Source organism: Microcebus murinus, chromosome 24 (assembly GCF_040939455.1).
Source record: "Microcebus murinus isolate Inina chromosome 24, M.murinus_Inina_mat1.0, whole genome shotgun sequence".
In the NCBI taxonomy this organism is placed as follows: Eukaryota; Metazoa; Chordata; class Mammalia; order Primates; family Cheirogaleidae; genus Microcebus; species Microcebus murinus.
Window position 1 is genome coordinate 26,441,532 of NC_134127.1, and position 121,896 is coordinate 26,563,427.

The window sequence follows — 121,896 nt, forward strand, 5'->3', positions numbered from 1 at the left end:
ACTCATTGGGTTTATAGACATAACTACTAATTTTTTTTTTTTTAGACAGAGTCTCACTCTGTTGCCCGGGCTAGAGAGAGTGCCATGGTGTCAGCCTAGCTCACAGCAACCTCAGACTCCTGGTTTCAAGCAATCCTCCTTCCTCAAGCTCCCGAGTAGCTGGGACTACAGGCATGCGCCACCATGCCCAGCTAATTTTTTCCATATATTTTTAGTTGGCCAATTAATTTCTTTCTATTTTTTTAGTAGAGAGGGAGTCTCGCTCTTGCTCTGGCTGGTTTTAACTCCTTACCTTGAGAGATCCTCCTGCCTTGGCCTCCCAGAGTGCTGGGAATGAGCCACCACGCCGCCGGGCCCATAACTACTAATTTAGAGAAAAAACAAGGGTCAGAGGAACAAAGGAAACAACAGCATGAGGAAGCAATCGGTCAAAGCCAGGCGTAAAAACATCCCACAAGAAAAATGACCTAGTTTCTCTAAGAAACCACTGGCATGAGGAAAAAGGAGTACTGTCACAGAAAAAGGAAGAAGAGAGACCTTGTTTGGATCCTGTGTGAAACAGTCTCCCTGCATCAATCGACCCTGATGACATTTTTGTTAATGACTCAGAGGGGATTAGACCTGAGCCGCCCCAGTGGTCACCCCACGGCGTTGAGCAGTGACCGCAATGGTTTGGCAGCACACGGGCCAGCAGACATCCTCTCCAAGGGATCAGATAACAAATGCCATCAATTTCGCAGGTCACGTAGCATCCGCCACAACCACTCAACGTCGCCACTGTGGAGTGAAAGCGTAGACACATCAGAAGTGAGTGGGAACGGCTGTGTTTCAATAAAACCGTATTCACAAGATCAGGCGGTGAGACAGATTTGACCAAGCGTCATAGTTTTCCAACTTTCGGTTTACAGAAGAGAGCTGATTCTGTCCAAAGTTGAAATTAAGAACTTGCGTGGAAATTAACGTTTCAAGTCAACTCCCAATTTACATACATTTTTTCATGCCTACTTTCCTACTTTCTTTTGAAAATACATGACATATACAAAAATATTGACAGACAGTGGTAACTTCTTAAATCATAATAGTATGAAGGCTTGGGAGAGAAACCTATATCTCCCCCTGCATGTATTTCCTCTGTTAGATCACAGACTGATCATAGTTTATGAACAAAAGCCACCCAGGGCTTCATTATTAGAAATCGAAAACCTTAGAAGACAACAGGTTTTTAAAGAAATGTAGTGAGCTTTTAGTTGAGTGCACCTGTGTTCTGCTCTAGACAAAACCAAGAGCTGAATTACTAGGTTCTTGTCCCATGGACATTTTGATCAAGAATCTTTTACCACCACCACTCCAAAGCCTGAGAATCCACAAACATGAGTAGAAAAAAATATTCTCTTGTCACAATCATCCAAAGTACAAAACAGTAATGAAACAAAAATTGCTCAAAATTCTACCCTTCCAATCAAGGCTAGGTTGGCCTGATTTTCCCAACACCTCCAATCCTGGCTGCACGTACACACCTTTCCTTCAGAACTGCACCCACCGGGTACATACTATTTTGATTCCAGCTACTGCCTCTCTTCCCTGGGTGGCTCCTTCTCCCCCACCATGACCCTCCTCCGTGACTGCACAGAGCTATGCCCAAACACCATGGGGCAGCCTGAAGTCCCCTCCTCCACTCAGTTGAATCCACCTGGCTTTAGGTAGGAGGTGGGCCACAGAAATCCCCCTTTCCTAAGGGAGAAACGGTAGTCCTTGACATTCCACGGTTTCCTGGAACAGCCTTGGGAGATGCTGTGCACAGACGCGGCCGATCTAAGGAAAGGCCACTGAGTCCCTGAGATCCCTGGGAAAGGTCAAGGGAAGAGTTTTCAGTTAGAGCAGCCCATCCCCAAAATGTATGGAATCTGAGCATAGGAATCAACTCAACTGCTTCCAACCACGCGAAACCGAACAACGACCGAGAGCTCAGAGTGGCCCCATAGACAGCAACTTGCCCACCTGAATGAAGACTCCTTGGTGATGGATGAACAGTATGGAATGCTTTACCCAATCACATGCAGACCCATGGCCCCAAGCCCCTGCACACAGAGTGGACCTCACCCGTCTGTTAGTGCAGTCCCTGTGAGTGCACGCTGGTCTTCCCTGACACGTCCAGCCTGACCTTCCCCTCAGGGGCCCACCCAGGGCTCGACTTGCTGGTGCGCATTGCCTTAGTGAGCTCACCTGGGGGCCACTCTAGTGGTCACTGCCTACAGGAAGCTGAAGAGAACGAGGACACTCCTATGACAGGATGGGAGACAGGCGCTGCCGCAAGCTCCCCCAGGTGCAGGCGGAAGCAGGGACCCACAGCAAGGCTGGGAACAGACTCTCCTCCGCCCAGTCTCCCCCTTCCCTGGGTCTCCCGCGCTCCCCTGCTGTCTGAGCCGGGCCCAGTCCTGAGCACGCCCCACAGCCAGGGGGCCTCAGCACAGCCCCCAGGAACAGCACTTGCTCCTACCACCGCCCCCAGGAAGACAAGCCCACACAGGCCTCTCTCCAGCTCACCGGGTCCCTCCAACCAGGCAGGCAGGGTGGTGTCAGCAGCACCCCAACCCGCTCCCAGGGACTCACTCTCCCCCTGGAGACTAGATGCCCACCGGAGGCAAATAAAGGGTTTTACTTCGATGGTTTCTGCTTCTGTTTGTTGTGGTTTAGTTTTGTGTTGCTGTTTCCTAAAAGCCATGTAAACACATGGGGACACTTGCTGGAATCATTTCTTCCCTGGGTAAGTCAGGGCTGACCTGACTGATACTTTTTCCACAAATAACAACCACAACTCATCCAACAGGGACTGCAAAGACACCTGGGTGGAGCCACTTGCCCTCAGTGTCCACGGCAGCCCTGCCCTTCCCAGCCCCACACCTGGCAGGGCCGTCTCTCTACCTTACTGGGCATGACAGACTTGGTTTGGAAACATGCGGCAACTGTGAAGACGCTGGCCTCCTACCTGGCTTTGACATGCCGGCTAATACCCCTGCCTGAATGTGCCGATCTCCTCCCCTTAACTCAGTCTCCCCACCATGTGTTCTGGGCAGCGGCCACAGGGATGGAGGGATGATCACTGTGACGCCCTGTGCACCCAGCCTGGGCAAAGCTCCACTTTCTCCTGATGTTTTAAATTCAGTAAACCTCACATCCCTTCCGCCTGCTTCCCTCCTGGGTAACTCTGCGGTAAGAGCCCCTCCCACTCGGGCTTTCCCCAGCGGCGATCCAGCTCTCACTCTCCTCCCGCGCAGGGCACGGCTGCCTGTCCCTCACCTGCGTCCCTGAAACTCTTCTGGGCATTATTCCTCCCTGAGTTTTACAGAGTCCTCTAAAATGTATGTGCCAGGCATTGCTGGACATTTCCTAGCCCAGAGAGTCAAATATCTGTTTGCATTTGTGAAAACAAACAAAATTTGAAAGTTTTTGGAATCCCAAAACACTTTAAGCCCTGAGAGAGAATGTGACAGATCTGAGTCACAGAACACGCAGTTGTAACTTCTGCTTCTTAGATTATGGCTTCACTCTCTTCGTCTTTGTTCTCGTTCTGTGAAGACTAACAGAGGCCAGAGACCAGACCTCCCCCTCCCAATCATGGCTCTTTGTTACAGATTAACTCCCTCCATCACTGTCCTGTACCCAACTCAGAACAGAGGGTGCCCTGACCAGGGACCCAAGACAGTCACATCTGCAGCGTGGCGTGTGAGACACACCGATCCCAAAAGAAAAGAACCGCCTACACTAATCAGATCTTTGTGACTACTCATTGAACATTACATAGAAAGATGCTGGAATTCTGTTAAAGTTTCCTGCACTTTGCTTATATAAGCAATGCCCAACATCTGCACTTCGCAACTGACTTTCATTCTTTAGAATGGATGCTTCCCAGAAAGGCCCATCCTCCACTTTTGTGCCTGAATGGCTCTCTTTACACTAGATTTTTACCCTTTTATTTTAGGTTCACAATTCTCCCCTTGAGCCACCAAAACCACCTGAGCATTCTCTATTTGCACATGCACCTGCACCTCCCACTGCCTCTCACAGCAGGCCCCATCCCATCTCTGGTGAGCAGCCTAGCAGCGTCTCAGAGCTCTCTGTGCCCTGAGGTCTGGTAGAGCCCTACTCGCAGCAGACTTTGCATGCATGCTGACAGTGATCCAAATGGAGTGAATTTAGCAAATCTACCTCCTAGGTGTAAATTATAGGCTGATATCTAGAAGAGTTTTTCCTACATTTTCCACTAGAATTTTTATGCTTTCATGACTTAGGTTTAAGTTTTTTATCCATCTTGAAATAACTTTTGTGAGTGGTAAGAGGTAGGAGTCCTGTTTCATTCTTCTACATGTGGCTATCCAGTTTTCCCAGCAACATTTATTGAATAGGACTTCTTTTCCCCATCATATGTTGTTCTCTGCTTTGTCAAAAATCAGTTGGTTTAAGTAGATGGTTTCATGTGTGGGTTCTGTGTTCTGTTCCATTGATCTATGTTTCTTTTTCTGTACCAATACCATGCTGTTTTGGTATAGACTGCAGCCAGGTACTGTGAATACCTCCCATTTTGTTCTTTTTGCTTAAGATTGCTCTGGCTATTCAGGCTCTTTTCTGGTTCCAAACAAAGCACAGGATTATTTTTTCTAGATCTGTGAAGCATGAGTTTGGTAACTTGATGGGGATTGCATTCAATTTATAAATCACTTTGGGCAGTATGGACATTTTAACAATGTTGATTTTACCTATCTACGACCATGATATGTTTTTTTCCATGTTTGTCTCCTGCATGATTTATTTCCTCAGAGTTTCATAGTTCTTCTTCTACAGATCATTCACCTCCTTGACTAAGTATATTCCTAGGTACTTTATGTACTTTGCAGCTACTGTGAATAGCATTAAGTCTTTGATTTGACTCTTGACTTGACTCTGATTATTATATAGAAATGCTACTGATTTATATACATTGACTTTGTATTCTGAGACTTTGTTGGATTTATTTATCAATTCCAGGAGACTACTGGTGGAATCTTTTGGGTTTGCTAGATACAAGATCATATTGTCAGTGAAAAACGATAGTTTGACTTCCTCTTTCCCAATTTGGATACCTTAATGTTCTTCTCTTGCCTGACTGCTCTTGCTAGGACTTCCAGCACTATGTTGAATAGGAGTGGTGACAGTGGGCATCCTTGTCTTGTTCCAGTTCTTCAGGAGAATGCTTTCAACTTTTCCCCGTTCAGTATGATGTTGGCTGTGGGTTTCCTAAAGATATGGTTTTTATAATTCTGAGATATGTGCCTTCTATGCCTCATTTGTTGAGAGTTTTTATCACAAAGATATTTTGTCAAATGCCTTTTCAGCATCTATTGAGATGATCATATGGACTTTGTTTTTGCTTTTGTTTATGTAGTGAATCCCATTTATTGATTTATGTATGCTGAACCATCCCTGGGATGAAGCCTACTTAGGCTAATGACCAGAATTTACAAAGAACTCAACCAAATCAGCAAGAAAAGCAACAAACAACCCTAATAAAAAGTGGGAAAAAGACATGAACAGAAGCTTCTCATAAAAAGAATGACAAATGGCCAATATATATAGGAAAAAATGCTCAACATCACTAATCATCAGGAAAATGCAAGTTAAAACCATGATGAGATATCATCTTACCCCAGATAGAATGGCATTTATTAAAAAGTCTAAAAACAGTAGATACTAGCATGGATGCATAAAGAAAGGAAAGCTTATACATTGTTGGTGGGACTGCAAATTAGCAAAACCTCTATGGAAAACAGTTTGGGGATTCCTTAAAGAACTAAAAGTAGATCTACCATTTAATCCAGCAATGCCACTACTGGGTATTTACCCAAAGGAAAACAATCACTTTATCAAAGACACATGAACTCAAATGTTTACTGCAGCACAATTCCCAATTGCAAAGATGTGGGATCAACCCAAATGTCCATCAATTCATGAGTGAATTAAGAAAATATGGTATATGTGTACCATGGAGTCCTACTCAACCATTAAGAAAAGATGAATTAATACATTTTGCAACAATCTCAATGGAACTGGAGACCATTCTCCTAAGGGAAGTATCTCAAGAATTGAAAAGCAAATACCACATGTACTCGCTATTAAATCAGAACTAACTGTTGAGCACTCATGTGCACAGAGGGAAGCAAAACTCAGTGTAAAGCAACTGGGGGGGGTAGGGGAGAGGAGGAGAATAAACCAACCTAATGGGTACTATGAACACTATTTGGGTGATGGGCACACCTGTAGCCAGGACTCCAGCATTACAACAATCCATGTAATCTAAAACAGTTGTACCCCCTTAAAATTTTGAAATTAAAAAAAAATCTGCAAAAACAGATTCACTTTATGCTAAAAGAAGAAATTGCTGCTGTCGGTGGAGAAACAGGCAGGGCAGGCCCATGCTAATGTAAGGGGGAAACTCAGGGCGCAGCCGGGCTCCCTCCAGCCTCACATCGTTTCTGAGGTGCCCTGTGGGCACAGCAAGGCTGCCCAGGGCAGGCCGACAGCAGAAAGCAGGCACTGAGGAGGAGGTTGGGGCTGAGAGACAATAGTGTAATAACCCGCCCGGCGACTCTGCTCTGTAGAAACCAGGGTAGAGGGTGCTTAGATACGTCCCGTCCCAGGGACAGCAGTCATGCGGGTGGCCGCCACGGCACCACATTCTCACCCCAGAGGGTTCCTGCCTCCGGCTTCGCAGAAGTGCCAGGTCCATCATGTCCTCAGTCCACATCAGCTGCTTTCCTCATCTCCTTACACCGCGTGAGTCCACCTCCCCTTAGACTTCCTCCCACCTGCTATTGCAGAATCTCTCGTCTCTGTGTCTACGACATAGCACCAATGTAGGTCACCTCAAAATCTGGGTGGCGTAGGGGACCACAGGCTGATTTTATTTTTTTTAAGACAGAGTCTCACTCTGTTGCCAGGGCTAGAGTGCCGTGGCATCAGCCTAGCTCATAGTAACCTCAAACTCCTGGTTTCAAGCAATCCTCCTGCCTCAGCCTCCCGAGTAGCTGGGACTACAGGCATGCACCACCATGCCCGGCTAATTTTTTCCATATATTTTTAGTTGGCCAATTAATTTCTTTCTATTTTTTAAGTAAAGACGGGGTCTTGCTCTTGCTCAGGCTGGTTTCAAACTCCTGACGTTGAGCAATCCACCTGCCTCGGCCTCCCAGAGTGCTAGGATTACAGTGCAGGCTGATTTTTAAGTCAGACAGCCCTGGCCCTTTGGACAAGCTGCTTGACTTCTCTGACCCTTGGCATTCACAATTACATAGAAGTGAGTAGAATAAATTCACCCCCAGGCTCGTGTGAGGTTTGAATGAGATAATTCGTGGGTCACTATCACCCAGCCCCATTCCTGAAGCGAGTGGCAGCTGCCTCCCCATGCTAAGTAGGAGCAGCTGTTCTTGGAGGTGCAGCTGTTGGAAGCCTCACCTAAGTCATCCCGTCCAGACAGTCGATGGTAAAGAGCCTGACCGGCCTGTCCACACACCATCTCCTCCACTGCCTCCATCTGGTCTTGTCACTCACAAGCTGGTTTTTATGCTTCTGTGGACTGAAGAGCCTCCGACGGTGGCACAGCCTGACTCAGGGGTGAATCAGAGCACATGCGCACAAAGACAGAAGTCAGGTGCTGCTAGAAACCCAGGAGACTGAGAGCAGAAAGGACCATCACGGTTGAAGCTGGAATCGCCAAGAAATCGACCAGAGTGGCCAGAGCAAGGGACATCTGGGTGCATGTCCCTGTTCCATCACTCACCAGTGTGGCTTCTGGGACAAGGGCTTAAAACTCTCATGCCATTATTTTCCTCCCTTTACATCATGGCAAACATGGTAATTAAGCCATATAATGTTTATGAGACCACACTCAGCTACAACTGATACAACTCAGCAGGTCACAGACCTGACACGGTTTCTTCTTCCAAAAACTGCTAATGGTAGGTTCTTGGTCCAAGCCCATAACTCTTTACCAACTGTCCGTTGTTAGAGAATCTTCCTCTGGTTCCTTAGGGGTAGGGTTGTCTATTTTTAACTTCAAGCTCATGTCCTAGTCACAGCTCTCCTAGACCTGAGCTGTGGGACACCAGGAATGATTACTCACTTCTCTGTCTGCCTCAGACTTAGTCCTCCTTGGCATGGGGGTGCAGAACAGTTGCTCCCCCAGGTGGGCCACCCCTCTCAGGCTGGCAAGGTTGCTGCTCCACCAGGTTGCTTTTCAATGCTTCTCGGAAGTCTGCCCCGCACAGCCTGCAGGTGCTGCTTCTCCAAAGGGCCAGGCAGAGCTTCCTCGCGCCACCGTCACTGCTTGGGGCATTGGTTCAGCCCCAGCCTGTCCCACATCACCCCCACCAGAGGCAATGCCCCTCAACTTACATATCTTCTCATCATCTCACCCAAGAGGTGGCCTTGTAACGAGAGGCAGGGTGACATGCCAACTACTGTGTTTCCCCGAAAATAAGACCTACCCATAAAATAAGCCCTAGCAGGATTTCTAAGCATTTGCCCAATAGAAGCCCCACCCCAAAATTAAGCCCTAGTGCTGGGCGTGGCTACGCAGCGCATCTGCACAACCCATGCGTTTCGTTGCAGGGCGGTAAAGAAGACGAGCAGCCCTTCTCATCTGCCCCGTGAGAGCTCTAGTGCTCCACAGGAGAGATTGGGGCCGATGGTTCTAAAGGAAATAGAGTCGCAAGAAATTCAGGATGGAATTCGGGGTTTGGAGAGTGATGATGATGTTCCAGAAGAAGACGACTTAACTATATGTGAACAAATGTAGATTGTTGTACTGTGCTTAAAAAAAATAACACATCCCCTGAAAATAAGCCCTAGGGTGTCTTCTTGAGGAAAAAAAATATATAAGACCCTGTCTTATTTTTGGGGAAACACAGTAGAAAAACAGTAGATGGTCTAAGTCCAGCCACTCTCACCGTGACCATCACAGAAACTTACAGATTTTCGAATGCAGGCAGTGGGTGTTTAGACCCCCACACCTCCACGGCACCCTGCCCTCAGCCCCTCCTTCCCTGCTCCTCCCTCTGCCCCAGCAAAACCCACGCTCCACACAGCAACTCTCAGGCCACACCTGAGCCTGATTTAGAGAGGTCTGGGAATGGCGTGTCCAGTCTTACAGAGAGAGGGGGAAAGGACACCTTGAGTGTTTGCACCCCCCACAGGGAGAGAAGAGGAGGGGGATGGGTGACAAAAACAGCAAGTGCCAAACTCGCTAAAAAACATGACAGTTGGTGGTAATGCATTCAAAGGGGAACCTGAGAGAAAAGGCTAAATGAAGTAGTTTGGAGTAACATGACATTGAAAATTAGATGTTGTTAATTAAAGTGTTACAACATGTAACAAGAAGACACTCAAACCATTTCACAGGGGAAAAAAGAGAGAGAGAAAAGCAAAGAGAATAAAGAAGGAAAGAAAAGAAAGAGAGAAACAAAGAGAAGGGGGGAGAAAGAGGGAGGAAGAAAGGAAGAAAAGAGAGAAGGAAGGAAGGAAGGAAGGAAGGAAGGAAGGAAGGAAGGAAGGAAGGAAGGAAGGAAGGAAGGAAGGAAGGAAGGAAGGAAGGAAGGAAGGAAGGAAGGAAGGAAGGAAAGAAAAGAAAGGTAAGAATGTTAGACTTTGGTCTTTTCAGCACTGATTATTCTTTCCATGTTTATAGGCAACACCATGATTGGGCATTTGTCACAACAGAGAAAACAATTGTAGAGGATCCTAATAAAAGTCCTATAACCCACAGGGTCATAAATCCTTAGTAATGAATTTTCCCTGAGCAAACAAGCACCGGGACCATTGGCATTCTCAGCCCCGGGAGAGCTGACATTTCGGATTAGCAGAAATGCACATATACACGGTGCCTCCTTAAGCTTTCCTGCTTCTGTCCTGAAAGACAACTTTGAAAGTTAACCTCTTAGAATATTTGAATTCTAAACCTATTCAACAAAACTCAATCATTCCTGTGTTTTTCTGTGAAGCTCTAAAAAACCATTCTTTTTCTCTATATTTGCCAATGAACGGCTCTGTTCCCAGTTGGCCGAGAAAAGCCACACAAGCTGGACACTACACAGGAGGGCGTGCTGAGGCCCCTTGTGCCACCCTTGGGCCACTGTCCCTCTGAGGCTACAGGGGCTCAGAGAAGCTTCACAAGTGACTGTTGCAGGTAAACCTCCTCTTTCACCACCTTTGTGGACACCACCTTTTTCAATGAGGGAGTCCTAGGTCAGATTCCACCCATTAACTCGCGCTGCAGTTTCTGCTAAGCACCTGCATTTCACTTTTTAACTCAAAACCCTTGGGGTTCAGGCAGCAGCGCTTCGCAGGTTTAGTGGAGAGCCACCTACAGTGTCTTCCGGTTCTGATGTTTACCTTCTTGGGGCGCCATCTAGTGGCCATAAGGATAACCTGGTGCTCCCATGCCCCAGAGCCCCTTTCTGGCCCTGCGTCTTTTCTCCACAGCTCCTAACCAAATCTCTGAATGGCCAGTTCTCCATTACCGAATTTTCCAAAAACCGACTCACTGAATACATTTTTCCCAACGACCAATCGTCCCACCACTTTCAATTGCGCCTGATAAAAATCGCTGGATCCTTTGGACCTGCAAAGGGGCACGAGGAAGACATGGTGCAGGGGAGCGGGGGTGCGGAAGGGTAGGGAGAAGGACCAGCAGGGAAGGACCAGGCCTGGGAATGCAGAGGGCAAAGCCTAACTCTGGGGCTGGGGTGGGGCGGGGAGGCAGGTTCAGGCGCTACAGCAAGATCAGGGGACCACTGGGCTCAGTGGCTCACGCCTGTAATCCTAGCACTCTGGGAGGCCAAGGTGGGCGGATTGCTCGAGGTCAGGAGTTCGAAACCAGCCTGAGCAAGAGCAAGACCCCGTCTCTACTATAAATAGAAAGAAATTAATTGACCAACGAATATATATAGAAAAATTAGTGGGGCATGGTGGTGCATGCCTGTAGTCCCAGCTACTCGGGAGGCTGAGGCAGGAGGCTTGCTTGAGCCCAGGAGATTGAGGTTGCTGTGAGCTAGGCTGACGCCAGGGCACTCACTCTAGCCTGGGCAACAAAGCGAGACTCTGTCTCAAAAAACAAAAAGATCAGGGGATACAGTAGCGGCCCCGGCAGGCATCAACCTGCACAAATACAGGTGACAAACTTCACGTAAGAGCAACCTCATACTCACCAGAACACTGGGCGCTGGGGATATGCCTGGATTGGAACTATGTACCAGGTGTTTGTGACAAAACACAGCAGCAAAAATAACATGGTGATGACACAGGGCACTAAAAGTGCTGAAAACTCCTTTATTCACCAGTCTGGACATTTGATGAGTCCATTTTCAGCAAATTCATCATTTGGCACGAGATCTGCCAAATGTAGAGCTTCAGTGGCTGGGCCACTCTCTGCATTTAGGCATAAGGGCTAACAGCAGCAATTACATAAACCAGCTCCTTAACCACTTCGGGACCAGCGTCGACTGTAGTGGACAGCCACAGATGGACGCGCACAGTGACTCTAGCCGACAGCCGTGACATGACTTTTCTAATTTTTCATTTATCAAAATAACATTGTGAACATTTAAAAATAACGTAATGAAAACATATATGTATATGTTACTTATTCTGACATTTACATGACAAGCAAAGCTGCCTGTAAAGTAAAACAAGCTTTCCGGGCTTTCAAGCTTTCCTCATCACACAAGAGCAGAACAGACTCGTTGTCAATGCACAGCACAGACCACCGGGCGGACTGTGAGTGCCGCTGTGGGCGAGGCTTCCCGCTGTGGGCGAGGCTTCCCGGCTGGTGAGCCTCGCACTGAAGTGGTTAAACCAGAACTCCCCACAGGGTGTCACCCTGAGTATCTGAAAAAATTCCTCACCCACCACCCTGGGGTGATGTTTGATCACCTTGGCCAGGTGAGACAGAATTCCTCTCCTGTCATGTCTCCCCCTAGAAATTTGCTATCCTCAGTTACCCCACCCCACGCCTGGGCTGTAACCCTGTTCTTTCCTTGTTGTATTGGGAGTTGAGCCCAATCTACACACACACACACACACACACACACACACACAGCAAAACCCCACTAGCAGTGGTCCCTGCAGCTGCGGCCATGGTCCTGCAAGAAGTCTTCGTGACCGTTTTAACAAATATCAGAATAATTTTCCATACATTTCATACATTATTTCATACATTATTATATGCATTTCATGCATATATAAATATGCATCTCCCAAGAGAAGGTTTTTTTCTGGCCACGTAACGGCAAAATTTCAAAAACACCCAATTAAAGCTTCTAATCCAACTGCACACAGATAGATGCACACTCTGACTAGCGGTTGACCAGGCCTGTTTTCCGCCGCCCCAGAGGCGGGAACAGTTCCTGCCCATATTAGGGGCCCGACCTGAGCGGGACTCCCTCCCCCACACCACACCCCCTACCGCCCCAGGAGCCAGAGACACTGACCCTTTGGAAAGCTCCAGTTACGTCTCTTTTGCCAGCGATCTTCAGGCTCCATTCCCTGCGAGCAACTTGGATAAACCAGAACCGGACACGCGCGGCCGGCTCAGCCGCAATGCCCCCCGCCGTCGGGTCTCCGGCCGGAAGCCTCCCCGACGCGGGGCGCCTGCAGGGGAAGGGGCGGGCGCAGGCGGCGGCCGGCGCGGAGGATGCACGCGGGGCTTCTGGGGCTCTCGGCCCCGCTGCAGGCGGCCGAGCAGAGCGCGCGTGAGTGCGGCGCCGCCAGAGGCTGGACGCGGGCCGTCCACCCCCAACCCTCCCACCCCGCGCGCCCACCCAGTGTCCGGCGGATGCCCACGGATGCATGACCCTCGCGGATGCGTGACTTCCCCCCATCCCTGCACGATCCCTCGTGGATGCATGGCTCCCCCCAACGGGTGCACGATGCCACCGCGGATGCCCCACCCCTGCATGGTTCCCCAGCTGGTATGTGGCTTCCTCCACCCCTGCACGATCCCAGGAGGTGCATGGCTCCCCACTGCGAATGCACTACAACACCCGCCCCTCCCCCCCCGCGGAGCCAGGGTCGAGTACCCCGCCCCTCCCTCCAGGGAGTTCCTCCCTCCAGCGGGAGTGTTGCAAAGTGTCGTGGCTGCGGGATGCGCTGAATGCGGTTCTGGCTGCGCCCCTAGTCTCCCCCCCGCCCCTGGACGCCCAAGGGACTCCGCGGCTGGCAGGAGGGGTGGCGTGGCGGGAGCAGGGGCCAGGGATCCGCGCACACGCGGCCTCGGGGTTTAGGACGCGGCCGGCCCAGACGCAGCAAGATGGCCCCGCTGTTCGCGCCGTTGTCGTTTGAACCTGTAACTCTTTAGGTGCCGGAGCGGTGTCTCCGCCCACTTCCGCCGGGCTCCCTGGGGAGGGGCGTGTCTTCCTGGGCGGGGTCCCTGGGGAAGGAGAGAGGACCTTAATGAGGCTCCAATATCTAGATCCTCGAAATGCCCCGCGCGCTCCTCCGCACGCCCTCGGAGACCGGCGGGCGCCGGCCCGACCTTCACTCGTCGCTTGCACCCGCTGTGCCCAAGGCGCGCCGGCGAGCCGCGCACGGGGAGGAGCCGGCGTGACGTCGGTCCCAAAGCGTGGCCGGCTCCGGCGCTCCAGCCGGGAGGGGCTGAGTCTAGACAGGACCCCCGGGTGTCGAGGCACCCACCCCGGATGGTCGCGCAGATGCGTCCTCCCCTTCTCTCCCTGCCCAGGACGGCCCGGGCCCCAGCATCTCCTGCCCGGCAGGGCGGTGACTTCTCCGAAAGCTTTTTCCTCCCCGGAGACCCTGGTGGGTCAGGTGTGTCGCAGGACGCTCAGGGACGCTAGAGCGCTGGACAGAGCCTAGGGACCAAGAATGGGCTGCCTGAGCCCTGACCCCCTTTCCCCAGAGCTGCAGGGTTCGCAGGTGCTCCTCAGGGCGGCACAGCCTGTGCACATGAGTCCACTGACATCTCTGCTGGAAAACCCACCTAAGAGTCTTGGGACAGAGTGCCTATACCGCGTCTGCCAGCGCACCCGCCTGCGTTGTCACCGCATACAGTCCTCAGGAGTGGGTGGCACCACCACGGAATTGTTGGGGGCGGGGGGGGGGACTAAGTGAGTTTCCTCATGTGAAAGGCAGCCAAGGGGTGTCTGGTCTGAGCACTCTGGCAAGCCTGGGCGCTGTTTCAACTCGCACCTGTCTCCATTGCCTGCTGCTCTTCGGGCCCTGGGCTGGATAGAGCCCAGAGTCTTGCTGGCAGCGGGGACTTGGTTGGTGACTATTGTTTCGTTTTCATTTTAATGCTTTGGTCAGTCAGATGTGGTCACAAAAGGAGACTCAGGAGAGGCTCAGGAAAGCAGAGCCTGTCAGCCCCACAGGTCTCAGGACAGGAGGCAGGGCGCCACGCAGGGCCACACAGGAAAGACACTAGGGAGGTCAGGAGGCAGAAGGCAGGAAGGTAAGGCACGAGCCATTGCTGGGGTTTCCTCAGAAAGAGGCAGCACAGGGTGAATAGTTGAGAACTGGCCAGTTTTAATACCGTGTTTCTCCTAAAATAAGACCTATCCATAAAATAAGCCCTAGCAGGATTTCTAAGCATTTGCGCAATAGAAGCCCCACCCCGAAAATAAGCCCTAGTGCTGGGCGTGGCTACGCAGCCCATCTGCACAACCCATGCGTGTCGCTGCGGAGCGGGAAAGAAGACGAGCAGCCCTTCTCATCTGCCCCGTGAGAGCTCTACTGCTTCACACGAGAGATTGGAGCTAATGGTTCTAAAGGAAATAGAGTCACAAGAAATTCAGGATGGAATTCAGGATTTGTAGAGTGATGATGATGTTCCAGAAGAAGATGACTTAACTATATTTAAATAAATGTATATTGTTGTACCGTACTTAAAAAAGATAACACATCCCCTAAAAATAAACCCTAGGATGTCTTCTTGAGGAAAAATAAATATAAGACCCTGTCTTATTTGGGGGGAAACACGGTAATTCCAGCGGACTTTGGGCCGTAAGGGTGGTCCCCAGCTGCCCGACACCTGGTGGTGGGACGTGCAAGGCAGAGCCTCCTGGGGATGCCGGCCAGGGGCAGGAGGTGTGGCTGGGGTGGATTAGTTTGCACACTAAAGGTGTGCTCCTGCTGGGCCCTTTGCTACCTTAAAGAATTAGCTAGCCCTGGGAGGTGCAGCGTCTCCCCAGCCAGGAAGGTTTTTAAGATGTCAAAAACATCGGACATACAGAAAATTTAAAAACGTTTACAGAGCAGTTACCCAGTCTCACACCATCCTTCCAATAACCAGCTCGCCACTCTCTCCCTAGGCGTCTACGCAGTGGTTTACTGCTTCACCACAGGACGGCTGCTGTGGGGGTGGCTGGCACTTTCTCTCTTCCTGCCCGGCTTCCTGGTGCAGGGCCTGAGCTACCTGTGGTTCCGGGCAGATGGGCGTCCAGGGCGCTGCTCGCTGCTGCTGCTGCACCTCCTGCAGCTTGGCGTCTGGAGGCGGTAAGGACAGCGGCCTCCTTTCACCTCAGGAGCATGAGAGCGTGTGTGGGCTGGGAGGGTCTTCTGCCCCTGGGAGGTCCATCCTCAAGGTCCTGAAAGTTCGGGACTGGAAGAAGGTTCTCAGACCCCCTCTCTGATATTGGCATCCCTTTATCCAGCCTGCGCTTCCTTGAGAATCTCTTAACCAGGGGGCTTTTTCTGGATGCAGCTGTGACCTTACAAAACCTTTTTCTTCAGTCCAATTCTGATTTACTATTTCCATTCATTGGTCCAGCCTTTAGTGCCACTTGCTTAAGGCAGTTCCAGTTACACACCTGCTCGCTGCTGCACCTCCTGCTACAGACTGGACACTGAAGCCAGCCAGGTGACATTTGTGTCAGGCTTTTGTTGCAAGAAGGAATCATTTGGAAGCCAGGGCACAGTTCTTTTCCATAAAGAAGCATTCAGGGATGGGTCTGGGGCCTGGCAGGCTGACCTATGGTCCCCAGGCCACCTCTGCAGGTGAGGGCTCATTTTCACTTGGAGTATCTGGACACAGGAAGCTGTCAGAAGAGACGTGGCAGTGAGTTGACACCAACGGCACATTTCAGCTCTGAGCAACATCATGACCCCTTAGGGTTGATAGGAATTTTTTAAAGGGAGAAAAATTTGGGGATCAGATCAATGAAGCCCTGCAGCTCCAGTGGTTATTAAATCGTAGACCCCCGCGGTTTGGAAGACTGTTAGAGGAGTCGTTGCCAGACGCTGCTCTGTGTTCTGGGGTTTATGCCTTCATGATACTTGCAAGGCTTTCTCTGGAGGTGCTGAAATGAGCCTGAGGTCTGAGCCCCATGAGGAGAATCTCAGAATCTCAGAGTAGCATCTCTTCTGAAAAAAGACCAAGCAATCACTTCCAGGCTCCCTGGGCCCCCAGAGTTGGAGCCTGAATCTCCAACGGCAGCAAAGTCACATGCAGCTGCAGCCATTTTGCCGAAACTGGGACTCTGTGTGCAAGCAGTGCCCTTCCTCTGAAAAGACAGGACCCCGGCTACCGGGGAGACAGCAGAGAAGGGTCTTGTCGTCGGACTTGTAGGATTAGAGGCCCCCCTGCGTGCGAGCTGCCATTTCCGTTCCCTGCCCTGGTCACCCAGTCCTGTTGTAAGTCTGTAAAAGCTGTGGCTTTGACTACAGCAGTCAGAAAGTAGGAGACCTGGAGGACAGACAGCCCATTGAAAAAGTGAGTCGGCTACCGCAAGCAAACGTTCGGGAGCTCAAAAAGAGAGGTGAGCCAGTAACTTGGAGGAGCTTCCTGAGGAACCGTCAGATAAATCTGCCTTCTGAGACTCTGTAGGGACGTCCCCGCCCCATGTAATCCCTCCTTGCCTTCCCCAGGTGTTCACAGTGGAAGTACAGGTTTGTCTTCCCCATGAGCTCGAGAAACTTCTTCGGTGATGCCGTGATTCCTATATTCCGTGATTCGTATATTTAAAAACTAATTGGAATAATCTGATATATATTAAAGAACTAATAGGGATAAGTGGAGAGAGACATGGAAATTAGAAATTGGTAAAAACTAGTCATGTATCTGTTCTTATTTTCAGTAAAAAGTTAAGGTGACTAAAAAAATACACATAATTTTAAAAGACAGAAAAAAAGAGAAGTGAGAAGAGCCAGGGAAAGGGACAAAATGTCAGAAAACAGGATAAAGCCAGAATGTACAATTATTAGGGATGGGCCACAAATTTGGCTTTAAGCTTTATTACAGCTTTATGCAAGCATAAGAAGCCACATGGTTTGCAATGTTGTTGAGATTAAAAATAACCCAAAAAGCCAGAAATCTACTTACTTAGAGGAAAGCTTTGAAATTTAAAATAGAAAGCAATGGATCTATTCTTCATTCTGAAACCAGCACATTTGGTTCTCAAACACACACACACACACACACACACACACACACACACAAACCCCCGCTGTGTAGGGTCATGTTTTTGAGCAAATCCAGTTTTGCAAATTGCAGTTTGGCAGTATCGCCTCTAGGGGGAGCCAAAACAACTGCGTTTTGCACAATCCTGACTTTCCATCGAATGGATCCCACAGAGTGATTTCTCAGCCACATGCAACAGCCTAACTGGGGACTCTGGGTGACTCTAGTGAAGACATGGGGTCTTTAGAGTGCTGCATGTCTCTAACAGAAAGGGTGCCGTAGTCTGGCTCCATGTCACGGTGCCCTTTGCTCTTTAGCCACTGGGAGGCTGCTCGGACCGCACTGTGGAAGGACCGGGAGGCTCCACATCTGGACCAGCTGTGGCTGCAGGAGGCCGACCTGTCGGCCCTCCGCCTCCTGGAGGCCCTGCTGCAGACCGGGCCCCACCTGCTGCTGCAGACATACATCTTCCTAGCCTCAGACTTCACAGACATCGTGCCTGGTGAGTCGCCGCAGAGCACAGACTGTCTGAGGTTCTGAAGTCAAGCCATAAGACAGAAATTGTCCATGATCAAAATTACTCTGAAAACCCCTTGGGAAGACGGCATCTCAGTAAAATCAGTGCATCTGTTCCTCCTGTATCTTCAGTCCCTAGGACGGCTCTTCGTTCTACCCCGAGAGCCGCATGGAAACAGAGCAACTCAGGCCCCAGCAAATGTGTGTTTCCTGCTCCCACTCTCCCGGGTGGGCGTCCACATTCTTATTCTCTCTCTTTCTCTCCGTTGCTTCTTGCTCCCCTCCCGTCCCTCCCGCTCCCTCCCTTCCTTTCTCGCCTCTGCCCTCTTTGCTGGCTGTCCACAGTTGTATATGCTGCAGTTAAATGCCTAAAATACGGGACTGGACAATCCTCCCACCTACCTTTATCAAAGGGCCTGGCTCCCTCTGCTGTTCTGTTTTTAGTTCTGTTATTAAACCTTCTTCATAAGGATCAAACAGCGAAGTATTTAACACATTTCGGATGGGACACCGTTCAGAGTCCTGTAGGGTGTGCTTGGTTATAAACAGAGCTTGGAGCAGAGGGCTTAGAGGACCAGGGGCTGGGACACTTTTCTTAAAGGGCACAGAAAGGAAGAGCCCAGGCCATTTGCTGGGCAAGAGCGTGGTCCGGGTGCATCCTGCAGTGAAATTCCCGGCGTATCTTCCTCCTTCCTGCACACAACAGACGTGCATTCATACCCAGAGCCCTGATGTCGCCACCAGTCAGGATGCTTGGTTAGTGAGAGGTGGAGCAGGTTTTAATAGGAGGTTACATGACCCACTACAGTGCCACGAATGACTCTTCATGTGGTGCCATTGCTTTGCAACCTTCAGCACATACCGTGTCTTTCCGCTTCCCTTACAGGGGTGAGTGCCCTGCTCTCCTGGTCCTCTCTGTCCTGGGCCCTGGTGTTCTATGCTCGTGTCACGGACTTCATGAAGCCGGGCCCCCTGGCCACGCCATGGGCTGCGCTCTTGTGCCAGCAGCTCTGGAGGATGGGCATGCTGGGGTCCCGCGTGCTGAGCTTGGTGCTGTTCTGCAAGGCTCACCACGTGTGGGTTCTGGTTGTTGGAGGTAAGCTGAGTGAGCTGATGATGTGGGCATTTATTACTGCAAAACAAACCACCCCAGAGCCGAATGCCTTAAACATAATCATGTGTGATCATCTACCCAATTCAGGGGGCCCACTGGGCTCTGCTGGGTGGTTCTTGCTCAGGGTCTCCAAGGTTGCACTCAGGTAGCAGGTGTCCAGATTCACGAGGAGGCTTGACGGGGCTGGATGTACAGATGGTGCCTTCTCTCTCATGAGGGGCGCCTCGTGGTCCTCCCATGGCAGCGTAGCCTGGGCTCGTACTTAGAAGCTGATAATTCCACAAGAGAAGAAGTAGAATCTGCCAGTCTTAAAAAATAGGCCCAGAACTGCTTCTGTGTATTCTGCTGGCCAAAACAGTCTCGGCCAGCCCAGATTCAAGAGCATGGTGGAGCAGACTCCGTCCGGCTCCCAAGTAGTAAGTGTCCAGGGCGAGAAGGCTTACGTGCTGCTCTCTTGGAAATACGCTGCCGTACACGTCCCAGCCCTCAAAGTCCCAGCTAACCCTGGAGCATGGGATTGCCCCGAAGACCGTTCTGTGCCATAGGCTGAAATCTTTTCTGTAGCAAAGCTGTCACTCAAATGGGAGGGAGGTACAGGGTCCCACCTGCCCTTACGCAATATATAATATACAGTATATAGTGATCCTGCTCATAGCCTCCAAAAGTGCACCATTTCCTGTGAATGCTGAATCGTGGACGTCTTCTCTGTTCCAAATAGGACAGCTCCCCTGGACCCCAGCCCTCCCCCTCCCCCAGTCTAGCTGCACACAGATACTTGCGGTGATGACAGGAAGTCTGTCTGGCCATTCATGCTCCCTGAATAGGGCCTGTGTGTTCCTGCCAAGGAAAACTATCTTCTCTGTCACCAGTGAACATACTTTGCAAGAAGAAACAGTGTACTCTTGTTTTAAGAGAACTGGAGACACTGGGAAATATTTGGCCCGTGGGCCTAAGAGCAGACATTAAATCTAGTTATTGGCAGAAAAGAGAATTTTTTTAAAAATTATACTCCTAAAGAGAGATTAGCTATTTTTTTCTCCTTTTTTCTAAAATTCAGCTTGAATTCCAGAATATTATTTATTTTAAAAAACAGTGGACAGTTTTATAACTGCCTCCTTAAACACTTTCTGAAACCAAAAGGGCGTAAGTCTGTAATATGAGTATTTGCTCAGCGTTGCTGAATCTGGTCTTTGTTCTCTCCCATCTTCACATGAGGCCAAATGCCCTTTATAAGGATCAGATGGGATAATTCGTGCAAACATAAACTAGGTGGCCTTTCTGTGCCACCCGAATCTCTTCGGGGTTTTGACGGCTCTCCTTGGATGCTGAGCAGGATGTGGCTGGAGCAGAGAACAGAGCATCTGGCCCTGGTCTCTGTGTCCTTGCCTCGCCCCACGAGTGTCTCCACGGGGACCCTGACCTCTGCCTCTCTTCAGGTGCCCACTGGCTGGGGATGACCTTCTGGCTCGTGGCCCAGCAGAGTGACATCGTCGATGGCACCTGCCACTGGAGGCTGTTCAACCTGCTCGTGGGGGCTGTGTACATCCTCTGCTACCTGAACCTCTGGGACAGCCCTTCCAGAAACAGGATGGTCACCTTCTACCTGGCAAGTGGCATTGGCCGTTCTCTTTAATCCTGACTTTTACGGCATACATAGCATGTAGTGTATGTGCATGTGAGTGCGTGTGCACACGTGCATGTGCATGTGTGTATGCATGTTTGTGTGCAATCGTCCATGTGCGTGCGTGCATTGTGTGTGCGTGCGTGCATTGTATGTACGTGTGCATGTATGTGCGTGTGCATGTGCATGCATACCTAGAAAAGAAGGAATAGCCTAGTTTTAGAAAAAAAATTCTAAAAGGAATTACAAGCCCTGAGCAGAGATGACGGGCTTTGAGAACAGGAACCTGACATCAGCTGTCGCCACACCGTGGCTGGCAGCGTGTGGTGTGTTTGGTGCCGTCATCTCTGCGTCAGCTCATCACAGCTCCCCTGAGTCATGTCACACACCAGTGTCCTCGCTGGTCACCTCAGTTCTCGTTCGGTGTATTCCCGAGGCCCAGGCGTGGTCCTGGATGGTGTGAGAAGCGTGAAAGGCGGCCTAGGGCCTGTCTTCAGGTCCAGGCCTGTCTTCTAGTCCAGCAGAGGAGATTTCTATGCATTTAAAAAAAATTTTTTAGTATTTGGTAAGTATAAGTACCCAAATAACTAAAAAATAAGGCAGAACGTGGGTTGATGCCAGGAGAGAGAGACGTCTGGGGCTCAGGAGCACCTGCCACGCCACTGCCCGGCAAGGTGGCCCGAGACGTGTCCAGTCGGAGAGTATGAGTTGAGCCAACTGTGACGAGCAAATGGGAGAAAACACAGCCGGGTGGGGCAGGGGCCGGGTTTTGGAGTCAGTCGACCTCACCCCAGACCCTAGCTGTGCCGACTGCTGCTACTGACTGACTCTGGCCCAGGATTTAAACTCTCTAAACCTATTTACTCATCGGCACATTAAGAATATGCTGTCTACGTCTCGGTGTTCCTGCAAAAATTAAACAAGATCCACCTGCTCTTCAGGGAGATCTAGTGGAGACCAGATAAAGTAATACACGCAGGTGGCCGGCACAGAATAGCCCCACACGGTGGCCACGATTGAGGTGACAGATGAGGAGACTTTCCAGGGCAGGAGGCTCCCGGGGTGGAGACAGGCAGGGACGCAGCTCTGGGACAGGGACAGGGACAGTGGAGAGTCCTGGCCACCTGCCGCTTTCAGGACCCATGCAGCTAGCTGACCCATGGGCTGCGGAGCCAGGCAGGCCTCACAGGACACATGAAAACCGAGAATAACAACACACCTGTCACTGTGGGGGGGAGAGGTTCGCGCATGACAGGTCCCAGCCACGTGACCACCCGTAAACAAAATGGAGCATGGATTTTCTCGTCCATTTGCAGAGGCAGTTTATTCCTGTGTGGGCCCCACCTGCCCACGCCCATGTGAGCAGGAGCTCAGGAGGAGGTTGATGACCCCACTGCCTCGCGTTGGTCACATTGTGGGGGACACGCGAGGACACCACCCCCCACTCGGGACCCGCCAGATGCCTGAGTCCCCTGAGCCGTGCCTGTGGTGCGTCCGAAAGCACTGCCTTCCGCTGCGGGACCCCGGGGCAGGCCCCGCCACAGCCCTTGGGACAGCAGCATGCACGGGAAGAGGCTGAAGGGTCCCAGGCCCCATGGGGGTCCCAGAAAAAGCAGCCCCAGGTGCACGTCTGGAAGCCCCAGCCCCAGGCCAGCCAAGCCTCACCCACCTGCCCTGGACCCACGGCCGCAAGTGGGAGCACCCCACCCCACACACCTGCGAGTGAGAATGTGAGGTTGGGACTGGCCTCCCAGAAGCATGTGGAAACCCCTATTCTCTACAAACAGTTGCGCCCAGATTTGCAGCGAACGGTAATGAGTGAGGGGAAGGCCGGCCGCCCGGGCCGCCCCTTGCCTGGGCACTGTCATTGCTGCGCCCCACTTGGGAGGCAGGCCCTGCTTGTGTCTCCTCCCCACGCACGTGGGAGCCATGGCTAGAAAGTCACAGAGCACAGGCTTCACATGAAATCCTGACAGCGTCACCAGGTAGCTGGGGGTCCCTCAGGGGCCTTTGTTTGCATGTTTGTGAGGGGATGACCCTGATATCCAGCTCTCGGTGGCAGTGTGAGGATCACTTGTCTGTTTGTTCACTCATTCCCTTCGTGGTTTCAGGGAGGTTTGACACAACTTAAAGCAGGTGTCTTCAAACTTTTTAAACAGGGTCCAGTTCACTGTCCCTCAGACCGTTGGAGAGCGCGCACTGTGGGCCCGGGACGGGTCAGCTGCTAAGCAGGACAGGCAGTGGCGGCAAAAACACTGGGAGGGCCGGATAAATGACCTTGGCGGCCCGTATGTGGCCCGTGGGCCGTAGTTTGAGGACGCCTGATCTAAAGGAAAGCAAAGATGAAAACAGCAGTGAGAGCTGCGCAGGGCCGGAAAGGGAGACGAGAAAAGTGTAGGAGAGAGACCCCAACCCCGGCCTCCCGGGGGGCCACGGATCTGGCCTCAGACTTGCTGGCAGTGTCCAAAGGACTCTGGTGGCCCCGGAGGACCCAGCGCTCAGGTGCGTGGGACCTTGGCAGACGGAGCCCCACCCCTCTGCCCTCTGCACCTGCCCATTTAGCGATTACTCAGTGTCCCCAAGCCGCTCCCGCCGGGAGAAGGTGTGAGGCCGGGCGAGGGGACATCTCTGTTGCGTCTTCAGTGTGACAGACTCTCGTGAACACAGGGCTGGGGGGACCCCCGTTAGAGGGGAGGTGGCACGGCCAGGTGGCACGGCTGACGGTGACGTTGCCAAGGCCAGCCCCAGGCCTTCCATCTTCCAGTCCAGGCCTCTCCCCAAGGCACCTCAACAAGGGCCCGGAGTTGGGGTGGGGGGCTGCCCGCCTTGTCCCCTCATCAGACTCTCCACCCACTGACGGGCGTTTGTGTCCCTGGTGAGCTGTGCCCCAACAGGAAGTGACTTCTTTTGGGTGCAGTATATTCTGTTGGCAGAGAAAGAGTTAATGCCACTCTAGTCTTTTCTGTTTCATTTTGTTTTTTAGCTCCAGGAGGGAATCCCCCTTCTGAGGTGTGTTGGCTAGTGTCCTAGAATAGGTCTGAGTTTTAAGAGTTCAATGGCTTTGCTCAAGGAATGAAAATATTAATTTGTCCGCAGGCCAGAGCAGTGACCTCTGGTGTCATTCTTTGATTCACTCAACAAACACAAGAAGCTTTTTTTCCCCCCTGTGGTTCTGTGCAGGGACTTGTCTCTCTCTTCCTCTGGCTTCCCTATTGGCATCTTCGCATCTTGGGGACAATAATAAAATTGTAAGGAACAGCTGACACTTTGGCAGGATAGATAGGCAAAAGGTGCTGGGGTCAGGACAGACGTAAGAATTTGAACCCACAGACCCAGACAGCCGGCAGGATGTAGTTGGCTGTGGAGTAGAGATTCCAGGGTCTCTGTGTGGAGCTCCCAGGCGATGCCACTTGGTACAGAAATGCGCAGAAAGGCAGAGGGATGTGGGGAGTTCTTAGGACTACCAGGCAGCTTCTCGTAAGTTTATACTTCGCTCCTTATTTGAATCATCCAGAGTTAAAAATGAAGCCAAGGAATTGCCATGGCAAATCTTTTGGAGACTTTTAGCAATCAGTATTATATAATTTATGTTTTATTTTTTAATGTCTCATACATAGTATTTAAATACATCTTTGAGTTGTGTCAACTTGATTTACTTATTTTAGTAAAGAAATATATTTTTATACTTAAACGTTGGAAAGCAGAGTTATATTAGTAAAAGCCGGCCCAGGTGTTGTGCATAGCCTTCTAGGAGAGCCACGGGTGTGGCGCCTCCCTGCTGCCACCTGGTGGCCGTACGGCAGATTTGCCTGCAGAGAGGCAAATACTTGGAAAACAAGTATTCTAAAGTTGTTATAAAAGTTTGTGACTCCAGCTTCCTTGCATTCAGTGGCACCATGAGCTCTGCAGAGACTTTTAGTGGTGATGTTATAACACTAACACGTGCCAGCAGTTAGCATGAGTAGCATGAGACGAAGTAGGAAAAAAGTAGGAACTAAGGTGTCTTCTCCCAGCCCAGCCTGGCTGGCCAGAGGAAGCAGGGAGAGGGGGACCTTACCTGTCCTGGGCATTTGTGATTCTGCAGACAGTTTAATGAACTGAGAACAGGGAGACTCTCTCTTTGCCAGAGATGCTCTCACTGGGACCACGGCCCCACTTCTGGGAGGGCCCCACCAGCCTGGGTGCCCCGGTGGCCTCCAAGGACAGAGGGGGCCATAAGGGATGGCCTCAGACTCACAGGATGGGGAGCCTCTGTGGCCGCATGCACCTGTCCAGGTGTGGTGACTCCCCTCTGTCCCACAGGTGATGCTGCTGGAGAATGTCATCCTTCTGCTGCTGGCCACAGACTTTCTCCAGGGTGCATCGTGGACCAGCCTGTGCACCATGGCGGGAGTCCTGTCTGGCTTTCTCATTGGTAAGATCCAGTGTTGCCTTATCTGTGTCGATCTCCCTAGTCTATTTTCTTACTCCAAGGGCAGGAAACCAAACTCAGATGGGTGAGCTGGAGATCGAGGGACGGAGCTCGATACGCAATGGGCGGCGAGGCCAACCCACCAGGCATGAGCCACTGAGCTCTGGTGTGGCTGCCTTGCTCAGCTGTGCTCGGAACCTCAAGAGGGCTGTCCTCTTCTGCCCACAATGTCTTGTGCACAGGGACCCCTCCCTGGAGCTCCCTGCAGGGTCCAGGACATGACTTCCCGCTCCCCCCGCCTCAGGGAGCTCTCACGTCTCCCTGACACGGCACCCGTGCTACACGTTCACTTGCACCCTGGGAGGTGGGCCCTGTCATATCCCAGTTTAGAGTTGAGGCCCATGAGGCATGGAGGAGGTTAAGTCTGCAAAAGACCAGTTTGTGGGTGGCAGAGCCGAGATTCAAACCCAGCTTACACGTGGGCGTCAGCGCAGCACCCGGCAGCTCTAGGTGACCACTACATTTTATGAGTGGATGACACCAAGGTCTGTGCCATGCCCACGGTGCTGGCCCTGCCTCCCGGACCCGTGTGAGTTCAGCACAGCATTCCTCTCCTGCACTCGAAACATAAAAATAAAAAGTGCTGAAGCCAGCAGCTCTCCAAGCACAGCGGGCTTCATGCCACCTTCTTCCCCAGGCCTGTGGTGGGACCATCCAGGCCAGCCCTGCAAGTCTCAGGCGATGCCTGAACCATCCCTACAAAGTGGCACGTCCTGGAAGCCGCCACACCAGTTTCCCGCCCAGTTTCGCTCCTGCACAGTGTCGTCACTCTCAGCATGACCCACCCATCCAGGAGGATGGTGACGGTGTGCCGCTGCGGGCGGGTGACCCGCAGGCTGGAGCCAGCCTCTCCTGGCGCGCCCTGGCCCCAGGTGAGCCTGGGAATCCTCAGCAGATCACACACCAATTATAGTCCTAGGACCTCCTGCTCTTATTGAGCGCTTACTGCATGCTAGCCTGGGGCTACAACCTGCAAAGGACAGGCCTCTGGGGAAGTCTGTCTCCACTGAATACCTACTTGGGCTTCTGTCGTGGGAGTCTTGGTTCGTCTTTCCTGCCCTGGGGCGGCTCATTGCATAAGAAGGGTGACACTATGTCCCTCACTGGGCAGTGGTGAGATTCGAAACTGTGCAGAAGCTGTTCGAGCAGGGCCTGCTGCAGAGGCAGCACTGAACACACAGGCCTGGAAGGTTCTGGGCTTCAGCCCGGCCAGGTACCTTCCAGGCCTCTCTACCCCACCCCAACCCCCGACACCGGAGCGGAGCCGCGGAGGTCGCCCTTCCCCGTCCCTCTAGCACCATCACACCATGGTCCCCTGGCCCCCGCGGATATTATTTCAGGATTTGTGCCGTCTCTAATGAGCACCCTGAAACCAGGCACTTTCTCCAGTGCAACAGGAAACTGGAAATAACGTGGGAGGCTTACTGGAATGCTCTGCAAAAGAAATCATTGCAGCAGTCAACACTTCTGATCAAAATACACGGACAACAATGGGATTAAGATGTTTATGCACAAAGGAAGTGGTGTTGTTGTTGTTCATGGAAATGCCTTGATACGGTTTTTGATAAGAACGATTAACCTCTGCTTGGGGCTTGCTTGTTTTCGAGGTTATTTTTTACCTCCTCCCCCACCCCCAGCTTTGGAGCTGTCAGCCAGTGTGTTGACGGCTGAACCCCGAGTGTTTGGTTCAGCGGCTGGAAGCAGAATTTACATTTCTATTACGCCTGCGCACGCACACGCAAGCGCACACACATGCAAGCGCGTCTAGAGCGCCCGATTGGAGCTGCTCTCAAAGAGGAAGGCGTAGAACCAACGGGATTGGAGCTTTGTTGTCACCTGTTCAGGTTTAGGAAGGTTTGGCAGTTTATAGAAGCTGGAGCCTGATTAAATTCTCCCCGAATATCCAGTTCTGAGCATCCAACAGGAGGCCTCATTGGTTTCCCAAATTATGTTGTTCCCCTCAAAAGACTCGGACTGCAACTCTGCAAACGCCGGGGAGGACGCAGGACGGCACAGAGCATAACCTTGCGCTCTCTTTTGTTTTCTTCCTCAGGCAGCGTGGCGCTGCTCGTGCATTACAGTCTGCTCCACCCAAAATCCGCGGCCATCCGGCAGGGCCTCCTGCGGACATCCTGTGGCTCTGCAGGGGGTGACACGGCAGAGAGAGGATCTTCTCCCCAGGCCACAGCTCCGGCAGCGGGGAGAGCCGGGAGCTCCGTCTTGTGCCAAGGGGAAGGTTATGAGCCAACACCGCTGGGGACGCCCCCCAGCCCACAGCCGGGCTCCCCAGGGGCCGGGTTGCGGAGCCACGTCGCCGGGGAGGACTCTTTCCTGAGTCACCACCACTGGCTGTTGGTAAAACTTGCCCTGAAAACAGGAAACGTGTCCAAGATCAACGCAGCCTTTGGAGAGGACAGTCCCGGCTGCTCCTGGGGGCTCAGTCAACACCACAGTGTGCAGAGGAAGCCCCTGTCTTCCCAGCTGGTGCCCCCATCCTCGCCCCGTGACCCCCCAACCTCAGAGAAAGGCTCTGAGTTTGAAGGTGTCCCTAAAGCAGACCCTGACCCTTTGGAAAGCTCAAGTTATGTCTCTTTTGCCAGCGATCTTCAGGACAAAGTGCCTCTTGAGAGGCCGTCAGCTGCACGGGGAGAGGGCAGCCCGGAGGAGGGGTCCACAGCTGTCCCTGCGGCACAGGGGCCGGGAGCCGGGGGGCAGCCATGGGTGGAAGAAGGGCAGGAGGGCTCCACGTTGTACTTCAGTGCCACGGCGGAAGGGGCCAGGTCCCCACACAGAGAAGGCGAGCCAGCTGTTCCGCAGAGGGCCCACTCGGGGAGGAGATTGGGGAAGGACAGCCCTGCCCCACCTGCCTGGCCTCAGCCTGTCACTAAGCCCTTTCCCGTCACCATGGCTGACATCAGCCCCATCCTAGGCCCAGGCCGGGGTGGAGGCTCCTGCCCCAGCGCAGACCCCACTAGGCAAGCCCTGGGCAGCCCAGAGCATGGGGAGAGTCGGGGGCCCACAGGGGACTTGAACCGCCATGCCACTGCGGGCCTGCGGATGCCACTGCCAAGGACGAGACCTGCAGAGGGGCCCTGCCTCACGTCCACCCCTGAGTCCGAGTCCCTACAGAGCGGCTGCAGCTGCAGAGAAAAGACGGAACAAGACTCTAGTTTTTTCATCTGACTGGTCATGTGGGATAAGACGACGAATCATGCTGGTCGCTGGGTCTGGTGACAAGAGGAATCCCACCTCCGCCCTCGGCCACATCCCTTTCTCCTCTGGTCTCCACCTGCGCACCTGGAAATAGGGGGGATCGGGTGATCTTCAGGGTCCCTGTGAACACCGCAGGCGGCAGACACGCAGAGGGGAGACTCGAGCACAGTGGGGAGGGAGAAGGCTTCTGTCAGAGTCACCTGCTCCTATGGACTATGATGACTCCTATTGTGTCTTTTTGCCGTGGCTTCTAGGAAACTCAAAAGTAAAACCCAGACTCCATTTTATCCTGGGTTCTTGTTACAATTTGCTTTTCCCAACAGTAAGTGGATATTAATCTCTTTTTTTAAAGAAAGGCATTCTAACTGTGTGATTTTATGAAATCTCATCATAAGATAATGTGACTTCTTTCTGGAAGTGTCTGAGAACCGTATGCTGGTAATCCTCAACAGAACTGAAAATGCAGGGGCCATTCTGAGGGCCCTGTCTCTCCTCAGCAGAGCCTACAGGACACTCTCCTGTCCCGTGCACAGCTCTCCTTGCAGCCACTAGCCAGCACTCTTCGCCAGCCCCCAATGCCTCCATGCACCCCGCTTTCTTCATGTGCAAACTTCATGCCCTCCTCCCTGCCATGTAAGATACTGCCCGTGGTTTGAGCTCATCCAGCGAAGGGAAGCAAACGTCCCATTGCCCTTGCACTCTCCCTTTCTGACTCTTCCTCTTCGAAGTGCACTTTGTGGATAGGTACTTCTTTCCGCCTTCCTTCGTAGCTGGTTAAGGAAGTCCAATCACAGACCGCCAAAAAGAAAGGCACTCAGAGGGCTGGGTACCGTTTGAGGGTGGGTAGTTTTCATCCTCTCCAAACACCTTGGGGTTCAGGGACAACATTAGAGCCCTAAAGAGGAAGCGCGGGGTAACTTAGCACAGCCTCGCACTTGAAGGGCGTGTGCAAACATCTCAGACTGTCAGCCTCCTCGCTGCCGGCCCCGCGGGCCAATCAGAGACAGCACACAGGTAGCCGAGAACTTCTGGTACAGCAGCGAAATAGAAACTCGCGAGTTTGTTAACAGAACAAACCTGTTCACAGTTACATTCACTGTACTATCAGAACATCTCAGTTTCCCCTCCTCTCAGTGTCTCAGCCCCAGGTAAGGACTCGGGCCTCTTCCCCGAATCCTAACCGACCTCTCCTCTCCACCTGTCCCTCAAGACCCTACTGGAGCATCACCTCCTGGGCACCTTTCTGAGGCTCCCCCCTCGCCCGCTGCCCCAGCTATATCCTCTGTCCTTGGCCCTCTGGTGACCTCTTCCTAAACCAGAAGCCCCACTCCCCTGAAGGCTAATTCAGGGGTTCCCCCTTAACTCTGAGCCCTGTGACTCCAAGGCCCAGCAGAGTGACTGGCACAAAGTCAGCGCCAGGACGTTACAGGATGCATTAACTAATCTGTGACTGTTGGTCACGAGTGCGGTCGGGGGGCATCTCCTGGTAAGGAAGTATTTTGCCACTGGGGGGAATGGGAACGGAGGGGATGTCAGGAATTTGCTCATTCTTGTCAAACTTTCTAGCCTTTGAACAGGCTAGAAAGCTAGATGTCTTCTCCATTCACTGATTCATTCAGCAAGGCATACCGAGCACAGCAGGCACTGAGTATACAAAAAATCAAGGTGCGCGCTTGCCGTCCAGGGCTCAGACCATCGTGGGCCTCTCCAATGGCCTGTTCATTTCACACGTCCAGAAAATGTGTCACCAGGTGGTGAAAAGAATCAGAAAATATATCTTTGTTTATAAATAAAATATAGACATATATACAAATATAAAATATATGCAAAATATATTTATATTTGTTAAAGACTAAGAAATGGACACAATTCAAGAATGCTGGTCCCTCAGATCACAAAGCCACACCGGAGAAAATGTGGCACGTGCCCCGTGGCGTCTGTGGGGGAAGCGAGGGGTGGGCTTGTCATGGAGTCCCCTCTGAGATGGCTACAGGCCCCTGTGGCAGGTCGGCCCAATGTGCTGTCACCTCCTCGGGCGGCGGGGGCCTGAGGGGACACTGTCAGGCCCTCAGGCAGCACTGCCCACTGCCCACGGGGTCCTGGTCGGCCGAGCTGTGGGTGAGGACGGCAGCCAACCCACAGTGACCAGCATGAGGAAGCCAAGAAAATAAACACCCTGTCCCCCTCCCACGAGCACAGCCACGGGCCAGACCCAACCGGAAGCCAAGGACGCGGAGTCTCCACACCGTCTATAAAAATCAGCTCCCGTAGCCCAGCTCGGGGTGCAGAGTTGGCTGGCTGGAAACAGCTGGTGCGGTTACTGCCCAGAGACGCCGGGGACGCCTCTCACACGCCGCAGACAGCTCCGCGGCGCACAGATGGCCCCTGCGCCGTGGCCATTTAAAATGTGTGTGTCCACTGCTCGTGCACATGCAGATAAAATAACATAACTTACGTATTGATTCCTTAGATCGTGGACTGCTGGTAGGTACCTTCCTACAGCCTTTGCAGGCCTGTCAACACAGCTCACTGTGGACACTTCGATTAAGGAGCAGCAAAATAAGAATGGAAATTTTACACCTTTTGTCCTCCCGTGACAACAGGAGACAGCCTAGAAAGAAGATGATTTTTGCAGACCCTTTGATAGTTACCTTATAAGATAAATGGAGCTGCACATCTGCAGAAGAATCAGCTATGACTCTTAGTTGGATTAGGTTCTTTCTTTAGAGGTGTGCAGATTAGTTTCGGCTGCATCACATACAACATGGAATGAAGCCCAGCGACCTAGCGCGGCAAGCGTGTGCTGTTCACGGGGCCTCTGCGCAGGCTCTTCTGAAGGGTGTGGGTCAGGTCACGCTGCTTGCATCCCAGGCTGCGGGGTGATGGCCAAGCTGGGCACGTCCTTCTGGAGGCAGAGGGACAAGGGGACGCCTGTAGCTCACTGCCACCCTGCACCAGGCTGTGGCCTCAACATGCCTGACTTCCCGTGGCAGGAAGCGCATTCTTTCCGTGGACGCGCGGACAGAACAGGAGAAGGTCACTATCTTCTCACCCTCCCTGTTCCTACATCGTACGACCCTGGAATTCATAGTGGTGGAAGTTATAGCCACAGAAAGGGTCAATGCACAGCTTCCCAAAGGCTCGGGATGTATCAATCCAAGCACAAGTTCTGAACGTGTGCTTCATAAAGCCAGAAATAGGTTTAACATTCCTGTCCCGAAGGATCTGTTTTCATAAATCTTTTTGATTTACAAAAACCAAATTGACATTTTGAAGTCGATGCACATTTTCTCCTGCTGCTCTGCACAGTGGGGGGGGGGGGAGGGGAGTTCATCTGGCTCTTGCATGTCCATTTTCGCCCCGGGTTTGATTCTGTATTTCTTTTTCCCTTTACCCTCGCTCAGCCTGCCTATTCCTAACCGTCAGCAGTTTTCACAGTGCTTGGAGAGGCAACAAGAGCAGCCTGGGAGATCTGGAGAAGCTTGGGGAAGCAGGGCCCTGGAGTGAGGCCCCGTCAGGGCCTGGACGGGAGCCTGTGCCCCCCCCATCAGCCCGACATTCCTTCTCTCTTGCGCCCTGAGCCTGCTCATTGCGAAGGAAAGAGGTTTTCAAAGAACCTTTGAGAGCCTGTTAGGAGAAGACTGGAGAAGTGAGACCCCCTGGGGGGCGGGGCGGGGCGGCCTCGTGGGAGGGCTCAAATACCCATGAAATGTGCCATTCTGTTCCTGCCCCTGGATGACCCAGCATCATCTGCTAACCCGTGACATTGTTAGGCACGACAGCGGCTTGTTCGGTTTTTCATATGACATTCTGCCGTGTCAGGCATGAGATCTTAACATTCCTCTCGAGCCCTTGCCTGAATCAGTTCTCAAGCTAAACACTGGTTCCACGAAGGTATTTTTAAGCACCAAGAAAGGATCTTACTTTAAAACTCAGTCTTGTGGCTTTCTTTAAAAGAGAATATATATTATTAATACTTTGCTGTCCTCCCAATCTTGATTCTATTTTCCATACGATTTAGGAGGACCAACCCGCTGCCCTGGCTTCCCCAGGACTGAGGGGTTTCCTGGCATGCACGATTTTCATGGTAAAACTGGATGGTCCCAGGCCAGTTGACATAGTTGATCACCCTAATACCAGACAGCTCTAGCCAATGTTTCTACTTTAATGTAGCCACCAGTCAGAGAAGAAAGAAAATACTCCCTGGCTAAGACTCTGGGAGTTTACTGAAGTCAGCTCCTAAGTCCACCACCAAACTCCCGCCTCCCCACCCCCGTTAATCTCGCAAAAATCAATCTAATGTCTCCCTTGCTAATCGTGACTACCAAAGTCAATATAACAGTTAACTTTAGGTTCTAGCAATGCCAGGAGAGATCCTGGTTTAAAGTCAAAGCTGTAATCCAGATTTTAAGTTAACATCTCTCAGGGAGGAAATCTCCCATGGAAAAATACCATGGAAAAATCCATGGCTTTGACCACACAGATACATTCATTATAGCAAGACCATAATTACAGCATCGCCCGTCAGGGTTTCCATCGTAAATGGGTCTGACTCTTGGCGGAACACAATTCTTTCCAGCTGGAGTAAACCGTGGACAGGTTTTCAGCCCATTGGGGATTTTTTCTGATTTGTTTACAAACTGGCAAAGCTGGGGGTGGGAGAAGGGATAGAAAGAGGGGAAGGTGAGATTGGAAACAAAATAAACACTATGGATTTCTGTTCTATTTATATTTAATTTCTGTTCTTGGTGTGCCCTTTAAGCTGAAGCTAAGAGAACACAAACAAAAACCAAACAACCAAGGCCTACTAAAGGTTACCATGCAGACCCTAAAATTTGGGACTGAAAGGTGACTCTTGGTCTTTAACTTACCTTAAAAGATGGAGAATTAGATCAAAGAAAGGAGATTTACTTTTTTCTTCTTGTTCTTACACCTGAAGTTTGGCCAGACACTGGAGAAAGGAGCTTTGGGCTCACGGTGCCTTTGAGGGAAGAACAAAGTGGGCCCTGAGACCTGGGTTCTCTTCCCAGCTCTCTTTCTAGCTCGTTCTGTGATCACAGATAACTGACTTAATCTCTCTGAGCCTCGGGTTCCTTTTCTGTAAAGCGAGGACGTCGCTCACTGGCCCGGGCAGGCTGCGGAATCCTTATGCAAATCCACTGTGGAAATGAACTGTCTCACCCAAGTGGTAGAATCCTTCCTTTTGTTTCTTTAATGCAGGTGTCCTCAAACTTCGGCCATGAGCCACATGCAGCCTGCCAAGTGCATTTATCCGGCCCGCCCAGTGTTCTTGCCACCGCTGCCGCCTGTCCTGCTTAGCAGTCGGCTCGTCCCGGGCCCACAGTGCGCAGGTGTGGATGTGTGTTGCTCTCTCCAACAGCCGTCCAACGGTCTGAGGGACAGTGAACTGGGCCCTGTTTATAAAGCTTGAGGACCCCTGCTTTAATGGTTCCTCGGGCTGAGCCTCCCAGCTGCCCTCCATAGAGGGGGGAATTAGGGAGTCATCCTGCTTGGCCAGGGGTCTGCAGCTGCCTGGGACTAGGGACAAAGGGGATGCCTGCACCCCCGTCCTGCCTCACCGGCTCATCCCACTGCAAATGCGTCCCAAGGGGTCCCAGCGTGCTTATGCTGGTGGTTTTACAGTGAGTGCTCCAAAGCCATAAAATTACTTAAGGACAAAATCTTGCCCTTGTCTGGTGACCTTGTACTGCACAAAGGGGCAGAAGCTTCCTCCACGGAGTCCGGGGCATTGGGACACAGACCCTTCCCTGGACTTAGGGACTCACAGGTGATCACCATTAGGACTGATGACAAAAGAGTCATTTGACTCTTATGAAGCAGCTAACGCAGCAACTCCTGCTCAAAACAGAGCAGGAATTCCAAAAATGCCAGGCCCCTGCCTTCCCCTCTCACCCCAAGAACTTCGAGGAGCAGTGGAGAAAAGGTGACCAATTCTAGTTATTGATTTTTTTGGTCTGGTTGTTTTAAATGACAGTCACTGCAGAGTGAATGGCAAAGGTTTGCTTAATCAGATCCAACTTTCCATTCTAAACGTCCTAAGAATTTGGAGGGGGGTGTGTGTGTTCGCCCAGGAGGTGATGTGATAGATTAGGAGTTAGGTAGACAAAGGCCCAAGGTGAATTCTGTAAGGTTATAAAAACATTCGGAAGTTTTAGTCATTGTCAGTGAAAATCTTAATCTGGTTTAGTTTTGACTTAGGCTTGAAATGAGTGTCAAGGGCCTTCTCTGCTTTCAACTCCTGGCACCACGGAGCCACAGCTCGAGGCTGGGAAGAGCCGGCTCTTGGCAGAGCGGAGCATCCCAGCGACACGTGGCTCTGCAGTGAAGACGCTGTGCAGCGGCCGCTGGGACGCGCAGGCGATGGAGGGGCTGCTTCACACCCTTGCTTCCAGGGCCAGAGTCGCTGGGACCTGCGGCCCAGCCTGCGCAGGAGGGCCGGCCGGGACGCCCGGGCTGGCAGCGCGGCTGCCTGTGGGCGCCAGGGGGCGCTCGCGCGCTGCCCGGCTCCTGCGCTGCCCCGGCTCCGCCCCGTCCTGGGCCGTGAGCGGGCGGCTTTCAGCCCGACACACCAACGCCCGCGGGCACCGCCCCGTCCTCGGCCGTGAGCGGGCGCTTTCAGCCGGTGTTTCAGCCCGACACACCAACGCCCGCGGGCCCCGCCCCGTCCTGGCCGTGAGCGGGCGCTTTCAGCCGGTGTTTTCAGCCCGACACACCAACGCCCGCGGGCACCGCCCCGTCCTCGGCCGTGAGCGGGCGCTTTCAGCCGGTGTTTCAGCCCGACACACCAACGCCCGCGGGCCCCGCCCCGTCCTGGCCGTGAGCGGGCGCTTTCAGCCGGTGTTTTCAGCCCGACACACCAACGCCCGCGGGCACCGCCCCGTCCTCGGCCGTGAGCGGGCGCTTTCAGCCGGTGTTTCAGCCCGACACACCAACGCCCGCGGGCCCCGCCCCGTCCTGGCCGTGAGCGGGCGCTTTCAGCCGGTGTTTTCAGCCCGACACACCAACGCCCGCGGGCTCCGCCCGGTCCTGGGCCGTGAGCGGCGGCTTTCAGCCGGTGTTTTCAGCCCGAGACACCAACGCCCGCGGGCCCCGCCCCGTCCTGGCCGTGAGCGGGCGCTTTCAGCCGGTGTTTTCAGCCCGACACACCAACGCCCGCGGGCTCCGCCCGGTCCTGGGCCGTGAGCGGCGGCTTTCAGCCGGTGTTTTCAGCCCGACACACCAACGCCCGCGGGCTCCGCCCGGTCCTGGGCCGTGAGCGGGCGCTTTCAGCCGGTGTTTCAGCCCGACACACCAACGCCCGCGGGCCCCGCCCCGTCCTCGGCCGTGAGCGGGCGCTTTCAGCCGGTGTTTCAGCCCGACACACCAACGCCCGCGGGCCCCGCCCCGTCCTCGGCCGTGAGCGGGCGCTTTCAGCCGGTGTTTCAGCCCGACACACCAACGCCCGCGGGCATGCGGGGCTCGGCACGTGCAGGGCGTCTCGCGTTTTCCCGGCGCTGCCGGCCTGCTCGGAGGCGCGGCTCGGGGTTCCTGAGGATAATCAGGCGTGTCACCGTGGTCTTATCGTCCCCCGCGGAAAGGAGCGTGACAGCTTTCCATTTCCAACAGCGAGCTCCCTTGAACGGGAGGTCAGCACTGACGAACATCCAGGACGCTGGGCTGCGGCCAGGGCACTGCCAGGCACGTTCCTGGGGCCCGGTCCGCTGACGCTGACTGTGGGGGACTCATCGGTGTTGTCATTAAGGACAAAGGGGTCATCTTCTGCATCTGTTCAGGGACAGGGAATTCCAGAACGGCCGCCAGGGCTGTGGGACCCACGCCCAGCTCTGACTCCACAGGCCTGGCGGACTTTTCAGTTTGGTGAGGGGGGTCTGCTCCTCCCAGACAGTGGGATGTTACAACCACTGAAAAGAAGTGAGCTCCCAGGCCACGAAACGACAAGGAAGAAATTTAAATGCGTGTTACTAAGTGAAGGAAGCCAGTCTGAAAAGGCTATGTACTGTGTTTCCCTGAAAATAAGACCCACCCGTAAAATAAGCCCTAGCAGGATTTCTAAGCATTTGCGCAGTAGAAGCCCCACCCCGAAAATAAGCCCCAGTGCTGGGCGTGGCTGCGCGGGTCTGCACAACCCATGCATTTTGTCTCGGAGCGGTAAAGAAGACGAGCAGCCCTTCTCATCTGCCCCATCGTGACAGCTGCCATCCCACAGGTGACAGGAAAGGTGCGGGCAGCCCCACCCACAAGGTTGGCTCCCCTGTCAGGTCCCGGCCATCCTGTGCGTGCTGCGAGCTGAGGCTTTGAGGGGAAAATAACACATCCCTGAAAATAAGCCCTGGGTGTCTTCTTGAGGAAAAATTAATATAAGACCCTGTCTTATTTTTGGGGAAGCACAGTACTGTGTGATTCCAACTATATGACATTCTAGAAAAGGTAAAACTATGGAAACAGCGGAGGATCACTGGTTTCCAGGGGTTTCCAGGGGTTGGAGGGAGGGAAGGATGAAGGGGCCAAGCACAGAGGACTTTTAGGGCAGTGGAATGATTCCACATGGTCCTGAAACCGCAGACTCAGGTCGTCATGCATGTGCCCAACCCCACAGACTGTGCAGCACCGAGAGTGACCCCTGATGTAAGCTATGGATAATGACACGTCCATGCAGGTTCATCGGTTGATCAGTTGCAACAAACACACCCCTGTGGTAGGGGATATTGGTAATGGGGGAGGCTGGGCGTGGGGGCCGGAGGTAGGTGGAACATCTCTGTACCTTTCTCTCAATTTTGCTGTAAACCTAAACTGCTTTAAAAATTAAAATTGATCAAAGTTGGGTTTTTTAATTATGCTTTCTCAGCTGTAAGCCGAAGCACATTCTTGTCGAGTAAAATGCCTGGTTGAGCCTCCGTGGGCCAGGGCTGCAGCTGGTGCTGGAAATGCCAAGTCCAGTTCGCGCGCATCTGGGCCCGTGGCAGAAAGTCGCAGGGAAGCCGACAGCCCTTCCTCGAGGCTGGCAGTGAATACGCCAGCGCAGCTGCTACCCCATGACGGTGCGCTGCACATGTTAGCGCCAGACCACGCAGGGGTCCTCAAACTACGGCCTGGGCCACATGCAGCCTGCCGAGGACATTTATCCGGCCCACCGGGTGTTTTTGCCGCCACCGCCGCCTGTCCTGCTTAGCAGCCGACTGGCCCCGGCCCACAGTGCGCATGTGTGGAATGTGCGCCGCACCCCCCAACGGCCCTCCAACGGTCTGAGGGACGGTGAACTGGCCCCCTGTTTACAAAGTTAGAGGACCCCTGATGTATGAGGTCAAAAGGAGAAAGGCTCCGGGGTATTCACGCCACTCTCCTTGGAGGGGCACCCCCTCAAAGTCTCGTTCTGGCGCTCTGTGCGGCCACATTCGAAAGATCATCGGCCGGGATCAGTTTCCCACTCTGTCCCTGGCAAGGTGCGTGACTTCAGCAAGTCACTTAGCCTTTCAGTAGGAAGTGTCCCTCTCTCTGAAACGGGCGTGAAAATGACGGCCGTGTCGTTGTATCACGTGCAGGATCAAGGGAGGTAAAACCTCTAAAGCTTGTAGCCAAGTGCGTAGCCCAGGTGAAAAACACGACGTGAGTGAACCTGTTTTTCCAGGTGCCAGGCACGTGGGGTTGCGCAGGAGCATGAATCCCTTACCTCTGTGACTAGACAGATCCATACACATCTTTTCTCGAGGACGTTTGAAATCCCTCCAAGAGCTCGCAAGACCCAGCTGCAGCGTGTTTCTGCCCGGTCCTCCCAGGGAGATGCTTGACCCAGACAGGGACAAGGACAAACCACGCTTCCCTTCTGCTGCTTCCTGGACCCCCAATCAGCCCCTCAACCATCCCGGCAAGAACGCTCACACTTTCTTTCATAGTGCAAATGTGAAACTCCCACGAGGTCCCTTGGGGTCAAAGGTAAACAAAAGGACCTTAGAACTTCCCTTAGAAAAATAAAAGGTTCCAGTTTTTTGTTTTGTTTTGTTTCTGGTTCAGAGAGTTCCTGACGTGCTTCTTCTTGTTTTTCTGCATATTTGGGGATAGCAGCAATGATACATGGCCTCCCGCAATTGTGGGGCGCTATCCAGTGGGCCATGATATATTTACTGAGAAATTTTTAATAAATAAACCACAGCCTTGAACTCTTGTGCCCTTATAAACCAGCCGGTTCTCATGGGGAAAGTTCAGGAGTTTTATGGAGCAATACTATGTTCTCATGAGAATTTTATTAGAAATCAGAGACTTGAAATGCATCGAGCAGGAAATTTATGAGGCTACATGGGAACCATCCTTCCATTCTGTCATTCGGGGTTAATTTACTTCTCTGTAGTATGTTGATTTGCTTTGCAAATTGTAGACATGAACGCTGTTCTGAATTTCTCAGCAGATTCAAGCCAGATCCTTACTGATGTCTTGAACTTTTCACTTTCCCCCTTTATCCTTAAAATGAGATAGGTGATAGTCTGTAGAAGAAAGTCCCCAGCTCTATGGGAAATACAGGTTACTAGTCAGAAATGTGGCCAAGTGGGTCTTTCCTGGCATCAAGAAATAAACAAGCGACTTAGTGGCAAACATTTTTACAGCCACTGACAATTCTTTATGTCTCTAACTTTTCTACTTAATAGTTTCTCCAAATATTTTTTTAATTGTGTTTTGCAAAGTACCCAGTTAAAATTTTACTCACAAAAAAAAAAAAACAAAACTGTTGTTTATCATGTAATCCAACTTGGAAAATAGCCCAAACCCAGAACACATGTTTATGCCAGTGAAGTGCAGAGGAAGCGCTCTAAACAAGCCTTTCTCTGGGCCCGCGCCAGGGCGTCATTAGCCGGCCGTGTTAACGGCGTGAGGAAAGACGCCAGGCCCGGCGGCCTTGGCCCACGCGGAGAGCGAGAGAGCAACACAGGAACCGGCCGGACTCCTGCTGACCAGGTGACCCCGTTGCCAACATTCGAGCTAGGTTCCTGGGTAAAGTCCCCAAATTCGGTGATTTTTCCTAATCTCTAAATTTAATTCTTACGTTGTTTAACTGTGTATTTTTCCAGCCGAATATTGGCCTTCGGGGTTCAGGTTCGCTGAGCTGCCACCATGGCCTGGCTGGATAGTTTTCACCTTTTCCACCCATTGTGCAGAAGCTCCTACGCATCTATTTTAGGAAAACTATCTGTAGGTAAACAACGCCAGGGGCTCCCTCGTTGCCAGCCTCATGCTCCTGGGTACAGGAGGACCATACCTACTGTCCTGCCCGAGCTCAGCGATTCTTCGGAGTGGTGGAACTTGGTCACTCTTCCAAAGTGAAAACTGAGTAATCATTGTCACCATCAACTCTTCTGAGAGTTTCGTGGGTGCCCGGCTCTGCGCTACTGTATGTAAATCAACACATTCACCACTCAACGCTGCTGGAAAGCGGGTCCTGTGGTTCTCCCCATTTCACAGAGGGGAAGCCTGAGGCCCAGAGAAGTCAGGTGGTCTCTCCATGACCGCACGGTGAGGTAGCAGCTGCCCCAACTCTGACGGGGCTATTGGCAATGGGGGAGGCTGGGGAGTTATGGGGGATCTCTGGACCTTCCTGTCAATTTTGATGTGAGCCTAAAACTACTATTTTTTAAAGTCTGTTAAAAAAAAAAAAGAAAGAAACAAAAAAAGATGCCCTGGACTTAGAAAACATCCATCCCAGCACCTCTGGGAGCACAGCACGTTAGAACAGGATCGCCTCAGCTTCACAGGCATGAAAACTAATCGAAAGGACGGGTCCCACTCATCGGTGTGGAGCACCCGTCCCACCCGTGGGGGGAAGTGTCAGTGACAAGGTGAGGAACAGCAAGGAGGGCTTCCTGGGGGAGGAGGCACCGCAGCAGGACTTGAAGGCATGGGGGTGAGTGCCTGACTCCAAGCAGGACGAGGAGGCGATACCAGGTGCCCGCATGAGTCTTCACCCTGGGATTCTCCTCTAGGTTTGTCCCCTTGCTGGCCTCGTGTCCCTGAGAATTGTTAGCAAGTGGGCTCTCCCCAACCTCCAGGCAAGCTGTGTTTGATGACAGGCCAAGGAAAACACCCACCACACACAAACCAACAGCTCACAGCACATGCCCAGAGAGCCCAGACCAACAGCTCACAGCACATGCCCAGAGAGCCCAGACCAACAGCTCACAGGACATGCCCAGAGAGCCCAGACCAACAGCTCACAGGACATGCCCAGAGAGCCCAGACCAACAGCTCACAGGACATGCCCAGAGAGCCCAGACCAACAGCTCACAGGACATGCCCAGAGAGCCCGCAGGGAACGCTCTGCTTCTCGCAGGCACCGGCCAAAGCAGCCTCCCTGGGCGAGGCCCAGGCCCCAAGGGACACACTTTGCTGAGCTGCCGCAGCGCCAGTCAGACAGGTCAGCCTCTGCTGGACTCGATGGCAGGTCTGGCAGCCTCCTCTAGCCTCGAACAGGAACGTTTCCAGCCGCCACACTCAGGGAAAGGTCTCCCAGCCCTGGAACAGCCTTGGTCCCCCGGGGCAAGCCCCAGAGGCAGGAAGTCGTGGGCAGCCCCGGAGCGGGGGCACTGTGGCGCCCTGGGGGAAAATTCAAGTCCAGGAGACTCTGACTTTTTAGCTCAAGCTCCCTGGTGTCCAGATCCCAGCGGGGTGGGTGGCTCTAGTCCCGGGGTGGGGAACGAGAGACAAAGGGAAATACACTCACCCTTGGGGGGACTCGCCGCCGGCCAGTCCCAGGGACCCTGCAACAACCCGAGCTGGGCAGTTGTCCTCCGAGCCTAGTTTCCACTGGGTGACGGGTGGTTTCCACCCACTTTCCACTGGGTGACGGGTAGTTTCCACCCACTTTCCACTGGGTGACGGGTGTTTGCGTCTCTCCTGAATTCAGCTGTTGCCTCCCTCACCCCGGTGTGATGGTGTCGGGAGATGGGGCCCTGGGGGTCACTAGGTCTGGGGGGTGGAGCCCTCCTGAGCAGATAAAGGGGAGAGAGCTACATGACACGCAAGGACACAGGGAAGAGGTGCCGCCTAAGACCCAGGAGCCGAGTCCTCACCCAACGCTGTATCAGCCAGTGTCTTGGTCTTGGATTTCAGCCTCCAGAACTGAGAGAAAAAATTTCCATTGTTTGTAAACCACTGAATCTATAGTCCTTTGTTATGCCAGCCCAAGTGGACAGACACCCACTGTCCCCTGCCTTTAACCAGTCGCCTTCTTTGGGCTGAACCTTCTGGATGCCTCCCAGGGTGCGTCTTGCATTTTCACAGAGGGGAGCTGTGAAAATTCAAAAATATGGCAGAGCCAAGGGATGGGAGGGGCTGAGCAATTGTCCACTTTCTTCACGGAAACCAATGACTCAGGCCACGCCAGCGCCACCGTCCTTGCATGACCAGGATGTCCCAGACAGTGACGAATCCCCTGGTCTCTGCATTCCCTCAGCGCAGAGGAGTGAGCAGAACGTGGGCACATGGGCCAAAGTCGTGGGGACGCTAGAGCCTGCCCCACACAGAGAGCAGCTTCGTCTGTGGGTGAGGACAGAAAACATGGCCAGGGTCCAGCTAGACAACCGAGTCCTCCACGCTGAAAACCGACCTATCTTCTCCAGTTTGTTCCTGCTCCAAAAGAAGCCAGCATTTGAGCACTTACAGCGTGGGTTAAAAGTCTACTAAAACATGAGCTCCTGGAGACAGGGACCTCATGCACCCTGCCCCACTGTGTCCCCGAGTCTGTTTGTGTGGCTCTAGCAGAATGCAGCAGACTGGGCAGAAGTTTTTTCCCCAGAGCTCTGGAGGCTGGGAAGTCCAAGATCAAGGCGCCTGCCAGTTCAGTGTCTGGCGAGCACTGAGTCCTGGCGCAGTGAAGGAGGAGGGGCCGGAATCCCCATCACAGGAAGGAGCCCTCCCGGCCAACCCACCCCTGATCCGCCCCGCCTCCTAGTACTCTCACATTGGCGACACCTGCATTTTGGAGGGAGACACATTCAAACTGCAGCATCCCAAACTAATTCCACTGCAGATGCACCCTCTTCGCTCAAAGTGGGGTTCTCGATGCTTTTTTGGAAATGCTTGAGTCATCGCCCATGATCCCTAATGCATCCCCCACAGCATTTGCCCCCAACACAGTCCTCTGCGCTCTCACAGAAACCCCACTGTGCTGGGAGGATGGCGCCGCATGGGTGGAGCCCCCCTAACGCTCCCTCTCAGACCCCCCCCCAGCCTCTTGCCCCTGCGGCCAGCCGTGGGGGTTGGGGAGGGCTCAACACAGACACTGACCTCCTTCTTCCCACACAGCTCTCTTGGCCCCTCCTGGCTACCCCACCCCAGGGCCACCAAATGGCACCGTGCTGCACACGGTGGGCAGCTCACCTCCGTGCCAGTGATTCACCAGCTCTTTTCCTGTTTCTCTGATTCTCCTGTTCTGGCCCAATCCCCCCTGGACCCAAAAGGCTTCCCCCTGCCCCCTGCCCTCTGCCCTCTGCCCCCTGCCCTCTGCCCTCTGTCCCCTGCCCTCTGCCCTCTGCCTCCTTGCTCCCCATGAGCTCTCCCTTGGCGGGTGCTCCAGCCCCCTCACTCCACTGACTGCAGGGGTCTAATGCATCCGTCCTTCTCGCTGAGGAGCCCAGGTACCGATCCTCTGCGGTTCATGTTCCAGGCTCTGCTCTGGATACTCAAAGCCAAGCTCGGGCAATGCTTCCTTCCTCTCTCATTGCAACTCTGCAACTAGGGAAGCAGTGTGTGCAGAAGGACTCGCCGTTCCCTCAACAGGGCGGGGCAGAGGAGAGGCAGAAAGCATTTTTAAATGATTTCGCATTCAATGATTCGTTTGTTACACATGAATAATTTCCCTTAAACAGTATCTGGTTCTCCTTCTAGAGGACAAATCCCGTAATCCTCGTGGAATCCTTATGCGCCCTTCGAGAGTCTTGGGTTAAAGTGGAGGTCCCCACCCTATGGTGAGTTGCATAATTATTTCATTATATATTACAAGGTAGTAACAGCAGAAATAAAGGGCACAAGAAACGTAATGTGCTTGCATCATGCCAAAACCATCCGCCACCTCTGGTTCTGTGGGGAAATGGTCTTCCATGAAAATGGTCCCTGGTGCCAAAAAGGTTGGGGACCCCTGAGTTCAATGACCTCCATTAGGTTCTGTGCCAGACACTGGATGCAGCAGGATCTACTTGACAATTAGGGTCAAGATTCTTGTGCCCACCTGATTAGTATTATTTTTTCTTAAAGTAAATTCTCTTTTAATGAGGCTTATTTCTATCTGGTGGAGCACAACTACCCACCGCATACGAGTTGAATATCCTGCCTGGAGGAGCTCGTCAAGGAAATCTTTTGCTTTCTTTCCTTTCCCACGTACGTATCCCCTTGCGCAAAAACAGAAAAAGCAATGTTAGGACGCGTCTACTGCATCCTAACAAGAGGTAACAATGACACCTTGTGCGATAGTGTCTGACAGTGTCACTCCAAATGCCATCTTTGTGATACTCAGCAATTTTCAAGATACTTTCTCATCGTGCTTTTGTTATTTCATAGAAAGATACTGTTGTCATTTGAAAATATGCATAATATCTATGAATGCAGGGTGGAAAACAAAAGGCAGCAGCCTCCAGGAGGGACAGAGCAGTGTGAAGGGACACCCCGGGCTTCCGGGTCAGGCAGCCCAGGTGGTGACCTGCCTCTGGCCAGGCAGTGGCCTGACGCTAACCCGTCTCAAGGGGAGTCCGTAAGCAGTTTCGAGATTTTACATAAGTGCCTACCATGGTATTTGGCGTATTAGGCTCTCAATACTTATTAGTTTCAAAAGAAAAAAGAAAGAAATGAAATTGAAAACCCATAGCAGTGCACGTTCTGTTCAATGTTAGCTTCTTCCTTCTTTGGGTTATCGGTTGCTCGAGGCCAAAACCTACCCTCTCCAGATCTCCACTTCTCTGCACTCACGGCGAGGCAGGTGCTCGGGGTCCAGCCACCACCAGTTCTTACAGGGAGAGAAAGGCTCCCCCGTCTGGGTGGATTTTAGCTCCATCTTTCCCTGAGCCAGACACCTGCTGCAAAACCCAACTCACACAGCTGCACGCAGCACACCTGGCTGTCGCACCCTCAGCCAGGCAGCCTAGGAGAAAACTAGAAGGAAACGCTTGCTCAATTCCCTCAAGGGATTTATATGCCAGTCCTCTAACCAGCAGGTCTCACTCTCTGCAGGTAGGTAGTCACCTGCAGGGCTTCATTTTCCACCACGTCCCCAATTTGAGACGCTTCCATGGGGCCCAGGATCTTTGCCAGATATTCATACACATGGGCCTTTGAGTCACTGTCACAAAACCCAACCAGAAATTCCTCCTGGTGGAGGTCTGCATGCTGGTGGGACACTGTGTGTTAGCTGGGACCACAGCGGGCCTCGGGGAGAATGACATCAGCTGGAAAAACTCTGCAAAGAGCTGTCACTGTGCCCAAGTCAATCAGTCGCAGGGAGTGGGTGAGGAGGCGGCAATTCCTCTGGACTTGCTTGCACACGGGAGGCGTCTGGAGTAGGTGCTGCTGCAGCTGCAGGACTCTCACTCCCGCGCCTCCTTCCCGGCACTTCAATGTGCATCCTGTCTTTCCTGCACGGGCACCGGCGGTTAGCACGGCAGCGTGCGGCTGCTGTCTTTGCAAAGTGTTTGGGAAGTTCTCTTGATTTGTCCTGGCCTGGAAAATGGAAAATTTGAGGAGCAAAAACACAACATGTGGCCCCTATTTTGTGCCTGGGGAGGTATACAGGGAGACACTTGGCAGGGTCAAGCTGGGGGCGGCTATTGACTCAAAGCTGACAGAAAGTTCATGAATCTCCTCGGGGAGAGCAGATTAGAACAATCAAAGCCTCTCAACCTCAGCTATGGGGTATTTTTGTGGGAAGGCTAATTTATACAGGTGAGTTCAACCCCCAGAATCAAACTGTGGCTGTCACTGTTCGAGCCAGGCAGTGTGTGCTAAGGATGTTACTGGCACCGTCTCATCCTGACCCTCAAGTCAGTCTTACTACCTCATTTGACGGATAACAGACCTGCTCCTTAGAAGACCGAGAGGTTTAGCCAACATCCCAAGCTGGCAGTTGGCAGGACCAGGACTGGGACTGGCTCTGTCCATTGTTCCAGTTTCTTCCCCGAGCATCCCCCCACTGCAGAGCCTACACTCCCTCTTCTCCCCCAAGCCACCTGCACCTCCTCTGGCCTGTGCCTACCAGATCTGCTCACCCAGGAATCATCCCAGCCCAGGCTGAAGCACCTGCTGGCCACAGGTGCGCACCAAGACACTGGCCGCCGGCTGTGCCGTGCTTCCCCATAGAAGGAGAGAGAGTCTGTTAGACAGACGGCATCTCCAGGCCACATTTCTGACACAGACTGAGGAATAGATGATAATATTTGAAAGATTGGAGAATCAGGATTCAAGACAAAGATTTGATTGTCTGCATGTGAAAAAAATTAAAAGACCTTATCCATTTTATAAAAGTGCTAGCAGGCCAGGTGAGATGGCTCACACCTGTAATCTTAGCACTCTGGGAGGCCAAGGCGGGTGGATCGCTCAAGGTCAGGAGTTCGAAACCAGCCTGAGCAAGAGCGAGACCCCCATCTCTACTAAAATATAGAAAGAAAATAATTGGCCAACTAAAAATATATAGAAAAAATTAGCCAGGCATGGTGGCACATGGCTGCAGTCCCAGCTACTCAGGAGGCTGAGGCAGAAGGATCCCTTGAGCCCAGGAGTTGAGGTTGCTGTGAGCTAGGCTGACGCCACAGCACTCTAGCCTGGGCAACAGAGTGAGACTGACTCAACAAACAAAACAAAAAGTGCTAGCAATGGAATCTATTCTCATCATGTAGATCATCAGGGCCTTCCACAAACGTCCCAGTCGGCCTCTCGTTCTGGCCACACGGGAGCAGGGCCCTCCCGCGTCCCCTTTGAAGTGCGGCTTGCCTATGGGACCTGCTCTGCCCAGTGCAATGTGAAAGTAAGGGGTGCACCTCCCTTCCAGGGGCAGGTCTATTAAAAGCTGGTGCGGCTCTGCTACAGTTCCTTTTCTGGCTGCGGCAATCATAGACACAGACGTTGCCATGTTAGGCGCGGACATTGCAATGGGGCTTCCGTACGTCTGGTGACACCTGGCTGACCCCACAGGAACTAGTAGCCTGAGCAAGAAAGAAGCCCTTTTTGTGTTGAGTCCTGAGATTTCAGGTGTGTGGCTGGTGGGTGTTGCCGCAGCATGGCTGAGCCCGCCTGCGCGCAGTGCTGCCACGGAGACACTTTTGAATGTAGTCAGAAAAGGCGGCCAGCGAGCAGGACCCCAGGGAGGGGTGGGGGGGACACAGGAGGGACAGCACCTCCTGCCACCCCAGGCGGCTCTCGGGGTAAAGATCAAGGACGTCATGACTAGCTGAGGCGCGTGAGCGGAGAGCAGCACCATTCATTCCTTAATGACACTCGATGCACTAACAGCACTGGACACAGAGCCTGTCAGGGGCCGTGTCTCCGTCAGTTCCATGTCAGTGAACGAATAACACTAGTCCAGTAAGGCCGGTGTTATATAAACAGCGGCAAATTCTTCACCAAGAGGCACAGGGTGACGGCACCAGCTGCAAGCCAAGGAGAGAGGCCTCGTAGTGCTCAGAGCACGCCGACCCTGGCGGCACCCAGATTTCAGACTTCCAGCCCGCAGAGCTGGGAGACAGCACGGTCCTGCCGTGTCAGCCACCCAGCCCATGACTGATACCCTGCAATGGCAGCTTTTGCAAACTAATACAGAGGAGAAAATCAAGGCCTGGAGAGGCAGGGATTGGCCGAGGGCCTCGCAGCCGGCAGGCAGCAGGGGGGATCCCACCCTCGGTCCAGTGGTGCACTGGTGCCGCAGCTGGCTCTTGGCGGGGCATGGGGAGCCCCGGTTTGCAGCCTTTGCCAATTGTCACGGTGTCCACACTCCCACCGTGGCCGATTTCAAGCCACCAACATGGCATCGCTGACCATCGGGAAGGAACGTTGGCTCCCAGCTCTCAGAAACACGCCAGCCGCAGGGCACCGCCATGCCTGAGATCCGCCCAGTTCAGGTTTCTAGGTCGTTTCTCCCCCACGCCACTGACAAATGTGTGTCTTGTGTACGTGACGTGGCTGAAGAGGAGTTAGGGTAAAAGCTGGGAAGTTATTTTAAAACATGAAGGACTTGGGCAGCGCCAGGGTTAGTAACACTGACTGTGTGGAAGGTCTTTGATCTCGCTCAGCTCCTCCGATGTCATTTGTTTAAAACGAGGGGGGATGGACGGTAACAACTCCCAAGATAATTGAGTGAGACAATCTGCACCACTTGCTTTCTGGGGCACTAAATAAGGGAACCAGGGAACAGTTTCTCCTGCTGCTCAAAGTCTAGTCTATCCGGGCACGGTGTGTGCAGGGATGAAAACCTGTTGAGGTCACTATTCTTAAAAAGTAACAGACACCCGAAGTTCCAGGGACTTCACTGGAAGCCTCTAGGAAGTAGACTCCTTCTCTTGTGCCCTCAATAACAATGTTGCTGGGTACTGACCCACTTCATCAAATAAATAGGAAGTGTTCAACAAACGATATATTTGCAAATGTTCTCAAAGTATGTTCTCAGGGTTTCCACAATCCCTGGCCATCTTGAAATGTTAACCCTTTCTCATCCCACATACTCAGATTCAGTTAGTACGTACATAGTCTATATATGTAATATAAACACTAAGCATTGCACAAGAAAGCTTCATATGCTTTGGTTTTATCCTTCCTTGTAATCCTGCTAATTTTTTTTTTTTTTTTGAGACAGAGTCTCACTCTGTTGCCTGGGCTAGAGTGCCGTGGTGTCAGCCTAGCTCACAGCAACCTCCAACTCCTGGGCTCAAGCGATCCTCCTGCCTCAGCCTCCCTAGTACCTGGGACTACAGGCATGTGCCACCATGCCTGGCTGATTTTTTTCTACATATATTTTTCGTTGGCCAATTAATTTCTTTCTATTTTTAGTAGAAAGAGGGTCTTGCTCTTGCTCAGGCTGGTCTCTAACTCCTGACCTTGAGCGATCCTCCCACCTCAGTCTCCAAGAGTGCTAGGATTACAGGCGTGAACCACCACGCCCAGCCTCCTGTTAATTTTTATGACCTCATTTTACATGCAGATACACGGAGACTGAAAAAGAAGGACTTTCTCAAAAGCACACGGGTTGTAAACAGGGTTTAAAACCGGATTCTCTGATTCTGAATCTCTCTGAACCACGCTGCCTGAGCAAAGGCTAATTTCTGTGTGTTCCCTGAGCCGTAAGACTCATGACACTAATGGGTGGCCCCTCGATGGGCTTGCAGTGGTGGGATTGGGAAAACTCCAGCCATACCAGATGGACCTCCGTGTTTTCAGCAGGGTCAATGCCTTTTGGTGACCGGGCTGCTGGGACATGAACTGGGAGATGCACCTGACAATCATGAGCTGTGAAAGATCCCACAGCTGTGGGTTGCCCCCCCCCCCCGCCCCCCGCATGAGTTTTTCCGTGTGGAACGAAAGTAGTCACACAAACACAGGACTCGGAGGCCAGCAGGGACCGTCCTCACAGCACTGCATTACGGATGGAAAACCAGCCTGCATCATTCCGTCCAGCCCCGGGAAGCAATGCCATTCCGCCCTATCCCAAGAGAGCCCTGGCCACCGAGTGACGCCTGACCATTGTAAATTTCCTTTTGTTCGTTGGCTTCCTTATGTTTGGGGAGATTTCTTTTCCAATGGAAAATGGAGCCTGAAAAAAGAAACATAAAACAGCTCCTGCTTTTAGCCCTAAAGATGACAGTTTCTCATTCACAGAAAAATCTGAGTGCTCAGCATCTCTCCTCCTATTTCCTTGGACCTCTTTAAACGCGTTATACTGTCTTCCGATAACAATAGCAAACTCTATCATGCACATCCTGTACCAGACATGGCGCACCTTCCACCGGTTCCCCAACAACTTGCCAGAAAATGGCCATTAGCTTTTCCCCAGGGCTCAGAGTGGCCCACCCAGCAGCGGCGGGGACCCCAGGCTCCACTGCAGATGAGTCTGGCTCCAGAGACAGCTCACGTGGCCTCAGGACTCTCGCATCCTCTGCCAGCCTTGTTAGACCCGGAAACGATAAGCCCAAGGGTCGTGATCTAAACGATAAGTCCCAGTTCACACGTGGGACTACATGTGTGCAGACACGTGGGCCCCCAACCACGTCTCAATCACTTTCCACAACGCACCGCTTCCTGAGTTCATCTCCAGACCTGGCTGTGTGTATTCAGGGGCATCATTTTTCATTCCGTGACGGCAAAAAGATGACTAGAAAAGGCATCACCGTGGGATGTTTTCTCTGCATCTCGTAGCTTCCGAAATCCCCACACATCACAGGACTCCAAGGCCAGGACCCCTGTGGTCCCCTCTCTCCCAGCTCCTGGAACCCGCCCCTCCACCCCCGCTTTGTGTTTGCAGCGAGCATCTGCCCTCTGGTGCCCATAGAGAAAGCAGAGCTACCTATTTTTGCAGAGTGAAAACCAACCCCTCCACCTCCTGCCAGCTTGACTAAGCCGGCAGGCTCTGGGCTATTCCTTTCAGAGAAGAAAGCCCCAAACCTCCCAAAAGGCGGTGACTGTATTTTAACTGGAAGAGCTGGCCCCACATGACGGGTGTGGAGTCATGGCAGTGTGCGCTGGCAGCAATGTGACGTCGAGGACAGGCGGCACAGCCGCAAATGCTGGGTCACCGGTCAGAGCCGTCTCTCTCCCCAGGGGGCTCGCCCCGACATCCAGCCACCACCTATGTCGGACCGACCCGGAGAGCATACAAAGGCAAGTTTCTGGGCCCCTCACCCCGATGACCTGACTCGGTCTCAGGATGGAGCCGGGAGACTTGGCGACCAGACCATCAGGGGCAGACTAGCCCAGTCTGCTGGCCCTGCCGGCTGAGGCGTCAGGGTACTGGCTGCAGTGCCGGGACCTGCCGTCTGGCACACAGCAAAGCCGGCAGGAAAAGCAGGCAGAAAAGGAGCCGTGGGGGAAGGGGAAGGGCACAAGTCACCCTGAGTCGAAGCAGGACGCCCCGCTCACAGCCCCTCTGCCACAGCAGGCCCAGGGGAGGACTGAAGACCCTCGGCCGAGGGGCCTGGCTGCCTGGCAGCTGCAGGGTCTTCCCCACATACGGGGTGACAACTGCTCACAGTGTCTGTTGTTGTTGCTTTTGTATTTATTTTTATTTATTTATTTTTTTTGAGACAGGGTCTTGCTCTGCTGTCCAGGCTGGAGTGCAGTGGCATGATCATAGATCACTGCAGCCTCCAACCCCTGGCCTCCAGCGATCCTCTTGCCTCCGCCTCCCAGAGTGCTTGGATTATAGATAGCCGTGAGCCACCGACCCCGTCCTGTTTCTTTGATCTTTGCATTTAAACTCACTGGATTAACAACTTGGACTCATGAAGACCTAGTTGTTCCAAAACTGAACCGGCCGCTCTCTGCTCACCACTAGAGGGTGCCACGTCCCTGGCCCGTGAGCGCCACCCCTGAGGGAGTGCCCCACTTTCACTGGGAAGAGGTTTAGAGGAATGACGCTGGAAGGGAAGTCAACACTAGAACTAGAGAATTTCAAAAGGAACAAGGAGAAAAGGGCCAAATATAAGTTGTACTAAATCCGGAAGCTAGCCTAGGAAAAGTAGGATTCCAAAATAATTAGTGGGTCACGGAAGCTGGGGTGTTTTTGGTGAGAGCCATCACCAGTGCTGCGCCCCCCCAAAAGGCGACAAGTGTGCATGAGGCCCACGCCCCAGCCGAGCCCTTAGAGCCCAGAAGAAACCCCCACACCACCACTCGTCCCACAGCAGACTCAAGCCCCAGGTTGAGTCTCTTTTGGTCCAAGAGCTCCAGACCGGATCGGAAGCCAGGCTGGTTTCTGCATCCCTGTCGGTGTGGCTTGTGGCTGCTGCAGCCCCGCAGGAAGCTGGAGCTGTTTACTTTCTCCCAGTCCGAGGAGGGGCCTTTTCCCACCAGACAGGTCCAGCTTCCCGGACACGTACTGCGATCACCTTTGAGATTGGTCTTCTTATCAAATACAGAGAGACGCCTCCCCTCAGCCCCTGAAATTCTGGGGTGAGAAGCTTTACCTATTGTTTGGGTTTGTTGGTTTTTTTCTCCTGCCTCTGAAGTGAAATGGACTGAAACAATGATACCGTCAGTTTATTTAATTTTTTTATCATTTGTTAACTTAGAGATTTAATACAGGGAATACCTTTGCAGAATTTACAGCTCATTATGACTGAGTGGTAGTAAGAAGTGCTTGAAATATAGTAAGCCTCTAACAGATTTGTTGAATGAATGAATGGATGAATTTTGTTTCAGCATATTATGGGGACCCTCAGTTTAAATAACACAACCTGGGTGGTTTCAAGCCTGGGCCATCGCTCGCACTAAGGAAAACCCGGCCAGAAGCCTTGCGCTAAAAAGGTGCAGAGACCCACAGCCCCTCCCTCTGGAGAGCCCGCCTAGCAGGGGAGCGCCTCACCTGTGGCTGTGTCAGCTCGGGCTGCGGTGACAAAGTACCACAGACTGGGCGGCTTCAACAACACGGTCCTGGAGGCTGGAAGCTCAGCGTCCAGGTGGGGTAGAGCCCAGGTAGAGCCACTTCCTGTGGTGTCCACTCAAGGGACACAAAGAGGAAGCTCCGGAGTCCCCTCCCCCTCCTGAGGGCACTTAGGAATAATGCCATCATGTAGTGGTCCCTCCTTACGACCTCGTCTAACCCTAATCCCCTCCCGAAGGGCTCACCTCCAAGCACCATCACACTGGGGGTGAGGGCTTCAGCCTGTGAGTTTGGAGGGGACACAGACAGTCCATAGCAAACTGGTCTCGGGGTTTCACAAGGAGTAACAATTTCATTTATTTTATTTTATTATTTATTTATTTATTTTCAGACAGAGTTTCGCTTTGTTGCCCAGGCTAGAGTGAGTGCCGTGGCGTCAGCCTAGCTTACAGCAACCTCAAACTCCTGGGCTCAGCGATCCTCCTGCCTCAGCCTCCCGAGTAGCTGGGACTACAGGCATGCGCCACCATGCCCGGCTAATTTTTTCTCTATGTATGTTAGTTGGCCAATCTTTCTATTTATAGTAGAGACGGGGGTCTCGCTCTTGCTCAGGCTGGTTTCGAACTCCTGACCTAGAGCAATCCGCCCGCCTTGGCCTCCCAGAGTGTTGGATTATAGGTGTGAGCCACCTCGCCCAGGCAGGAGTGATGGTTTTAAGGAGGGGACCTGATCAGCTCAGCTTTATTGAGACAGAGCAGCATTTGGGGGAGACAAACCCTTGCGTTGGGTTTTGAGAGATGAGCAGGAGTTTGCCAAGAGGGACATACATTACAGGCCGGGGGAAAGACCGGGCAGTGTCAATCAATCCTTCTCAGTTGTTCAGAGGGAAAAACAATTAACACATGCATCTAATAAATCCCTCATTCAAAAAGCATCTAACTCAGCTCTCACAGGTGGCCCTCGAAGAATAGGGCTGCAGCGTCTCCACAGCGACCGTTCTGCTGTGATGGACTTTGAGAACTCCCTGTGGGCCCGGCGCGGTGGCTCACACCTGTAATCCTGGCACTCTGGGAGCCCGAGGTGGGCGGATTGCTCAAGGTCAGGAGTTCAAAACCAGCCTGAGCAAGAGGGAGACCCCGTCTCTACTAAAAATAGAAAGAAATTAATTGATCAACTAAAAATATGTGGAAAAAATTAGCCGGGCATGGTGGCGCATGCCTGTAGTGCCAGCTACTCGGGAGGCTGAGGCAGGAGGATCACTTGAGCCCAGGAATTTGAGGTTGCTGTGAGCTAGGCTGACACCACGGCACTCTAGCTCGTGCAACAGAGTGAGACTCTGTCTCAAAAAAAAAAAAAAAGAAGAAGAAGAACTCCTTGTGCTTCCTTGAGCTGCTGCAACAAACACGACAGACTGCAAGGCTCCAAAACCAGAAATCTATTTCCTCAAAATTCTGGAGGCTCCTTCTGAGGCCCCTGTCCTCAGCTGGCACACCACTGCCTCCTCCTGAGTCCGAGCCCTAATCTCTTCTGCTCAGTAAGGACACCAGCCGGATGGGGTTGGGGCCACCCCTATGGCCTCATTTTTGCCCAAATCACCTCTCTACAGGCCCCGTCTCCAAATACAGTCACCTTCTAAGGGACTGGGGATTCAGGCATAGTTTCCATGATTTCAGAGACACGAGCAAGCACCCGGCAGGAGGGGGTGTCTGGCGAGTTTTTTTTGCTCGGCAAAGGGTCTTTTCATTTCTACTGCATGGCTTCCGGCCCTGGGAAAGAGGGCTGACTTGCTCGGGGAAACGTAGAGGCAGCAGGAGAACCTGCGGGTCAGGACGGGCCGAGGATCTGGGCAGCTTCGAGTGTCGTGGAGGGGACCGGCAGGAACAGCTCCTTTGGGGTCTGCCCAGCGGCTCCTCTCCTGGGCCCCCCAGCAGCCGCCACTCACGCCTTCTCAGATCCACCCCCGCCCAATTTCAGCCTCATTGCAGTGGGGACCAGGAGGTTCAGGCCCCAAGTGTGGAATGGACAGGGATCTGATCACTGCCCACCCCGAATCCACGCTTGGCCCTGGGCACACCCGCGGCAGGTAAAGGCAGAGCCGACCTCTCGCTCCCTGCCAGGTGAGGCTGTTGCGAAGCGAAGGAGAGAGAAGCCCAGAAACGCCGTAGGCGGCCGTGGGCATCACAGCCCGTCCTGGCTGGGTTTCAGGCTGCCAGTCCAAGCCACAAAGTATCCCCTCCAGGAAGATACTTTGTAAACACAGAGAACGCTCAGAAAGCAGCGTGGGGGCGGCATGGGGAGAATGGCTCTCGGTTGGGCCCCAGTCCCAGTCCCTTCCCGCGCGGCCCTGCTCCCCCGCCCCCGCTGTCCCAGGTGTCCAGGTGTGCATTGCACCGAGAACCACCACGGGGTCGGTCGAGACGGACTTCAAGTCGCATTTAGTGTGAAAAACTAAGAAACTGCTGATCCACCCGTCTATTAGCTGGGCCTTTTCTCCTGTGTTTATGGTTCTGAAATAAAATACCAGAAGCTTCTCTTACCCTTTATGCCTCCAGGCTACCCTTGGAATCAAGTCTCCAAGCTGGCTGTCCCCTGGGTGGGACCTCAAGGATGTGGGGCGGTAACAACGTACAGGGTGAGCGTCCTGGGTCGGAGTTCCCTGTGGCTCTCCCACTTCCCTGCTGGGCCAGCCGTGTCCCTCCTGGGTCTCCCCAGTCCCTGACCCCTCATCCTCTGACCAGCGCCACAATGGACGCCCCGAGGGGAGCACATGGGGGCAGAGCTGGGCGGATTTCCCAGCCTTTCCCACCCCGTTCCCAGGGGTAGAAGCCCGGAGAAAAGGTCCCGGCTCCCAGCACACCATCCTCCCAGTCACCTGCCCCAGAGACCACAGGAGTAAAGCAGAACGAGGTCCTGTAAAATAGATCTTTCTCCCCAAGCCAGGAAAGAGGTGACTTTCCTTTTAACCCTCCTCCCTCCCCACCGCCCCATTGGCTGTTGGCTTCCCTGGCAGGAGCCAGAACAGGCAGCTCCTCTCTCTTTCCGGGTCTGAGTTCATAGAGTTCCCAAGATTGGGAAGACGCCAAGGTTGTTGTTACGAAGAAGGGAAAGCGTGCCTGCGGAGCACCCAGCCACGTCCAGGCAGCTGCTAAGTCCTTGTACATCCGCACGTCCCCATTCAATCCACACAGTCACACCACGGGGCAACAAAGGGGTCCCGGACTTCCCCGTCGTTGATTTTGAGAGACAGCTATCACTTACTTTGTGCCAGTCCTTTAACCTGGTGCATTCAACAGTTTAACTTGATTCCCACAATCCCTGCAAAGCCGTGTCCCCATCTTCCAGTGTTTCTTGGGTGAGAAAGCAGGCTCACCCATGCTCCACGAGTCACCCACAGCAACGCTGAGTCCCACGATGCTCAGCCTGGGGCCGGAGCTGCCTTCGCTGCTGAGGCCAGTGACAAAAGGGAGCGGACTGGGAGAGCCACGCCCGCGCCTGCGCCCGCCACAGACAGGTTTCATCCCTTTCATGTGACGTAAGAGCAAGGGTGAGGCATCTCTGAGGACCTAGTTCTACCTTTGGATGATGAGGTTTTAAAAAGGTAGTAAAGGGCCGGGCGCGGTGGCTCACGCCTGTAATCCTAGCACTCTGGGAGGCCGAGGCGGGCGGATTGCTCAAGGTCAGGAGTTCAAAACCAGCCTGAGCGAGACCCCGTCTCTACCATAAAAATAGAAAGAATTTAATTGGCCAACTAATATATATAATATAAAAATCAGCCGGGCATGGTGGCTCGTGCCTGTAGTCCCAGCTACTCGGGAGGCTGAGGCAGCAGGATTGCTTGAGCCCAGGAGTCTGAGGTTGCTGTGAGCTAGGCTGACGCCACGGCACTCACTCTAGCCTAGGCAAGAAAGCGAGACTCTGTCTCAAAAAAAAAATAAAATAAAATAAAATAAAATAAAATAAAATAAAAATAAAAAGGTAGTAAACATTTATGGTAGGACATCTGGGTTCAGGGTTATTGTGAGAATGAAAACTGAATACAGGTAATGCACTTTGCATAGTATCTATAATTAGTGCATGCTCAATAAATGGGAGCTCTTCTGATTATTATGAATGGAGTTTTATTTGAATGTAATGCTGATGCTCTGAGAATTTTGTCAATGGTAAGGTACCGTGTTTCCCCCAAAATAAGACAGGGTCTTATATTTATTTTTCTTCAAGAAGACACCCTAGGGCTTATTTTTGGGGGATGTGTTATTTTTTTTTTAAGTATGGTACAATCTACATTTATTCAAATATAGTTAAGTCGTCTTCTGGAACATCATCATAACTCTCCAAACGCCGAATTCCACCCTGAATTTCTTGCGACTCTATTTCCTTTAGAACCATTGGCCCCAATCTCTCATGTCGAGCAATAGCATTCTCATGGGGCGGATGAGAAGGGCTGCTCATCTTCTCTCCCGCTCCGCGACGACACGCATGGGTTGTGCAGACGCGCTGCGTAGCCACGCCCATCACTAGGGCTTATTTTCGGGGTAGGGCTTCTATTGCGCAAATGCTTAGAAATCCTGCTAGGGCTTATTTTATGGGTAGGTCTTATTTTCGGGGAAACACGGTACTTACTTATTAAACATGGTCAAAGACCCAGCATTTTCCCAGTCTAGCAGAGATAGATGGGCATGTCATGAACATTCAGTAAATGTAATATGTTTTGATAAGTAAAGATTTCTATGAAGTGTTAAGAGAGATGGTGATTGGGCATGTATGGAAATTAAGGGTCACAAAGGATGTACCACTTACATCAAACTCTCCAAATTAACTCTGATGCTTCCAGAGGTTGGTTGAAGACAACACTGTGCCAGTCAGTACATAGCAGGAGGTACTCTTCTGTGGAAGTCACCCAGATCCTGAATTCAACACTAAAGATGTGAAGAGAGGCTGGCAAGGTGGCCATGGCAGGATGATCACTTGAGAGGAGTTTGAGATCAGCCTGGGCAATGTAGCAAGACCCTATCTCTACAAAAAAAAAAAAAAAGAAGAAGAAAATTAGCTGGGCATGTCTATGGGTGTCTGCAATCCCAGCTACTCTGGAGGCTATGGAGAATGCTCTAGACCAGTTCAAGGCTGTAGTGAGCTATGATCACACCACTGCACTCCAGGCTGGCAACAGGCTGTCTCAAAAAAAAAAAAAAAGTGGAAAGAGCCAATTCAGCATTGTCTGAAAAATTCTTATCAATCGCAAATTGTATGTATCTATAGCTATACACGTGCACAAACACACGATATATATTTCATACATATGAAGCCAGACGTATTATGTATATACAGTTAACCCTTGAATACAGGTTTGAATTCCGAGGCTCCACTTACATGAAAATTTTCTTCCTCTTCTGCTACCCCTGAGACAGCAAGACCGACTCCTCCTCCCTACCTCCTCCTCAGCCTGCTCTACGTGAAGATGACCAGACGGAGACCTTTCAGGTGACCCACTGCCACTTAACGAACAGTAAATATATTTTCTCTTTCTTTTGATTTTCTTAATAACATTTTCCTTCCTCTAGCTGACTTTCAGAATACGGTATACAATACATCTGGCATACAAAATCTGTGTTAATTGGCTGTTTCTGTTATTGGTGAGGCTTCCGGTCAACAATGGGCTTTATATGTAATCAATATAAAGATTAATGAACTGTTATTTTTTTATACTAATTTTTCAAAATCTGGTATGCATTTTACACTCACAACACATCTTACATTTCAAGGGCTCTCAGCCACTGTGTTTCTCCGAAAATAAGACCTACCCATAAAATAAGCCCTAGCAGGATTTCTAAGCATTTGCCCAATATAAGCCCTATCCTGAAAACAAGACCTAGTGATGAGCGTGGCTACGCAGCGCGTCTGCACAACCCATGCATGTGGTCTCGGAGCAAGAAAGAAGACGAGCAGCCCTTCTCATCTGCCCCATCGTGACAGCTACTATCCCAGAGGTGACGGAAATGTGCGGGCAGCCCCACCCACAAGGTCGGCTCCCCGTCAGGTCCCGGCCATCCTGTGCGTGCTGCAAGCTGAGGCTTTGAGGGGAAAATAACATCCCCTGAAAATAAGCCCTTGGGTGTCTTCTTGAGGAAACATAAATATAAACCCTGTCTTATTTTCAGAGAAACATGGTACATGGGACTGTCGCTACCATATCGGAGCGGGCTGGTGCAGAGGGCATGACTGGGAAAGCTGTTGGTTGCACTGGCCCCGAGCTCCGTGGTAAGGGAGTGTGTGTGTGTGTTTGGGGTGGGTGTGGGGAGTGTTGAGGGGGTGAAGACAGAAAGAAAGTGGATGAAGACAGAGGCTGAAGAAACCACTAAGTAGACTTGCTTGCAGAGACAGGTGGCAGGGGGTTGGTTGAAGATGGGCTGGGGTGTCAAGCCCAGGTAGCTGGGAGAAACTGGAAATTGTGTGCAGGATGAGATTGTAGGATGGGAAGATATTTAGCAGCTTGTGTCTTAGAAAACATTGCAGTCCAGAAGGAAGTGACCGACCACCCCTGCTTGTAACCTGGCCACACTCCAGATCTCCTGACCCTCAGCCCACTATTTAGGTTCACCGGACTGCTGAGGCTGAACACAGTTTTAAGTTCTCTTCTGCCAGTTCCGTGTCGCAGTGGATCTGGTGGTCAGTCATAAACTATACCAGGAACCCAAACCCTCCAGCCAGCCAGAAAGAGTGGGTGCAGGAATGAAAGCGAATTAGAACAACAGAGCCAGAAATTACCAGGTAATAGACATGGAGAGGGAGCTTTTCTATTGGATTTATTTATGATCTAATATCCTTTATTTCAACTTCTAGAAATAGAGAAAGGAGAGATATGGAAACAAAGATAAGTAGCACAAAAGGCGAGGGAGATACATTGTTTGGGATGGATTCTTTTTGCATACTTTATGTCATTTCACAATGTCTAGTTTGCACTTGTCAGACACCACATAGAACAACATACTAGAAACCTAAAACAAAAAAAAACATTAGCTCTAATATAAAGCAGAACCCACTGACATGGTGGTCCCCAACCTTTTTGGCACCAGGGACTGGTTTGATGAAAGACGTTACTATTCCAACAATATTGGACCATTTGGAACAAATCAGCAAGATAAAGAAGCTGGGTTCCTCATGAATTAAATGAACATCAGAAGAGAAATCATCTCAAAGCTTAACTTAGCTGTCACTACATAAAGGTGAATGATTTGTACACCACATTGTTACATGTGATGAAAAATGTATTCTTTTGACAATTGTAAGCATTCAGCACAATGGTAGAATAAAGATGAAGTGTTGAAACAGTCCAAAACCAAATATTCAACAAAAAAAGCTACTGGTGTCTGTCTGGTGGTCCAGCGCTGGTAGTATCCACTGCAGCTTCACGAAACCTGGTCAGTTACAGCGGCTGTCCATTGCACCCAGCTGGATGAAATGATGAGGATGCTTGCAATTAAGCAACCAAGATTGGCCAATAGAGATAGGCCAATCCTCTTGCAAGACAACACTCAACCACATCTTACAAACAACGCTGTTCAAACTACAGAGGCTGAACTTGGAAACTGTCATCCACCATATTCACCAGATCTTGCGCCAACTGACTACCACTTCTTCCAGGCTTTGGACCACTTCTTGTAAGGAAAAGTATTCAATTTTCAACAAGCTGTAGAAATACCTTTGAAGATTTCATTGCCACTTGCTCTCCAGGCTTCTTTGCTGCTGGCATAAACAAGCTAGCATTAATAAGATGCCAAAACTGAGTTGATAGTTTAGGTGCATACTTTGATTAATTGTACTGCTTCTTGAGATATGATAAACTGCACTTTTGATTTGAAATCAGACTTTTCAATATTTAATGACCTAATAAATTGTAACAGTATTTCAAGTTAGCTAATCTTTAATCTAAACGTGTTATGTTTGCTCATAATAAAATCTGGCCCCAAAGGGAGAAAAATCCTGCTTACAAAGGTATGTGCCACTACACGGTATGTGGAATATCTGCCAAGAAATTTTTTTACTCAATCTTCAATTTTAATGCTTCAAAAACAAATTATTAAGGTTAAAGTTTTTTCACTACACACTTGCAATTGTACACATGAGAAACTACTCTGATAAGTATTTCTGTCTCCTTAAATGTGGGTCTGGGAGTTACTTTGTGACTATACTTGGACAAATTTTATATTAACATATACGAGAGCAGTCCACGAGGTCTCCAACCACATAATACCACTCTCTTTATATTAACAATGGCTGGATACTTTCCAACAGCCCTCATACATTACTGTATGTTACTGTATTTCCTTTTATAAATTGTTACTGCTCTAAATGAAATCACACAGAAATGAAACATATGAAAGGAAACTACTAGTATGTATAAGAATTAGCCAGATTGGCACTTTTACTCACCAACCTGGCTAATTTTAGGCATTTCATATGTTTCACTGAGATTGATGAATAATTACAGAATGGCCAAGTAATTAATACTTGCCAGGCATTTTATAAATTTTAAAAGTTTATATAACCAAAATGATATACTGCTTCACAATTTTAATGTATTTTTTAAAACTTTGCTCAATACTTAAGACAAATATTATGGTTTTATAAATTCAGAATGTAGGGCCAGTCAATAAGTCTATTTTATGTAATTGGAGATTACTCTTGAATTTTTGGGTAAAAAATGTTAAGCAGCACAGACATTAGAGACACTGAAAGGTTTTATTTTTTTTTTTTACTTTCATCCAAACACACCCTTTTCTGAAAAACATAAAAGCATGCACATTGATGGCATTCTTATAAAGAAAAACTAAGTAGTAACTAAGCCATAAATCAACAATACAAACAAAAGTTTAAGTGATAGGTGAAAAGATTTACAGGTAGGCACAGGTCTCTTAATTTTAGAAAATAATAATTTAAGTCAATATCAATACATATTAAGGAGAAGCTTCTAATTTTCCAAACATTTTGATACAGAATTTTTTTCACTATCATATTTTATAGACCTTTTGAAAGAATGTTAAGTTCTAAGAAACATGACATTCAAGTGATCTTACTTTTGTCTTGGTAAAATGAGTTATAATCCACATAATTCCAATGGTATTGCCTCTTAAAATTTAGAGCATATCCATGATATTCAAAATAAGTCCCACAATTTCCATTTATTCTGACCTAGTTAGAAATAATTTCTAAATTTAGTATTGTTAAAAAATGTATTTAACAAAAACATGGGATTGATCTAAATTTTACTTTACAGGTAACACAAAATTCAGCATGAGGACACTTTGCCTAAGTTTTACACATGCCCCCATTTATAATTAGGCAAACTCTATCCTGAGTGTATATGAATGTGTATACACATATATTATACACACTAACATACACAAACCAATGCACACAACTCTTCAAAGATGTTGCCTGAAATGGCTTATTCTCTGGTTTTGGAAAAGCAGCGTAACACAATCAGACAAAATTTCCCTTAATTATTTTTTTCATTTTTTTTTAATCATGATTCAAGTGGTATGTTCCATCTGGGTCACTGACGAATTCTACAACAAAAAGCCACTAGCAGTAAGCATAAATGTTAACTTAAAGGACCAGTAGGCAACCAAGTTTAAATTATAACATAAAAGTAGAGCAGACCACACTTTAAAAATGTTTTCTTCCATGGGATATACTGTTCCACGACTGGAAACCGAGTGATTTGGTTCCTGGAACATAGCTCTTGTTCAGAGGTGATATTCCATTAAAACTAATGGGAAAGAAACAAATTAAATTCACTCAGCTTGATGAATTAAGTCTGTATTTCACTGGCTTGACAAGGTGAATTTCTTGACATAGACAAATGCAAAATGCCTCTGCAGCAACTGGTGAAGCTCACTCACAAGGGCTTAAAGAGTTCGACTTTGAGGCAGGGTGACTCTGGCTGGCTCTTCTTCCCTGCTGTGTGCAAGCCGCTGAGCAGCACCACTGGTGAGAATCCAAAGGAAAAGGAGAACACAGTGGAAATCTACCTTGGTAACACACAAGTGACTTTTGAATTAAATATTTTGCTAAATCAAAAAGTAAGTGAAAGGCACATGCTAGTAAATCTAGTTGGCTCCCATCACCTCAAAGACCTGGGAACTCAGGGTCGGACAAAGATTCACACTCAGTTCTTTGAGATGTATACATAAGAAAGGAAACCATGTTTTCAAGCACTTATGGCACAGACGTTGGGAAGTACTTAGGGTAGCTTAAATCTTCAAAAAGCTAGGCAATTTCTGCTACAATGAATCAGTCACAACTTTAAACTTCTCACATTTTATACATTATTCTTTTGTGTAGAGTACAGGGTGTGCAAATTAAGCAATTTCAATAAATATTAGAAATGTTAATTATTTTGCAAATATAAAATGAGTACAATCAGCTAATCATCCAATACAATAAAAACATTCGCTGAACAGCTTTTTTCCCCATGAACATTTTTTTGCCCTCTTCTTTGGACATTTCAATACTTAAATACAATTTCGTTCACTGACTTGCAGAAATTAAACAAAAAGTGAAATATTACCTAGCTGCTAGATACTAAATACTTTAGTGATAAGGGATTGGAGCTTTCCAGTTATAATAAATTGAAAATAACAAATATAGTGAAATATGCTGCAAATTAATGTTAAAAAATACAGCCATCTGAATTACAAAACAATAACAAATTATACAATCCTACTAAGCTTCTGTTTTGAGGTTGTCATTAGTTCACGGGAAAAGGGAAATGTAAAAAACAGCAGAAATTCCGTTTAGCTCCTACCTCTCCAGGAGCTCCAGAGCTAAAGTTGTAAAACCATGTATGTTTGCCCAAGACCAACTGCATACCAGCTCTAGTCACAAATTCTATTTTATCCAATGTTCAATCAACAAGGCTTTATTTACACACTTCTTATTAAATTCAGGAAACAATCTGATGTAACGTGCAGCCGCCAAAAACAGACAATGTATAGTACATCCCACTGCTTGGAGACAGCTCCCTGTTTATGTTTTAATAGTAACCCACAAGCAGCCCAGCAAGGTTCCGTATATCCATGTGTTTATATACAGTTTCCTTCCAGTCTCCGTCATAAGCATGCCCGCAGTCAAACCAGTTAAGATCAATACTGATGGTAAAGTCTTCTTGATACTTAATTTGGAATTAACACTTTTCCCAGGAAATTTGTTTCTTCTTTCTGGATCTGGTGAATCATAGAATTCTATAAGCATCCTATAGCCAGAAAGAAAAAATTTAAAGTTTCAGTTTTAGTCATTTCGATATTTCAATTCAACAAGTGTCTATCTATTGGGTACTTTACTTTGTACTGGAGAAGTTATACATGTTCTTGGAAAATAAGAATGAAAAAGAAACACTCAGAGACTTGGTTTAATAGAAGTTTCTAGTCTTTTAAAATATCTTTAATATACTCTATGATTAGTGTACATGAATTGTATATGTAGCTATTTCACAACAGATGGTTTATATGCCATGAGAATGTTTTTTAAACTGTCAATCTATAAAATTTTTATAGATTGGAATCTGTGTATATGGAGGGCCAACTATATATGGTGTTTCCCACAAAAGCCCTTATTCCTATGAAATTATGAACACAGGGAAAACAAGAAAAACAGTATAGTTAATTCATTTTCCTATTTCACTTAAAATAGGTAAAGGTATAATAGAACATAATATAATAATCTTAAACACAAAGGAACAGAAAGGGAAAGTCCTTCTATTGCTTTATAAATCACATTCCCTAGAGATAGCCACTGTTTGAAAATATTTCGATTCATCCTAAACACATATAAATACCTATAACATAAAATGATTGAGATATTAAATATACTGTTCAGTTTTTTCCCTGAGAACAGATTTTTATGTTAATATGTAGAGATCTTACTTTTAAATTTCTTCTACAGCCAACGTGATCCTGAATGGCTGGCTTGATATGTCATGTGTAAGTAAAAGTCAATAGGAGAGAGAAATTTAACACAGTTGCATTTTCAACCTATTATACTTCTAATAATTTTCAAAGTTAACCCATAAGAAGGGCCAGTTAGGAAATATTTTACTGTTTATATGAGGAAATGAAGAACAATCTCAGTCTCATATTAGAATAAAACACTTGGGTAAAATTTCTTAATGTAAACATGCTTTTGGCAATATTTTTAAAAAGTGTTTTTAAAAACTAGAAAACCATAATTTTCAGTGTGGTCTTAGTAAATGGTGCCTCTTACAACTAATGGATACATTTTGTCAAAAAGAGGATAAAAATACAGATGTTTAAAACATATCTTTCAAAAAATAGGATATACATCAGAAAGGATAAAACTTTCATTGATAGGAAAACAGTAAATTAATATCCTAAAATTTTCCTCTAAAAAATAGTTTCATGTACCAAATTCAATTTGTAAATATCCTATCTAAACCTAAGACTCACTTTTTATCTTCTTACAAAGAAAATAAAATTCTCAAATTTCTTTCTCGTGTCAAATCAAAGATACTCTAATATACTCTCTACTGATGTGACTTGCTGCTTCAAGGCTCTCTCTTTGGTAAGTGGAATACTGCACTCACTGCTGACCTCTTTACACTAAGCCTCACCTATAAGGAATCCAAATATGCCTTTCATCATGAGAGAACCTGAACCAGAAAAAAGAAAGAAACAAAGTTGCCTTTCATTTACTTAAAAGTAACTCTTATCAAGGTTCAACACCTTTGTTTGCTCCAAAGTGACATTAGCATGGGCGAACACAAGGTCAATCCCAGAAACTGCAAAACACTAACAACAGAAAGAAGATATTTCAATTGCCCCTTCCTTTTCCGACAGACAGTGTGGCACGTGTCCACCTGCGTGGCAGACACAACCTCTATTCGCAGAGCCATGCCTTCCCACGCGTGGCTGGCCTCACGGCTGGTCCTCACACCCACTACATCTCATCAGAGATGGCGGATTTAGGCATCTTACATCAGAAAGTTTTTGTGTGTGTGACTTTTTTTTTTTTTTTAATTTTATATCTTACCTTACAGTATTGTCCAAGAAATACTGTGTGACTTGTAAAAGTAATGTTTAAAACATGAACAGATAAGCATGGAACGAGATTTCACTTGAGTTTATAAAAAGCATTCTTGAGATAATGAAACTGTTTAAATTAGTTTCAAATTGTTTACTATAGTGAAGTTTTGTTGAACCAAAAGTTTTTGAAGTGCTGGAACTGCTGTTACTCACTTATCTTTTATTTCAAAACGTTCATGAAGCCATCTTCTCATATGTTCTTGCTCTTCTGGGACATCCTTTTTGTCTATACGATCAATATGAATATGAATTTTTGGACATTCTTTGCAGAGAAATTCTAACAAAGAACAAAAATATTTCATTGTTTATTATTTTAGAACTCATGGCTATATAAAATAACATGATGAAAATAAATCCAAAAGGCAAAAAAAAAAGCTTAAAAATGATTTTTAAAAAAGTACAAATTCTTCCTTTAGCAAAAATAAAAATGTAAAAAAATAAGAATTATAAACTGGTAGTTTTTGGTTTCAAGCTTAAGTAGAAGAACACACAATAATTTCCAAATCAACCATAGTTATGTAAGTCATTAAGTTAAATCAACAGGACCAAATGTTATTTTTCACACAACTGTGAGTTCCATAGGAAGCCCAGGGATAGGAAACCAGACCCTAACCCTACTATAAGTCCATACCCAACCCACCAAAAGGATTCCCAAATGCCAAAGTACCAGACCCACTGTCTTCATTCACACCACCAGCTCCCATCCCAGGGTGTCACTTGTCAACATCCCACCAGACTGTGAGCTCCACAGGGTAGAGAGGGAGTCAGTGCGGTTCACTATTACACACCCTGATCTGGCAAAACAACTGGGCACTTACAGGCACGCAGTAATCCTCAATTCCTAGTTCCTGCCCTGACATGTCAGCTTCCCATCATTGACTGCTACAGAGCCAAAACAAGCTTGGGTGAGCCGTTGCCTCTCCTCCATGACATGGTTGTTGGTTTCTAATCACCGGTACTCCTTCCTTTCCTGATACTTGCCATATCTTAACATATTATATACTTGGTTCAGAAACCAAAATTCTTACTGTGGAATTGCTATGAGCCCTTACATAACAGCAGTTCTTAAGACATGCTAATTTGAAAAAAAGGAGACAGTCTTTCTCAGCCTGGGCTGTACACAGGATGAGGCCAGTATTTATTGTAAGATAAGAAAGAAACTTGAGCCTAGAAACTCCCTCATCTGTAGGTTGCTCTTTGTGGAGAGGTGAGATTATTAACATATTTCAGTTCCTTGGAGAATAAAGAAATATTCCTAAGAAACTGAAGAGCATAAAATATAAAACCTATATTAATATTTTATAATATGGAAATAGAAAAAAACATAACTAGAACTGTACAAAATGTGTAAATAGAACATCAAATGTCCTTAAGCACACAATTTATTATGGTACACCACCTACTTTAGAAACACAATTAAAAAAAAAAAATCAATTATAGCCAAGCTATCCTGTCTCACCTCTGCCCCAGCGGACATTTTCTATGATGACAAGAACAAGTGAACCAGGAAAGGATGCCCAATTGGGCTGTGAGTTATACCTCCCTTAAAATGAAACTTACACCACAGAATGGGAGGATAAGGGACATGCTTCTCTCTACAACCAACATGAGGTCTCACTGAGGCCACAGCCACCAGACCCCAGTGATCACAAGAATGCCTACAAGGTCACGAACACTGCAGCCTCCCGCTCTCACCCACAGAGTCTGGGTGGCAGCCTGGAGTGGAGCTGAGGCCCTGCATGTTCAACAGTCACTCCAGGTAATTCTAATGGAACCATAATCCTCCTACAGTGCTTTGAGAAACACTGGGCTATGGCATATAAACAAACAGTATAGCAGCTTTAAGGAAAAACTGGTTTACTGAGACATAAATATGAATATTAAATGATAGCCTACAATGCAGAGAGATAATATTTAATACTAAGGAAACTTGGCCACAAAATACTTTGGAATATTACAAGTTATAGAATTTTACACCTAACTCAACTTACATCAGACTTCATATAATTTAAGGTGAATCTGAATCTATAGTAGAGTATAACTAGATCATAATATTAACCAATTTATATAAACAATAAGAGCAGGGTTTTTCAAGTTACAGGTCACACACCTGACAAAGTCAACACATTACAAGGAAAATCATGTAATTTCTCATGTGCACAGGTACACATGTAGAATGACTCAGAAGTGGGAATATTAAATTCAACATATAAATGCATTTGTAAATTTGATAGACATTTCTAAAACAACTTCTACAGAGGCTATATTATATTGCATTCCTAACAGCAAAGTATAAAAGTGCTTATAATACTTTGATTTCACCCACTAAGCCTACTATCAAACCTTGGGATTTTTGCCAATCTGATGGAAAAAAATTAGTATATCCCAATGTAGTTTCAAGTTGCATTTCTCTTATTATGAATGAGGTTGGACATTTTTTGTGAACTGTTTGCTCTTATCCTTCACCCATGTTTCTTTTGAGTTATTGGTCATCTTCTTATCAATCTGTAGAAGTACTTTAGAGATTAAGAAATCACCCCCTTTTCTATGATCTAAGTTGCAAATATTTTTCTAATTTGTCTTCAGTCTTGACTCTACTCTGGTGTACTTTTTCCTTGTAGAGATATCTTATTCTTAATTGATTAACATGATAGATTTTCTTTGGGTGTCTGGGCATGACAGCTAGAAAAGCCAATCTTTAAAAAAAAAAGACAATTTGTAACAAATATGCATGAGCAGTGGCAACTCCAAAGCCACACGGTCAGCTCACGTGTAGAACAGGACACAACACGTGTGGCAGGAGAAGAAGCTGGGTCTGGAACCTGAGCAGTGCAACTCTGAAAGGGCTGCCCTTCCTTGAGGCACTATTTATGCAGCGGGAGGCAGATAAAGATTAACCATAAGCCAGTGCCAACACCGTGGCATTTGCACTTCGTGCCATAGGAGTGCGGAGGCAGCGGGAAGCATTGCGAGCTAGGAAGCAAATATACTGGGAAAGGCTTCATCTGAGACCAATTCTGAGGGAAGAGTAGACATGGGGTCTTGCTATGTGGCCCAGGCTGGTCTTGAACTCCTGGCCTCAAGCTATCCTCCTGCCTCAGCTTCCCCAAAGTGTTGGGATTACACACGTGAGCCACTGTGCCTGGCCAAAAGCAGCATTTAAAAAAATTATTATGGGGATTACATCTATTTTTCATAAGTAATAAAAACTTGTTTAATCTTATTTTTTTAAACCATGCTTAATAAATTAATGACAGTCTTGCTGAACAACTAAATGCATGTGTGTTTTTATAAGTAAAAACAAGGACTCCTTCAATGGTTCAAAAAGACAAAAAAATATTAACAGGGTTTTTTTACAAGAAGAGAGGGACAGTAGGATAAGAATGTATACTTAAATTTACACATACAATACACAAGAAATTGAGAAAAGTGGTTATTACTGGGAAAGGGAAGTGGAGAGCAGATGGATGGGGACAGAGTGGAAAGTGAGAAAGACATTTCATTGTAGACTTCATAGAGGTTTAATTTTTAAACTGATGCATTATATATTCTAAAAAATTACATATAAAATGAAAAACACCTTATTTTCCTACTTTATAATTACTCTGTGTTAAAGGCAATTATGAGAGCAATCAGCCTTCACATGTAACTACTTTAGATTTTTTTCCTTCACAGTAACCAATTTTTAGGCCACACAGTCCCCTGGGCCTCACCCCTCCTCCCTGCTCCCTAACTTCCAGCCATAGCAGCTACGCTCTTTTTTGGCCCAAGAACTTTTCTTCTAAAGCTTGAGTGAACCTCATCATTATTTAACAGATTAATCATTTTACAACTACACTGTCACTGTACTTCGGAAAACCCCCTGGTCCCTAAGGAATGTGCACAATATGGTATTAGATAATTCAAGGGTGCACAGCACTATGTCCAGACAGTGGCAGTGTACGGCTAGGTGACATAATTTCTATCCTTGCTAACTTCTAAATATTTTAATTATGTTTATTTCTGTAAATGCTTCACAATGCTAATAACATTATTCTATAAAATTTCTAAAGCACATCAAATTCAGAGGAATGCTTCAGGAGCAGGTTTCAGCATAACATATGTGGATGGTTCATATTTTGGAGACCTGCCTTCAAGAGACCCTACTGATACAAGCACTCTGACAAGCATGTTACTTCAAGCAAATACTTCAAACAGCTGACAAAATAAAATACAAGCCCAGTGTTCTCTCTCTTGACCCCAGCTCAAACAGATACTTAGAAAAGAGGATGGAAACACCACACTTCCCAATTTTCCTATTTCCATGTTTAAATTTCTCCAATAGTCAAGAGAGTCTTTTGGTTATGTTTAAGTATTCTGCTCATTTAAAATTCTATTTTTTCCTTATTAAATCTGACAACGACATAGACAATAGCTCAAAGGTCCTTAAAACCTAGCACGTTTGAAAAAAGAAAAAAAAATCACACTCAACTGTCTTGTGAAAACTACACTTAAGGATCAGCACTGACCATTAATGCACACCTCAGTATTGCTAAGTGAGTACTCCTCCCATTCCCTCACTCTGTCCTCTGATTTATGGAGCTTTGTGTATGAACTTTGGGTGGAAAGAGCCTGCATTAATGATAACTGGTGAGTACAAAGGACTAATACGGCAGCCAAGAAATACCAAACTTAGCAGGACTAACGAAATTTCAACTGTTACACATTGATAGCCCCTTGAAAAATACATCAAGTGAATGTAGTGAAGGAAAGTACACTTATCTATTTTAAAAAAATAAACTATACATTCATGAAGATATGAATTACACATGTTATACAGCATATACTTTCAAGTGCATGGAAAGAACTTACCAGTCATGGACGGGGACTCTTTGCGCTGCCCTCTGTCATCTTTCCCTTCGTACACCACTGTAACATCATAAATTGCATCTAAGTAATTCTTCATAGAATCAAAAGCAACATAAGTTGCCTTTATTCGTGGTGTCAGCACATATTTTAATACTGCAAGGCCTGAAAGAGAAGTTGATTCAGTGTGGCCATAAATGAGTCACAAAACACCCCTGCAATATAATACATTAAGTTCAACATCTAAATCATTTTTAAATTTCCACAAGTAGACAGACCATAATATCTTAATGCCATAGTCTCATGTCTTGAGGGCTTTAAGTTTAGAAAGCACTCTCACATTCCTCTTTCTATTTAAATCAGCATTCATTTAATAAATACCTACACCTACAAGACACTGTTGACAACTGTCAGAAAACTGGACCTTGGGAAGCTTATGGCCTATTGGAAAACCCTTCAATTCAGTAAACCCTGCCAAGGGCAAATATTATCATCCTAGCTTCTGGGAGGTGAATAAACGTGGTAGCATCTTGCCTGTAGTCTCTCAAGATAGGTTAGGAGTACAATTCATGGTTTCTGACTCCTAGTCCATGACTCCTTTAGCTTTATTAATGTAACAAAGATGGGGGAAGAGGGTCACTTAAATGACCCTCACTGTGTACAGTATCTGAAGTGAGAGCTGACATGCTCCACAAATTGTGAAAAACTGACCCAATATTTTTAGGATAAACTAAAGAACCTAGCTTCTTGGTATAGTTTTTGTTTTAATTGTTTTAATTCACAGACCCTAAAATGCACCATTTTAAAGTATTCAATCCAGTGGTCTCAAGTCTATTCACAGAGCTATGCAACCACCACTAGCTACGTCCAGACTTCCAATTTTCATCAGTGAAAGGTATACAGATATGCCCTGCACTGTCCGCACACACTGCACACCCCCCTTGCCGCCCAGCCCTGGCTACCACTGCTCTGCTTTCTGTCTCTATGCATTTCCTTATTCTGGACATTTTATATAAATAAAACCATGTAGTATATAACCTTCTGTCTGGCTTCTTTCACTAAGCATGTTTTCAAGGTTCATCCATGTAGTTGCATGTGTCAGTACTTTATTCCTGTTTATTGCTGAGTAATATTCCACTGCAGGGACAGACCACATTTTGTTTACCTATTCATCAGTTGATGAATATTTGGTTTGCTTTCACATTTTGGCTATTATAAGTAATGCTGCTATGAACATTCATATAAACTCATATGAATGCTACACATCAATAATTTTTGTATGAACATACGATTTGAATCCTCTTGGGTATCTGATATGCTTTTAATACTGCAATTATCTAGAAGTCATCATATATTCAGCAGTGTGACTATTAGCATTAAGGATTTGTTCTTCCCTTCCTGTTTCCTTCCTATTACCTCCCTTTTTTCCTTGATTAAAATTTTTACTGACAATTTAAAAGAAAACAGTAGCTCTCAAGAAAAGATACAAAAATATACTAGAAAAAAACTAGCCTGAATTGTCTACTGGCCTCTCTCCAGGGAAAAGTAGCTGCATAAAGAAGAACAGCTACAATATGGTGGGACTGTCCCTCAGAAGAATTTTTAAAATGCAGGGTGGTGTGGGAAAGAGAAAGATTCCCACAGCCACATATCTGACTAAGTCCCCAGGGCAAAAGCAGTTTAATTTATTCACAAACTTATAACAAAAATCTGAATAGCATACCAAGCTGGGAAACATTTATTTGTCAAATTAGTTATTAGCACTTCCTTCTTTGCTATTATAGTTCATCCAATTTTATCAAGTTCAAAGTTTCACAGAATCACCCTGTGGTGTGGTTCAATAAGAACAATTAATTACTAGGATCTAAGTAAGTTATAAGAAAATAAAGACGTAAGGCTAATATGTAAAAATAGAAGAGTTATAATGAAGGTTTAAAAGTCAGCTTTGTGACATGAATAAGAAATAGCCAATAATAATATGTAAACAAAACCAAGGAAAAAAATCTTTTTTTCTACTCATTATGACCAACTGAAAATCTTCTAATTCAGAAATACACTAGAAGCAGCTCTAATTACTCCAAGCACATTTTCTGTAGCAAGTTCTCTGTATCAAATCCAAATGCTGAATATTCCAGGTTTTATTTTTCAGCACTCAAAAAAAAAAAAAAAAAAAAAAAAAACAAAAAAAAACAGCTAATAAGGAAGAAGAGAAACAATAGACCGTGGTGACGCAGATGCCCGAAAAAAATGGTCAGCTGCTTTCACTGGGAAAACTGAAAGGCCAAGGACTGAGAAGGGACCACCTGGTGAAATGGAGGTCCTGGGTTACCTGACCAGTATGTTCAGAGGAGTGGTAGGAAAGAAAGCTCAGAGTGGGTTAAGTGAGGCGCTGATATGTGAGGTGAGAAAAACCACCACAGCAAATTCTTTCCTGTATGTATTGCTAACACATGGCCTATTAATTTCAATGGATTTGAATGAGATTTGCTTACCATTAAAATAAATAGAACCTAGCCCTTCTCTGATAACTCAAAAGTCACTTCCCATTTCTAAACCAGAACCCATAAACTCTAGTCCATATAGTGAATTATGTGCAATCTCTGACCATGGGGTCTTCAACTCTGTACAGTGATGAGGTACTCACTATCCTGAAATCTTGGGTATTACAAAATAATAATAGAGACCAATTAGAATTTCAATGGAGAGAAACACAAATAAATTCTAAATTAACTGCTCTAGCTTGAGCCCACCATATTGAGATTTGACTCTGTCTCCAGGGAACTACATAAAAGCCTTGAGCCCTAAACAGAGAAAAATGTTAATGCTAATTAAGTTAATTCTTCCTAGTCAGTATCTAGTATCTGTTCTAGTACCTGCTTTGCCCTGTTTTCATCTCAGGATCTCCTCAATTTCTGCTTAGTATGACTGATGACCTACTGTATCCCCCGACAGAGATTCTCCCTAAAAGCCATTTGTGATGATAGTTGGGTATAAATGAAATTTTGCAGTATTATATTTTAGAAACATTATAAATAAATGATAAACACATTAGACAAAAAAAACACTAATGATCAATTTAGAAAATTTTACATTTATATACAGAATTCAGACTATAATATATTTAATATATATTATCTCACTCGATTCCTACAAATTAACTGAGGCTCAGAGAGGTAAAATGACTTGCTCAAAGTCATACAGCTAACAAGACCTTATAATATCTAGTTCAGTATTTCTCTATTCTATAATTATTAATAAGATACTATTCTAAAACTATATACATGTAGATTAGAGATTAATGAGGCAATAAAAATAACTAGAGTATATAACAGAATATCTTGAGATATAAAATATTCTAAGAATATAAAGATATTATTCATATTTCAAGAAAATGCCCAATTTTGTTAGTCCTTCTGTTTTAACCCTCAGTATTAGCTACCAATGTTTGCCATTATCAATAGACTTACCTGTAATGGTCCCTTCTCCATATTCTAAGTTAGTAGTAATGAATTATTAAATATTATATACCAGGCTTTCTCTAAATACTGTGTCACTAAATCCTCACAAAAGCCTTATGAAGCAGTTATTATGATCCTTGGTTTACAAATATGGATAGAGGTAGAAATAAACTAACTTAAGGTTATATAACTAATATGAGCTTGGGAATACAGTCCGAAGCTAATGATCATGTCCACTATGACTAAATACTGGCAGAAGAGTGATACTTGATAAACGCCATAAGGAAAAGTTGAAAAGAACTTTGAGAGTCTATCCCCAGCTGATATAGCCACTCCAAATATGTCATGAGGTATACTGGTAAAGTCATCTTAGACTTTCCAGCCCTAGTCAAGCTTCTACTTTAAATGCAGTAAAATAAGAGACCACAGGTGACCATGTGGAAGAGAGAGAAGAGCTAGCCCTGCTGAGCTCTGCCCAAAGTACAGAATAGTGAGCAAATAAATGGTTATTACTGTTTGAGGTCATTAAGTTTTTGGGTGGTTTCTTACAAAGCAATAGATAATTGAAACAAGAAGTAATAAGATTTTAAAGTATGGTAGTAATTTTGGCAATGGAGAGAAACTCTAGATTTTGCTGATATGTTGTATGTTTGGATGGATAAAGGGAAGAGTCTAGGAGGACTCCCAGGTTTTGGACTGAAAGATGGAGTTACCAAGATAGTAAACATGAGTGTATGGGTGGAAGGATAAATTGTATCTTTGACATACTGAGTTTGAGAGATGCCTTTGGGTCAGCCAAGTGAAACTCCCTAGAGAGCAATTGTATAATACATATTGGTCTAGAAGTAGGCAGAGAGATAGATAATGGGAAAAAGCTTTTTGTGAGTCATCAGCAGTCATACATTGGCTGAAGCCATGGATTTAGAGGACAAGCACCATGAAAAACAAAGAAAGTGTAATGAACAACAAACCAAAGTCAGATATCTGAAACAAGAAAGAATGAAGCCAAAGAATAGGCTCGAAAAGACTATGAAGGAGTCACCACAGAGGTAGAAGGAAAACAGAGAACAGCCCTACAGAAGTCTAGGGAGCGAATTTCAACAAGAGAGCATCTAGAATTTTTTATCAGATCACAATGAATTGAGGGCTGAGTGAAAACTGAAAAAGTGGATACAAAAGTGGATAAAAAAAGTGGATACAACCAAGGTAGACTACAGATTCAGAGGGCTTCAGCTGTTAATGAAAGGGGGAAACGATGCTATCAAGAGGAAAATATAAAACTGAGGGAGAGCATTTTTTTTTAAATGTGCAAACAGCAACAGAGACAATGGTACTGCAAAAAAGCAACTGAAAGATCATGATGTCTAGACTAGATAAGAGAAGGCAGAAAAAGTCAAAGGGGAATTGACAGGGAGACAAATTGAACCCTCCTGTTCCTGAGCCACTCCTTGATACCAGTATATGTGACATATCTTCTCTTGCAAGCACCTTGTAAGAGTTCCACCTGATTTTAATTAAAATAAAATTAAAAGCTCATTTCCTCTGATACACTAGTTACATCTTGAATGCTCAGCAACCACACGTGGGTAGGAGCCAGCAGACTGGACAGAGGAGATAAAGAACATCACCATTATTGCAGAACGTCCCATTAGACAGCACTGTCTCAGACCCTGGCATAACATCACAAACGAGACACCTGCTCAGCAAAGTGCGTGCTGATCTACACATGGAGATCATGTACTAATTCAACACCAGTCTTCAAAAGACATCTTTGAGAACACAGCGTAGACACTGTTTACTATATACTTCCCAATTGGGTAATGTTACACAGCTTATTATGTATCAACTATCTAATTTTCTAAAATACCGGTACTAAGAACATTACCACTGTTGAAGACATTAATAGCTTCCAACTATGAACTAACTTTGTGTTATATTCTCTACTAGAAACTTTAATATTTTCTAATTTAATTCCTACACAGATTTAGGTCTACTCATAAGGTATATATTCTTTTAAAAGATGAGGAGGCTGGGCATGGTGGCTTACACCTATAATCCCAGCACTTTGGGAGGCCAGGGCAGGAGGATTCCTTGAGACCAGGAGTTTGAAACCAGCCTGGGAAATATGGCAAGACCCCATCTCTACAAAAAAATTTAAAAAATTAGCCAGGTGTGGTCCTAGCTATTTGGGAGGCTGAGCCAGAAGAATTGCGTGAGCCTGGGAGCTGGAGGCTGCAGTGTGCTGAGATTGTGCTACTGAGCTGTAGCCTGGGCAACAGAGCAAGACCCTGTCTCAAAAAAAAAAAAAAAGAGAGAGTGATGAAGAAACTGAAGGTCAGTCACATAAGGCAACTTGTAGTCATATAGCTAATAAAAGTCAGAGTTTAGATTCCAACTTAGGTCTGTCAACCTACAAAATAGAAACTCACACATAACCCACACTGTAGAAAAAGTTTCCATCTAGATAGATTTTAACAAAATCCATAGCATAGGAATATGCATTGTACCAAGCACTTGAATTTAATCTCTTAGACATATGTAACAGCATGCAAATGAATTAAGGAGAAGAAATTTCGTTTCCTAAGAGATAATATATACATTCACTCAAGGAATGAATACATTCTTCCATTCAATTGTTGTAAAACATACGTATCTTCTCCAGGAAGAAAACTAAAAAGGTCATTATTTTTAAAAGTTGTTTGTTCAAATACAGTCAAATTTTTACTTACCTTTTTCAGCAGCAAATGCCTGACTAGCTGAAAGGACTTTTGTTTGTCGTGGATTATATCTTGTACCTTCTGGGAAAATCACAAGATACATCTGTGGGGCATAAAGAAAATTTAGTTTATTTTGTGTGAGTTTCGTCGTTGCTGCTGTTGTTGTTAATCATTTTAACCACACTAACGATAAGTATTTCCTAGGGTAGGATAAAACAGTAGAGTCCTTTATTTGTGACCTTCATTTCAAGCAGAACCATCCAAATGCAACAATTCAATTAAGTCTGAACATAATATGGACTATATTTAAAATGCAGTCCTACATGTGCTGGTATATCAGTCATTAAGAATCTAAAAACATTTTTAATTACATGCTAATAGCTTACTAATTAAAAATTTGGCCATGAAACCCTGATTCATATAAAGCTTCAATTAATGAAACCTTTCCCCCCAACATCCTGTACTATGACATTTTTAAAAGGTGCAAATTTTAGAAATCAGTACCCTTAAGTATCAACACTAAAGTGCATCTTATTTGAGGAAAATCACATATAAATATCTAAATTTCCAGAATGTAAAAGGTAGTAAGTGTTCAACACTGCAAAAGGTTCACATAGAATTCCTATGTTACAGAGCTTCCTTAATGCATTTTAAATGACTTAATTTATAAGCAACCTCATATTTGTTACATAAACTGAACTTGGAATAATGTATTTGTAAATAAAAAAAATATTAAGCTGGATGCTTATTAAGTATCCAATTAGTCTAAATTTTTACACTCACCTGCTTGGGAAGGTTAAAAACAGAAACATTAAAATTATACAGCAAAAAAAAACCTTCTAACTTGAGAACTAAGTTACAAAAACTATACTAATAATTTTGATTGATAGCCAAAAGACAAAAATAAGACATGCATACAAAACCTTTTCATATACAAACAGAATATAGAAGATGTTCACGGGAGAAAACCATGTTCATTTCATCCATTCTTGCCATATCCCAGACAATACTGTCTACCCTTATACATCTGGTATAGCAGATTAGGATTAAGCGCTTCCAAAGTTTCATTTGTAATACTGGTATAATGGTATCTTTGAAAATTTTCCATTTTCACCTTCCATCCAAATATACAAGTTTTCTATTCATCTATATAATAACCTTCAGAACTCATTATCATATCTGATGATGAAGATTGACCAATTGTACATTTTCTGTTAGGAAAATGTACAAAAATGGGTAAAATTAAGAAAAAAATTAAAAATTCCTTATTATATTACAGCAACTAGAAGGAAAAACAAGAGGAAAAAATATTAAAAAACCACAGAACTATATACTTTAAAATGGTGAATTTTATGGCATGTGAATTATACCTCAATTTTAAAACTAAAGAAACAAAAACAAAAAACCAAAAAATCCATCACTTCCTCTACTTTCCACAAGTCAGCAAGTAGGGTTTCAAATTTTAAAAGGGACTCATTATTACATAGAATAATAGCTACATTTTAAAAGTAAAATACATACCCATCCATGATTTCATTTTGCCAAAAAATAAATAAATAAGAAGTAAAATAGTTTGGTGGGTATATAAAGTCATGAATAAACACCAAATGTTATTTTATGACCTCCACTCCACAAAAAGTCAGTGATATTCTACAGGAAATCAACTTTCCAGAAAATGTACCTAAACAGTATAGAACTAGGGTAGTACCGCCTGAATGCCTGGCTCTAAAACCCAGCTTCTCCACTTACAGGACAGGACCTGAGACCGTGGATATATTCTTATCCTCTTTGTGCCTCAAATTTACTCATTATTGAGAAAATGAAAATTGTAACGGTACCTATACCCTACCTCATAGAGATATTGTGAATGTAAAAGGGAGTACTACACAAAATCTACTTAATATAGTACTAGGAAGAAGAGCAACAGGACGCAAGTCATTAATCATCCTACCCTGGTGCTCTGCCTTCCCATGGTCAGTCTTTAGAGTCACAATTGCAGGAACAACTTCTTCTAAAGGCAGCATGGCTAGAGTAGTACTCCTAGTTCTCTTTCCTGTAGGTCAGTCAAGCATGGCAGACAGTACAGATGGAACCTCAAGATTTTAAAATAAAACTTTTTTCCTTCTTCAGGTGGTCTCATCTATTTCCTTGCTAGTGGTTTCAAATTGCTGACAAAAAAACAGCTATCTTTTTTAGTTCCCAAGAGAAACGGAGAAAGTGGCCACATAAGAGGGAGAAAGATTAAAAATGGAACATCAGACCAAGAAAAGAATTATTATAGGGCAGTCTGATATTCTGGACCCTCTTCTCAATTAGAATTAATAAAAATGAAATATCTGCTCAAGGACAGGAGAAACAGAATACAGAAAGAAACTGTCAAACTATTACAAACAAACCAAATTATGTAGAAAATTTTTTGCTATTGTACACATAAATATCCTGTTCTGGTAAATTTTCATTTAAGGAATCAGAGATTCTGTTCTCTTCTTTGATGACTTTCCATATTCAGAAAAATCTATATTCAAGATTTGATATACCATAGATACTTTGGCCTCTGATGGAAAATTAGCAAGCTAATTCACATTAAAAACCAATTTAAAAAGAAAATGGCTATTTTAGTATTTTAAATATACTCAAATTACTAACAACTATTGAACTGATGACTTTCTATTAAAAATAGCCTACTCTACATGCATTGGATAAGTTAATTTACTTTTTAACTGAGTCTTAACTTCTCATCCCAAAATGAAGGCTCAGGGTTGCCATAAGGATTAAAGGAAATATGTGACAATATCAAGCACTATGTAGCAAACTCTTAATAAGTATTAAGTTTCAGGCTGGGTGAGGTGGCTAATGCCCATAATCCTAGCACTCTGGGAGGATCACTTGAGGTCAGGAGTTTGAGGTTGCAGTGAGCTGTGAAGATGCCACGACACTATACCAGGGGTGACAGAGTGAGACACTGTAAGTTTCCGCCTTTAGTTTAATTCTATTTAGTTTACTAAACAGTTTTTAAAGCTGGCACATTTATATAGAAGCAGTATCATAGGACTTCATAAACTATGATTAGGTATACATCTTTTAATTACTGTTTTCTCTTTAAAAAGCTATTTCATATTGAGATACATAGACTATAAACAAGATAGCTCATCTCTGCATTATGTCCCCAAATTAATCTAATCTAGCAAACCACAATCTTTATAAAGTTTACTACAATTATAATCACAAACACTCAACTCATTAAAAATTCCATTATACATTTACAGAGAAAAAAATACAAAAACGTGGCAGAATACAAAATAACAATCTCTTTCCTCAAGAACTTATGGATGTATGGAAGTGTCATATGTATGATCAGAAAACAATTATAAAATTACACAGGTACATACATGAGCGTGGTAGGCAGAATAATACTTCTCCCTACTCCCCCAACCATCTATGTACTAATCCCCACAACCTATGAATACCTTACGTTACGTGGCAAGAGAAAGCTAAGATTACTAATAACCGTTGGACCTTAAAACAATGAGGTTATTTCAGACTACCCAAGAGGCCCAATGTAATCATAAGGGTCCTTAGACAGAAAAGAGGGAAGCAGGGATCAGAACCGAGGACATGGCCAGCAAAGACAGACCAGGCCAGCCACTCCTGGCTGTGAACAGGGAGAGAAGGCATGAGCTAAGGCAGGCAGGCAACCTCTAGAAACTAGAAAAGGCAAGCAAGAACATGGATTCTCCCTGAGAGTCTCCAGAAAGTACCTCAGTCCCACCAACACCTTGATTTCAACCCAGTGAGACCCATGCTGACGCTTGACCAAATGGTTAAGCCAAGAATGGTTAATATAATAAATCTGTGTTATATCAAGCCAATAATTTGGGGTAATTTGTTACAACAGCAACAGGAAACTATTAATAAGACAGTGAGTATAATTTTCAAGCATGTTGTTTAATCCCAGCTATCAAATTAAGTAGTTATTAACAGATTTAACACATAAAGAAACTAAAGCTTAGAAAGGTTAAGTAACTTGTGCAAAATAAAGTTTAAAAATCAGATCTGGAATTTTAGTCCAAAACTGATTTCTAAGCCAATACTCTTATTTACTAGATTGCCTCCCATTTGAAAAGGCACTAGAGTAAAAGTTGGAAGAAAGGCAAAGCATCAGTCTCCATATTTGTGCCATAAATTTTACTAGGTCAAATTCTGACTAAATGACCTCTACAAATAAGTAGTTATTTTTATTATAAATATATTTAATTTGCATCCACAACTAATAAGTACCTTATGAAAATACTGTATTATCCCAGAAATAATTATGAAGATATATTTCTTCATATTAATTTATAATAAAGATTCATTTTTGAAACAGAATTTTGCAATCTATCAAGTAATACTAAGAACTGAAGTAATCATGAAATAGATTCATGTGAGAATATTAAGCCATATGAAAGGTGACTTGATAAATATATTTTACCATGTCAATCACTTAATTAACTTTAAGAAACAAGAGTATAATGAAGAACCTGAGCAATATATATGTTTTCATAGGGCTTAAATATTTAAAAATGTAACAATCATCTGGATTCTAAGAAACCAGACCTTGTACACATAGTGACAAAGTGACAACTACACATGGCCTTAGGAGCCTGCTAGTCTACTATTCCATATTGTGCTAGCAACACAAAAAGCTAGATAGACTTTTGCCCTTGAAAACAGGGAGGTTCTTTTGGTAGCCCATAATAAAAGACTACGGTTATTTGAACCAACCTTCCTATCAAAAACAATTTTAAAAGCTGGATATAATATTATTTTAAAAGTATCAAAGCAACAAGATGGTAAGATCAAAATTAAGCAAATACAGTAAAGCAGTAAGCACAGAACGAAACTTTTATTTCAAAAGACTTAAAAGATGAGGGGAACAAAACCAAAGTCCATGGACCTTCTTTTAGAAAGGTTAAGAGTGAACCAGAAGTGAAGGAAACAATGGGTTACACTTACAGGGTCAAAGTAAACCAGAAGTAAAACCAGTCTCACAATTTGCAACCCTGGTTGCATTGCCTGAAGGTCCACTTAACCTTAAGTTGAGAATTTGGGTTGGGTGGGGCCCAGACTAGAGCAGCTGGATGGGGCCCAGCTAAAGCAGGTACAAAGGTTCTCTGGAGGAAGGCACTTTTGCCAGAGGCTTCAACTGATTTCTACAAATAATTTACCAAATACAGTCAGTAGCAAAGGAAGATAACCCAGCACAGGAGGAAAGAAAGCACCCTGAGCAAGAACCAGCAGAATAAAACAGACTCAGGCAGGATGTTAGGCACTGGAATGATTAAACATCTCTTATAACCTATACCTTCAGTATTTAAAGAAACAAAGAGAAGCTTGAAGATTAAAACAAAAATAACAGAGACTTACCATATAGCACGTCATACAATGAAAAATACAATAAATTAAAAACACTGGTGTCAAATAGATTTGTGGTACACTAGATTGTACCTTGAATGGAAAAAGGACAATTAGTGGAAAAACTGGTGAAATCTGAATAAATTCTGCAATACAATTAATAGTATTGTATCAATGTTTATTTCTTAGTTTTGACAACTTAAAAATGTTTTGTAAAAGAAAGTAGATATACATATTCCCAATCTATTCTCTTTTGGAGATCCATAAACAATGACCCCAATTTTGCCAAAATTCACCGTACTATTTCGAAATAAGCAGACTCTTTTAAAATACCAAGCTTGGTTTTTGAGGGTAAACTGTAACAGGATAAAGGGCCACTGCTCATCTCATTGCGTTCTACTCCCTTCACCCCAAAACAGAATGCATTTCCTAATGTAAAAACACCTAGAAAACGTACATGAGTAACAGATGTTCACACTGGGCACTTTACTCGCTGACTCTGGAGAACTCTTCCTTCAAGGTGAGCTCTGGCTGCAGCCTAGGAGCCCTCATGACGGGAGGACAAAGAAGAGGATGGAGGAGAGAAAGGGGACAGGAAAGCATAAAGAACTTGTGCATGTCAGGTAAGCTTCTGAGCACCTGGAATGCACTGAAAGGTAAAGCCCAAATAGTCATAGTAATCAAGTAGCTTGTCCTGGCAGGGAGTCAGGGGGAAAAGTCACTGGCAGCAATTAGCATTCTTCAAACAGAAGACAGAGATCCTCCCCCACCTTTCATGGAGCAAAGTTTTATAAAATAATATTTACATTGAATGATTTTTCATTTGTAGATATTCATACTTTTTTGGTTTTCCAAATAACTCACTACATACAAGGAATCCAAACTCACACTGACCGAGAACAGCTGCTGCTTCTAAACTAAATCTGATGCTAAAGAATATAAGGAGTTAGATGAGCTCTTAAAGTGGCTTCGATACAGGGTTACAAGTGCAGTTCTATTTTCTATTTATAGACTCTAACGGACACCAAGTGTTCTTTTTATTCCTCTTGAAGGTCAATATCGACAACTACCAGCAAAAGATCTAATCATCTACAACAATCTTTGTAATGGCCAAAGACAAATGCTTACCTATATTTAGAGGATTTTTGTTGCTTCAACAAAACTGAATTATTAATTATACATGGGATATTTTCAAAATAATTCTTAGATTTTTAATTCTTAAATTTAAAAATGAGAGTCAATAAGAAAAATGGCCATAATCTTACCGGAGTTCCTGTGTTCACGTAGCTCTGCAGCTTGTTTCTCATTTCTTTTTCATTGAATTTGGCACTTCGCTTTACATAGATTCCTCCATGCTGCCACATAAAAAAAAAATTGGGAGGAAAAAGGATTTACTCTTAAAATAACTAACCGCTATAGTCATCAAAAAGGCCACCTTTATTTCTAAAGAATAAACAAATATTTCAGAATTTATACTATATTTAATACATTTAAATATTAGCATCTTGACATTTAACTAAAAATTCTTGTTTCAACATAATTCAAATAAAACTGCATGCTACATTGTACTGAAAAATACATGAACATTTATTTTTGTTGAGAGTCAAAATAAAAATGCTTTCTTTCTTAAAAACATTTTGAAAACAAAAATCTTGAGCAATCAGTTAGAACTTAACCTCCAATTTTTCCACTAAAAAGTATCTTTAAAATGTCAACACACACAATCTTTAGGGATTTAAAAAAAAATCAGCCTAGCGACAGATATTTATGTGGCACTCTTACAGATTGAATTGTGTTCCCCCAAAATCAGTATTTGAGGCCGTAACTCCCACTGGGACTGTATTTGGAGATAGGGACTTTAAGGCGGTAATTAAGGTTAAGGAAGGTCGTCCTAAGGGTGGGGCCCTGATCCAATATGACTGGTGTCCTTCTAAGAAGGCGAAGAGATACCAGGGCTGAACATGCATGGGGAAACAAACACGTGAGGACACAGGGAGAAGGCTGCTACCTACAAGTCAAAGAGAGGTGCCTCCAGAGAAACCCACCCTGCTAAAACCTTGATCTTGGACTTCTATCCTCCAGAACTAGAGAATAAATTTCTTCATGCTAAGTACTCTATATATAGAGCTTGAGGTTTTTTAGTATCATACAAATCACTAATTACTTTTATAATTAGTTTCTTAAGATAATAGCCTATCGTATTCTGTCTTTAAATTTTCTGTTTGACTTTTGTGCATTTGCATTTTTGCTCTTTCATTTAACTTAATTACTGTTGCCCCCCCCATATGCGTAGTTACCATATCCACAGATGCAACCAACCATGGATTGAAAAATTTTTATTCAAAAAACAATAAAAAAAATGTAACAAAAAATAAAAATACAGTATAACAACTATTTACATGGCTTTTACATTGTATTAGGTATTATAAAGTAATCTAGAGATGATTTAAAGTATACAGGAAGATGTGCCTAGGTCATATGTAAAAACTATGTTATTGCACATTAGGGACTTGAGCATCTGCAGACTTTTATATCTGTGGGGGCCATGAAAACAATCTCCTCTAGAGGTCGAGAGACAACTGCATATGCATAACCAGACATGTATATAAATACACACCATTAAAAATACCAAACAAAATTACTTCAATTTAGAAAATGCTGTTAAACCCATTTAAAAAACCATACATTTATATAAATGTTAATATGTTAAATTTTAAAATATAAAAGTTTTTATAAATTACATGAAGAGAAAGCATGGACAAAGTTACCTGAGGAAAATAACACCCATACAATGGAAGCCATTTTAACCGATCTTTCAGCACGTAGCGCACATGTCCGAGAGCATTCTGCCTAATGGCTAAGATATCGGCAACAATCCAGTCAACTGCAAAGACAGAACCCAATCGGTGCCAGTGCATACATGGTTGCTATGCCAATCCCAGCATTCCCTTCACAGAAACAGAAAAAGTCTCTTCACAGGACTGTATTAGGAACATGTTTTGAAAATAGTAAGATTAGAATGTTTCAAATTACTTTAAATCAATACTAGATAATTTAAAAATATAAATTCTGTGTTTTGAGAGTTTTTAAAAAATATTTCTTGAAAGGCCTTTTAAAAATATTTCTTGAAAGACTTTTTGTTTCGGGGATAAGACACGAAAGTCACAAAACACCAAAATAATCCAACAGCAGCATGTATGTGGGAATAAAATGAGCTTCTCTGATTACTAAAGTTTAGCAAACAAAGATGTTTTCTTTTTTTAACAAAATAGGGGTAAGATAGCTAAATGAAACTATCAAGTGCAACTATTCTGTGTGTGTGTGTACATATGTTCAACAAAAGGTAAGGACACTATCTTTACTAATGAGTTTTTAGGACTCAATCCTAGGTTATAATGGCATTCTAAGAAAGGTCTCATGTGCCTTAAAACTATGGTAGGTTAATGTATGTGTTCCTTACATAACCAAGGGACATGGTCCCCAGTTGCTAATAACTAAAATTTTATACATGTTTTTAACAAAAGGTTGCAAAAACAAGAATAAGAAGGTACGAGCGAGCCGATGAACAAAAGCACCAAAAACTTCCTAGAATTAAGTTACAGAAGAAATTCCCAACAGAGAATGGCGCTTAGCAGAGCAAACAGAAAGCAGTAAACTGGGTGCAGAAGATGGCAAACAGGGACATGGTGCAAAGAGATGTGAGGGAGACTTTTCTAGTTAATCTGCAGATGAATTCTATGATGGGATACTTAAAAAGAAAATTGTTAGGAATCTGTGAAAAGAATATAGTCCTAGCATCACATGTGTTCAGGCCACGAAAATGAGAACACAAGAAGTGAATCAAGGCCGGGCGCTGTGGCTCACGCCTGTAATCCTAGCTCTTGGGAGGCCGAGGCGGGCGGATTGCTCAAGGTCAGGAGTTCAAAACCAGCCTGAGCAAGAGCGAGACCCCGTCTCTACTATAAACAGAAAGAAATTAATTGGCCAACTGATATATATATATAAAAAATTAGCCGGGCATAGTGGCACATGCCTGTAGTCCCAGCTACTCGGGAGGCTGAGGCAGAAGGATCGCTCGAGCCCAGGAGTGTGAGGTTGCTGTGAGCTAGGCTGACGCCACGGCACTCACTCTAGCCTGGGCAACAAAGTGAGACTCTGTCTCAAAAAAAAAAAAAAAAAAAAAAAAAAAAAAAAATTAAAAAAAAAAAAAAAAAGAAGTGAATCAGAGGGGGAAATGTTTTTAAAAAACGATAGGAAATAAAAGCTGAGGATTTAAAGGAATTAGAATAAAGTTTTAACCAAATGGGACAGTTTTCCACAGATTACAGGATGATTAACTCTCAGCTATGTGAAATCCTTTAGACAATGCGCCATATTAAATAGACTATCCCCAAAGAGCCATTTAAATACTGAAAATTAACCTAGAAAAATATTTTTATTGAATACTATACATGTCTTTTTAATCATGGATTATTATTCACAAGTTAACTTTTTCTTGATGACGTAAGGCTTGGGGTTAAATATATCAATTTTGGTATGGCTCCCTAAAGAATAGAATATTGCCTGCAAAGATTTTCCCCCTATAGCGTGTGGTTCCGGACAGCTGTGTCTGTCAGTTTGATATACCTATACTACACAGGGATTTCAATTGTCACTTTTCTCTAAAGCATATAACTTCCTATTGAAGCCCTCTCACCAGCCCCTTCTAATTCAGATCAAATCATTACTGATACACGCATTTCTCTCTGATCATATCTTGGAAACCATATAATCAGCCAGTTATAACCGTATCTAATATAAAATTCAACAAACTGAATAAATTCCAAGACTAATTCTGCATGGTTCTGTATGGTTCCCAGGCAAAAGTACATCTTGGAAATATATCTAGAGTACAAAGCTAAAAGTCAAATTTAGCACCTTTTCCTGCAACAACTTAAAGTTTGGAAAGATAAAAAAATACATTTTTAATACTAAAACAAACACAGTTGACTGCCCTGGGCTCTTCCATTTACAACACTTGAAAAATCTTAATGGAAACAAATGTGGAAAGACACAAGCTTTGTGTCATCAATATTTACTATGAAATTATCTTTTGTGGCTTTTGTTATTATTGGCTAGGTTTCAGATAGGTGACACTAGATTATAGCTGAGATGGTAATATATTACCTTTACAATAACTATTCATATTTTGTGTTCTGGCATGAATGACTTGATGAAAATATCAATAAATCTGGCTATGTAAGAATTCTTAAATAGTGATCCAGCCAAAACACTGTCATTGTTCCCATTAACTTGGAAGAGACTGGAGGGCAGTGAGGAGAGGCAGCAAGATTTTTCTCATCTGCATCACTATGTAACAACAGTTCCTAACTCATAAGAGTATTGCGTGGTCTAAAAGAGATACTGCACATGAAGCACTCACCTACCCTGGATCCAGCACTGTGCTAATGGTTAGCTTCAATGATCATAATCACTATCATTATTAAAGCCATCTATGGGCCAGGCAACCTACTGGAATTATGAGATAGCCTATGTAAACCCTGATGGGTAGATAATCCTCACACCTTACCAATAAGGCTCTGAGAGGTTAAGAAATGTGCATGCAAAACAGCATACAAGCAGAGTCTCTCTGACTCCAAAGTCTATGCCTTTTCATGACATTCTACTCACCATGCACACTGTTAGTCAAGAAAAGTGACACCTAAACCAAGAAAAGGGAACATTTCATGAGACTGAAAAGGTAAAAGGTGTCAAAAGCAGATAGTTAAAGGACAGGGAAAGGAATGACAGCCACTATATACTTGCTGACTCTGGAGATAAATAAGCTAACAGAGACTAAGGACGTAGAGACAACAAGGATATGTCAAGTGAAAACAAGGGAGGAGAGACTGATTTAAATGTCAATTCTTCAGAATGTTAGTTAGGCCAGGAAACTCATTTACTCTGGCAGGCCAAGCAGAGAGCAGCCTAGAAAGGCTAAGCAGAACAGCAGTCCTTGAAATGTTCTTTCTGCTAATTACACTTTCAGAACTATTCCATTGTGACTTACTATCTCAAAAGGGTTTTAAAAGAGCACCAAAACACAGCAGGCCAATGGCCCACGTCTTCAGCTAGACTTTAGGGGCCTCCAGAACCTTAAAACTACATGCAAATTTTTATGTGCTATTTTCTAGGAAAAGGCTCCATCACATACTGACTAAAGCCTGCGAGATTCTAAAGTAATTTAAAATCACTCCTTTGGTATTTTCCCAAGTTATGGAGCTTTTTAAAAGTAGCCTTCCCAAATCCTAAACGCTGGCTGGTGGGAGGATCTAGTGCCAGAGCAGTGCTGGAAAGTCAGAGGCACTTAGAGGCAAGGGGACATGGTTCTCTAAACTGAGAAATTTAACTTTTTCAGGTTAGTGTGGGCTGAGTAAGAAGATCATGTTTTTCACTGTATCTTTTAGTCCCCAATACAAGAATTTTTAAAAATCTGATTTTTCACAAATATTTCCCCAGAAGTCCTCACTCTGAAGGAAGGTAGATGAAGGCCAACATAGAGTAAGCACACGAGAATGACAGCAGTAAAGTTGCTTTATCATCATGATTACTATTACCACCACCTCTGGCAATGTTCAGAAAGTACTTATGCCATACATCAGTGCCAGGACCACAGCTTTGTTAATACAACAGTGTTTACACTGAAACCTGGAAAAAGGAAAGCTGGCAGGGAAACTGAATAAGAAATTTTAAGAGAATCCTGTTAAACAGAAAGAAAACTCTATATGAAATTAACCACTGGGTCAATATAAAGGAAATTTGGAGAGAATCAAATCTTTATCACGAGCCATTCCCTGTCCTGGGCCCATAAATCCTTTTTATTTGGATATTTGAACTCTGATGGAAATACTTCATCAACAGCAAGACAGGAATAGCTGAAACTGTGTTAGCAGTAAAAAGGGCAGTATGTCTGGATTGGCCAGAGTTATTAGCAGACACTAACCATGGGCTGATTGTTTTGCTATTTTTGCCTAAAGTCAAACATAATTAGATAAAATGGTCTGAGCCAGTCATGTAATCAAGTCTGGGAAAATATACAAATACATCAAAATAATTTCAATTCTTGTCCTATAAATCTGAATGTCGTCATTAATATGCTAAATCGAGAAAAAATGTATTTCATCCTCTTTTACTTTCTGTATGTTACCTATGGTATAGATAGTAATAAAAGCAACAAAATAATGAAGAGACAGTTGACAGGAAGAAAATAAAGAAAAGCCACATGCACAAGTGATTTTCCATTAAGAGTGTTATCACTGATCAGATTGTTTTTAGCTTTGAGCTTCTACGTACTATATTTTTAAAAGCAATAATGTAATTTAGGAAGTATGCACAAAAGTAACTATAGGTATGAAAAAAATATGAAGTGGGATTTTTTTGGACTGAATTAGAGAACTTAAAAGTACCCTAATCAATGTCAATTTTCTGATTTGATACTGTACTACAGTTATATTAAGAAAGACATCACCAATGAAAGAAACATTGGTGAAGGGGTCACAAGACTCAATGTACTATTTCTACAAATTCTTGTGACTCTATCTTAACTTAAATATATACTATACTGTTTTGGAGACCAGTCTTCTATGATTCCTCTGATAGAAGAATTAAACCAAAAACATTTGAAAAAGCAAAAGGAACTACAGACAATAAATACAGTGTTTAGGAAATGAGTACTCACATAGCAGTGCAACCTTTCTGCAGGCTAACAATAAAAAACATAAAATGTATCTACATTTTGATCCACCAATTCCACTTCTAGAAACATAGCTTACAAAAAGAATAAAAGGACTATTTAAAAAGCTACTCAAAGAAACAAGGAAAAAAAAAGTGAAACAAATAGCTTATTTACATCCAACAGAGAGATGGGCAAATTTAGCAAAATTCATAGATTTCACATTCCTGATTTTCCAAAGAGTAAATACACAAAAATATAAGGATATAATATCTGCATAGAAAACTCATGTCTTTTTTAAAAAATTCACTTCATTTAAATATATAAGAACTTATTTTGAATTCTCATGTACCATATGTAGAAAAACCTAAGTTTCATGCAAATGAAATACCAACCTGTGCTTTGATGATTTGCTAAATATATTATATTTTCTTTATTTTCTGGCAAATCTCCATATAGCAATATCTAAAAGATAAAGCAAAAAGAAACATTACTTTGGTATTTAGAAACATGTACTACTGAAATACACATAATAAAGACAATGTGTAAAAAAAAAAAATCACATGATGTTGTGAATATTTCCATCCATGATTACCAAAAATTAGACTTCTCTTAGGAGTCTCAGAGACCATAAAGAGGTCATGTTTATAATGCAGTTAAGCACTGGGAAGGCTAATGATCATAAAGTAAAATAGACTGATCCATATCCCCACGAGAAAAATAAAACAAGCATTTATTGATTGCTAACGATATATAAAGCACTGTCCATAATAAGATAAATCTTCTTTCTAAGACCCTACAATCTAGTGGAAGAGAGAGATGCATACAGTAAATGTAATGAGATATAATGCAAATATTATGAAAACACAGTCCATTTTAAAGAACTATAAACTGCAGAACAGGAAGTATTCATTAGGTGTGATGAAGAGAAAATGTTCATGAAAATAAGACCAAATGGAAGCAGTAATGTTGGAGGTCTCGTAGGTGAGCAGTGTTGTGGCTGAGGAGTTAGTACCCTGGAGCAAGGAGATCAGAAGGGTGGCTTTGAACAAGAATGTATAGTCATTTGAATGCCATGCTAAAGATTAAAACTTTTTCCGTAAGTAGGGAAACACGGTTTCACGGTTAGGACTCTATCTCCACAAAGAACAGAGTTCTAGAGGAAGGCGACTTCTAGCACAAGGGAGGGGCTGCCAAGAGGAGGGGCACACAGTGGGGATTCCAGTCCACCAGTTACATTTTATTTCTTGAGCCAGGTGGTGGGTACACAGGTGTCCACTGTACCTACATTAGTCTTTCTGCTGTTTTGTGTGTCTCAAATATTTCATAATAAAATATTTAAAGAAACTGGGTGTACATGTTTGAAGACTCCAAGAAAAATGACTGCTAATGGTGGTATTTTTTTATTTAGGGCATTCTTGCTTTTGTGTCTCGTCATCATGGACTATGCAAAATTATTAATTAGCTAAGGGTTTTTAAATCTATCTTGTCCATAGGGATTATTCATTAATATTTTAAAAACATAAGAAAGAAAAGGACCTGAGCACAACTTCTATGTAGATAAATACAACTAGATGATATAAAGTTCCAGAGGTCAGGGATTGAGACTGAGGTTTCTACTGACTTCCTTAGAAAATCTCACAGTGCTATGTACATAAAATATGTTTAAATATTTGCTCAATGAGTTGTTATAAGTTTACTGGTTGCATAAATAACTACACCAATAATTTGATCTGCACAGGATTAAAAAAATGAGGTTCTGGCCATAAGCAACCCCCACTCTATTCCCAACAAGTCAGAACCACATCAGGTCCATTGGGTACACGCTGGATTTAAAAGTTCGGCAGACAGATGGCAGAATATTTCTGGCTTCACTTTCTTAGATAAGATGCCCAAGGTTTAACTGATTCAATTCGAATACCACTCTTTGGAGATGCACTGGCCCCCAAGCCGAAGGCAATACTTGAACCACCCAAGAGATGAGACTTTCCCTTTCTTGCCAAGCTTGGTTAAGAGACTTCTAGGCTGTAGCCTCTGAAGGCAGATGACAAATAAGCTATTAAAAGTCTGTTTTCACAGAATTATAGTATCAATGACAGAAAACATACCACTGCAAATTTTGTCTTTTATGAAACTAAATACATCTCATTTTAAAATAAAACAAGCCTGGTGAGAGTAGAAAAGCAAGCACAAAAATAAACACAATCACCTAATGTGATGATACAGTAATTGCCAGTGGTGAATGCACAATATATGCATTGGCACTGAAAGGACCTGTGAAGACTACCTGCCCAGCCCAATGAATACTTTGCTCTTATGAAAACCAAGTCCTTGTCCAAAGACCCAAGATCAGTTAATAGCACTCCAAGCTTAAGAATATCCCACATCTTCACTCTTTATACCACCCTGCTAGCCTTAATATGCCACAATTTTCTACCTTTGTTATTAGACACAAGTATGAACTTAAAAGCTTCGAAGAAAAAGCCATCTCTTCTTAGTAGATATTTCTCCAATCTTTAAAAACAATTATAAAGTGCAATGCAAGGAATAAAGTATTTATACTATGAAAAAAATAGAAAAAAGAAAAAGCCACCACTGTAATCCCTATAAGATTCAGTAATCTTCCCCATCTCTAAATGGCTTTCATACAACTCATTATTTTCAATATGTTCCGTGATTAACTCAATAACAAAGTTAAACTTGCTCAGTATTTAAAAATAGATCTTTAATAGTATCTAGAATGAATTCAACTGGGTAAACACGGAAAATGCAGTTCAACTACTAGATCCCTTAGATTCTTTATTCATAGTCCTTGAAGATATATATACACATATATATATTTATACTTTTTAAGATTTTTCTTCAATATGCACAATATCTTACTGAAATAAAAGATATTTCCAACTGGAATGCAAAAGAAGATGGTAAGTCTCTGACAAGACCTTAATTAGGACCTCAAAGTAGATACCTGGATGATAGCCTCTTCTCTAAGATTTTTCATTTATCACTTAAACTACAAATTACTTGGAATTCAACAGAAATAAGTTAAAAATAGAGCAGTCCTTCATATTTAAAACTTCAAAAGATCTAAGAGCAAAGTAAGTGAAATGATGAACTATAAATTTTAATGGAATACATACAAATTATTAAGTACTTTGAATAGACATTGATTAACCAAAGAAAGGAATAATTACAATGTTCACACATCAAATACACACATTAAGGTCCTTTATTTCCTTCACCTCCAAGGCTCCAAAGCTGAATGAGCATTTCACTTTAATTTAAAATTTTCAAATATCTTCCATTCATCAAAGTAAAAGGTTATTTCTTTGCTTTTAAGTTTATCATAATAATATGGAAGAGAAGAAAACATTTTCACTGACACAGATTTTCAAAACACTTAAATAAGACAGCTATTACTGTCATATTAGCAAGTATATGAGTAATAATATAGCTGTAGTGTTTTCCAAATTTAAAAAAATTCTTAAGAATTTACAAAATAGGCTGGGCGTGGAGGCTCATGCCTGTAATCCTAGCACTCTGGGAGGTCGAGGCAGCAAGATTGCTTGAGGTCAGGAGTTCAAAACCAGCCTGAGCAAGAGCGAGACCCCGTCTCTACTATAAATACAAAGAAATTAATTGGCTAACTAATATATATAGAAAAAATTAGCCAGGCATGGTGGCGCATGCCTGTAGTCCCAGCTACTAGGGAGGCTGAGGCAGTAGGATAGCTTGAACGCAGGAGTTAGAGGTTGCTGTGAGCTAGGCTGACGCCATGGAACTCACTCTAGCCTGGGCAACAAAGTGAGACTCTGCCTCGGAAAAAAAAAAATGAATTTACAAAATACCCTTCTATATTATATGATTACCTATAAAGTCTATCTGCACTACCTCGCTGTACTCATCTCTCTACTAGCTTTTCCTTTTATTTGCCTCCCTATGAAACCACTCTTTATAAAATTAATAAAAAAGGTGGAAACTGTGGTAGGGGCCTGATTAAAATACATGTATAACCAGCCATTGTCCCCTAGCTTGCTTTTCTATAATTGCTTACTATTTGGGAGTCACGTAGCTGATGATCATGAAGATTCTTAACTTTCTTTGTTGCTCCCACAAGCGACATCATTCTTGGTGAGACCTAAAGCTGGTCTTTGAGATACATTCCAGACCCTGCATTCCAGTGGACCAACTGACCCAACCAGACCAGTGGCCCATGCCAAGCATCCAACTCAACTAGTCTTGCGACCAGGGAACTGACTCAGCATGAGAAGACAATTTCTGCTTCCCAATCCTTTGAGTTCATCCCCAGCCAATCAGCAGATCCAATTCCCTTGCCCTTTGCCCACTAAACCATCTTTAAAAACCCTGGCTCCCCGATTCTCAGTGAAATGGATTTGAGAAGTCCCTCCTGTCTCGAGTGGCACCTGTGATATTGAACTCCTTTTCCACTGTAAACTCTGCTGTCTCAGTGTATTGGCTTTCTCTTGAGCAGTGGAGAATGAGACTGGTTGGCTAGTAACACCCACTGAAGCAGTCTTTGCACCTTTTAATCCAGTCCCCAGGATTAATCATTTCCCCTTGTACCATGAGGCACCTTGTCCACACTTCTTTAGGTGCAGCTAGGACACACTGTACATAATCCTATTCACAAGTCATACCCTCTTAGATTTATCAGCTCCTCAGTTATAGACAGATACCTGATCACTTTTCTACCCCTAGAGCCTAGCATGTAGACGGTTTTCAACAGGTATCTATTGAATCATTAAATTTGTGAACTAAAATAAAATCTTAAGCCCCTCAGCTAACTGAATGGACCCCTTCTTATCCAAGGGGACCCTAGAAATACCCTAAAGCTGAGTTATTGGTCATTAGAAGGGAGGTCAGACATGCCTTCTCATGATCCCCTCCCTCCTTGGAGATTTCCTGTGTAATTCATTAACAGGCCTAAGGCTATGTGAGTGAGACAAAGCTTAAAACATACCTCAGGCCACCAATTTATTTAACAGATTACTTATTGAGTCTGTGTCCAATGGCTTGTCTCTGATTAACAGACCTCCTTATTGTAAAACATTCCATGCCTTTAGACAAAGCTTCATTTCTTTAACCAATTACAAATCAAAGAATCTTTAAATCCACCTATAACCTTTACTGTCCCACTTCAGGCCCATAACAACCCAAAATGAGTGACTGAGGCAAAGATCTCAATCAATGGAGGTTTATTAAGCCAAAGTTGAGGACACACTGGGAAAATACACAAATCACAGACAAATCTGGTTGTTTTTCCAAAGCGAAATTTGGGAACTCAGGTTTAAAGGAGATAAAGCATATAGAAAGAAACAAAGAAAGGGGAATGGGCAGTGAGACAAAATGGTTACATTTTTGTGAGACCCAGGAAATCCATATTTTATACAAGATAAGGAGAATGTCAGAAGAGAAAAAAAGGGAATAAAGACTCATCAATTATGCAGATTGATGGGTAGGTGGAAGAATGTTTTATGTTGTCTCTGTTCTGCACCTGGGAATATAAATCTGTCAGAAACATCGTTAGTGTGGGATCTGTGAACTAAAATAAAATTTTAAGGCTCACCACCCCCACCAGATAACTGAATGGACCCCCTTGTGGCCAAAGGAATATCCTAAAACTACATTGTCTGCCAAAAGGCGGGAGGTCAGACATGCCTCATCATGCCCCTCTTCCTTTTTGGAGACATCCTTTGTGACCCATTGACAGGCCTAAGGGTATGCAAGACAATCCTGTAGTCCTCAATTTACATAACAAATATATGTCCCCAGGCTTATCTGAGATAACAACTACTTCTGTTGAAACATTCCAAGCCTTTTAAAGCTCCACGTCTTTAACGATTCTTTAAACCCACCAGTAACCTGTAAGCAGCCCCCTTCAAGATATCCCACCTTTTTGGGCCAAGCCAATATATAGCTCCCACGTATTGATTTATGGCTTGACTTGTATAACCCATGTCCCTAAAATGTAAAAAAATCAAGCTGTAACCCAGCCACAGCGAGTCCACTTGCTCAAGGCTTCTTGGGAGTGGCTCCCGGTCATGGTCCTCAAATTTGGCTCAGAATAAATCTCTTTAAAATTATTTTACAGAGTTTGGCTTTTTTCTGTTGACATAGTGAAATAAATGAAACAATGTAAACTACTTCATAAAATGCCCCAAACGGAGTAACCATCCAAAAAAAGTTAAACTATTATCCAAATTTTTTAAATTAAAAACTGTGTTAAATGATTAATGGACAAGAGAAACAGCTGTTTCCTCTAATCCCTCCTCAGAAACTGATTATACAAAAATGCAGCTGTAAACAATTTCAATTTGAATAAGAAAAAGTAACTAATTCCATTTAAGAAGCATCAACTGCATTCTGCTCCACAAAATTAGACAAATTTAAAAAAGAGGGGATGTATATGCCGTCGTTTTTTCCTTTGCTTTTAATCATAATGGCACAGAATTGTCCCCATAGGTACACAGGTGTATTTACTGCTACTGCACCATAAAACCCATCCAAGAAGGTAATTTAATGAAGGAATCTTCCCACAATTCAAACATTAATTTAAAAGCTCTTGGAAGAAATCTAAAGTTATGCCCCAAACTGTTACATACCTGCGGAAGGTGTATGTAGTGTAGGAGTAGGGAAAACTTTTAACTTTCTCAAAATATTGTGGCTGTGTTTGTATGTTTTATTGCATCTGTGATTTAAAATACAAAAATAATGCATTAAAAACTACACACAAATGCAACCTAACATAACTGGTTTTTCACAGTTTACATTTATAAAAAATGTAAAAATAAAGTCCTAATTACATCTCTAGGATTTTTTTATAAGTCTAGTAAGTTAACCAGTTCCCTAGCCAGACCTAAATTGTTTTTGATTAGAATTATATTTGACTGGAAAATGTTTAATTTCCTATAGCAAAAGTTTTTATAATTCTGCTTAAATAAGCAAATGGACAGGTACACCCAAACCTGCCCTGTCTGATTACTCTCAGCTAAATGGAAGGAAGTACTCTAAGATCTATTTCAGATCTTCACATGAATGATAAGCAGAGAAGAATAAAATTAAGGATACAACCTACAATTCATATTCTCTTTAGAACTACAGATATTAGAGAAAACTAAGCAACATTTTGGCAGAAATGCAGAAAGAATTCAGAAGTGATAAAAGGTGCTGAACTAGATAGATGACTTATAAGGTCCTTTCCCCACTCTAAATAAACATGTTCATGCTTTTACAGCAAGATTCAGAATATAAATTTAACTCAAGAGTTTAGGACTATTTTGATGAGTCAGCACAGAAAGAATGAACCAATTATAAATGGTCTCCAGATAAAAAGATTGTTTCTGAGAAACTTGGAACAACATTTCAATTAAAAGTATGACTCATTAAAGAAATGAATATTTTAGGTGAGTATATTTATACAAATGTCAAAAATCTTAAACTTATATTATCTTGTTTCCAGTGCTTTTCAAACTATTTTACACTTGAAGGTCAGTCGAAAAGCTAAGTTCATTTTATACACAGTAAGAATTTCACATTTTATTGTTATATTATGTTAGCATTTGGGGGAGAGGGGATTAGCTATCAGAACCATTAATAGAAAATATATTTTAAAGTAAACTCCAAGTGTTGCTAACTGATTTAAGAATAAATTGGTGATTAATTTATTAGGTATTGGTAATTTTTTAGCCTGCAAACATCAGTAACCAGTTTTTAGTTTACTACATTGGAATGGAGGAAAAGAAATCTGCATAAGCAATAACCCCAACAGTTATGACGAACAATGAAAAATATTTTTAACATGTTTTGTGAAGGTGATAAAAGTTAACATAATTTTTTCAAATGTCAGAATTATTTTGCTTTGTTTCTTTTTTAAAGGAAAAGATTTTTTAAAAAAGAAACAAAGAAAAAAGAATTTTGACATTTGAAAAAACTATGTTACTTAACTTTTATCAGTTTCACAAAACGTGTTAAAAAGATTTTCATTGTTCATCATAACTGTTGGGGTTATTGTTTATGCAGTTATCTCAACATTTAGGATACACCTAGAATCGTAGGATAGAATTCTCAGATACAAAGTAGGACAAATCTAGTTTCACCTCGACTAAAGTTAACAACACTACAGTTGCCTTCATTCACTGTTTTCTCACAAGTCCTAACCACTTCCTCTGCCAGGACACCCATTTTCTTCTTAGGTACCCACAAATTTTCCTCAAACTCCACCTCAAGGATATACACATGGTCTGCTATTCTGAGTCTCCAAATATTCCACATTCAAGATACTTCCTGTCTCAAAAGGATTTTAAGTGAAAACCAAATGCCAAGGTTATACCATATTATATATAATAAAGTCTTAACTTAGAAGTTATAATACCTTTAATTTACCAGGTTTTTAGTTCTTTTTTTTTCTTTGTATACTATTACAAGTTGGTACTTTCAGAATCAGCTAAGAATTAAAAGAACACCAAAATATGAACAAGAAGTTGGTTTTTATACAGAATGCAGATTCCTTTTGAAAATAAGACAACTAATCAAATGATATATTTAAGGAGCATGTGAAGGTAAGTTTGAAAGTAATAACTAAAAGATTATGGAAAACTATTTTAAAAGTAACCTTAACATAGAAAACCAGGCTCCTTTTATTTTTAGCATGTTAAAGTAGAGAACAAAATGCTTTAATATTAGGTAATTATGAAATGTCTGATTTCGAATCAAATGTGTGGTTTATTATATATCAAGCAGCATACAATTAATCAAAGTATGTGCCTAAACTACCTAAACTATCAACACAAGTTTGTCATCTTAACAGTAGCTTGTTTACGCCAGTAGCAAAGCAAGTGGTGATGAAATCGCAAAAGGCATTTTCCTCAGCTACTTGAGAATGGAATATTTTTCCTTGCAAGAAGAAGTGGTCCAAAGCCTGAAAGTGGTAGTCAGTTGGTGCAAGGTCTGGTGAATATGGTGGATGACAGTTTCCAAGTCCAGCAGCCGTAGTTTGAGCAGCATTGTTTGTGAGACATGTGGCCAAGCGCTGTCTTGCAAGAGGATTGGCCTGTCTCTGTTGAGCAATCTCGGTTGCTGAATCGCAAGCATCCTCATAATTTTGTCCAACTGGATGAAGTAGACAGCCACTGTAATCAACTGACCAAGTTTTACGAAGCTGTAGCGCTGGACCACCAAACAGACACCGTCAGCCTTTTTTGATCAATATTAGGTTTCGGACTGTCTTCTGGCACTTCACTTTTATCCAACCACAGTGCAGAATGCTTGCAATTGTCAAAAAGAATCCGATTTTCATCACATGTAACAATACAGTGTAGAAGTGATTCACCTTTATGTTGTGACACTAAAATAGGCAAGCTTCAAGGCAATTTCTATTTTGACACTCGTTTAATTCATTCAAAATAAAAAATTCAAGTAAAGAAAAAAATATACTAGCAAAATAGGAAAAACAAGCTAAAAGTTTAATCGCAACATCTCAATGACAAAGTCAATTATGAAAAATAATAGGTAAAAAGTAAGAAGGTGACAGGATGTCCCTGTAAATCTTTTTCCTTTGGCTTTTATATTTGAAGGTAGCTATTTATTCCTCTAGTGATTTAATCTTCAGGGAAACTATCAAAAATATCAGAAGGTAGACTTGTCTACACAGGAAACCCAAATTCCAAAAAAAGACTCTATCATATTAAAAATACCCTGCTCTTTGCTACTAAATAGCAAACTCCTTGCCAAAAAAAAAAGGCAGGAACTAAAAACTCCCAATTCTACATTTTTATTGAATGTTCAAAACCTACATTTGGTGAACAGTGGGCAATCTGTTCTAGGATTCCTAATAAACTTCATCAAGGGACACACATGAAATAAAATTCTGAATTATACTTAAGGGCCCTCAGATAAAAGGATATCTTTAGATGCTAGATCCTTTTATTGGAACAATAGAAGGGGAAAACAACAGATTAAATGTTTTAAAAACCACTTGCTGGGAAATCAAAAAGTAAACTGGAGAGCTGTAGTTAGCACCATGTAAGGTAAGGCATATAATTTCAGAAACACTATGACGTTTCACGATTGTTTTAAAAAACGAGAAATTGCCAAACACAAAGTACTTCAATGGTATATTCTGTATTACGTTGTGTACTCTTTAAACAAAACTAACTCACCACAGGTAGGCTGACTTTGTGTTCTGAGCATATATCCCAGCCCAGGTCAGCTGTCATATGATGTGAAAGTAAATAATTATGATAAAACCATACATTTAGACAAACTTGGTGAAATAACGGTGTAAGGGGAAAACATTAACCTGAATTACTAAAAATGTTAAAGGAGGCCCATTTCAAAAATCAAATACCAGGGAACCCTGATCTGGAACAGTGACCTTTCTTTCTTTCCTAGGAAACACAGATGGTGGTTTAAATGGAGGCCCTAGCCTCTCCTAGTCCCTTTCCCCGCAAACAACCCCCAGCTTTGCGGGGCAAACTCAAAGTCATCAAGGATCCATCAGCAGTGCAACTGCAAATTCATTACCTACAAATCCAACCTCTACAGAGAAGGAAACAGTAAAAAAGTAACCAGACAAAAGATCGCCCACGTACTCACGCCTAAAGTTGGCAAAAACTCTACCTACAGCAAGGCTTCTACCGCAACAAATGTATTCGTTTCCTCGCCCATCCTTCCCTGGGACTGGGGGAGAACACAAAGACCAGCCCGAACAGCAACATCAATCAGTTTCAAGAGAAGGTCATTTTAGAAGCGCACTTCCGAGTGCGAACGTATCCTGTTTTAGTACCACCTTCCTGGACCGGTGCCTGCCCTACTTTAAATGTCCACTTGCATCTACTTTGCCAAAGCACCACGACAGGCAGTGACACCAGACCCCGGGCGAGGGGCGGGTGAGCCCCCTAGCCCCAGACGACGTGACTGCAGCTTCCTAGAGATCTCGGTGGACCTGCGAGGAGCATCGAAACTTCCCCCACAGTTGGAAGGGTGGGGGGCGGCACGTGGTTCCGAAGCCGCATCCGCCAGGCAGGCCCGGCGACCTAAGCCACCTGGGAGGGGAGGGGCCCAGCCTGGGAGGCCCGCGCGCCCCGCGGGGGCTCGGAGGCGCCGAGGGCGGGAAGGGCCTCACCTGCACCCCGGTGTAGTTCTCGAAGAAGAAGAGCACCATGCTCTGGTAGATGCAGTAGAGCCGGTCGTCCACCGCCTGGTAGAAGCGGGCGGGCAGGAAGGCGGAGAGCAGCCGCCAGACGCCCCAGGCCAGCACGTAGGTGGGCGCCGTGCCCAGGAGCACGACGCTCGGCAGCAGGTAGCGCATCGAGTACGTGTGGAGCACTAGGGACAGCAGCATCTTCCCGGCGCGGCGGCCGAGGGCTCCGCCTGCTCTCCGCGCCCGGGGCCCTCAGCCGGCCGGCCGGCCCGCAGCCGCCCCTCACCGCCCGGGCCCGGGCCACCCAGACGCCCAGCCCGCCGCCCGCTCCCGACCCCCGACCCCCGCCCTCAGCCGCATGAGCCGCGCCGCCGCCGAGGGGCGGGCGGGCGGGCAAGCGCAGGGCCGGTGTGCCGCTCGCGGCCGCGAGGCGAAGGGACACCGCGGTCCTCCGAGGCTCGGCAGTTCAGCTGCGCTCACACCCCATGACCCTCAGCCGTCACCGCAGCCCCCTGCCGGGGGCGTGGCTCCGCTGCAATAACACGACTCCTGATTGGCCGCTCGTCACCATAGTCCCCCGCTGGGGCGGGGCTCCGCGGCAATATCACGTCCCCTGGTTGGCCGAGCTCGGCCGACGGTTGCTGCACAACTGCCTGCCGGCGCGGAGGGCCGGGCTCTGGCCACTGCGCACGCTCCCCGGGCGGGCCCAGCCGCGGGCGCGGGAAAAGAGGAGGCGGCGGGGAGCTGGGCGGCGTGTGGGTGGGTGCCGGCCGGAGGGCGAACTCTGCTGCCGCCTGTCCCGCGGCGGGACGTGCGCGGGCTGGTGTGAGGGCCGCTCGGGCTGGCTGGGACGCGCATCTCCTGGCTGCACGCCCTCGGGCGGCTTCCGCGCCCCGCAGCCGGGACGCCCCAGCGTTTGGGGTGCGCGACCCTGGGGCGGCGGACGCCGCGGCTGCAGTTGGGACTGTGCATCCGCAAGCGTGTTCGGGCGGACGGTGGTAAGGCCCGCAGGGCACAGTTGGAGCGGTTTCAGCGGCGGCAGGCCGCCGCAGCTCGGGGCCGACCCTCTCCCCACGGCGAAGCCCCAGCACGGGGGTCCCGGCTCCTCGCCTGCCTTCGTCCCTGCCTCTCCACCTGCGCGTTTCGGATGCAGACCCCCTTTTGTCCCCCATCACTGTGGTGATGATAATTACATGTGTACACAGAGCTGAAGAACCTTTTCACAAAGGTGTTCCCCAGCGTGTTTGGTTAGACCGTTTCAAAATTCAGTCTTGCTTCACTTCCCCAGCGCCTTGCTGTTCTGATTTGTTTCTGGGGTTTTGTTTGTTTGTTTGTTTATTTTTTTTATTTTTTTAGGAGCCTCGTGTGCAGTGATTAAAGTGCTCGGGTATACATGTAAAGTCCATAAAATGCATCCATTCGTGAACTTCGCAAAAAAATACAGGAAGGCAGGGTAGCTGTTTTACAGAAGTACATATAAACAGATCCACAGGCCTTCTGGATCCTTCTACTCTACTCCCCTTTGATTGTAGTAAAAGTGGTTTAATATGTAATCCTTTTCAAGGGAATAGTTGCACTTTAAAAGAATGCCAAATGGTAAAATAATTTCTCCATAATGGAAGCCTGTGGGGTAGCTTTAGGCAGGAAGACATTTCAATGGAAAGTTCTAATCGGGGCCAGGATGGTAGCTAGTTTCTTCACACCTGATTAACATCAGGTAAGGTGACTGGCAGATAGTGATCTTTGGGGACAAAGCCAGATGAATAGAGAGATCTCAGGTTATAAATATTTGAGTGCCAACATGAAGCATGACAGAGCAGAAAGATCTTCAGCAGTGTTACTCTCCCTTTTTGTGAGAATTAGTGCCCTGAACTGTAAGAATAATTAGGGTTAGTTTTAGAGGGCAAAAGTCATGAGCATGGATAGTGTGCACAACTAATGCCGCTCATGCTGCCTTTAACTGAGACCAGATATCACTGCCTTAGAAAAAATTATGTAAAGAGAGAAAGCAGGTCCTGTGTTCACCTGAGGATTTACAAGTATAAAGTGAATAAATATGCATATGTGTAAGTATGGTACTTTCTGTGAATTATCACAGATTACTGTTAGTCACCAAATTGTAAACTTTTGTGCGATGTTTCTGGCTTGGAAACACTGAGAACTTAAGTTCCTTTTGTTCCTTGTTTAGCTGCAAACCCAGCTCTCTGACTTCTTTGGCTGTTCTCTGTGCTCTTCATGCACCTCACTTCCTGTGAGCAGTCACAGAAAGGGAGGTCACTGCCCCCCTGTTTTTCTCCCTTTTCCATCCAAACCTCTTAATTGATAATTAACCCACACCCCTTGGCCTCAGCTTCCTTACCTTGTACCTTTGTCAGCCTCTTGCAATCTGAGTCTTTCCCTCCACTCCAGGTGGATGGTGCTTAAAAAGCAGGGCCGACCTCTTTGGCTGATATCTGCAGACTTTGGGCACAGAAGTCTATATGAAAAGACTAGTTCTGTTGATGCCTTCCTGGGGCAACACTTAACTGGAGTTACATGTGGGATGGTGGGAAGTTCATGGTGCTAAAGGAACATGTATCAAGGAGATCTGGCCCAGTGTGATGGCTCACGCCTGTGATCCTAGCACTCTGGGAGGCCCAGGCAGGTGGATCACTCGAGGTCAGGAGTTCAAAACCAGCCTGAGCAAGAGTGAGACCCCCGTCTCTACTCAAAATAGAAAGAAATTAATTGCCCAACTAAAAATATATATAGAAAAATTAGCTGGTCATGGCGGCACATGCCTGTAGTCCCAGCTACTCGGGAGGCTGAGGCAGGAGGATCGCTCGAGCCCCAGAGTTTGAGGTTGCTGTGAGCTAGGCTGACACCATGGCACTCTAGCCTGGGCAAGAGTGAGACTCAGTCTCAAAAAAAATTAAAAAAAGGAGATCTAACTTAGCATGGAGACAAAGAAGGCTTCTCAGGTAAAGTGACAGTGACATTTAAGACAAAGCTCGAGGGAGTTAGTGATGCTGGAGCCTTCCAAGGGAGAGTAGCATGTTAGCGGCCTGAAGCTGAGAGAGCAGTGTGGACTCTGGAATCCTGGAATGGGCCACACTTTTGTGTTTTTACTTTTTTTTTAGATGCCCCCTGAAGGTATGCTATGTCTTCCTTTCCCACATTCTTAAGTTGATATTAAAATTTTTTATCATAAATTTAAATAATTACAAAAAGTTCTCATAAGTTGTAAATGACATTTTGAAAATAAAGTGGTTACAGAAATCTTATGATTTCTTATGAAATCTTTCATATTTCTTATGAAAATATGATACAAAAGATAAGAAATGGTACACCCAGAGACCAGGCTTATCATGGAACTTGCAGGACTGGAAGTTGCTCTGGGTGAGTCTGTGAGTGGGTGAAGAGTGAATGTGAAGGACATTACTGTGCACTAGTACAGACTTTATAAACATTGTACACTTAGGCCACACTAAGTTGATAAAAAATAAAGTAACTGTGCTACAGTGTTATGGCAGCTAGGATATTACTAGGCAATAGAAATTTGTCAGCTTTGTTACAAAGCTGTTATGCGGTGTATCGCCGTACTAGGAAAAATATAGGATGAAAGTTTTATAATCTTGAGGTGTGTAAGATTTTACTTGGGATGATCAATAATCACCATAAAGTGTTGATTTTCAGGGGGCTTATGGTGATTTAAGGCCAATGATCACCATAAAGTGTTGATTCTCTGTTGGAATCTCCACAGAGCATCTGACAAGGCAGAGCTGAATAAACGCGCTGTTTCTGTACTCACGCCGCAGAGTATGCAGCCTGGGAGACTTGAGATCTCAGCCAGGGCCTTGGGGAGCACCCACATTGAATGCACTTGAAACTGGGGCTTGGAATGTAACCTCATCAGTAGCATTGTAAATTGACCTTCCTAAGTGGTAACACAGGGTGTTGATCTGAATGCAGTACCCTTAGAAGCAAAGGGAAACTGGCTTGTCTCTGTGAAAGAATGGAAAGTTCTTGAACAAGAATACCTCCTATCTACACACAGACAACTTTGCTAAATTGTAGCCAGCAGTCTGCCTCTTTGGTCCCATTCCCATTCACGCCTTTATTTTTCTATTTGTACACGTAAAGCAAGAAGACAGTCTCACTCCAACGGATTTAAACAATACTCTGTTTTGAATATTGAATGAAATGGGGAAGTCTCCCTCACTTAGGCTGTCCTCAGTCCCACTTTCTTACCCAGAGGGTACAGCCGTGCACTTTGCTAGTTGCCTTCCTTGGCACGTAAGCGGTGGATGTTTGGCCGACCATTGCCCCATTCCCCTCTTGAGATCACGGAGATGTTCGTGCAGAAAAGCCACCCCTCCCAAGACAGCTCATGTGCTGTGGGGGAAGTCGCTCCCATGCGCACTCCTGGGGGGCAGTGAACCCCTCAACCTCCCCAAAACCCTTTTGGGTGGCCCAAGGCAAAAAGTACTTTCACAGTGTTACTGAAATGTCATGTGCCTTTTTCACTGTGTTAACTCTGCAGTGGTGGGTAAATCCATAGCACCATAGCCCTCTTTAAGGCAGTGACGCCAACTAGTAATAGCGGCTGCTGTTCATCACCACATACTCATGGCAAAAAACTCATTTCACTTGAGATTATCCTCAATGAAGCAGCAAAACTGTCTGATGAAATCTAAGCCCCCAAGGACACATCTTGTCAATATTCTGTGCTGCTAAATGGGGCATGCATGAGACCTCAGGATGCAAAACAAAGAACAAGAGCCCACTGGGGGCCGGGCCCTGTGGCTCATGCCTGTAATCCTAGCACTCTGGGAGGCCAAGGCGGCCGGATTACTCCGGAGGTCAGGAATTTGAAAACAGCCTGAGCAAGAGCAAGACCCTGTCTCTACTATAAAAATAGAAAGAAATTAATTGGCCAACTAATATATATATAGAAAAAATTAGCCGGGCATGGTAGCACATGCCTGTAGTCCCAGCTACTCGGGAGGCTGAGGCAGGAGGATGGGTTGAGCCCAGGAGATTGAGGTTGCTGTGAGCCAGGCTGATGCCATGGCACTCACTCTACCCTGGGCAACAAAGTGAGACTCTGTCTCAAAAAAAAAAAAAAAAAAAAAAAGCCCACTGGGGGAAAGGACTTCTGAGCTTCCAGTGGAACAAGCTACTTTTTTCATGGAACATCATTTTCACTTGCAGCTAAACTAGAGATTCTGGCACACATTTTCTCAAACATGAACAGATTCTATCACTTCAAAGAAAACAGGTATTATTGCCAAATAATAACCTTTCAGCTTTCCAATGGAAATTTGAATTTTGGAAAAGTTATATTGCTCCACGAACTTGACACCTTCCCAGTTCTTGGAAGACTTTTCTGATGAGGTCTGTGGTAACAGTAACAAACATTTTTCAATTTTGTGTGATGAATGTGTGATGTGCATTTGGAATATCTGCATAACTCAGTGAAACAGTATTTTCTAAACAATGTATGATGTTTAAAAATCAGGCATGGGTAAATGGTTCTTTCAAAGGACAAGATGTGCCAATGGGTTATAATGTAACTACAGAAATTTCACTGATGTAATATCAAATTCTACGTTGCTACTAACCTTGAAGAAATTACCAGTTCCTGAGTTGTAGTGTAATATGAAAGAAGAATAGTCTTATTATCTGGAAAGGCCATAAAAAATACTCCTCATTTTACCAATTACATAGCTGCATGAGGCCAGATTTTCTTCACAAGCATCAACCAAAACATGGCAACAGATCAAATGAACACAGAAGCAGCTAAAAGAATCCAGCTATAATCTATTAAGCCAGATAGTAAAGAGATTTGCAAGAAAAAAAAGTAAATCAGTGCCACTCTTACTAAATTTGTTTTTGAAAAGTTTGAATGAAACTTTTTAAACATATAATGGATTTATTATTATTTTTAAAGGAAGTCATAAATGCCATGCTACAGAAAACCAGTTTTAGCTGAAGGTCACAATGCAGAGCAGAAAAACAGAAAGACAAGAAGCCTTCCATGAAATTGTCACACTGCTGAATCAAACCAACTTGTCAATCCCACCTGTCTCTAACCCTTTATTTACATGAGCAAACAAATCTCTATTATTGGTTTTTTTGTTTCATATTATTTATTTACTTTTAAGAGACAGGGTCTCACTCTGTTGCCCAGGCCAGAGTACAGTGGCATTGTCATGGCTCACTTCTGGGCCCACATGATTCTCCTGCCTCAGCCTCCTGAGCTGCTGGGACTACAGGCGTGAGCCACCAGGCCTGGCTAATTTTTAAATTTTTTTATAGAGATGGGGGTCTCACTCTGTTGTTCAGGTTGGTCTTGAACTCCTGGCCTGGAGTAATGCTCCCTCCTTGGCCTCCCCAAAGTACTGGCCCAAATCTCTATTATTAAACCTAGTTTGAGGTGGGGTTATTCTTTGATCTATTATACATGCTAGAAACCTAGAGGTTATTCTACAAGTTTCCCTGTTCCTCACCTGCTAAGAGCCATTTAGTCAGTAAATCATTCATCTCTTTAATGGATATTCAATAAATAATTTTTGAGTGCTAATTATGTGCCAGGCCCTATTCTAGGATCTGGTAATACAGCTATGAACAAGGCAGATAAAGTAGGGCCCTGTTTTAGTGGAACTTAAAGGTCAGTGGTGAGAGACAGATAATAAAAGAACCAGCGGTGATAAGAGCAAGCCGTGAATTAAAAGAGGGTGATATGGCAGAAAGTGATGGAGTTGCACCTTTAGATTGTACGGTCTGGAAATGCCACTCTGTGGAGTGCAAGGTCCTGGGCTGGGAAGGAGTTGAGTAAGCAAGAGTTTTAACCAACCGGTGCTAAAAACCTGGTAGTCACCCTTTTCCGCATCCCAGTAAATTCTATGGGTCTGTCAACCGAAAATAATCAAGACCTTAGTCACCTAAGGTGTCTTTTAGCCAAGAGAAACAGTGCCTCTTACCTTTGTTTTTATAGAAAGGGATTTTTTTGGTTTTGGTCATTTAAAAAGGGACTGTAGATATGTCAAATGAACCAAACTTTGAAGTTAAGGTTTTTGGTTTTTTTAAATTATAAATTCTGTTTAAGCCATGAATTTTTTTTTAGAGAGAAACTGGTTTTTTTCTGACTACACTTAGAATGAGAAAAAAGGCTCATAAACTCTAATGAGCAGTTTATAATAAAAACTCTTAATTTCAGAGAAAAAGTGAAAATCATCCATCTGTGAACAGTTTAGAGAATAAAAAATGAAATTTTCATCTTAAAGAAGAGCTTTAATTTTAGTTCTGTCAAGTGTGGAATTGGGTTGCTGGAGTCAAGTCTGAATTCTAACGAAAGCCACTGGAGATGTGGACCCCGGAGGAGCCTCGTCAGAGCCCCTGCTGGCTTCAGCAAGGTCAGGTGGACAACAGCCCTTTGTGTCGGTATCGAGGCTGGCTTGTTGGACAAACAGCGAAGATTGCCAGACGTCCACTTTGAATTCCTTCGTGATCACTGAAATGCCAACCTCAAATAATCAAAAGAGTCAGAACCTAGTTTAAAGAGAATGCATTTAAATACAAGGTTTGGAGACAGTCACCCAGGAAGCAAAAATCCCAAAGAATGAAAGTCACTGTTTCCAAATGTGTAAATTTGGGGTCATTTCTAGAGATAAGCTCTAGGAAGCTTAACAGAATTTTAACATCCTTTAATATAAAGCTTAATGTATAGTCACAATAATCTGATTAGTTGAGGAGGTCTTTTTTTGGGGGGGAAAGGTATATTTAACATTTTACACTATAGTAGTCATGGGGTCTTTTGCACCATCTGTCAGGTACAGGACAGTAAAGAAGGCAGTTAATCTATAACAAAGACCAGTGATTGGAAGGGAGGGAGGTCTGGTCTCCCGTCTCTTCTGGTCATTTATAAAACAAAAAGCAATGAAAAAGAGAGTTTATCTATAATCTAAATAAACAGAAGTTACAGCCACATGCTGCATAACTCAAATCACAGTCACATTTCTCTCAAGACTTAAAATATCTTTAGAGTTCCAGCAACTTTTATTTCACAGGTTTCACCATCAGAATACATCCAAGGGTACCATCATCGCTTACATGTACAACCGTAATCACCTCCTAACCGGTCTCCCTGTTTCCATCCTTGACCCCCCCACCACTCACTGCCCTACACACAGCCACTGTTAGGGGCTGACTAGTTCCCCTCCCCAAATTCATATAGTGAGGTCTTTAGCCCCTACCAAAGGAGCTTGTGACCTTATTTGGATATAGGGTCTCCACAGAGATAACCAAGTTAAAACGAGGTCATTGGGATGGATCCTAATCCTTTTAAGAAGGGGGCATTTGGGCACATAGCTGCATGGGGAAGATGACGTGAGAGTCATGGGGGAAGGCAGCCATCTACAATCCACGTGCAGAATCTGCAACAGCTCCTTCCCTCTGCAGGGAAGTTTAACCATTTCGGTACCAGCGTCGACTATAGTTGACAGCCACAGATGAACGCCAACAACGACTTTAGCAGACAGCCGTGATATGAAGGCACACATCCAAGCGTCAACTTTAGCTGACAGCCGTGATATGACTTTTCTAATTTTTCATTTATCAAAATAAAATTGTGAACATTTAAAAATAACATAATGAAAACATATGTATATGTTACCTATTCTGATTTCCATGACAAGTAAAGCTGCCTATAAAGTCAAACAAGCTTTCAGGGCTTTCAAGCCTTCCTCATCACACAGGAGCAGAACAGACCCGTCGTCAATGCACAGCACAGACCACCGTGGGACTGTGGGCGCCGCTGTGGGTGAGGTTTCAGGGCTGGTGAGGGCCATACATAAGTAGTTAAATTTTTTCCCTGAAAGTTTGATAATTTGAATCTCTAAAACAAAACTAATAATAGATTAACAGGGGGGAAAGGGCATGCAAATTTATTAACATGCATACAGGCATAGTCATATTAAAATATGAAAAACTCAAATAAAATGGCAGATGGTGGATTTTTTTTTGCCATTTTGAGATCACAGAAAGAATGGGGGCTTGGATCAGGGCACAACAGGTTATAACGGGGAGACAGGTGCTGTGAGGGGGGTAAGAGGAGGCCTGGCTGGGTGATGCGGAAATGTGAGGCGCTGGGACCTCCCCGTCCCTCCGCATCTCTGCAGGCCAGTGCTGTGCCTGGCGGGTTGGAGGACACGCTGCTGGGGCCGGGGCGGTAGAGCCCCCCCCCCCACGTGCTGGAATGCCCCCGGGCCCACTTGTGGGCGCCGCCTGCTTCTGGGCCTCCTGGCTAGCTGTCCAGGCCACGCTCAGAGCTTGGCCAGGCTGGTTGCGTGATCCTGATTGGGTAACTTTTGAATCCCACTGTTGCTGATTGGATGTTAAAGCTTGTAGTTGATTGGACGCTTTTTGAGTCCTACCAAAGGTATAAAAGCAGGAGGAGCCCAAGGAAGGGGGGTCAGAAGATCAGAAGCCAGCTGTGCCACTAGCTGTGCTGAGCCTGCTGTGGAAGAACAAAGGCTGTTCTCCGACTCTCCGTGAGCCGCTCGGTTCTTTCCCCAGTCAAGAGCTGTGACACTAGCTGTACACCTTGCCGTAACCTGGGGAGGATGGCTGGTTATGCAGAAGAAACCTGCAGGCAGCAGCTCTCGGGAGGAATTGGTGGTGGCTGGAGGTATATGTTTCTCTGTCAGACCTTTAAAAATGTCAGACTCCTGGTTAACCTTTCCTAGATCCGGACGGCGGGGGCAGGGGGCGGGGGGCGCGGGGGGGGGGGCCTTCAGAGAAAGCCTGCTTGCCTGTGTTGTTTACTTCGATTTATTTCCTCTGCAGATGCAAATCTTCCCCACAAAAGGCAGCGTTGCAGAGCTATTATTGTATTTGCGGGCACTCAGAACAGTCAACTTGAAATACGTCAAAGAAGTATACTGGAGTGAAAGATCTTTGGTTTCCTTTACCTCTCAGCCCTCAGAAGGAACCAACCCTGCTGACAGCCTGTTTTCAAACTTTCAGCACCCAGTGCTGAAAGACAATAAATGTCAGTCGTTTAAGCCGCCCAGTGTGTGGTGCTGTGTCACAGCAGCCCCAGCCAACTCTCACCACGTCTCTGCTTGCAACACTCCCATCTCAGAATAAGGCCCAGATGAGGTCCTGTCTGTGACCTAAAGGCTGAATCATGAGCCACCCGCCAAGCTCCCCTCGGGCTCTGTGCTCAGGCGTGTCTGTGCTCAGGTGTGTGTGTTGAGGTTTGTCTGCTCAGGTGTGTGTGTTGAGGTTTGTCTGTGCTCAGGTGTGTGTGTTGAGGTTCGTCTGTGCTCAGGTGTGTGTGTTGAGGCTCGTCTGTGCTCAGGTGTGTGTGTTGAGGCGCGTCTGTGCTCAGGTGTGTGTGTTGAGGTGCGTCTGTGCTCAGGTGTGTGTGTGTTGAGGTGCGTCTGTGCTCACGTGTGTGTGTTGAGGTGCGTCTGTGGTCAGGTGTGTGTGTTGAGGCTCGTCTGTGCTCAGGTGTGTGTGTGTTGAGGTGCATGTGTGCTCAGGTGTGTGTGTGTTGAGGCGCGTCTGTGCTCAGGTGTGTGTGTTGAGGCGCGTCTGTGTTCAGGTGTGTGTGTGTTGAGGTGGGTCTGTGCTCAGGTGTGTGTGTTGAGGTGGGTCTGTGCTTAGGTGTGTGTGTTGAGGTGCCTCTGTGCTCACATGTGTGTGTTGCGGCGCGTCTGTGCTCAGGTGTGTGTGTGTTGCGGCGCGTCTGTGCTCAGGTGTGTGTCGAGGTGCGTCTGTGCTCAGGTATGTGTGTTGAGGCGCTTCTGTGCTCAGGTGTGTGTGTGTTGAGGTGCGTCTGTGCTCAGGTGTGTGTATTGAGGTTTGTCTGTGCTCAGATGTGTGTGTTGAGGTTTGTCTGTGTTCAGGTGTGTGTTGAGGCTCGTCTGTGCTCAGGTGTGTGTGTGTTGAGGTGGGTCTGTGCTCAGGTGTGTGTGTTGAGGTGGGTCTGTGCTCAGGTGTGTGTGTTGAGGCGCGTCTGTGCTCAGGTGTGTGTGTGTTGAGGCGCGTCTGTGCTCAGGTGTGTGTGTTGAGGCGCGTCTGTTCTCAGGTGTGTGTGTTGAGGCACGTCTGTTCTCAGGTGTGTGTGTTGAGGCGCGTCTGTTCTCAGGTGTGTGTGTGTTGAGGCGCATCTGTGCTCAGGTGTGTGTGTGTTGAGGTGGGTCTGTGCTCAGGTGTGTGTGTGTTGAGGTGGGTCTGTGCTCAGGTATGTGTGTGTTGAGGTGGGTCTGTGCTCAGGTGTGTGTGTTGAGGCGCTTCTGTGCTCAGGTGTGTGTGTTGCAGCGCGTCTGTGCTCAGGTGTGTGTGTCGAGGCGCTTCTGTGCTCAGGTGTGTGTGTGTTGAGGTGCGTCTGTGCTCACGTGTGTGTGTGTTGAGGTTTGTGCTCAGATGTGTGTGTTGAGGTTTGTCTGTGTTCTGGTGTGTGTGTTGAGGCTCGTCTGTGCTCAGGTGTGTGTGTTGAGGTGGGTCCGTGCTCAGGTGTGTGTGTTGCGGCGCGTCTGTGCTCAGGTGTGTGTGTGTTGAGGCGCGTCTGTGCTCAGGTGTGTGTGTTGAGGTGGGTCCGTGCTCAGGTGTGTGTGTTGCGGCGCGTCTGTGCTCAGGTGTGTGTGTGTTGAGGTGCGTCAGTGCTCAAGTGTGTGTGTTGAGGTGGGTCTGTGCTCAGGTGTGTGTGTTGAGGTGCCTCTGTGCTCACGTGTGTGTTGAGGCGCATCTGTGCTCAGGTGTGTGTGTGTTGAGGTGGGTCTGTGCTCAGGTGTGTGTGTTGAGGTGCCTCTGTGCTCACGTGTGTGTTGAGGCACATCTGTGCTCAGGTGTGTGTGTGTTGAGGTGGGTCTGTGTTCAGGTGTGTGTGTTGAGGCGGGTCTGTGCTCAGGTGTGTGTGTTGAGGCGCGTCTGTGCTCACGTGTGTGTGTTGAGGCGCGTCTGTGCTCAGGTGTGTGTGTTGCGGCGCGTCTGTGCTCAGGTGTGTGTGTGTTGAGGCGCGTCTGTGCTCAGGTGTGTGTGTGTTGAGGTGGGTCTGTGCTCAGGTGTGTGTGTTGAGGTGGGTCTGTGCTCAGGTGTGTGTGTGTTGAGGCGGGTCTGTCCTCAGGTGAGTGTGTGTTGAGGCGCGTCTGTGCTCAGGTGTGTGTGTTGAGGCGCGTCTGTGCTCAGGTGTGTGTGTTGAGGCGCGTCTGTGCTCAGGTGTGTGTGTGTTGAGGTGGGTCTGTCCTCAGGTGAGTGTGTGTTGAGGTGCGTCTGTGCTCACGTGTATGTGTTGAGGTGGGTCTGTGCTCACGTGTGCTGCAGTGTATCAGAACTAAGCGGACTCCACTTGTTGGGGACTTCACTCTTTGTTTCAGGAAATTCCTGTTCAGGAAGATAATGCTGTAAACAAGTAATTAACTTAGTTGTTTTCTTTGGGAATCTCTTAAAATTTTATTTATCTAAACAATAAGCACAATAAACAGCCCTCTCGGGACAATTGACCCACGGGTACTTATCACAGAACTGTTTGTGCCTCAGACTTGCTCTGAGACCCCTGCCTAGCTGTGCCCACCCCTCATGTGCCCAATCCCAGTTAGATCCTCTACCTAAAACGACTCATAGGCAGACCCCAAACCAAAGGAATTCTGTCTCCTGACTTCCTCCATCTGGGACTCTTCTAAGCCTCTCTCTAGTGCTTATCTCTCCACTTGTCTTCTTCTAACCTAAGCCTCTTCACCCAAACTGCTTTCAGTTCTCTAGCCATGGTGTTGGGCAACTCACACATCTGGCATTTACTGCGTCTCTTGGTGGCATTGTTTTCTATTGTGCCAAGGATGAGGAGGCTGCAAAAATTGACCAGGCTGGGGCTGAGATGGCAGAAAGCCTGAACCCGAGTGTGGAGGATGACACTGAGGTGGTTTCTGAGGACCTGCCCAGTGAGGAGTTGCTGGAGCTGGAACAGGAATGCAGAGAAAAGGAAACTGCTGGAGAAGAAAAAGAACCTCCAAGAAAATTCACAGGGAAGGGTTTAGCAGAAGCTTTTGCAGACCTCAACAAGCTCCTTAGAAGGGGCACTGAACGGTTTTCATTAGCAGAGAGGAATGTTTATGGTGCCTTATCTGCTTACAAACAACTCTGTGATGAAAAAAAAAAGCCAAAAAAATAAATCAAGCAAACCATCAGGGACTTGCTTCTGAAAATAGTGACGACTCTTCAAGAAGAGCCCCAGGCAGGCCCTCCAGGAGGTGCACAGCAGAAGGCACTGCTATCACAATGAGAAGATGACAGCTCCATGCCTGTCACCACTCCTGGAGACCTTCCAGTGGGACAAGACAAGGCAGTGGGAGACAGTGATATTGGTGATGCTGACCCTGTGTAGGCCTCGGCTAATTTGCCTGTTCGTGTCTCAGTTTTAAGCAAAAAAGTTTAAAAAGTAAAAAAAAAAAAAATTTTAAAAACAGAAAAAGCTCATAAAATAAGGCTATAGAGAAAGAACCTGTTTTACTCAAAGAGTGGAAGTGAAATGTTCTTTTTTTTTTTTTTTTTTTTTTGAGACAGAGTCTCACTTTGTTGTCCAGGCTAGAGTGAGTGCCGTGGCGTCAGCCTAGCTCACAGCAACCTCAAACTCCTGGGCTCGAGTGATCCTTCTGCCTCGGCCTCCCGAGTAGCTGGGACTACAGGCATGCGCCACCATGCCCGGCTAATTTTTTCCATATATATTAGTTGGCCAATTAATTTCTTTCTATTTATAGTAGAGACGGGGTCTCGCTCTTGCTCAGGCTGGTTTCGAACTCCTGACCTTGAGCAATCCGCCCGCCTCGGCCTCCCAGAGAGCTAGGATTACAGGCGTGAGCCACCGCGCCCGGCCTGAAATGTTCTTAAAGCAAAGAAATGTTAAATGTCTGAGGAGATGGACACCCCAACTACCCTGCTTTGATTAGTTCTCATTGTATGCTTATATCAAAACATCACATGTGTCCCATGAAGATATATAAGTATTATGTACCTATAATAATTAAAAATTAAAAATAAAAGAAAAATATTTTTATACAGGTGTACAATGTGTATTTTAAGCTCAGTGTTATTATAACAGTCAAAAAGTTAAAAAATTAAAAACCTTATAAAGTAAATTACAGTAAGCTAAAGTTCATTTGCTATTGAAGAAAAAAAAATTTTTTTTTTTTTTTTGAGACAGTCTCACTCTGTTGCCTGGGCTAGAGTGCAGTGGCATCAGCCTAGCTCACAGCAACCTCAAACTCCTGGGCTCCAGCGATCCTCCTGCCTCAGCCTTCCGAGTAGCTGGGACTACAGGTGCATGCCACAACACCCGGCTAATTTTTCAATTTTTTAAGTAAAGAGGAGGTCTCGCTCTTGCTCAGGCTGGTCTTGAACTCCTGAGCTCAAGCAATCCTTTCCCCCTAGGCCTCCCAGAGTGCTGGGACTACAGGCATGAACCACTGCACCCAGCCTAAACAAAAAAATGGTTTTTAAATAAATTCAGTGCAGCCTAAGTGTACAGCCTTTATGCCGTAGTGCACAGTAACAGTAACGTCCTAGGCCTTTGCATTCACTCACCACTCACTCATCCACCCACCCAGAGCCACTTCCAGTCCTGCAAGCACCATTCATGGCTCGTGCCTTATGCAGGTGTATTGTTTGTTTTTTTTCTTTTACCCTGTATTTTTCCTGTACCTTTTCTATGTGTAGATAGGTTTAGATACACAAATACTTACCGTTGTGTCACAATTGCTGACACTATTCAGTACAGGAACATGCTCTATGTACAGGTTTGTAGACCAAGAGCAACAGGCCATACCTCATAGCCAAGGTGCGTAGTAGGCTACACCATAGGTATGTGTAAGTGCACTCTGTGATGTTCACACAACAACAAGGGCCACTCACCACCCAGTTTCTCAGAACGGATCCCCATGGTCGAGCTATAGGTGCCTGCATTTCACCTTGTTGCAAAGAAGCTGTACTGTGACTTACAATGATCTATGCAGATTGGAGAACAAAACAAGTAATAAAATGAGGCAAAAGATAATGAGGACAGGCAAGTGTGGTGACAATCAGGTGAGGCTTGTGCCATGCAGCTCTCTCTGTGGTCGGGTCACAGCTACAGGCTGAAGTAGTACTAAGCTTTCGGAGCCCAGTGTCCATAAAAGTTGCCCAAGAGAAGTGCCAATAATCTTTTTATTTGAGACCAGAGAATGATTTCATAAATAAGATATAATGACAGCGCCTGCAGTGATTGCCTTTAATTCGTGCTCATTGTAGTAGGACGCTGACCAGGCAGAAGGCTATTTAATGGGCTTGCCAAATCCAGGCATTGCTGGGCTTCTGAGCTGGCTGAACTGCCTCTTGGACATTGATTGAATACTCCAGGAATAGGAAAACACCACTCCTCCACCATTCACCACCTGTTTCTCTTTGGCTGTCTGATCTAATAATACTTGTTGCTGTTTGCGAGGAAAGGCCCAGGATCCAATCCAAAATACCACATTACACTTAGCCTGCCTTTAAAAATAAAAGGCCAGGTGCGGTGGCTCACGCTAGCACTCTGGGAAGCCAAGGCAGGAGAATTGCTTGAGGCCAGGAGTTAGAGACCAGCCTAAGCAAGAGTGAGACCCCCATCTCTACAAAAAATACAAAAATTAATTGGGTGTGGTGGGGCGTGCCTGTAGTCCCAGCTACTCTGGAGGCTGAGGCAGGAGGATTGCTTGAGCCCAGGAAGTATGAGGTTGCAGTGAGCTCTGATGATGCCACTGCACTCTAGCCCAAGTGACAAAGCAAGATCCTGTCTAAAAAATAATACAAAATTAAATGAATTTCTTAACTTTTTTCCCACTATTAGCTTTTCTTTCTTTTTTTTTTCTTTTTTTTTTTTTTTGAGACAGAGTCTCGCTTTGTTGTCCAGGCTAGAGTGAGTGCCGTGGCGTCAGGCTAGCTCACAGCAACCTCAAACTCCTGGGCTCGAGCGATCCTTCTGCCTCAGCCTCCCGAGTAGCTGGGACTACAGGCATGCGCCACCATGCCCGGCTAATTTTTTATATACATATCAGTTGGCCAATTAATTTCTTTCTATTTATAGTAGAGACGGGGTCTCGCTCTTGCTCAGGCTGGTTTTGAACTCCTGACCTTGAGCAATCCGCCCGCCTCGGCCTCCCAGAGAGCTAGGATTACAGGCGTGAGCCACCACGCCCGGCCCCACTATTAGCTTTTATACAGTTTAATATTAATTTTTTAACATTACTTTTAATGCTAGACAGTGTTGTTATAGTCAGTGTTCATGGACCTACATGCTTTAAAACAAGTGTTGAAAATCGCTTTATTTGAACATTTTTTCTTATCAATTGTTTAGAAAGTTCTGAAATAAGATCTGTTAGGATTCAGCCATACCGTTTCTCCAATCTGTAATCCTCTCACAACTTCTGTCATTTAAACACATTACTCTTTTCCGTTGAAAGATAGACATTTTGGAAATGTTCCTAACCCCCATGCCTTTCTTTGCTGTAAGAAAACACGCCCCACTGGAGACAAACCATTTGAATGAGCAAAGGCTGTTTGTGCCTGAACATCAGTCACTCTTCCATCTACTAGGGAAACCCCATAATAGTCCCCTTCTCCTCTGCCAAGAGATGTCAACAGCCATCCTATATAATGTTCCTCTGTCTGCACAGATGACCCCAGATATGCGTCTCTGGCCTGGGCCTGTGACCACTTTATTATCTGGCTTCTGCGGGTCTTTCTGACGGCTTCATTTGGACAGGAACCCATACGTCAAAGAATAGTTCAAAAGGACAGCTCCCATTGTCTCTGGCTTTCAGTCCTTTTGTTCTGCATTGTTTAGAGGGGATAATAAGCTTCCTGGCTTCCTTTATTTTCTCTAACACACATTATTACTATTTTTGCTATCAAAACTTAAAGCTTGGATTTTTAAATGATTTTTTTTTCTCTTCTGCAAATCTGTGCCAATTCCTATTGTTTCCTGAATAGTATATTACTTTCAGATTTATCCTCTCTGCCAAGAGCTCTATTATTTAATGTTACAACTGAAAAAAAAATACTTCCATTTAACTCTTCCAGAATGCTGGTGTGTCTAGAGATTTTGCTGTTAATCTCAAGCCTGAAAAAGATGTGTCATTCTCACAACATTATCTCACATTTAGGCTCACAAGTATATTCAAAGTTAAATTCTGTTTTTTAAAATTACTTCTCTATTTTGTTGTTCATTCTTTTGCTAAACATTAATTATTTTAACAATTATTTTGATCTTACCGTGTACCACACTGGACCAGGCATGATAATATCACATTACAGAAGACAGGACATGATCCATGTTTTATGGACCTAACAGTCCAGTAAGGGAGATAGACCAGACTTATTTTTTTCATTCATTCAACAAACATATGTTAGTATCTAACTCTTTTTTTTTTTTTTTTTGAGACAGAGTCTCACTCTGTTGCCCTGCCTAGAATGCCGAGGTGTCAGCCTACTTCACAGCAACCTCAAACTCCTGGGCTCAAGTGATCCTTCTGCCTCAGCCTCCCAAGTAGCTGGGACTACAGGCATAAGCCACCATATTTTTAGTTGGCCAATTAATTTCTTTCTATTTTTAGTAGAGACAGGGTCTCACTACTGCTCAGGCTGCTCTCGAACTCCTGACCTTGAGCAATCCGTCTGCCTTGGCCTCCCAGAGTGCTAGGATTACAGGTGTGAGCCACTGCACCTGGCCCAGTATCTAACTCTTTCACTGATTACAATTCACAGCGAGAATACACAAAAGCAGCTACGTGAAGACTTTGAAGAGTTAACAATAGTGGGCAGAGAAATAAAAACTTGAAAAATGACCAATACTAGTGCATTTCCAAGTTTATTTTTCTTTAATCTCTTGCCATTCACCCAAGGGTGGCATTGCAAGCTGAGCTGTAGCCTGCACCGTGAACAGGCAGCAAACACTCTAAGACAAACCCTCTCTTTCTGACCAGAAAACAGGGAGTTGAGTGCAGGGGTGAAAAATCTCCATTTTCTTTTCTTTTTGTCTTTTCTCTGTCTTGGCCCAGCTCACCTTGCAGAGATACCCTGGCACAGTGGTGGTGGGGAAAGCTGAAACCCCAAGAGTAAACTATCATTATGTTCAGAGGTGCTGGGCAAGGGGGCCCATGAGAGTCGGACAGTGTGCGGGAAATCCCAGAGAGAAGTGAATGGAGAAGGCTGTCCCCTAAGTGTGTACGTGAATCTACCCACATCTTGAGGTCACCCTGAGCTGTGGTGCACAGAACAGACCCATAGAAGCATGACAAGGGCTTGAAGAACTAAACAGAGACAGGAAACACTGCCCACAGAAGGCAAAAAGGGACTTGCAGTCTGACATAAACAGGCTGATTGCCTGCTAAAGCAAACAACAAAAAACCCACATTATGACACACGACCCGAAGTCTCATAACGTAATAATCAATATGTGCAAGATATAATGTGATGCAGAATTACTTGATATACAAAGAACTGGGAACATATGACCATTTCTCTAGGGAGAAGACAATCAACAAATGCCAACCATGAGATGGCCTAGATAAGGAAATTAGCAAAGTCTTCAAGCAGCTATTATAACCATACTTGAAATAAGTTAAAAAATAGAAAATGACTTTTCAACAAATAGAAATGATAGAAAAGAACAAAGTGAATATTTGAGGACTGAAAAATATGATACAGTACAAACTCACTAGATGAACTCCCTAGCAGAAGGAGGATGTCAGACATGAGAAAATGATCAGTAGAAATCACCCATCTCAAGCACAGAGAGAAGAAAGATTTTAGACACAATGAACAGAGCCTCAGGGACCTGTGAGATAATATCAAAAGGTTTCACATTTATGTCTGTGGAGTCCCAGAGGAGAAGAGAAATAAAGAGGTATAGAAAAATTGTTTGAAAAATGATGGCATGTTTAAATCTTATGAAATTTGGGGAAAAACATAAACCTCCATGAAACGATAAACTTAAAAAAAAAAAAAACAACCTGTGCCAAGAAACATTATAATCAAACTGCAAAAGGAAAAACAGGAAGAAGAAAGCATTGGGGGATGGGGCAGTTAGATAAAAACAACAGATTACATATAGAAGGAGGAAAATGAAGATTTCTCCTCTGAAACCATGGAGGCCAGAAGACAGTGGGAGTCTTTCACGTGCTGAAAGGAAAAAACAAGCAGGCTGAACATAGCTCCCCCAACAAAACCCTGTCACCCCAGAATTCTACATGCATTAAAAATATCCTTCAGAAAAGAAGACAAAGCACGCTTTTGAACAAAAGCTAATAAACGAATTCAGTAAAGTTATAAAATCAACACACAAAAATCAGTTGCAATTTCTATACACTAACAATGATAATCTGAAAAGGAAATGAAGAAAACAATTTCATTTATAATAGAATCAAAAGAATAAGATCCTTAAGAATAAATTTAACCAAGGAGGCAAAAGTCTTATACGCTGAAAACCACACAGAAATTATTGAAAGCAATTATGAAGTCATAAATAAATGGGTACATGAACCACCCTATGTTCATGTACTAGAAGACTTAACATTGCCAAGATGTCATTACTACCTAAATTGATCTATAGATTCAATGTGATCCCTTTCAAAGTACAATGGTATTTTTTCACATAGAAATAGAAAAACTTCACCATCAAATTGGTATTAACTGATCAACACTTAAGTGCACATATAGTAGTAACATTCATTGAGTGTTGGGTAGATGGGTGGGGGGAGGAGTGGATGGGTATATGCACACCTAATGGGTGCAGTGTACACCATCTGGGGAATGGACATGCTTGAAGTTCTGACTCAGGTGGGGCAAGGGCAATATATGTAACCTAACATTTGTACCCCTGTAATATGCTGAAATAAAAAAAATGTATAAAATAAATTATATAAAAAAAGAAAGGAAATAGAAAAACACATCCTAAAATTCACATGGAATTTTTTTTTCTTGAGACAGGTTCTCATTATGATGCCCAAACTGGACTTGAACTCCTGGGCTCAGGCGATCTGCCTTCTTGCCTATTTCCTGAGTAGCTGAGATTATAGGCATGCACCGGGAAAGAGAGACACTGTAGCACAGCATTACATAATATTTCTACCATATAGATGCAATGCATGTAAATAACCTCAAGAACATAGACAATAGTAAAATAATAACAACATCTTTAAAATATCTAAACATAACTTGCTTAAATGTATCTAATTATAAGTTTATATAATGTAATTTTTAATAATGGATTGCAAAATTCTTGAAAATTTAATAATTGGCTCTTGTAAACTGGTACTAGCAGGTTCTAGTACACTCCTGAGTCATCAGTAATGAATTACACTATATTTAGCCTATTATTTCAATTAATAGGCTAAATGCATAATAAACTGCTTCCAAAACTTAGGGGCTTAGTACAACGATGATTTATGATTTCTCATGATTCTGTGAGTTGGCTGGGCTCAGCTGGATGGCTCTTCTGCTGGATGTGGTGCCAGCTGGGGTCACAATGCTGTTGTACTCATCTGAAAGCTCACCTGGTGCCAGGATACCCACACGGCTTCACTCCTACATCTGCACGTCAGCTGGGGGCTGGCTCAGGCTCTCCCTCCTGCGGGGCAGTCAGACTTCTTACATGATGGCTTCAGGCTTTAGGTGAGAGAATGTGAAAATCTCTTAAGGACTAGTCCTAGAAAAAGGCACATATGTAGTTCATCCTATTCTATAGGTATGAGCAAGTTTCACAGCTAATCAGATACAAGTGGAAGGAAAACAGATTTTGTCTCTTGATGGGGAGAGTGGCAGGTGCACACAGGAATAAGAAAAATTGTTGGCAGTCAACTTTGAAGACAAACTACCACTCTTATCTATCTGGTTTATTTTATGTCTTCCACACTAGCATATAAACCAGGCATCCTCAAACTATGGGCCGTGGGCCACCTGCGGCCCGCCGAAGACATTTATCCTGCCCGCCAGGTGTTTTTGCCACTGCTGCCTGTCCTGCTTAGCAGCCGACTTGGCCCTGGGCCACAGTGGCATGCGTGGAACATGCACCGCACTCTCCAGCGGCCCTCCAGCGCTCTGAGGGAGCGTTGGCCCCTTGTTCAAAAAGTTTGAGGACCCCTGATATAAACGATATGAAAGCAGGGAATTTTATCTGTTTTGTTCATTGTTGTGTCCCTGACTTCCAGGATTGTGCCTGGCACACAAAAAGGACTAAGTCTATATTTGGTGAATATATCAGTGTCAAACTAGTTTCTTAATTCTATGTTCTTTTCTAGTTCTTGCTCATGTATTATTATCCGTGATATTATAATAATAGATAAATGTCATTTTACATTAGTCAAAAAACCCTTTCTTGGAGAATATTATGATTTAAAAAAACACAAAAATAAAAATAAACAACAAAACCCATAGAATGTACAACACAAGAGTGAACTCATGCAAACTATGAATTTTAGTTAGTAATAATAAGGTCTCAATATAGGCTCCTTAATTGTAACAAATGTACCACACTGCTGTAAGATATTAAAAATAGCAGAAATTGAGAGTGCCTGAGG

The 121,896-nt window shown here is 45.5% G+C and overlaps 2 protein-coding genes and 1 long non-coding RNA gene across 3 annotated transcripts; 2 read left to right on the forward strand and 1 right to left on the reverse strand.

Annotated features, from left to right (window-relative positions):
* Positions 1–12,407: 12,407 nt before the first annotated feature.
* XKR5 (XK related 5) lies at positions 12,408–29,811 on the forward strand. Its single transcript, XM_075997199.1, has 7 exons — positions 12,408–12,776; positions 15,351–15,534; positions 17,755–17,939; positions 18,840–19,049; positions 20,504–20,673; positions 24,991–25,102; positions 27,213–29,811. The coding sequence occupies exons 1-7, from the start codon at positions 12,719–12,721 to the stop codon at positions 28,340–28,342; spliced, it is 2,049 nt and encodes a 682-aa protein (XP_075853314.1). The 5' UTR covers positions 12,408–12,718; the 3' UTR covers positions 28,343–29,811.
* A 30,847-nt stretch (positions 29,812–60,658) lies between these two features.
* Positions 60,659–100,846, reverse strand: AGPAT5 (1-acylglycerol-3-phosphate O-acyltransferase 5). Its single transcript, XM_012783213.3, has 8 exons — positions 100,307–100,846; positions 89,559–89,628; positions 84,221–84,336; positions 82,718–82,807; positions 76,071–76,161; positions 69,890–70,048; positions 65,192–65,315; positions 60,659–63,192 (listed from the first exon to the last, which is right to left on the reverse strand). The coding sequence occupies exons 1-8, from the start codon at positions 100,523–100,525 to the stop codon at positions 62,967–62,969; spliced, it is 1,095 nt and encodes a 364-aa protein (XP_012638667.1). The 5' UTR covers positions 100,526–100,846; the 3' UTR covers positions 60,659–62,966.
* An 8,947-nt stretch (positions 100,847–109,793) lies between these two features.
* Positions 109,794–110,375, forward strand: LOC142864100 (uncharacterized). The gene is made up of 2 exons (XR_012914700.1): positions 109,794–109,994; positions 110,153–110,375. It is a non-coding gene; the product is annotated as an uncharacterized LOC142864100 (long non-coding RNA).
* Positions 110,376–121,896: the final 11,521 nt, after the last annotated feature.

What these genes read in the sequence shown, in the direction of transcription:
- AGPAT5 (XM_012783213.3), bottom strand. Translation starts at nt 100,525, where the DNA reads ATGCTGCTGTCCCTAGTGCTCCACACGTACTCGATGCGCTACCTGCTG. An exon ending in AGAACTACACCGGGGTGCAG is followed by an intron (nt 89,629 to 100,306) that starts GTGAGGCCCTTC and finishes TTTATCTTTTAG; the next exon opens with ATATTGCTATATGGAGATTT. An exon ending in ACGTGAACACAGGAACTCCG is followed by an intron (nt 76,162 to 82,717) that starts GTAAGATTATGG and finishes TATGCCCCACAG; the next exon opens with ATGTATCTTGTGATTTTCCC.
- XKR5 (XM_075997199.1), top strand. Translation starts at nt 12,719, where the DNA reads ATGCACGCGGGGCTTCTGGGGCTCTCGGCCCCGCTGCAGGCGGCCGAG. An exon ending in CAGCTTGGCGTCTGGAGGCG is followed by an intron (nt 15,535 to 17,754) that starts GTAAGGACAGCG and finishes TTTGCTCTTTAG; the next exon opens with CCACTGGGAGGCTGCTCGGA. An exon ending in CTTCACAGACATCGTGCCTG is followed by an intron (nt 17,940 to 18,839) that starts GTGAGTCGCCGC and finishes CTTCCCTTACAG; the next exon opens with GGGTGAGTGCCCTGCTCTCC.